At 35.5% G+C, this 144,179-nt stretch overlaps 1 protein-coding gene across 1 annotated transcript; it reads left to right on the forward strand.

Moving 5' to 3' along the window:
* Positions 1-34,797: 34,797 nt before the first annotated feature.
* On the forward strand, positions 34,798-115,520 carry MSR1 (macrophage scavenger receptor 1; the record flags this gene model as incomplete). Its single annotated transcript, XM_080928336.1, has 10 exons — positions 34,798-34,833; positions 41,236-41,341; positions 42,782-42,895; positions 50,370-50,779; positions 61,753-61,939; positions 71,287-71,367; positions 75,672-75,761; positions 86,843-86,896; positions 107,225-107,413; positions 115,387-115,520. The coding sequence occupies exons 1-10, from the start codon at positions 34,822-34,824 to the stop codon at positions 115,518-115,520; spliced, it is 1,377 nt and encodes a 458-aa protein (XP_080784462.1). The 5' UTR covers positions 34,798-34,821.
* Between the last annotated feature and the right edge of the window lie 28,659 nt (positions 115,521-144,179).

Consider the following 144,179-nt stretch of genomic DNA (forward strand, 5'->3'; position numbering starts at 1 on the left):
AGATGCCCAGGTCCCAACCCTAAAGCCATCCTTGCAAGACCCTATGTGGTTTACCTTTAAAGATTATTCTCCCTGTATAACTTTGTTCTTTCAGTCACTTAGTACTTCCTGTGCCTTATGTCTTGCATAGCCATCCTCAATGTGAGAATGTTTCCTCCTTATTTTTAAATGACTTTATGTAGGTAATTACTCTATTTTTTTCTAATTCTACAAGAGCAACCTCTAATAGGAGTGTGAAACCTGAACTTTCTTATTATTCACTAAATGTTGAGGTGAAATCAAAACATTGAGATAAGATTATGTATAATTTTTATAAAAGTAATATGACTACACTCCCATTATTTCTGAAAAAGGAAAGTACTTACATAAATTATTTAAACTTTAATTTTCTAATTACAATATTTAAACTTGAGTCTTTTTAAGCCATTTTAGCTTCCAGTTTTTAATGTTGCTTGTAGTCTCTTGGCTTGATATTTAAATAATTAGTTATTACTCAAATATACACATATTAAATATGTAAAATGATTTTTAAAAATATACTGCAACTCGGTATGTGTTTGAAAGTTTTTCACATAAAAATTCAATGCAGCACAATGAAAAATTTCAATATACATTAGATGTTTCTGTTATGGTTGATTAAGGAGATATATCCTGAGGAGAGGCAATAGAAATACTCAGAGGCATGTAATGTTCTAAGACTGTAAAAGTAACAATAGCTGAGTTGCTTCCCTCAGTAGGATGCTACATTTTAGATCATAGCCTTTGGTTATGTTCATTTTTACTTTATTTTTCTAATCATAAACTTAAGGAATCTTGTATTGTTTCTCAAAATGTTTTTTCCCATTTGTAAGGACCTAGGTATGGATAACCCAGATTTTTCTATTTAATTAAACATTTGAATTCATTTTTGAAGAATGACCTTTATATCTTGGCAAATAAAAGTAAATGCTTCCCGAAAGACTTAAGCTTTGTCCATTTAGTTTATTACATATGTGGAGTTATTTTTCTCCATTATCATCCTCCTCCTCTTCTTCCTCTCTCTCCTGCTCCTCCTTCTCATCATCATCACCATTATGGGAGAGAGCCTCGTTTATCTCAGTCTAACATGCACTCCCTATGTAGCCAAAGATGTCTTTTAACATCTAGTACTTGTGCCCCAACCTTCAAGTGCTGGGATCTTCGGTCTTGCACCCTATGGATAGGTTATGTAAGGCTGTGGATCAAACCCAGGGCATGTGCATGCTAAAAAACTCTATCAACTGAGCCTCATTCCTAGATTTTTTTCCCCATGTTTCACTCATGATAACTTTGTTCTCTTGTATTTTAGAATAAATTGTTATAGTTAAAAATGCATCAAAATATTTGGAATCTGCTTCTATGAAAATAAGAAGAGGTGAAACATGTAATGCCCAATCCTTAATATGCTAAAATTGGCATATATTAATATTGGCTACATTGAAGACTACCACAATGAAGAACTAGAAGCTGGGCATGGCTTACATATCTACCTTGTAGTTCTTTTCAAGAAATATGCAGCAAGTGATTCTGTGAGACACATAAAATAACAATCATGTTAAATTTGATGAGGTTTAGTGAGGTGATTTGCTTTAGTCTGTTATGTCTTATATTAATGAGTCACAGATAAATTTGGACTAGTTTAGGCAAACTTAAAACACACACACACACACACACACACACACAAATTCTTAAAAATTAGTAGAGCAGAGACGTTATAGTGTTTCCCTCAGTATTGTCCTTGAAAAAAAAAAAAAAAACCAGGTTGTTTTACATGACATATTCCCCAGTAGAGATAGTAGAGATAGTACTGTGTCTTTTAATTTATTATTCATCTTTGTAGTTATAACCAAATATTTGTTTCCTCATACTCAAATGAGACCAATAATAGACCAAATGGAAACAGTATAATTGTGCTCGGGAGGAGACATTTCCCTCACTCTGTTACTCTTTATAATTGGGTCTCTGTGAAAAACTGAAGAAGTCAGGAGGTTTTTGAGTTCTTTCTGCCCTGTCTTCAGGTAGGAGAGCTGTGGCTTCTACTCTGTATGTTCATAATAGATTCCTTTTCTGTTTGTTTGTGTTGACATGCCTTTATTATTATCTTTATATATTAATAATGGTACAATTGAGTCTCTCAGATTCATAGAGCTCATTTTTATGTATTCTTGCATTTTATAATTTCTCTTTTCCCAAGTCTCAGTGTTCACTCCCACATCGCCGGAGAACATGTTTAAGGTTCCTATGGGCATGTATATCTGAGTTTGTGAAGGCACATCATGATATGATGTTCAAACATGTAAGAGAAATTCAGACACAATACTGAATGTTTATGAGCATTAGATATATCATCACTGAGGTGGTTTCACTCAGAAAATTCAAGAGTTTCTGTCATAGCTGAATGTGGCTGTGCAGATTCCATCCTCTGTCAATGCCCCCCCCCCCATATCATCCCAAATGATGTTTTTCTTAGTCTCAAGTTTTGGACCATTTTAGATGTTATCCCCTTTCCCCCAGTTTCAGAAACCCATCGTCTTTACCTGTACTCCCCTGTAACCTCACATTCTTCCTCTTTAGGCCAGTGGTTCTGATTCTCTAAATCTGTAATCATACAAACTGATTGTTCCCACCACTATCAATGGAATATGGCTATGTATGCGTCTAGTACCATGGCATTGTATTACTTTCCAGGTGTTGTGGGTAATTATCTTTAGCTAGGTGCCTTTATTGATTGATTGACTGACTCATTGATTGATTGATTGCTTTCTCTCTTCCTTTGCCTCACACAGTAGTGACTATTTTTTTTTTTTTTTGATTAATTATCTTCTTGACATAGGAATGAGATAATTACAAGAAAATTTGGCTTCTCTGACCATGACTTTTAAAAACCCCTCAAAGGAATTTCTGATAATGTGGGCCTGCAGCGACTGACATTAGCTGGAACTTGATGAAGGTTCTGACCAGTGCACTTAGTATCTCAAATGCATTTCTCTGCAGTTTTGCCAGCTCTGCTTGATACACAGGAAAAGAACTTTAATCTTTCATTGGGTTTCACAAACAGGATGCGAACATAAAGGAAGCTTAAAAAGTTCCCACAGCAAGTCAGAAATAAAAGATTTGCAAGACATTTCTGGAGCCAAGTTTCCTGTTCTCCAAGCTGAGCTGTTGTCTGCTAAGTGCATCTAGGACTCCTGGGATTTACCACAAGGCCAAGGAAGGCTGAAAGAGCCTGCTGTACAAGATCTTCTTTATGAGTCCAAGAAAAAAAAAGTTCTGGGACCCATTTCTCTAGTCCTCAAGCTGGATGAAACTAACTCACGTTCCTGTGATAGTAAAATATATTGAGTTTATTAATGCTAACTTTCTCTTCTGATCTTCTTATCTCACCAAAGGATATTTATAAGTCCTTATTATACTCATGATGTATACTAACACCAACTTGAACAGAAGGCATGTGAAGAGGCAACAGCCACAACTCTCCAAATGCCTTCTGCATACATCTGCCGATCCCAATACTACAGGACTAAAAAGAAAGACACTTCCCCCTTTTCTTACACTGGTTAGATTTTACCACTTTTACTCCATTTTATAGTATTATTTTTCTTTAAAAAGTCTTTTAGCCTATATTTAGCCCTCTAATATTTTTATTTTATTTGCACAGTTTCCATTAGATTATAATCTCTTGTTCTTAATAAATTTAAAAGTAATTAAATCTCTTGGTTTGTACTTATTCATCACAATGTCTTTATTGTTTTGTTTCCACCCTTGTAATAGTTTGATTTATGTGTAAAGTTGTCAAGACCAAGAATTACCTGGTTAAAATAGTTTGAATTGAGAAATTACTTTAGAATGGGTTGGCCCATGTGGATGTTCTTGAATAACTGTTTTATTGTTAGTGTATGTTCAAAGAACCAGCTAATTGTCAACAACACCATTCCCTAGTCAGAGATTTCTGATCAATATTGGAGAGAATGAAGCTAGATGACACAGGCAGTTACCACATGGGTACATTCACTGCAGTCTGTTCATGACTGTGGATGTAATGTGGCCCTCACAGCTTTTTCCTCACTTCTCCCCAGGATGGAATGTAACCAGAGCTTGTGAGCCAGATGAACATTGTTCTTCCTTTTTTCTGTTGTTTATTTGTTTCTTTTTGTTTTGTTTTAGTTTTTGTCAGACCATTACTGCAACAGAAATAAACTAGAATGACCTTACATCTACTTTTTAACCCTTCTCTTTTTATCCTTATTTCCATTCATATTTTTAACTAATTTTTAATTTCATAATTTATTCTATATTTGAGTTATTTTATTTCATCCTCTCATAGTTGCTTTTCCTTTAGTACTTCAAATCATGTGCATTTTTAGATCCCAGTGTCTTGTATCTACGAGGTCCTGGATTCAGGACTCTAATCCCATTGTTTCAGTGGTGAATGGGAGTGGCTTCTCTAAATGGTGTAGCTCTTTTTAGCCATGAGAGTAAGCTTTCAATCGAGCTACAACATCTGCCTGTCTATACTGTGAAGACTCTTGTACCTATCCTTACCCACTTTTAAGGTCTTTCATGTTTAATTTATTTTTAGTTCACACTTTATGACTGGTTAAAAGCAAAGAGAAAAAAATGACGCTTGGGGATCGAGATGTGGGTCAACAGGTTCCAGCATTTGCTGCCCTTGCAGGAGACCCACGTTCAGTTACCAGAACCCATCTGTCTGTACATTTATTTCAAGGAATCACAACACTATTTGCTGGCTTTCAGAGACAGCAGGCATGTACAAGATGAACATACATTTATACAGGCAAATGCTCATGAACACAAAATAGAAATAAATATTTAAAACAAAGGAGGTGTGAATGCTACAGCGTCAATATTATGATGTCCTAATCTATTTCCCTACACATAAATTCATCAAAAATTGCTGAATACAGCAACATTCAAACTTGCCAAAATTTTACGAAGATGGCTTACAAAGTATCATTGAATAGTTTATCATTTACTGAATATTCCTGTCTAAAACTTCACGTCTAAAGCTCCTGCAATGTCTATTAATCTAAAACATCCGAGGCACATCTACAGCTTGCAGTTCCCAACTCCTCTACAATCTTATCCCATCTGGGCCTCCTGAATCCTAGGAAGCACACCTATTACAACAACCAAAAGCTTAGTAGTAATTTTCTGCATTAATTCCATTTGCCAGAATATTTGACATAGACAAGTTAAAGGAAGAGGTTTATTTTAGCACACAATTCAATGATGAGGAATGCAGGATGGTGCCTCAGTTTAGTTGGTGGTGCTGAGACAGAGTGGGAGAGCTTATTCATACCTTGGTAGACAGAATTAGAAGAAGGTATAATTGCTTTAGTTTTTCTTCACACACACACACACACACACACACACACACACACACACACACACAAACAAACAGAAAAAAAAACATAAATTTGCATTTCGTTGGCATTAGGGGTGAATTCCTGCAATGCTGTTGTATCAGGTATTATCTTAAGGTAAAATTCTAAACTTTTAATGCAAGGGGGATAGGTTGGTAATCACACAATTTCCCTTTCTGTATAATAAAAGTTAACTGGCATATTTAGTGGATCAAATTAGCTTTAACTAATTCAAATAGGGATAAGTGTTCTACAATTTTGTAAAGCAAATCACTTGCTAAATTATGTTCAGATAATTAAACCAAGAGAATAAAAAGAAAATTGTGAGGTTTCAAGTTAAGAAGAGCATGTAATGTTTATCAGCCACATGAAGACAAAAAATAACAATGAAAAATTAAAGGTGAGAGTTAAGAAAACTGTTTGAAATAATTGAGTATTATGTAGTACAAATTTACATTTTTAAAGATTTATTATATTTATGAGTACACTGTAGCTGTCTTCAGACACACCAGAAGAGGTCATCTTATCCCATTACAGATGGTTGTGAGCCACTGTGGTTGCTGGGAATTGAACTTAGGACCTTTGGAAGAGCAGGTTGTGCTCTTAATCATTGAGTCATCTCTCCAGCCCATAAATTTACATTTATGACTCAAAGAAACACCAGATAGTATTTCATGGTTTCTGTATTTGTGACACTAACTAAAAATGCATTGGAACTTGGTTAACTGAGGCAGCTTTACTACACAATTAGAGGCGAATATGGCATAGTACAAAGGTAGATGCACGTGAAAGTAGTCATTCAAATAGTGATACAACTCACTTATAATGCAAGTTCACATATTATGGCTCAGGTACACAAAAGCAAATACATGGATAAGTTGGCCGTAACTTAATTCTTCACCATGTCAATTAAAGTCTCATCTACGAAAGAATGGTAAAATGAAAAGAAAAAAGAAAATATCAAACTTGTAAATAGCAAGGAGCAACTGAAAGATGAATTGCCGGCTAGTGTAGTGTGAAGTGAATTAGGACAGAAATCTTTGGAAGACAATTTTTTTTTCTTTTCTTTTTTTTCTTTTGCTAAGTTTGAACAAATCATATATCCTATTATTCACATACCAGTTACCCATGCAGTTTGTTTTGTTTAGCTAAAATGTGACCACTGGTAAATAATTTGTATAATAGGATCATGCCAAACATAATTGCAGAAATGTTTATCAGCCATGTATTTCAAATTAATGACAAAAAACAAACAGTTTAACATCAGTGAGTAGTAAAAAGCAGTAAACAAATTTACAACATTGAATGGAATTCTAACAATGAAAAGAGTAAGCTGTTACAGAAAACCTCCATTCTAAGACCAGATAATGTACAAAAGAATGGGAGTCCAACAAAGACTGTAAGATTTTATTCATAATCTATACCAAAGAAGCAAACAGAAACTAGTCTTAGATGTCAGAGTTCTGAAGTCATTTTCAGCCTAATTGATAAACTCATTATAGAAAACTGAGATTTTTGGTAAGAAATAAGCAAATGCAAATATTCTTTTTTTTCATGTAAAATATGTTTTATTGTTCTTCAAAAAGGTTCAGGGTTTGGTTGTAAATCAGCCTGCACACCTTCCATCAGTCTAACCTCTCTCACAAGTCAAACTGGCTTCAGCTAGCAATACTTCATTAAATCCAAAAGAAAAAAAGTTTTAATTTTGAGAGGGAAAATAAAAGTCCAGTTCTGAGAACAATAAACATTAGTCTTCTTTAAGACAAAGTAAGGGCTGCTCTCTGTTCCTTTACACACCCTTCTCCTCCCCCAGGACCAGGAATGACACTGTTTCAGGCAGGCACTGATGCTGGTGGGCACCTACACTTGCACACCCTCATGGGAGCTACTGTGCTCACAAAACAAATACATATAAATACACACACCAACATTCTGAGCATGTCAAATGGAAAAGGTTTGGGTGGTATCGATCAAAACCCTTGAGGAGTCAACAGTCAACCTAAACTTAAAGAGTAAGAAATTTTGATCTTGAGTTTTTGTTAAAGAAATCTACTGTCATACTCTGAAGTAAGAATTTTTGGATTATATCATCATTTTTTACTTTAAGAATTCTAGAAACAGTGTCAAAAGCATTATTTTTTCATTTTCTGGGATGAGGCAGGAAGGACTATATTTGCATTTAGTTAAAAATCAGAACAATTCCATCAACAGTAAACAGGCAGCTCAGAAAGCTGCCAGCATCTGAGGCATCAGTGAGATGTCCTCCATCCTCCTGGCCTGACATGAACAAAACAGAAAGCTTATGGCTCTGCACAATAAAAATCCAGTGGGACAAGATTAAAGGCCTGCATTCAAGGCTTGGGTAGCAGGGTACTGTCAAATACGGAACATTTAGGTGAAGAGGGTACATGGAGATGCCCCTCCGTTTGCTTTGTCTCAGCAGAGACTGAGAAATACATAATGGAAGTGGAGCCAAAAAAATGTGACATAATAGATTTTCAACCAAAGGTTTTCAAAAAAGATAAGGAAGGACACTTTTTACTCATTACAGGAAATATTTTCCAGGAGAAACTCTCAATTCTTAACATATATACTCCATATACATGATCACCCATATTAATAAAAGAAACCCTACTAAAGCTCTAAAATACATTCCACTCCACACAATAATAGTGGTAGACCTCAACACCCCACTTACACTAATGGACAGATCATGGAACCAGAAACTGAACAAGGAAGCAGTGAAACTAGCAGAAGTTATGAACGAATTGGAATTAATAGACATCTACAGAAAATTTCATCCTAAAACAAAATAATACACCTTCTTCTCAGCATCTAACCACACCTTCTTTAAAATTGACCAAATAATTGGTCACAAAACAAACCTCAATAGATATAAGAAGAGTGATATACTCCCATGCATCCTATCAGATCACCATGGTTTAGGCTGATCTTTAATATCAACAAAGACAAAAAAAGCCCATCTACACATGGAAACTAGACAATGCTCTATCAAAAGATAGCATGGTCAAAGAATAAATAATGAAAGAAATAAAAGATATAATGAAAATGAAAACACAACATACTCAAACCTATGGGATGCAATGAAAGCAGTACTGAGAGGAAAACTCATAGCTCTGAGTGCTTCCAAAAACAAACTGGAGAGAGCATACACTAGCAACATGACAGCACAGTTGAAATCTCTAAAACAAAAGAAAGCAGATACACTCAAGAGGAGTAAACAGCATGAAATAATCGAAATAAGAGCAAAAATAGACCAAATAGAAACAAAAGGAACCATTCAAAGAATCAACAAAACCAAGAACTGGGTCTTTAAGAAAATTAACAAGATTGATAAAACCATAGCCAGACTAACTAGAGAGCAAAGAGAGAGTATTCAAATTAACAAAACCAGAAATTAAAGTGGAGACATTACAACTGAACCTGAGGAAATTCAAGAAATCATCAGATCCTACTACAAAAGCTTATTCTCAAAAATGCTGAAAAATCTAAAGGATGGATGAATTCCTAGACAGATACCAGATACTAAAGTTAAACCAAAACCAGGTAAACCATCTAAATATTCACATAGTACCTAAGGAAATAGAAGCAGTCATCAAAAGCCTCCAAACCAAAAAAAAAAAAAAAAAAAAAAAAAAAAAAAAAAAAAAAAAAAAAGCCAAGGTCCTGATGATGGGTTCAATGCAGAATTCTATCAGACATTTATCGACGACCTAATACCAGTACTCTCCAAACTATTCCACAAAACAAATTCAGATGGGATACTCCCTAACCAATTTTTCGAGGCCACAATAACCCTCATTCCTAAACCACACAATGACCCTACAAGGAAAGAGAATTTCAGACCAAGCTCACTTATGAACATTGAGGCAAAAATACTCAACAAAATCCTTGCAAACCAAATCCAAGAAGACATCAAAATGATCATTCACCATGATCAATTAGGCATCAGCCCTGGGATGTACGGATGGTTTAATATACAGAAATCCATCAACTTAATTCACCATATAAACAAACAAACAAAAAAAAAAAAACATGGTCATCTCAGTAGATGCTGAGAAAGCATTTGAAAAAATTCAACACCCCTTCATGCTAAAAGTCTTAGAAAGAACAGGAATTCAAGGCCTATACCTAAACATAATAAAAACAATATGCTTCAAACCAATAACCAACATCAAACTTAATGTGAAGAAACTTGAAGAAAACCCACTAAAATTAGGGACTAGACAAGGATGCCCACTTTCCCTCTCTCCCTTTACCTATTCAACATAGTATTGTATTTCCTGGCCAGAGCAATTAGACAGCAAAAGAAAATCAAAGGGGTACAAATTGGAAAGGAAGAAGAAAAAACATCACTATTTGCAGATGACATGATAGTGTATGTAAGTGACCACAAAAATTTCACCAGAGAACTTCTACAACTGATAAACAAGTTCAGCAAAGTGGCTGGATATAAAATTAAGTCAAATAAATCAGTAGCCTTCTTCTACTCAAAGGACAAACATGCAGAAAAAAAAATTAGGGAAAAGACACCCTTAACAATAGTCACAAAACCTATGAAATAAGTTGGTATGACTCTAACTAGGCAAGTGAAGGACCTGTATGACAAGAACTTCAAATCTCTAAGAAGGAAATTGAGGAATATCCCAGAAAATGGAAAGATCTCCCATGCTCAGGATCAACATTTTAAAAATGGCCATCTTACCAAAAGCAATCTACAGATTTAATGCAATCCCCATCAAAATTCCAACCCAATTCTTTATACAGGTGGAAAGAGCAATGTGCAATTTCATCTGGAATAACAAAAGACCTAGAATAGCAAAATCCATCCTCAACAACAAAACATCTGTAGGAATCACCATAACCGGCCTCAAGCTATATTACAAGGCAATTGTGCTGAAACTGCATGGTACTGGGACAGAGAAAGGCATGTGGATCAATGGAATAGAATAGAAGATCCAGAAAAGAGCCCTCACGTATATGGTCACTTGATTTTTGACAAAGGAACTGTAAACACTCATAGGAAAAAGGACAGCCTATTCAACAAATGGTGTTGGCCCAACTGGCACTCAGCATGCAAAAGAATGAAAATAGACCCTTTCTTATCTTCTTCTACAAAGCTCAAGTGCAAGTGGATCAAAGATCTTCACATTAAACCAGGTACACTGAAATATTAGAAGAGAAATTAGGGAAAAGTTCATAACACTTTGGCACAGGAGACAATTTCCTGAACAGAACACCAATGGCTCATGCTCTAAGGTCAAGATTGACAAATGGGACTTAATGAGATTGCAAAGTTTCTGTAAGGCTAAGGACACTGTCAAGAAAACACAATGCCATCCAACAGATTGGGAAAAATCTTTACAAACCCCACATCTGATAGAGGCCTAATATCCAAGGTATACAAAGAAATCATGAATTTGGACACCAGAGAATCAAACAATCCTATTAAAGAATGGGGTACAGAGCTAAACAAAAATTTCTCAATTGATGGATATCGAATGGCTGAGAAGCATCTAAGGAAGTGCTCAACATCTTTAGCCATCAGGAAAATGCAAATCCAAACGACCCTGAGATTCCATCTCAAACCAGTCAGAGTGGCTAAGGTAAAAAATTCAGATGACAACAGATGCTGGCAAGGATGCAGAGAAAGAGGAACACTTCTCTACTCTTGGTTATGCTTTAAACTGGTACAGCCACTCTGGAAATCAGTCTGGCATTTCCTCAGAAAATTGGACTAAATACTACCTGAAGACCCAGTTATTTCACTTTTGGGCATATACCCCAGGAAGCTCCAATATACAACAAAGACACATGCACTACAATGTTCACAGTAGCCCTATTTATAATATTTAGATGCTGGAAAGAACCCAGATGTCCTTCAGTAGATGAATGGATACAAAAATTGTGGAATATTTTCACAATGGAGTACTACTCAGCTATCAGAAACAATAAACTTATGAAATTCTTAAGAAAAAGGGTGCATTTAGAGAATATCATCCTGAGTGAGGTAACCCAGTCACAAAAGAACAGACAAATATGCAGTCACTTATAATTGGATATTAACCCCAGAAAGCTCTGAACACCCCAGAAACAACTTACAGACTATATGAAGTTCAAGAAAAACAAAGGTCAAAAAAAAAAAAAAAATCAGAAAAATCATTATGCTTAATCTTTACACACCAAGATAACTTTGACTATTTCCAGGTTACATCTTTTTTTTACATGTACTTTATGCTCATTGTGACTAGTAAGATTTTAAGGCGTACTATCAAACCTTTAAAAAAATCAAGTACTGACAAAAACATATTCTTATACTGTTATATAAAAATACTTTAAAAATCTGTACATTTATCTTTGATTTTTAAATTAAAGTTGTTCAATTAAAAAAAAAAAAAAACATGAATTCTTTTGTGAATATAGCCAAAAAGTAATTGTTATCAAGCAAGAGCATTGAAGCATATTGGTACTGAAAAATGATTTATACTACCTATAATTTGAAACAAAATGTTTTAGGAGAAGTAATTATCTAAACATATTATAAACACCTTACACAGAATACAGTAAGAACAACAGATAAATCTGTCACATGGCTTCCCTGAATCTTGTCTATTTCATTTTCATTTTAAGGGACTTGAGAGATACTTGAGGAAAGAAGTTCTGAGCTGAGAAAAATCATAGATAAACAGTGACATAAATAACTCTGAGTCACAGAAATGAAAATTAAAGCAATGACAAGTTCCTTCTCATTCTATCATATTAAGTATCATGAACAAAACAAATAAGAACCCCTCGTAAGTAAGCAGCAATCGGGACCCTTATGTGATGTTGGTGGGATTATTAAATTAGGGTATCCATGGTGAGAATTACTGTTGAACAGCTCAAAAGTAAAGCAAGATGTACTGTAGAATGTGGCATAAAATTGGTGGCTGTAAACATGACTGACTTTATCTATGAAAGATACATATCTCTTTATTGCAGCAATATTTACAATAGTGTAAATAGAGGATCAGTCTGTATTTCTACCAAGGAGCAGACCTAGAAATGTGTTGTGTGCACACAGTGGTGCTCTGCGTGAGGAGAAATATTTTTAAAGATTACCATCATAGTAGAAATTTGGATTCACAAAATTTAGATTACACTTTCATTTGTTTTAAAATGTATTCACTTTACATCAGTGACTCTTCCTGGTCTCATTCTCCCACAGTTTCTTCCCTAGACCCCTTCTTCAACACTGAAAGAGTGAAGGATCCACATCCCCTGGGTGTCTCCCACCCTGCATCATCAAGTCTTTTCAGGGCTAGGAACATGCTGTCCTGCTGAGGCCAGCAAGGCAGCCCAGCTAAAATTATGTGTTTACAAAAAGCAGCAGCTTTAGAGGATAGCCTCCCCTAATCCCTGCTCTGCTCCATTTGTTCAGGACCCACATGAAGTTCATTTGTTTTAATTTCAAACTGACACATTAAAATGCTGATTAGGAGGGAGTGCACCTTCATAAAGACAAATGGAGGGGGAGGTGGGATGGGAGTAGAGTGGGGGAGGGGATAACATCTCAAATGTAAATACAGAGTATCTAATAAAAAATACACTAAAGAAACGGCAATGCTGAACAGTATTTCTGCATTGTTTCAGCAATATTTAACCTAATAAGAAACACAAAAAATCGACCAGTTGTTTTAATGTAGAAGTGTTTTCTAATTTATTTTGAACTTAGAGATATACATTCACATAAATCTTCATGCATGTCATATATGTCTCAACATTATATAGCAATGATTGCAGTTGTGAATGAAGCATGCCTGTGACCCCAACACTGGGGAGGGAAAGGAAAAATGCCACAAATTAAAGTCAACCTCTTGACACAGTGATTTCTAGGCTAAAGAGAGCTGCATAGTACAACCATGCCCCAAATGTACAAAACCAAGCTGTCGAAAACCCCACCCAGTAACTGTTTCTACTATATTTAAAAGTAAAATCTTTTCATTTATATCTTGAAGTGTCCATATATTACTTATAAGATTTAATACTAAAATTCACCTTTCTATAAATATTCAAAGTATGGTTTTATTAATCATTCTATAAAATTCCATAGTTTAGATCTTTTTTCTAACTATTACATTTTTAACTAGTGAGAAACTGGTTAAAAATTGATAATAAATACATTGCTTATTTGCCAGCCGGTAGATTAGCTCACCCCACTGATTCCTCTGAAAGATCACTTTTAACTCATTTATATTTGTCTTTTGGCATTTACCAGCATTCTTTATTATTCTGCACTTCTTTCATATTGTATCAAGGTATAACTGATAAAATATAATATAAATAACATTGATTGATTGAGTAAGTGATTGATTGATTGGCTGCTTTTAAAGACAGGATCTTACTGAGTAGCCCTTGGTGGCCTGGAACAAGCTTTGTAGATATGACTGGCTTTGAACTCAGAGATCAAACTGCTTCAATTTCCCCCAAGTTCCAGAATTAAAGGCCTAGTTTACAACTTCCAACTAGTTTTTATTTTAATAAAAGCATTTACTGTGCCATGCATTCTCACATGGCTTTATCTAACTGCAGCTAGGTCACATATGTAACTTTGTTCTTGCTGCCAGTTTCTAAAGCTAACTTTAAATTATATTTCTTGAATCTTAAAAAAAAAGAATATTGGCCTCATGTTTTTGTGTTAATGATCTTGAATTGGTGGGCCATTTCAACGTATAGCCTATGAAGATCGTACAGCAAACTTAAATAAAAAATAAGTAATTAGGATAGAAAGACGTTTGGTTTCTCTGCTACTTACTAATTTCCTCCTGTCTGGATTATCATTCAGTAGAAGTCAATTTATGTCACAGCTGTTGGGTGGCTGTCGAAGATTGAGTATGATTAAATGTTTGCTTATGTATCCAATATTCAAACATTTCTCATTGACTCCTGCTCTGGACTATGCCTTAAATAATGGTGAACAACTAAACAGATACATGAGAAGAAATTTCTTTCTCTGCTAATGACAGGAAAGTGTGCCTGTGAAAACTGAGTTTTTTCCCCTGCTCTACAAATGAAGACCTAGTTAAAGCAAGCCAGAACAAAAAATGGCTGGTAAAAGAATTCAAACAGGGTACAGAAAGTTGGATGTACCCTTTTAAATGGCTTGTTCTCATTCCTAATCATTCACCAGTTTCTGCTGTCTTTGCCTTATACTTTTAGATTACAAATCTGTCTTTGAGGAATATCATGGCAGGTTTTTCAACCTAGAAAACTGGAGGCAGAAATATGGAAATCAGTGCTTGATACTTGTTTGCACTTTGGCTCATTTACTAGTTTATGCCCAGCTAATTTTCTTAATCAGTATAAGACCATCTGCCTAGAATGATGCCACCTGGGCACTCCTACATCAATTAATAGTCAATAAAGTCACTTGTAGCCTTGGCCACAGTCGAATTGTATCTATGTAAATTCTTAGGTAAAGTTCCTCCCCTTAGTGTCTCAGGCTCTTGTGGTTTTATGCCTGTCTTTTCTAACAAACAACTCTGTTATGTATTTTTGAATAAATTGTCTTGTTGTCTGTTTTTTAAAAAAATTTTTGATGAGTAGATGCATGTGTGATCGTAAGTATATGTCATACTTGTGAGGGTGACCTCAGAGGCTACAAAAGGGAAAGTAAAACCCTAGATATAGAGTTATAATGAATTACAAGGTTTTCATGTGTTTGTTGGAAACCATGCTGTGCTTCTCTGCAAAATCAGTAAATGCTCTTAAGTGTTTGACCATCTCTCCAGTCCCTTGCTGTGTACTTATAAAGAACCTGGACCAACACAAGAGGAAATTATTGTAAACAAATAGTGACATATATATATATATATATATATATATATATATATAAGTATTTTGTACACTGTTTCATAGTACGAGAGAAATCTAATATGGCACTTAGAAGTCCACAGGGCTCTATTATCAGATGTAGGTTGAACTAGATAATAATCAGTGGACATGCAGGCCCGGCCTCTTTACTACATGAACTGAAAGTTAGGATAGAATTCTCTTTTATGTCTGTCTGCTGTACTTTTGGGAGGATGACCAGATGCAGGTGATAGACAAAACAAAAAATGCACATCATACTATAGCTAGGTAACATTCATCCTGGCTATACACATGAAACTATTTTCAGGGTTAGATTTTTATGGGAATAGGGTGCAGGATCAGGTGTGGAGAGTGACAGGAGAAAGGCCCAGAGGACCAGGAGAATGAATGGAATTCTGCAGCTGCTATGAGTGAGGGCAAGGAAATCTCTTGGAAATTCCAGAAATCTGGAATACAGAAGGCACCTAGGGGTCAATGCAGGTGATATTTGCCTAGATGACTAGTAGTAGGGACAAGGGACCTGAAGAGGCTATCACATGTAGCCAGAAAGAACCCACCATGAAAGAGTAGAAGGACATCAACTCACCATCAAACTTTTGACCCAAAATTTGTCCTGTCTGAAAGAAATGCAAGGACAAAGATGGAGCAGAGACTAAAGAAATAGCCAATCAATAGGCACTCCAACTTAAGAACCATCCCATGGACAAGCACCAATCCCTGACACTACTAATGAAACTCTGTTATCTCTACAGACAGGAGCATAGCATAAATATCCTCTGAAAGACTCTATCCAGCATCTGACTGAAACAAAGTTAGATACCCACAGCCAAACAATGGACAGAGGCTGGAGACCCTTATAAAAGAATTAGGGAGAGGAATGAAGGCCCTGAAGGGGATAGAAACCCTACAGGAAGACCAACAGTGTCAGCTAACCTGGACCCCTGAGAGCTCTCAGGGACTGAGCAACTGACCACAGAGCATACAAAGGCTGGACCAAGATGCTGAGAACATACATAGCAGAAGACTACTTCACCTGGCCTCAGTGGGAGAGGATGCCCCTAATCCTTCAGAGACTTATGCACAGGGTTGGGGATATCCAGGAGTTCTATTTTTTCAGAGGTGAATGGGAGGAAAATAGGGGAAGGAACACTGTGAATGGTGGAGTGAAAAGGGGAATAGCTCTTAGGAATTAAATAAATAAATAGTTAATGAAAGAAAGCCTACTAAATTGACAGTGTGCATTAAGAAGAAGAAGAAAAAAAGGAGGACGAGAAGGAAGAGGAGGAAAAGGAGGGGAAGCAAGTACAAGATTTGTAACCAAAAGGAAAAACTGAAAAATAGAGGAAGTGTGTTTTTATCAAAAATAGCATTGATATTAAAGTTGCAAATCATGTGAGAAAAATCAGCATTGAGGAAGAAACAAAATCAACAACAAGGAGCCAATCTATTTAAAATGGGAAAAAATAGACCATTATATGCAAGGGAAAATTAGTAGTCAAATTATAAACCCCAGGTAATCCCAGTAATAGAAAATGGTATAAGAAGAATTAACTTTAAATCTACCTAGGCAGAAATACAAAACTCCTGCTAGAACTAAGCTGTAATTACTTAAGGATGAATAGTAAGAGGCACTCATATACCAATCATTGTCTACAAACCATCCAGAAAATAAAAGGATATAAAGCACTATAAAAGACACATGAGATTGGTTTTTAATTCTTCTCCATATTATCAGAATTACCTATTATAATGTGCATCTAAAGAAAAAGCATACTAATAAAAATTTTCTTATGTATAATGAGTTAAATTGACAAGAAGCTTAACATTTTCAACTAACCAAAAGGAAAATGTTTTTCATAACATATAGAATATATAGTTTTAGGCAACAGAGAAGGTAAATCTAGAAGTAATGAGTAAAATCTGTAGATTTCTTTTAATTATAATGGCCATTTTTATTATATCAATACTATTAATCCATGAGCATGGGAGATCTATCCATCCTCTGAGATTTTCTTCAATTTCTTTCTTTAAAGACTGAAGTTTTTGTCATACAGATCTATCATTTCTTTGATTAGAGTTACTCTTCTATACCTATTATTCTTAGGTTTCATCTTCTCATTGTGTCTTGGATTTCCTGGATGACTTGTGTTAGGAATTTTTGTCATTCTGCATGGTTTGTGTGTGTGTGTGTGTGTGTGTGTGTGTGTGTGTGTGTGTGTGTGTGTGTGTGTGACTATTGTATCAATGTTTTCTCTCCTACGATCTGCTCTTACGATTCTCTCTTCTATCTCTTATATTCTGTTGGTGATACTTGCATTTATGATTCCTGATCTCTTTTTAAGTTTTCTATTTCCTGGGCTGTTTCCCTTTGTGATTTCTTTATTGTTTCTATTTCCCTTTTTAGATTTTAGATTGTTTTGTTCAATTCCTTCTCTTGTTTGATAGTGTTTTTCTGTATTTTTTTAAGGACATTATTTATGTCTTTCCTCAGGTCCTCTATCATCATCAAGAGATGATTTTAAATCGGAATCTTGCTTTTCAGGTGTGATCGGATTTCTAGAACTAGCTGTAGTGGAAGAACTTGGTTCTAATAATGACAAGTAGCCTTAGTTTCTTTTGATTATGTTTGTGTGCTTGCCTCTCACCATCTTCTTATCTCTAGTGCTACCCACCCTAGCTGTCTCTGACTGGAGTATGTCCTTTTTGAGATACTGGGTGTATCAGAAAACCTCAGAGTCCATGGGTCTCTGTGATTCTATGATTCTGTGATCCTCGATCTTGAGTATGTCAGAGCTCCTGGGAGTCAAGCTGCCTCTGATGTACTGAAATTCCAGTGTGAATAAGCTTCTGATGTCCTTGAGTATGTCAGAGCTCCAGTGTCCCTGAGATTCAAGTTTCCTCTGTAATCCTGTGATCCTGGAACTCTTAGGACACCTGTGTTCCTATGATCCTGTGTTTTGGTGATACTGGGTATGTTAGAGCACCTGGGTGGCAGGCTTCCTCTGGGTATTATGAGATTGGGTGAGGAACCAGAGTCCAAGGTCAACTCAGGCCTCACGTTCAGACTGGAAAGCTAATTTAATACTTTTGATGTATTCACTCTACATCCAGATCGCTGATCTCCTTCTGGCCACCCCGCTCCCACAATCCTTTCCCCATTCCCCATCTTCTCTTCTGAGATGGTGCAATTCCTTTGATTATCTTTCCCACCCTGGCACTTCAAGTCTCTTGGAGGGTAGATGTTTCCTTTCCTATTGAGTCTAAACAAAGTAGCCCAGCTAGTACAGTATATTCCTTGTATCAGCAACAGCTTTTGTGATAGCAACCATTCCAGTTGTTCGGGACCTACAAGAAGATCAAGCTGCACATCTGCTACATATGTGTCTTGAAGCCTAGGTCCAGTCTGTGTATATCTTTGGTTGGTGGTTCAGATTCTGAGAACAGAAAGGCCCAGGTTAGTTGATTCTGTTAGTATTCCTGTGGCGTCCCTAACTCCTTAGGGTTCCTCAATCTTTTTTATTGTTCTTCCATAAGCGTCTCCATGCTCCATCCACTGTTTGGCTGTGGGTAACTGCATCTGTCTAAGTCAGCTGTTGGGTGGAGCCTCCCAGAGTACAGTTATACTAGAATCTCATCTACAAGCACAGCAGAGCATCATTTATAGTGTCAGGGATTGATGCTTGTCCATGGAATGGGTGTCAAGTTGGGCTACAGAAGGGTGACATCCATTCTTAAATGGTGTTATTGGGAAAAGCAGAAGCTTAAGCTCCTTTACAAGTCTACCATGTGGCTTAACTTTATCCTTTTTATTCTAAAGGAAAAGGTAGGTACAGGGTTTAAATAAATTGCACAAGATGATATATAATAGGTAAGTACTATATTCAACGTTTGAAACCAAATAGCATGCCTCAAGGTTCAGATTTTTTATTATAGGGCTGTAACAGTAGATTCTACATGCAAATTAGATAATTATACATTGTGCATGATATGCATGATAAAGATCTTTCTAATAATATGTTATGTGCAAAAATTACATTTCTGTTGTGGAAATGCCAAAATAAAAAGAATCTTGTTAAAGACTAATATATAAAGTGGTAGAAACGTACCTCGGTGGTTAATAGCAGTTATTGCTTTTGTGGAGGAACAGAATTCTGTTGCCAGCACCTATATGGTGGCAACAACAATCTTTAACTGAAAGTACACGTGTGTTTTGGAGCTTTCTGTATAAGACACATGCTCCAGAGACATACATGAAGGAAAAATACTTGTGCAAATTAAATAAAATAAACCGTCAAACTTTAAAAGACTAAATTTAAAAAGTAAAAAACGAAATTACATATTTCATTATTGTGAGCTCAAATGCTTTCATTGAATTGCTGGATAAATTGGTGGGCCAAAACCATTTGTTCTTCAAGAATCAGGCATAGAAGCTGCAGAAATTAACAAGTAAGTCAGTGAATATTTCTGAAGAGTTTACGAATTTGGAAGAACAATATAAATGTTAGTGAAGGTGATTCAGGTTTCATTATTTGTCTTTTATTTTTGCAATGATTTTATTTCTTATTTATCTTTGACATTTTGAGACAACATTGCACTCTGCGGACAATGTGTCATGGAAATCATAAAAGTTCGTCTGTTCAATCTCATGGTGTAAGCCTAAGGGGAGAACTACTATGTCATTTTCTTATGTTGTTTTTTTAAATATTGTATATTGAACTTACGGCTTCCTATTTGACAGTAAACCAATGGGAGATGCAGTAAATATCAAACACTTTTATATATTTTGAAAACTTTGAAGCTAACTTTTGGCTTTAGTTACTGTCTAAAAGAAATTTTAGTTACAGTTTTCCTTTTCTTATTACTTGACTAATAATAATATTAAGCTAAGTAACCTTTTTAACTGATGCTACAAAGTATTTCCTAGAAGTTAGATTCAACAGGTAAGCAGCTCTTACCAGATGGTACTTGATACCAGATGGCTACTAGTGTCTTTTTGCATTTCCCAATGTAAATATAACAATGTCAGCACCAATTTTCAAGCAATTCTTTTTAATCTCTCTTTGGCCTGTAGGTATATTTAAGCATAAGTATAGTGCCTTTGTTCTCAGCTTTAAGATGGAAAAATAGGTATGCCACTTTCTACCTAAGTAAACTAAAATAAGAGAACAAATACACAAATAAACATCTTTTTCATATGAAGAAAAACCAGCCATAGAAACCTGCTCCCATGGGTTATGATAATTCTATGTAAAGTGCTATGTATATGTATATGTGTATGTGTATGTGCATGCATATGTATGTTTTAAGTATTATAACAAATGGAGATGAACTCATTTGCATTTTCCAAAGGCATTTGCATAGTAAAGGGATATTCTTAAGATAAATTGTATTCACATCTAGATATAGAAAGCTCATCATCATTCATATTATTAAAAATGGAATCTTCAAAAACAGATTCTTCCCTGAGTACAAGAGCACACTTGTGAAGCATATGCACAGCAAACATTATTGAATCAATGCTGAAAAAATATGATATTTGCAAATTGTCAAAAAAAAATGTAATCTTGAGCAACTTTTTTTTTCCATTTTAGAAATCTTCCTCCCCTTTGAAGTACTATTCAAAACATGAAGCTATGTTTTTGACCTCTGTGAGGGCTTCTTCTATTTGGCAAATGACAAAATATAGCTGCTCTCTTTAATTCTTATCACTGTGCCTACTGCTCTTTGTCAGACGAATTTTGAAAATTCGTGTCCTAAAAACTGTCCTATCACTAGAGCCTACTTAATGAATATTTATATATGTTTTTCTCCTTAGACTTTGACAATGGGGATTTTTGTCTTTAAATTTCTACAGTTGAAAGAATGGTTTAAATGGATCCTTTCTAAGAACAACAAAATATATTCCCAAATTCATGAGACATTGGAGGACTATAAATAAATATGGAAAATGTCTTGAAAGTTTCTGTATGGTCATGCTGTCATGACTTGATAGAAATAGCTGGATGTTTTAAATGGAATTGATGAAAATTTAAGCTATTAAACTTCATGTTATAAAAACTGAATTGGGAGAGAGGGTTGGGGGGAAAGCTATTCAGAAACATAGGGGATGGAGAAGTATTACCTATGGATAGAGAGAAGAAAGAGACATGAGACAGAAACATGGAGCAAAGGTCTTAAAGGAAACCAAGAAAGAAAGAATTACTGGTACCTTTTTCCATCTGCACCAGCTGTTTTATATTTATATCAGGGATCTTTATAAGATAAGAGAAACAATTCTGGTTAATTTAAGGAATAAAAATTGACTGGGAGGATATAAAACCTCATAGAATCTGTAAGAATAAACAAGAATGGAAGATCATTTAATTACTTTTCATTGAAATTTGGGACTGTGATTACTCCCATAACAATTGTGTCACTATCACTCAAGTGTACACAGCAGAAAGGTCACTGCAGCAGATTCCAGGATTTGTAGTGGAGTAAAATAGATGATTATGGTTCTCCTCTGCTAATGTGCAAAAATTATCTTTCTTATCATGAACAGAAGTGGAAACTAGTTTAATTTCTGCATGTTCAATAATAAGTAAGCATGTCTTCAACCATAGACATTACCATTAGTTTATAGACTTCGCCAATAACATTGACACTTGCCTGTGGTATTTTGGCATAGTTTATGGGACATGTTAGGCCAACAACTCAATACATTGTAGATGATTCCTGGCATTGAAGGTTTTGCTTAGTGACATGAGATATGCAAATGGAGCATTGTCTCCCTATCATATAGTGACTTCATTAATATCCTGCGCACCCATCCCCATCTTTATTTAATTTACTGACTAATAGTTTCTCCTTTGTGTCATTATAACACTATACTCTATTTCTCCTTCCTTGGAAAATTGCTTCTTCCTCCTTGGCCTTAAGTACTACCAATGCTCACTGATTATTCATATTCAAACACATGCATCTAAAACCTAAAACCTAACATCTACATTTAAGACAAAGCATCCAATACCTGTCTCTTGAGGTCTGGGTTATATGTCAAGATGGTTATTTCTAGCTTTTTCATTTACCTTCAGATTACATTTTTTAAGGCTGCATATGATTTCATTCTGTAGCTGTACCACAGTTTCATTACCGATTGATTAGGTCAGTAGTATAGAACATTCTGGCAAGAGGGAAGCCCTGTGTTCGTTCCAAGAGCACACAAAGAATTAAACATTTAAGAGTACTTTGTGTATAAAATACATGTTAATAATGATGAATTATATGCTAGAGAATATATAAATATAAAATATTTATTAACTTTTTAATTTGAAATATATTAGGAGTATGTATGTCCTGGTTTTTATACTATTTGAAAATGTGGGCAAAAAGTTGTATTAAAAAAATTTCAGAGAGCCAAAAATTAATGGTGATTCATTCCTTTGTTATATTTTTTCCTATTACATATCTGAACATTTATAAAAATCTACTTCTAAAAGAAAGTAGATTTAATGATAATGACAACAGAGATTTAATCAATTAAAATTTCTTAAAATAAAATGAATTCACTTCTGAAATCTTTTAACTTGTGCTCATCTATAGTGTATATATATATATATATATATATATACATACATATACACATACATATATACATATATACACATTTATCTGTATACTTTCTATTAGAAGTTTAGTAATAGTGATGGTGTGCATCCTTGTTTGCTTGAGACAGTCCGTGTGTCTGTTGCTTTGACACCATGTGAAGGCCTGAAAGCTAGAAGAACAAGCTGACATCTTCAGGGCAGGGTATTTTCCATTAAGAAATCATCATCCCTCATTGAAAGAAGTCAGAGGTAATCTGTGTGTGTGTGTGATGGGTAAGGCCATAACAGGAAGCTTTTGAGTAAGGTATGTTGTTTATGTATTAGAAATGCAACATGAAGGGACCTCTGCACAAGCCTGGACCAGATTGGTTCTGTATAGAGAAAACATTTGACTTTCTCTTTCAGCCATTAATCATTTCTCTCTCTGCTAAATGGCTCCACTGTGTGTGTGTGGTGGTTGAAGAAGTTTGTTCCGAGGAGGTTCCTAGCATGAGAGATACAATCAAGTATTTCTTGTTCTGATGCAGCAAGTCTGTTAGAATATTTTATTAATAAAACTCTGAATGAACAACAGCATACAGCGTTTATTTTCTGCGTTCATGCCCATTAGAGGGCAACCACCTGCACATCAGTGAAGCAGTTGACAATCTCAGAACAAGAAACACTTTATTGTGTAACCTTGTGTCACTTAACTTGCTGTAGAAGCAGCACAGAGTGATTACTACCTTTGGCCCCGGATTTCTCTCCCCAGAGGGTTTCAGTGACCTCCACTTGCCTCTGCAAACCGGATCACTGTCATCCCATAGCTCAAACCTCACAAAACCGATTTGGATTCTGCAATTAAAGAAAAATAGCTCTTCTTATCATTCATTTTGATTTTGTGCTTAGGGAACTTAATCCCAGGATAGGTCCCCTGTTCCAGAGATGAGGCAAAATTTAGCACAAAAGATGATGTGATTTCTGAGATCCTAATGCTATTGCTAATCTTTAAAATATAGTTATATATTATCTGAGAATTTCATGCATCTTTTGCTCACATTTCTCCTTAACATCTCCCGGGATCTAACCTCATCTTCCATCCTTCTTATCTTTATGTTCTTTGTGTTTTTTAACTCTCCTAAAATGAAACTGAAGTGGGTGGATGGGTGGGAGAGCATCCTTTTAGAGGCAGCAGAAGGGTAGATGAGATAGGAGGCTTGCGGAGGTAAAACTGGGAAGGGAATAACATTGGAAATGTAAATAAATAAAATAGTCAATTAAAAAGGAAATAAAAGCCAAATTTTTGTTTGCAAAAGACTCATTTTTGTTACAGAATTCTGTGTAAAAAAATAAAAACATCAATGAATTTTCAGTTGGAGACACTCAAGACATTCGAGGACAAGGAATAAACCCATGTCTAAGAAGAGACGCCAAACCCCAACGTAGAGGAATATTAAATTTTCTTCTATGATGATATGCAGAAATTGTGGGTTAACATATGTTTATTGAATAAAATAAAGTACTATAAATAAAAAATAAATAAAACAGAAGCAAAATAAAACAAAAATGGCAGCCTGATTTGTGATGTTCAACTTCTCCTGGGTGTGGGGTCTCCCTTGGAGTGAAGTTGATATACTTACTGTCCCTCCATAAAAGAAAAGTAATGTTACAGCTTCAGGCAGATTTCAGTGGCAAATGAATTATTGGCTAGTGTGGGACTTTTTGATCACTTTCGTTTCCCTTGCTTGAGCCTTTACAGGTCTTTTACATCTTGCCATAGTCTCTGTAACTACATATGTGCCTTGATGTGCCAAGAAAGCCTTTCATTTCTAAGAGTCATCTACCACTTCTGGCTCATAGAATCTTTCTGCACACTCTTCCACAAAGATGGCTAGATGTTGCGGAGGAGGTAGAATAATGACATCCCATTTGAGCTGACCTGCCATTACCTCTAGATCTGGGAGGCACAAACTTCTGTTTCTAGGCCACTCACACTTGTAATTTGCTATCACACTAAGAAAGACTAGAAAACTTGTTCTTCCAGTGCTGTTGCGCTGTGCCTATACAACCTGTGGCATAAATAGCAAGAGTGTATTCTCCTACCAATGTTCAGATTCGATGTTCAAAATGAACCTGCCTGAAATGAAATCAAGCTGCTAATGTGGTAGTATTGCTTTCTTATTGATTGAGATAAAAATATAATGTGTTCTTAGTTTTTCTTATTTTGGGTACGGCTCACACATTTTAGCAAGAGGATTTCATTCTCCATCATCAAGGACAACAGTCTTGCATCTTTTCATCTATTCCCCCAGAGCATACTTGCTCTGACTCCCCTTTTCTTGTTTTCAGTTCTTACTTAGGACAGTAGTTCACTGGAATCAGTCCAGTGATCCAGAACAACCTATTTCTCATATGGTCAGCTGAGAGGTTGACCATAAATGCAATTAATACCATACACAAATGTGGCTCCTCGTTAACCTGAAATGAGCATTTCTTTTTTGAAAATTAGGATGTAGACATCTTCAAAATGAGAGAGTTGTTCTGGCATATTATTTTCCTGGCTTACTAACTTTTGGAATTTTCATCAAATTATCCAAATCTTGAGATATAGTAAATTTTGAACCTACATAATTCTAGAACTAAGATGGTTTAAATCCTCACAACAATGGCAGGTATTAAGGATGATGCAAATATAAGAGATATTACTGTTAAGAATTTACCCAATAGACTCAGACATGTTTTACACTTTTGTTTATACAGTCATATAATTCTTTAAAACATTATAAGCACTCTAAGACTGTATTCATCTGATTCAATTTTGTACTTTGTGTGGAAGTTCATATGGAGATTAACTTCTCTTCCTTCATCTACTGCTTAACTTCCCTTTGAACCAGTGTGGTCAGCAGCCGGATGTCAGGCAGCCACTTGACTCTGACTAATGTGTGTCAGCCCTCTGTGTAAAGCGGAAGGCTGGGACAAGGTGGAGAGCATATCTGAAGTAAAGAAGGAGTACATGAAGCAACATCCATCCTGAATAGAACTCTTGAATGAAGTGACTTTCAGAAAGTACTTTTCATAACTGTCTCATCATCTTTAACGTATAGTTTATCAACCCATAATAACAGAGACTGTGAGAATGAGCTATGGCTCCTCTCCTCTCCTTATCCCATGAGATATGAACATAACATGGCGTATAATTTCTATCCTTTCTTGAATTGATTTTATCCCATTTAATCACATAACAATTAGATATTTACCAATGTTTGTTAGACTGTTTTACAAATACACGAAATTACAGTAAGAGATTCAAAACTTTAAGTTCCTGTAGTTCATAGTTTAGAAACTAAAAGACAAAAGTTAAAATTAGCAAGTCCTATTGTCAGCTGTGAGCTAGAAAAAAAAAACTAAGTCTAGACAGCAGTCCTTAGCTTTCTAGGTAGAAACTCAAAGGAGGGCAAAGTTTTCCCAGGAGCAAGGCCTTAAGCAGCCGGGAGTCAGGCAAAGTTTTGATATTCTTATTGCAGAATCCTGAGTATCAAGCAAGAGTTTCTGTGACTCTTGTTATCTTCCACACATGGTGGGTCTTTGGAATCTGTGGGTGAATCACGCTCAGAGATGTAGGAACATTTAAAATTAATCTTTATTGTCAGAGATTGAAGCATAAAAGAAGGACTGTTCTTTTAGAGATGCTGCAGAAAATCATGAGCTTGGCATCTGTATGGAAGCTAGATGTCAGCATCAGTACCTTCTTTGATTATCCTTCACTGATTTGTTGCTATTGCCTTTTTGGGAGGACAAGACATCTCACCAATTTATCAAACTTGGCTCGACTAGCTAGACAGTGAGCTCTCAGGGGTCATCTGTCTCTGCCCTGTTAGCACTTGTAGGCTCTCACTGCTGTTATCAGCTTTTAAGTGTGTGCTGGGTATCAAATGCAAATCCTAGACCCTTTGCAAAATGTGACATCTCCACAGACCTGATTCTCTTTGTGAAATTTCTAGGTTCGTATCCCTTGAGTTTAGACATTCTTGATAAGTGTTTTCTTGGTGCTTTTTGCTTAGATATCATTTAATTGACATCTCCACAACTCTTAAATTCACTTAAACTACATCTTTCCCCCAACAGTATTTTGTAGTCTTACTTGCCTAAATTTATTTAAATGTATATTCATGACTCTAAGATAGCAACCCAAAAGGATTCATGTTCAGTATCTGTCTTACATTTCTGGTTCTTTAGAGGGAGACATAATTATAAGGAAATGGTGAAATGTGGGAGTTGGCTCCTGTAGACAGCTAACTTTTCATGATAATTGGTCTTTATCATTTTGTTAATGCTTATTTTACTTCCCTAATTGTCCAAGAACTACATGACCCATGGCATTGAGGATTTACTTATATAAGGTTTTATATTATTTTAGCAAGGTATTGATTTTGCTAAATGTCTCTGTAGATACAGCCTTCAGAAGCTAAAACTTTGGGTTTCCCTACATACGTCCTTTTAAAAATAATTTTTAAACATAATTATACGGACTTGTAGGCTCCATTTAGAATGATATACTTATATACAAATACCTATGTGCATACAATAAAAATGAATGAAAAACAGATCATGAATTTGAAGGAGGGGATAAGTAGTAGATTCCCTATCTCCATTGTCAGATACTTTAGAGGATATTTCATGCCTTTGCAGTCTGAAAAACTCAACATTTTCTTAAAATTTTTATTTATTTATTTTTAATTTTTATTAATCATTTTATTTCCTTACATTTCAAATTTTATCCCTATTCTTGGTCTCCCCTCTATGAACCCCCAATCCCCTCTACCTCCCCTTTGCCTCTAAGAGGGTGCTTCCTTACTGACAGACCTATGCCTGGCTCACCCCTCTAGCATCCAACTTCCCTGGGGCATCAAGCCTTCACAGGACCAAGACCATCCATTCACATGAAGCACGATTCCCTGTCCTCTGCTACAAATGTAGAAGGAGCCATGGACCATGTATATTCTTTACTTGGTGGTTTAGTCCCTGGGAGCTCTGGGTGGTCTGGCTAGTTGCTATTGTTGTTCTTCCTGTGGGGTTGCAATCCCTTTTAGCTCCTTCAGCCCTAACTCTTTCATTCTTGTCCCCAGGTTCAGTCCAATGGTTGACTGTGAATATCTGCATCTGTCTCAGTCTGGTGCTGCCAGAACTTCTCAGAGGACAGGCATGCAAGATTTCTGTCTTAATCACATCTTGACATTTGCAGTAGTGTCATGTTTGGTGTTGTAGATAAAATGGATCACACAGTGGACCGGATTCTGGATGCCCTTTCCTTCAGTCTCTGCTCCATTTTTGTCCCTGCATTTCCTTTATATAGGGGCAATTCTAGGTTAAATTTTTTAAGATGGGTGGGTGGCTCCATGCCTCTTCTGGGGACCATATCTATTTACTAAAGGTGGTCTCTTCAGGTAAATATATGGTTATTTTGCCTGCATGTATGTCTGAGAGCCATGTTAGCTCCACTGAAACTGGAATTTTAGAGATGTAAGCTGCCAAATGGATGCTGAGTATTGAACATCACTCCTCTGAAAGATTAACATATGCTTATAACCACAGCTCTCTTTTCTGAGAACAGCAAAACAGTATTCCTGCACGCTCTGGAGTTTTAGGAGTTTATTTATTTATTTATTTATTTATTTATTTATTTTTGTTTTGGGTTTTTAGGTAAAACTAGGAAAGTTTAAAGGCTCTAATGAGCCATAGGTCTTAGTAATCTTGCATTTTGTTTTTCTTTGCTTTCTGGTATTTGTCAAGACTAATATTGGCATTTGTTATCGTACAAATGCTGGGTTCACCAGCCTCAAGAAACTAGGATTGAGCAGAGACCTCAAGTGAGCCGCTCCATTGTATTAGTGATGATTTTATTTATGTGACAAAATAACTAACTGAAAGCAAGAAAGGATTCATCTGGTTGTGCTTTCAGAAGAATCAAGTGATCCATGGGGAATAAGGTGTGGCAATGGGAAGATGAACCATGATCACATTAAGGCCTTAGTCAGGATACAAGAAAGGGAGCCCTTCTAGGGTCTAGCTAGTATCTTCCTTCTGATTCATCCCAAGAGCCCCCCTCACTACAAGATGGCTCCCCACAGTCAGGATGGCTTTTTCTTCCTCAGTTAAACCTCTCCAGAAACACTATCAGAGACATATTCGAAGGCTCTTGTAGGCTTCTCTGAAGATTAACCATGACACCATGATTATAATCTGCCAACTAAGGACACAAGTAATAGTCTAAATCAGAGAAGACAAGCACCTGATAAGGCCCAATAGGCAAAACCAAAATGATCAACGATCCTAAGTTTGTCATTGGAGAACCCCCTTTATTATTAACATAAGATAATTAAGGTTAATAATTAAAAAGCAGGCATTAAGGGGTCCTGGTAAATGTGTGGTCTAGATGATCACTATCTCATCTCTCAATCAGTAAGTTGTCTCTTAAATACCATTGCTGCCTCAGGGTAGCTGTGTGATTTCCCCAAGATGACTATTCTACCCTGGTGCAGAGGTTTGGCATTGACATTTGTCTTTGTACATATTTGTATGCATTTGTTGGGTGGTCTGTCCTATGACACAATTCCTTAGGAATTGTTTTCTTCCTTTGTCATGAATGTAGCTATGAATTCATCTTGGTTCCTAGAATCCAATGTTAATTCAGGTTTAGTTTTCTTTTGTGATCTGAATAGACTATTGTAAAGGTTGACAGTAAAATGTCTAAAAGAGAGGGATTTGGGGTTCATGTGAGAATTCCATGCTTTCCAGAAGAAGAAGAAGAAGAAGAAGAAGAAGAAGAAGAAGAAGAAGAAGAAGAAGAAGAAGAAGAAGAAGAAGAAGAAGAAGAAGAAGAAGAAAAGAAGAAGAAAAAGAAAAAGAAAAAGAAGAAGCAGTTTCTATGTATCTATTATCCACAACTTTGAATGTTCTCTGGACAGGCCTATATTTTTATTGTTTTGATTATTCTATAGATTTACAGTATTCAGTTAGAAATGTATACCAATTTCCATGTTCTTAAACTCAGTTTTAAGTGAACCCAATTGTTTGTCCTTAGAACCCACAAATATTAACTAAAAATCATATATTTATTTATAACTTAAAATACATTAAATTCTGTATTTTGGTGTATGTATATGAGTTAGTGCAGGTAGGTGCAATGTCTGTGGAAAACAGAGGAAATCATTAGATCCCAGGAGTTGGAATTTCATGTTATTCTGTGACAAGTGTCATTGATGCTGAAAATCAAGGTCATATAATCTGGACAGGTTCTGTGTACTAATAATTTCAAAGCCCTCTCTACAAACCTTTCATGTCATATTGTATATCTTATAACTAATGACTAGTCCCAACTTTAGGCTTACATATAACCCTTAGAAAATATAAAATATTAGGTCTGCTAAGTTCAGGATGCCTCTGCTACAGTGAACCCTAGGGCATTCAATTCAGTTTCTCCAACCCATTTCCCTAATTAAATTTTAACTTTTACTGGGTACTAGGCTAATCTTACAGAGCCTTCACTGTCAGTATGTGTTTAAAGTCAGATGAGATATAGTAACTAGACCCATGTCTTATAGTGCTGGTAATAGGTGAACATCCAAATGGCCTACAGTATACCCATGTTTTTTATTAATTTATAATGTAATACTTCTGATGAAGAATGCACACATCCCTCTATAGGCTTAGTTTTTTCAAAATTTATTCTAATAAGGGTTTTTAAGTATTTCAACCTCCCTTATAGCCCAGTGATCAAAGAGACGGGAGAAGAAAAGTTAATAGTAAAGGGGGGATGTGGACCTGTTTAGACATATCTCTTTGGAGAGATTCTAAACACAAATCAGTAGCAGGAGTGAAGTCCAGTAGACAAACACCAAAACCAACCCAGTAGGAGAAGTTAAATCCAAAAGAAAATGCCAAGGCTGTGCTAATCTTCAGTAGTCTACAGAAGTGGCAAGAAGCAGCCAGAATACCATGAGTACTTTTTTGGCATTTTTCTCACTATGAAGTCATGAGAAGTGAAGATAAGCAAAGATCAGCAAAGACCAACAAATCATTGCTATGTGAACCAATGCAAGAGTGTTGTTCACTGTCTGTTATGCTATACTTAACCTTTTTCCAAACATCACACATCCTCTCATGTGTCTGCTTCAGCACAACATCGAATGGACACAACTGAATTTCCAAAGAAATCAGAAATTTCCATTTCAATTCTCTATGGCAGATATGCTGACCCAAGTTAAAGAAATAATGTATTTTAGAACATTCTGAAATTGGTATAGGCTACCTGATATGTCTGATGACTCACACAATCTTGCAATTTTACTTAAGTTTATCTTCAAGCCACAATTCTAGATTTTTTTTTCTTCTAAGTTTTGAAGGGATGGCTGGGATACCATTCCACAATACACATGTAGAATTCAGAGCACAGCTTGAAGAAATTAACTCTCTCCTTCTACCAACTGGATCCTGTGAAACAGACTTATTTCATCAAATTTGGTGGCAAACACCCTTATCCTCAAAACCATCTCCTTTCAAAATGTTCTTGATCAGGCCTGAGAGAATAAAAAGTATTACATTTATCATTTTCCCCCTTGGTTTCAGTTACCTGTTGGTTTAAGTTTAATCTTTTCTTCCTGATTTCCAGGTAAGGATTTTTTTATATACTGTAATATATAATATCTAATAGATAATATAATATATTATATAACACATCATAAACTGTATAAGCAAATATAATGATATGAAAACAAAATGTGTTGATAGAAAACATTTTTGTACATAGAAGGGATTTTGTTTTTACATGAGCAATTTGATTAAATAGAGAATGAAGAAATAAAGAAGGTGATTAGCATTGGGTTTATATATATATATGTATATATATATGTACTTAAAACAATTTTACAGATAGATTAAAAAAATCAGCTGACCCTAGTCTAGAAAATTCTCATAAAATTGGAAAGACATCATAAGTGTGACTTCTTTTATTTTTAAGGAAGTTTACTTTTGACCTGGGAAGGGGGTCTGGGGAAAGTAGTAGAGGCATAAAAGGACAGAAAGTAGGAGGAGAGAGAAAGAAGGAAAAATTCAGGCCTGGAATATGTGGAAAGAAGATAGAGTGGAGGGAGAGAGAGAGAGAGAGAGAGAGAGAGAGAGAGAGAGAGAGAGAGAGAGAGAGACAGAGAGACAGAGACAGAGACAGAGACAGAGGGAATTTATGACTTCTTTTTTTTTAATTTTTTAAGAACTTTATTATACAAAACAAAGATAAATGTTCAGATTTTAAGCATTTTTGCATAAAATTATACAATACATTTTTGTCAGTACTTTTTTCAGATTTTAAAATAATTTTACATAAAACTGTATGAATATATTTTTTAGTCAGTACTTGATATTTTTAAAGGTTTGATAGTATGCATTGAAAACTTAATAGTTACAATGAGCATAAAGTACATGTAAAACAAAATGTAACATAGAAATAGTCAAAGTTTTCTTGTTTTTTTTTTGAAGGACTTTATTTTAGAAAACAAAGATAAATGTTCAGATTTTAAACATTTTTTGCTTAAAATTATACATTTTTGTCAGTACTGTTTTTTCAGATATTAAAATAATTTTTACATAAAACTATGTGAATATTTTTTTAGTCAGTACTTGATTTTTTCAAGGGCTTGACAGTATGCATTGAAAACCTAATAGTTACCATGAGCGTAAAGTACATGCAAAACAAAACACAACATGGAACTAGTCAAAGTCTTCTTAAGAGTGACTTATACAAACTAGTATTCACAGGTTATCTACATTTAACAATGTAGTTTTTTTCTCAAACAATTAAATAGATACTTTGTTGACCTCAAACTCCCCATTTTTCTCTCTTGTTCTCCTGAGTGCTAGGTTCACATTCCTGCCTTGTGGGATGTGATTTTTGTAGGACAGATACCATATGCCCCATGCTCTACAATCAGATTTATTCACAAGTAAGATTAAGAAAAAGTGAGAGAGATCTCAGTTTCCAGTTCCTCTTTCTCTAAAATCTTGAGAAACTTAAGCCATGTGGCTATGAAATAGTGAAACAGGCTTTGTCATCATTCAGTGTGGGTAGATTTATGATTCTCTTTTTTGTTTAATGCTTCATGGCTAGAAATTATATGCTTCATTTAAATGTTTCTTTTACTATTTTTGTTTTAATTAAAAAATTGATGCTAGGGATTAAACCAGGACACCTTGTCAAGAGCTACACACATGGTCTACCTCTGTGTTACACCCTCTTCCCACTTTTAGAATTTTATTAGTTAACTTAAGGATGGGTTCACTACACTGTTGCTAGAAACAGTATTACTATTAGATTAGAGATTGTGTTTCTCAAATGTTTTATTATTATTGTGTTCTTTCACACATTGCCTTCTCATGGCTGGTGCCTTACACTTACTGATTTGAACCACAATTTACTTAGAAGCAGGATTCTATATAACTTTTCATTCCTCTTCCTTGGGGTTCCCATGCTCTGAGAAGAGGCACCCAATGGGGATCCCTAATTTGGATTCTCTATTTGGCTAATGTTTGGCTGTTGGTCTCTCTGCATCTATTCCTATATGTTACTAGAGGAAACCCCTCTGATTGCAATTGCTAGGCACCAATGTATGAGTATAACAAAATATCATTATGATCAAGGACACCAGGAAAATATGACCCCCACAATCAACTAAGCAGGGCTCGTGAGAGCTCACAGAGACTAAAGCCACAATCACGGAGCCTGCATAGATCTGTACTGGATCCTTCCCATATACATTATGATTTTATACCTTGGTATTTTGGGGAGACTCCAAACAGTGGGTGTGGGGTTGGTTCTCACTCTTTGCTTACTTTTGGGAGAATTTTTCTTTGACTGGGTTGTCTTGGTTAGCCAAGGGTTTTTTTTAGTCTCATTTTAACTTGTGTTTAGTTGATATCCTTCAGAGGCCTGTTCTGTTCTGAAGAAAAATGGAGGGAGAGTGAATCATATGGAGACTGGTGGTGTTTGAAGGGCTAAGTGTAAGGAGGAGAAACTGTAATAAAGATGTATTATATGTTGTCATAATAAGAAGAATAAGAACAATAATAAGAAGAAGATAAAAAAGGGGAGGAGGAGGGGGGAAGAGGAACAATTCTTTCTGTTTGTAACACCAATTGTTGCCTATAAAACATAAGTTACATATCTTCTTCAGAAACATTAGTTGTAAAATTTTAAGAATGCTATATTGAATTTTTAAGTGGTTATACTTGAACTAACTACTGTTATATAACTGAATGGATAAGGAAAATGAAAAATCCTCTGATTATGTGTCAGAAGGGAGAGGTTTTCCTTTCTTTTGAGCTGGCTTTCCAGCCTCTTTTACTCCAATATAGTCTCATAAATTGCTGAAGTGATTGTAATAAGAGTATTGCAATGAGAGATAAAGTGAGCCGTGCCATTGTTGCTTACTTTGGTCCGATGCTGTATCCTTTCCTTATGTTTTGCTCTTTAGGCTTTTGTTTTGCTCTTTCCTACAAAGACAGGGTGGAGAAAGGCTGATAGAGAACAAAACATGGTATCTTCGTCAACACTGTATGATTCTAAGAAAACACAGTGTGATGTAATAAATGCTGTAGAGATCACACATAACTTATTAGCCAGGGATGGGTGGTGGAATAACAATTTTGTACCCGGCTACAAATTTCTTGCTTATACTTTGAACTTCTCTTTTTTTTTTTTTCCCAATGTGATTTAAAGGAAGGGAATGAGTTATCTGACAAATTTAGATTTTGCCTACTTGTGCGTTGATGAGAAGGCTATTGAAATACAATTCAGAGAAACATTTTCAACACACAACTGTGTCATTTCCTTTTCTTGTAGCCCAGGAGCTGAAATAGTATGTGATAAAAATTTTAGCTTTCAGTTGTAAAGAGAGGGAAGTGGACAATCGGTGCTGCCTTCATTACCAGCAATGACAAAAGAGGTACATTTTAATTGATATTTTTTTAAAATTACTTGTGTTGATAGTGTGAGCCTACTCTTGTACAAATCTGTGTTTGGTGGGGAAGGGAGAAAGGGAGACAGACAGACAGACAGACACAAAGTTTCTGTTCCATAATTTCTAGTAGAAAACTTATTCTACACTAATAGTTTAGTTTTGTTGTTTACAGGTAAAATGATAGTAAAAATTCTTGCCAATGTCTTCCTTGATAATTAGATCAGCAATCAAAGTTGTCACATAATTATGTGTGTTTTGTTAAAATGCTGGCTTTGTTTAAAGTATGTTTAATAGGTTGGTGTGCTTCCTTGCCATTCTGACATTTCTGAATTTAACATGATTGCTGTATTAATATTTTTTGCTCAGATAGTGAACAGTGCCTGAGTCTCTTCTGCTGTACCAGTCTGAATTACACACGAGGAAAGAATACAAATAAACTGAATACAGTTAATTTTGTAAGACATTCTCAATTTAAAGCATATGCCCAAGCTTCTTCCACAGAATAAAATTGGCTTATGTAATTACTACATGAATAGTAGTTACTGATGTAGAGGTAGAAAAAAGCTATAAAAGTGTCTTCTTGGTGGAGATGTTACAATTTAGGGTGATTTGGATGGATGAGTAAGACTTATACAGTATAAAATTGTGCTGTTGTCATCACTGGCCATGTGGAACTGTGGCAGAAAAGTCACAGAACTGGAATGATGGATGTTTCAGGGACTAGCACAGAGCTCACATTGTGTGAGTACACTGTCTCTTCCAAACCTGACAATCCGCACTTCCAGCCATAACACTGAGTAAGTAACACAGCTATTTAAGTCTTAGTTTCCTAAATGCAAGATAGATTCTGTCCATAGAACTCACAGAACTGCCTTGAAGCAAAAAATAAGCAAAACTCATAAAGTAATACAGAACTGGGAAAATGTTGGTGCAGTTTATTCCCAGCTTTCTCTGTATTAGGCAAGCTTAAAGTTACTTTAGTCTTCCTAGTATTCCTTGACATTGATAGTAATTAGCATTTTAAAAATATAAAAGTTATACAGTGTTCTTGAAATAATTTCTGCTTTCTTAAAGTCATTTGCCTCAAAGAATGGTACATTCATTTTTCCAGTTAGGACCAGTTTGCTAATTTTTTTATAATTTATTTTTTCTGCTTTTATTTTTGAGAATTTGATAGAATCTATTTTGATCATATTCTTTTTTGTCACTTTTGGTTTTTGATTCAAACATTGATGCTTTTTCTACTTTACTAACAAAGATGAATGTCACTACCATAAGGCATAAAATAGTTCAGCCACTCACAGGAATCTTTGAACATTTACTTTTAGCATAGTATACATAAATATACTAACTTTAAAGGTGATATAAATATCAGATACCTACCCTAAAGGCAGGGTATTTATTTTAAAAGAATAAGGAAGGTTACATTGGGGTAATTTACCCCAGAATTGAGAAAAATTACTGTAATCATGGAAAATATAAGTATACATTTATCTTAGAAGAAATGCAATATAAGAATATTAAAGACAAATGGCCAGACACATGGCCACAGGCCTCTTATGGGGCTGCTTGGAATGCCAAGATGTTCCTAAGCTAGTGAGTGTGTTCAAGGCCAGACTGAATAATTTCAGTAAGATCTTGTCTCAAAATGAAAAGTAAGATGTATGGTTTTCTTTCAGTGCCTTGGCTTAGCAGAGATTTATTTCTAAGTTCAATGCTAGTACCAACAAAATTTCAAATAGTTAATAGATGCTAGACACACAAGTTCCTTACTGTGTAATACGTGAATATAAGAAAGCTTTCCTGGAGTGTCCAAGCAATGTGAACAGGCAATAGCCAAGTGGTACAGTAAATAACAAATAATTGCATGGAAATATCTCTCCCATGCTAATTATGATCAGGGAACTAAAAGTGTGTTAAAATATCACAGCTCTCATTAATAATTCTATGATGACGAATTTGGTTTAAAATTTTCACACTCACACGTTATTCAAATATATATGTATGTGTATATCCTCTTTGTAAATAGCAGTAGATACCAAGACATTCAAAATAGTTTTCATGTTGTCTAGTACTTCAACACTGGTGCAAAATCAAACAGATACCAAAAGAACGAGGCTAACTGACCTCAGGAGCCATGACAGCATTACCTGTATAAGTAGAATCGTGAGCTCCTGTAAAAAGGTGGTTCTAAAAACCAGTGGTTGTATAAATGGGTTACTCATGTCATAAAGTTCATTATTTTTAAATTTTAAAAGATGTTCAAGGAAAATAAAACCATACTTTTAAGGAAAACGTGTCCCACCAATCAATACGCACATTGCAGCTCCCACTGTGTAAGCCCAGACCTTTGCACAAAGACTCAAGTGTCTTGCGGTAATGATGGATTGTATTGTAATGAAGTGGCCAGATGGTGGAAGCTGAATTTTATCTCAGCTTTCATGTCACTACATTGTTTTCATGACAAAATGCCTGAAAATGAAGACTGTGGTTAGTGCTAACCTCTGAGTTACTTCATATGGCTTTCCTGTTGCTGCTTCCATGAACTTTTGGCCCTTCATAAAAAGCTGATATGGCAGAGATGTGTTTCAATTCTCACGAGAAGACCCTGTTGATAGATTATACAAGCTCAAAGGATTTCACAATCTTTTATCAGGATAAAGGCATGTGCTGGGAAATGTCACTTTATGTGAAATTATTTGGCTCCTAACATGGAAATTACACTTAAGGTCACAGACAAGTGCTGTAAAGCTGTTCACATGCTGCTAACAAGGATTTGTCTATGTATTCCTACATTTCCAAATATTAACAATAAAATCAGATAGAGACCGAAATAATCTGGTAAATTTAATAATAAATTTATTTTAGGCAGCATGGGACGTATTAATGATACATTTTTTATCATTAAAAAAACATGGGGGGAAGCAAGTTTTATTTTTAATTTTATATATGTGAACTCTGAACTTTCCTTTAGATATACATAGGTTTATGAAATATAATCATCCTTAAAAATACGCCCTCTTTTCCATGAATGAACTTTTTCATTTTAAGTTTTTGTTGTGTTTTTATTTTATGGCTCTGGGGATCAAACACAGAGCCTTGTGCCTGGCACATGAGCACTGAAATCTTCAGGAAAGGAAGTGGGGAGAGGTTACAGGACCAGTGATGGGCTAGACCTGGGCCCTGGCACACTCACAGTCAAGGCATGGGGCAAGACACATCAGTAAGAGTCTGTGGGAGGAAGATTGCATGTCAAGGCCAGACTGGCTCCCATAATGATACATTGTCTCAAAAACAATCAAAATCAATCAGAAAATAATCAAAGGTTTATCTGTCTTGAAGTGCTGGATCATTTTCATTTTGCCACTAATCGAAATAGTTCTCAGGTTTATGTTTCTTAGGTTTGTTTTCCTGATTAAATATAGTCCATATAACTGTTTCTCTCTCTAACACTCTCCCTCTTCCCCCTCTCTCTGTGTCTTTCTCTCAGTGTCTCTCTGTCTCTCCCCCATTACTTCTCTTTTCCCTTCCTTCTCTCCTTCCCTCCTTCCCCCTATATACACCCTTTAAAGGCTAAAATTTACAGGCAATAAACTGAGAGAGGGCTACTCCTGAGGGCCAATAAACTGAGGATGTGGCCACTCCTCACAAGCATTTGTATATAGTTGTGTCCTAATTGCCTGTGGCTTTATGAACTCAGGGGGGCAGGTAAAGCATTTAGTAGGAAAACAAGAGCTCATCTATGCGAACATGAGGAAGTTATCACCCATGCTGGCTGAAGACTTCAGGAGGGCCTCCACAGAGGTCAGAAATATTTCCATCAGGAACTCCTCAGCCTCATTCTTTAAGTAAGCCCAGAAAACTTGTTGTTTTCCAGGGAGAGGTGTGCTGTACTGTAGCAATACTTTGGTATATCAGGGCATAGGCATTTTCGCAGTTGAGAAATCACTGAAAGGAAATCAGAGATGCAGTGATTTACGCGCTATTATGGACATTTAGAGGGTGAACACTGGGTTAGATAAACATCCTCCTAACTAAATAATGCCGCCTCCAACTATTCTGGCCAAAATCTAGTAATGTGTCCCTGAAAATGCCAGTAGGACAGCTGAAACTGACAAACACGAAGAATGCAAAGGAGGACCAGGCAGAACCATCCATCTGTGTTTCTAACCTCTAAAGAGTAAGCCTGGCTCTAGGTCAAAAAGGATGAAACAAAATATATAGAGAAGAAAATTAAATCACAGTTTAGCCAACACATTCCAATCAGGCTCGTACTTTCTTATATTAATGTTCTGACTTCTGGAAAAGCTGAGGAAAACCTAGGAAATAGACATCTCGATTATGCTGGAAGCACAGGCTGTTGAAGCAAGAAGATGAGACTTCCTCAGAGTGCCAAGGGATAGCTTTGGATGTATAGGTAGTTTCAAGTCATAGCAACACACAAACACACACACACACACACACACACACACACATACACCAACATGTGTATGTTTGTACTTATGTACACACATACACCAACATGTGTGTGTGTGTGTGTGTGTGTGTGTGTGTATGTTTGTACTTATGTATTTATGTATATGACCAATTGAAATACTAAGTTCTTTTGGAACATGTTATGTTAATACAGGGTCAAAGAGGCCACCAGAAGCTGGAAATAAAGCCAACTCCCCTTAGATTATTTTATAATTAGAATTAGGCATGAGACCTCATATGTGCTTTGTAAATGTTTAACCACTGACCTAACGTTAGTCATAATTAAACTGTGAAATATAAGCCTGTAACCATTAGTGAGTGCTGGGTGATATTTTGATATATCATATGCATTGAGTTATATGACAATAGTGTTTACATTTTCCTTTTGTTGAAAACTTTCAAGATTCTCTTTGCTATCTTGTGAATATGCTGTCTTGTGTAGTCACATGACTGTGTATTTCTAAACCGGACTCTGCTTCTCTCATAGATGACTTAGTACCTACCAATCTAGAATTGTAATTTATTGACCCTCTTAGTTTAAGTATAAGAAAGTCTGACATTATGGTTCATTGAGCTCTTTATGAAGACACTCAAGGCTTTTGATACCTGTCAACAAAAATAAAAGCAAGATTTTTCAGTAGAATGTTGATTGAACTTGAATAACAAAAGAACAGGTTTATGCTGTGGAATACAAAAACCTAAAAAACAGGAAAGTGTGGGAGAGAAAGAGAAAAGTACAGGAGGGGAGAAAAGGAGAGAGAGAGATGGCATAATGGAAGGAAATAAAAGAACAGTAACTTTTGCCTGGTTTAGGAACCACTTCCTCCTATTGGGTTGCTTCATCCAGCCTCCGTATGAAGATATGTGTCGATTCTTATAGTAACTCATTATCCCTGAGAGACCTGCTCTTCCTAAAGGGAAAGAAGGAATTGATCTGGGCGAGAGGGGAAGTGTAAGTGGGAGGTACTGGGAGTATGAAAGTGATGTAATATATAACAGAAGAATAAATTAACTAATGAAGTAAAAGCAACAATAATCAAAAAAAATACTTTTTCCTGTGTGTTTAAATCTAGTGATGTGACCATATCTTTCTAAGCTGATAAACAGATTCCTTGGCAAGGAAGTCTGAATCACCAAGTGATATTTAATAACTTCAGTCCAGAGAGTCACCGGAAATATTTATTCCAAACATGTATAACTATTTGTTCTAAGGGAAGTCATGTTTTCTCTCCAGCTAGTTACTTTTTTATCACTTGGGGTTGTTTTGTTTTGTTTGGAAACTAAGATGACTCTTTCTCACACACAAAGGCCACATGTCTGCAAACAAGTTGACCTCTAGAGAGAACAGCACAGCAATGAGTCTTCAGGAATGTGAAGAATGTGACCTTTTAAGTCTGCAATGTATGTCTCAGTGCATGTTTGTGCGCATGTGAGTGTCTGGAGGAGGTGCAAATGAACTTATGTGCAGTTGTATAAGAAGACCTGAAATCAATGCAGTATATATTTTTTTCTGTTTCATTGCTTCATATATTTTGAGACTAAATCTCTCATAGTGATCTAGACTCATACCAGTTAGCCAACTATTTCTGGAGATTCTTCTGTCTCCATTTCCAAGTATCAGGGCTACATTACTTATAGCTTCTCAGAATGTTTGGCATGTAAATTCAGGTATTCATGCTTGGGTAGCAGGCATCTCATTGGCATCTGTCTTCCTAGTCCCATAAATCTGAATTTAAAAAAAAAAGAAAGTCATGAGAAAGATTAATATAGTGCTCTATATGATGTGTATATTTAATTAGACATTTTGCTTGCTAAAATTGAATCTTCGTTATAAATATTAACTTTCAACAACATGAAAACCAATCTCAGCAATTTCATATGGCATTCATGTATTCTACCTGTGTTTGATAGATGATAGAGAAACAAAAGCTCTGCCCTCATGAACCAGAGGATGCTGACTCCTACTCAGAATCGGTGAAATTTGATGCACGTTCAATGACAGCATATCTTCCTCACAGTAAGTAGAAAATGACAGGGTGACACAGGTAGCCATTTGGGTGACTTAAATCAATAGGGATCTGTCTGTCTGTCCGTATGATTTCTAACAGTTCTCTGTCCCAGAAGTCTCAAATCGAGGTGTCCAAAGTGGTCATAGGTCATCTGAAGAGCATATAACTTCCCAGCTTCCAGTGCTTTCTGACAATTCTTGTTAGTCCTGCCATTTAACTGCATCACAGATGCCTCTGCTTCCTGCTTCCAGGATTATTTTCCTCTGTAATTGTATGCTCTTTTGTTATAAAGATCCAACCATTACATCAGAACCATCCTTACATCACAATACATTATTGACACACAACTAATCTACAATGATCCTGGTCCCAATTAAAATCACCATCATAGTTATCAAAGACCAGCAGGTCTTCAAATCTTTTTGAGAGATAAAAATCTCACTTGCAACAGATGAATCAGTTTATGACAAGAGCATAGAGGAACAATGTCTACACCACCTGGTCCATTTTAATATGACAGGACAGCATATCAGCCCTTGATGCCCCTATCTGAGAAGATGGGTGGAGAGGAAAGAGGTAGACATTTCAAATGGAGCGAACAGCATGCAAAACCTTCAAGGATCATGTTTGAGTTTAAATACATGAGTTCAAATCTTAGCCTTTAGATAAAACTCAGATGTGACAGTTTATATGTGTAATCCAGTTTTGGAAAAGAAGACACAGGAAGATCTCTGGGGATTGTTGTGAAGCCAGTGTAATTAAATCTGGGATTTCCAGGTCCAGTAACATAACCTGTGTGGAAAATGAAGTGCAAGGGACAGTGTCAAGAACACTTGGTCTTTCAGAAGACCTGGGTTTGGTTCCTAGCATGCACATGTCAACTCATAACCATTTGTGTTTCAAGTGATCTGACTCCTGGCCCAGACACACACATACTACACAAATAGACCTTACATTTACTCTGCCTGAAATAGAGACAGTTATAGCCTATGTGTATTATGGGTTGTTCTTTTAATTTTCCATGAGAGACCCTGTATCAAAAGTGAGGCATGGAGAGCCATGGAGAAAGACATAGAAGCACGGAAACCCACATGCTAAAACAATAAATACATACTCTACAATTTGTTCTTTGCATTAGTAACTGCAGTCAACACCCCATTATAGGAATACATATTCTATATGAATGCTTGCCAAGAAAATAAATACAGTTATTACATTCTGTTCTATTCACAGGATATGTAAATCATTTTGTCTTACTAAAATAATTGTGTTACATTCAAATCATGTGAGATGTACAAATATAAAATCATATGTGATTATATTCTATTACTTGTATGGCAGGCACCTTACCCACTTTATCTTATTGCCTGCACCAATTACAAGGATTTAAATCAAGTTTTTTAATAATAGTTTGGGATTTGTTCTGTTTTCTTTTTGCTTTGTTTTAGACACTAAAAATGGCTCCCCTCTTCAGGAGAAACTGAAGTCCTTCAAAACTGCCCTTGTTGCTCTCTACCTCCTTGTGTTTGCAGTACTAATACCTGTTGTTGGAATAGTGACAGGTACCGTATCCCAGAATTTTGAAACTTCATTCATCTGCTTATTGTAAACCTGGAGCTACAGCAGCTGCTATCCAGGAGATCTGTAAGAAACTTCATATGCAAAACTTTTCTATGTTTCAACAAATTCAATGGAAAGAGATTCTGTAATGTCAAGTAGAAACCTTTTAACTTTTCAAACAGAATGTAAGAGAGTAAAATAAAAATTCTGACATAAAGATAGTGGGCTAGGTTTATATCTGTCCTTCTCTCTTTCTCTTCCCTCCAACTCCTCCCTTGTCCCTCCATTTTTCTCAAAATCATTATATATTATTCTTTATTATTGTGCATATATATGCAGACAGATAGATAGAGATACATAAATTTGTAAATACTGCTCCTAAGTTTATTATATGTTGTTAACAGTATATACATTTAGGTCTGACTTCTTGAGATTGGATAACATATCAGGGAATTCATTCCTGCAGATGATTGATTCTTTACCAGAAGCTACTAACTGCCTATATTCAGCTCTTCATCCAGGAATAGGGTCTTGTGAGATTTATTCCATTTAAAATGTCAATTGGTGTTATTATTTCCAGGTCTTTTCTAGCTGTTCACACTGTTGACATTTCAATAGTGCAGATCCCAGGCATACATAGGAGACACAATTTTTCAGTAGGTCCTCTGGCCCTCTGACTCTTACAGTCTTTCTGTCCCTCTGTTCTGTGATGTTCACTGAACCTTAAAAGTCGAGGTTGTGTTGTCAGTGTATCAATTTGGGATAGGTATACCACAGTCTTTTTCTCTCCAGATTTCGATGAGTTTTGGATTTCTGCAACAATCTCAGTCTATGGGGGTGTGGGGGAATCTTCTCAGATGAAATGTGAGAGCTACACTTACTGGTGGTCATAGATAACAGGTATTCCGGGTGAAGTCAGAAATGTTATTGCTGTAAAGGAATGGTCGTAGTATGTTCTCCCATCTAGGTTTACAGTACTAGGAATCATGATCACAAGGGAATATTATCACAAGTGGAAAGATTTTATTTAAAATGTGTGACTCTGTGTGTGTGTGTGTGTGTGTGTGTGTGTGTTTGTGTGTGTGTGTGTGTGAATTGCATGTTTTTAATTATAAGCAAACATAAAATAATGCATAGGATGCATTTTCATTTATTTAGGATGTTGTTAACTTCTTTCCAAGTTTTTCATATGTCTTCTATATATACTGTGAGACATGACTGAGATTGGATTCTCTTCTTGCTTTTGCAAATGCTAATGAATTTGAATTTTATACTGCAGTTGTTCTTTGCAGTTACATGTAAATGTAATTGAATTTTTATATTAAACTTTCTCTAATCTCTTTTCGTTTTGTTTTAAAGAAAGTGCTGGCACATCAGACTATTTCAAAATTATATTAACCCCACACTTTTATATACTTTTAGTGATGGGCATCAACACTCCTAAAATGCCAATTAACATATAATAAAAATTTCCCCTCAAAAAGAATGAAGTTAACTGTGGTTCTTTAGCATGTCTCCAGCACATTCTAAAGCATGTGGAGAAAAGTAACACCCTGTTTCTAAAGTACTTGTCAATATGAAAACAAGCATGGTAATTTACACTAGCAATGTTTATCCCCAAGCAAATCATGTTTGCTTTGCATAAAACTTTATATGCCAAGTGTGGAAAGCAGAGAGTAATATTACGTCATTATTATATCTAGTTAATATGTACCACATGCTCTAATATAAAACATATATCAACAATAACACAGCAACATCTATTAGGATTTTTACAAGTAGGATATGCTACTTGCATTCTATGTGATATTCTCCAGGAAAATATTTCTCTAAGAAGTCTGCTTGAATGGATATAACAATTTTAAATGAATGTTTTTTCTTTGTTTGGTTGGTTTGGTTTTTTGTTCCTTGGTGGTTTTGTTATTGTTGTTATTGTGTATTTCTTTTCTGAGGCTGGCTTCTAATTTGCTTGTACCTAAGAATGACTTTCAATATCTGGTCTTCCTGTCCCTACCTCTGAGTACTGAGGTTAGAGCATCCACAGATTTAGTTTTTCATGGTGCTAGAGTTGAACTCAGAGCAAGAGGTAGCAAAAATATTTTCTCAACTGTGCTGCTTGCCTAAATAGACATGTCAGATTTTAATTGATATTCAAAGTTCCTGGTCTTGCCATTCATTTTTCTCTATGCTACCCACCCCCAATACTTTTGTTATATACTCATCAAGAGAAAGGTTTAGGAACAGTTCATCTAAATGTGCATATTAATCTGCCTAAGAAAATGTTCCTAAATAGAAAACCACAGTTCCTTTGTTAAGGGAAACTTGAGAGAGAATCTCAAAACACATTAAAAATTCTACCCAGGAAGCAAAGCCAAAGAAATTAACAACAATTTTAAAAGCAGCTATTGTTTTATCATTTTGCATCATTGACTCTGCCCAAGCACAAGGCTATAAACTTTCAGCATATCCTCTTAATACATCTTTACAATTACCCTTTCAGCAGACACTATAATTATCTTCATTATCCACACCAAAAGACTGAAACTCCTTGGTAATGGAGCATGTGTTTCCGTCTATGATTTTGTATCTTAACCTCTCTTGTGTACTGTCTTTCATTGTAACTTGGTTATTATAATAAAACATGATTGTCCAGAAAAAAAATCCATGAAAATAGAAATTTCATAATGTCAACCAAGAGAATATTTTTTTAAAGAGCTCCTGTTTTAATCATTAACAGTGAAAACAAAAATCGAAGCATAGCAACCAAAGCAAAAAGCAAATAAGTAACAGCTATTGAATAAAGGGAGTAGAATTTCCTAACATAGATTCCTTATTTCCCCATTAGTGAGGTTACATACATGTTATCCATGTACACATACTCTTCTGCAATGTGGAATACACTTGAATGGTGTATTTTTGTTTGGTGTCAACAAAATTATATATATATAATTATATAATATATATATATATATATATATATATATATATATATTATATATATATACCAGTTAGAATAGTATCCAGGCTTGTGATCAAGCTCAAGATTTTGGGGCTCTTAGAAATATTACCAAGTCAAACATTTTCTCTAAGATTGCTAGTAATTGATATGTCTTTTGCTGTTTCCTAAAATTATAGTAGGTATCAATCAAGACAGATAGAAAAGAAAATGTTCCAAATATTATAAATTAGTACTTCTTCCAAATTCATCAGAATTTTTAGCAGAACTCATTGTGACTATCATGTACTTAGAACAGGTAATTGTTAATGCATTTATAACTCTTGGTACCAGGTCCCAAGATCTTTCAGAAGAGGTAAAATATATTACATATACAGACATCATATCAAAATATTGCACATGTAGTTGCTGAAAGTTATGGCACAACATATGAATTGGTAGTTGAGATAAAATGAACACAAACCTTCCAAATTTAATGTAGCTCATATGTAAAAAGTTGATCTATTATTCTGGTGGCATGTATTATACAGTACCTCTCGCAAAGAATATGAAGTATTCCTGACAGAAAATAATATCATGAGACTAGACCAGGATGAGAAGATATTTTATAGAACTGATGTATATAAATTATTACTGAATTTTTTTCTCAAAATAATATAAACATTGGATGGGAAAAGATATTACTAACATGAAAGAGTAAACACGATGGGTAGAATCAAATATCACCAGCTCTCCAGGTACTTGCATAGAACATAAAAGTTTGCCTTATTTCAGTACAGAGTAGAGACATTACAGAATGCCATTTCTTCAAGAAAAGATAGAAAATGTGAACTTTTAAAAGTGTAATCTCTGCTATTCTTTTTAAATTTACTTTTAAGATTATAATATAATTGTACACATTTTTCTTTCTGTTTCCACCCTCCACACTCTCTTAAATACCCCTCCACATTCTCCTTCAAATCAATGGCTTATTTTTCACTATTGTTATATGTAAAATACACACACATGCCTCATACACTATATATGTGCATGTAATATATGTATTATTATATGTACATATAATAACAGTAGTGTCAGATCAACCTGTAAAATGTTATTTTTATGTGTCTTTTCAGCACTGGCTGTTGACCCTAGAAAACAGGTTGGTATGTTCTTCTCTGGGAAAGATCACATCTCTTGTTCCCAGATTTTTAGCTGTCTTCTGTAAACTTTAGGTCTTGTGGATTTTTTTCCTAATCCTTTTCAAACAGGTATACTACCTGAAATATATGAATGTTTGGAGCCTTTACATTAAAACAAACACAGTTAATTGATTACTGGCATAGATTGGAGTATATGACTCATACATGCATGCCTAGAAAGCCCTATAAAGCTAAGTAAGTGCTCCAGCACTTGAGTTACCTATTGGTACGGAAAGTAAAGCTGAAGTTAATTTCATTCATGATTAAGGTGACAAGAAATATTATGTTTTTTAAATGAATAAAATATCATTACTGTCAACTCATGTATATATTGTCAAATAAATATCATAGTTCGTGAAATTTTTTTCAAAATCAGGCCTCTTTTATCTATGCTGAAAATCATACTTATTATACTATATGAAATAACGATTGTTTTCAAAGTAAAGTTCTGTTGAAGCAAATATGGCATAGTTCTAAAAAATAAAGTAAAAACTATTGTGTTTACAAACATAACTCACTTGAGGAAGGAATGTTTTATATTACACAATATACTTAACTATTTATATATTTTATTAAATGTAACTAATTAATACATTTACACTATATAGTTATATAATTGTAATATAGTTAATCTTTATCTAACTCTAGACAGTATGGTGACACATCAATCCTGAAACATCAAATGCTTTTTAATCTTGGGAAGTGGTCTATAAAATTTTTAAATATTTATTTATTGTTAATAATAGTACCTATATTCTATTTACACAGACAGTAAAATAGAAGCCTGAACATTAATAACTCATACAAAGCTAATGCTTTATAAGCAGAGTTATAAATGATAATCTAAGCACTCTGTCCAACTATTTAATGTCCTAACTGATGACTAAATGTAGCGATGTTTGTCATGATTTTGAAACAGTTATAAAAGTATTATTCACTTATGTTGCTTATTGTTAAAGACAATAATTGCCTTCCCAGTCAGTTTTGTTTATTTTTGAAATTGTAATTCAATGGGAACATTTCTTCTTTCCCTTTCCCACATTCAAACCTTCATATATATATACCCATCCTGGCTCTCCTTCAAATTCCTGGCATCTTTCCCCATCAATTGTTCTTGAAATACACACACACACACACACACACACACACACACACACACACACACACAAACACACACACATATACATATATATCAACACTATTCTCAAAACCACAGTCAATGAAATATTACTGGGATCAGGAGAGGTGCCCCCCCTTACCAGGAAAAAACAAAAGTGGTTGTCCATTGCTAAATGGTCAGCCCTAAAAAGATACAGGTAACTAGCTTTACAAGGACTCAACAGTATATATAACATATATATGAGTCTGCATAAACGTGGTGGTTTTTGGCAAATAAACATACTTGTATGTCCAATATATTGATGGGCTAAGAAAATCAAAATGACTGACATACAATAATTGTGGTCCTGTTATAGATCACATCCTAATTTTGTCATTGATTCATCACTATATTCAATAAACTAACATCATAGAAGACTAAGTACAGACATATAACATATTTTAATTGGAAACATATAAGGATTCATTGTTAATATAAGTAATAATTAGCTAGCAGATATTTTTTCCCTGAGGGTTATGGCTGCAAGGATTCTATAAGATATTCTTTCATGTATATAATCAGCAGAATTTTGTCAATGCCACCTGCCTACAATGAGGTATAAATATTTATTCAACTCACTCTCAAGTATTGTTGAAACTGATAACATTCTTACATGGTTCAAGGAATCTGCACAAGGGCAGGTTAGATGACTACCAAGAACAAGGTGCCTGACAAATGAGGCCTGGAGACTCACGAGCAGCGTTTGTTCCAGCGAAACATAAATTTGGTGATGGTACTAAGTAGACATTTCAGCTGTTTTATCTAATTCTTAAAAACTCTGTGACTAAGAAAGTCAAGAGATTCATGTAAAGCCATGTATTTAAGTCTTTTCACTGTGTTAAATGCTCTTTTCCTGCTCTATATTGTCACATGTTGAAAACATTATGCTTTACACTAATAAGAATGGAAAAGGAGCTTTCAGACAAAAATATATAAACAGTTCTAATCTGCTAAGTTTCATCAAATATTATTGTAAAGTAGTAGTAAAATATTTTAGCATTTACTTCATCTTGTATGATTATAACATATAATTTTATCTTTAAGCTCTGTGTGTTTTTCCTTTGTGTTTTAATCTCATTGTATATCATTCTAAAAAAATAATTATCTCATTTAGAAAACACATACCCGATTGCAAACATGTTTCAGCAGCTCATTATAGTCCGCAAGTTTCATTGACTAGAACAGTTATTCTTGAAGATGTGATTCAACACAGGACTGCTTTTTAAAACATTTAATGTGTTACTGAAAGTAGACGCAAACTTAATTTGCGGTATTTCAAAGCAAGTCTGCCAGATCCATTATGGGATATAATTTACTTACCAAATTTTTTAAATAAAATTATTAAATTAAAAATAAAAAGTGCTTATAATATGACACTAAAATAAAAGACAGTTTCTGGGGTCTGGTATTCTGAGACTGGGGCTGAGCAGAAGGATCATGAGTTTGAGGTTAGATTGGGCTGCATTACTTTACGGCCAAGCTGAGCTGAAGCCCTCTCTCACAAACAGTTAATATAATGATGATATTAATGGAAAAATATGATTTGATAAATGTACAGTCAAACATTAGACTTTAGTTCAGACTGATGATACATATTTTAAATTATCTCTTCATATTTTTTACTATGATTAAGTATTTTACTACAGGATAAAATGAGAACAATGAATTTTTTTAAGGAAGCAAATATGTCTTCCCAATTTCATCTTAGGAAAATTAACTTACTTAACTAAGGTAGCCATTTTTCCGGTATCTTCAGTTTACTAATCATCAGGATTTCATTAGTCTTTTGATTATTTTATAATTGTCTTCCTACTAGAAATATGTCCATTAAGAAAATTTCAGAAGACTACCTTAACATGAACTCATTTTCTATTAACTGTAAGTAGTTCATGGAGCAGGGTATAGTAGATTTCAGACTGGAGAATTTTCTCTATTGACTAAGAATGGCCAAGAAGACTAATAATGAGCAATCAGAAAGACTGATCTATACTAGGTTAAGTTCTAACATAAAAATCATAGAAGTGACTAGGTGATTTATACTGAGTCTAATTAATAAAAACTAAATGATTGATTAAAGCAAGTATCTGACACTCTGCAATAGGTTGGAATGTAAAGACATAGGGATAATGATTCCAAAATGATAGAAACTGAAATTGATTTACTTTTATTTAAATATCCAGCTCAGCTTGTGAATTGGGAAATGAAGAATTGCTTAGTTTGCTCAGTTAACACAAGTGATACCTCTCAAAGTATGATTGAAAAAGAAAACACCAGTAAAGCAGAAATGAGATTCACCATTGCCATGGAACACATAAAGGACATGGAGGAGAGAATCCAAAGCATTGCAGACTCCAAAGACAAACTTGTAGACACAGAACGCTTCCAGAATCTCAACATGGCAACCGACCAAAGACTTAATGATATTCTTCTGCAGTTAAATTCTTTGATTTCAACAGTCCAGGAACATGGGAATTCACTGGATGCAATTTCCAAGTCCTTGCAAAGTCTGAATACAACACTGCTTGATTTCCAGCTGCATACAGAAACACTGAATCTCCAAGTCCGGCAATCTACAGCAAAGCAACAGGAGGTAAGCCTTCAGAAGACAATGGTATGGCAGTATTCTGGTACCATATTCCATGGATATGTGTACCCATTTATGTTCATAAAAATAACCTGGTTTATTTTGGCCTTTATAATACTACTTGTATCTATGTTTTCAGACTGACCATTTAGGACTGGACAACAATTGATGTGTTATTTCCTTAGGAAGACCATTTTTCCTGCTTCCAGATTTCCTAAGTCACCTATAGGTATAGGGTTGAAGCCTCATGTTCTTCTTTGTCCGGTTTGGCCCACATACAGTTGTCAATGATGTCCGGTCCACATTTGAGTAGTAATGTTGCTGAGACTCAGTGGACAAAGCTTTTGATATCTCTCCGAGACATAATCTCACAGCACACTCCTTGATAATCACTCTTATTATCTTTCTTCCCTTTCTTCCTCAATGTTACCTAATCATTAAGCACAGGGATGCCTATTCTTTGGAACTGTACTCCACCACCTTGCAGTTTGATTTGTTGTAGGTTTTTTTATAGTGTGCACCATTGGCTGCAGGGAGAAATTTCCTTGGTTGCAGGTAAAGACTACTTACATACTATAAGGACTTCATAGATTATTGTTAATGATCATGTTAGTTTAGAGGTTAGTGGTTGTAGATTTTCATCCAATAACCATAGTATCTTTAGCAACAAGTGGTTAGTTATGTTTTTCTAACCCAAGCATGATCTTTTAAAAACCTGAAGTCAGGACTGGAGAGATAGATCAGTGAATCAACACTGATGGATAAGTATGAGGACTAGAGTTTGTATGGATTCCCAGAACCCACATAAGGTTGGATAAAATGGCTTACATCTGTTATCCTAATACAGCTATAGGTGTGATAAAAATGAAGACATAAAAGTCTCCAGAAATTCAAAAATCGTCTATCTTCAAGAAATCATATGTAAAACAAGACAGAAGACATTTATTCTCCCCATGTTAATGTGGCAATATATATACCTTCACATAGATGAATATATAACCATATACACCATGTTCATACATAAAACACACACACACACACACACACACACACACACACAAACACGCACATGCACACACATGTCACATATACACAATTTTTAAAACATTTTCTTAAATGCATGCCAATTATAGAACACAATATACATTTAATATTATTCTTTTTTTTAAACGACTTTATTTTACAAAACAAAGATAAATGTACAGATTTTAAACATTTTTTGCTTAAAATTATACATTTTTGTCAGTATTGTTTTTTCAGACATTAAAATAATTTTTACATAAAACCATGTGAATATATTTTTTTAGTCAGTACTTGATTTTTTTCAAGGGCTTGACAGTATGCATTGGAAACCTAATAGTTACAATAAGCATAAAGTACATGCAAAACAAAACGCAACATGGAAATAGTCAAAGTCTTCTTGTTTTGTAAATATTTGTATATTTTTTTGTTTTCTTTATTTCTTGGACTTCATACAGTCTGTGAGTTGTTTCTGGGGGAGTGCAAGCCTCTGGGGTTAGCATCCCACTATCAGTGACTGCATATTATGTCTGTTCTTTTGTGACTGGGTTATCTCACTCAGGATGATATTCTCTAGATGCAGCCATTTTCTTAAGAATTTGGTTAAGTCATTGTTTCTGGTGGCTGAGTAGTATTCCATTGTGTATATGTACCACAATTTTTGTATCCATTCATCTTCTGAAAAACATCTGGGTTCCTTCCAGCTTCTGGCTATTATAAATAGAGCTGCTATGAACATTGTGGTGCATATATCTTTGTTGTGTATTAAAGTGACTCTGGGGTATATGCCCAGAAGTGGAATAGCTGGGTCTTCAGGTAGTACTATATCCAATTTTCTGAGGTATCGCCAGACAGATCCAGAGTGGTTGTATTAGCTTGCAACCCCACCAACAGTGGAGAAGTGTTCCTCTTTCTCCGCAGCCTCGCCAGCATCTGCTGTCATCTGAGTTTTGGATCTTGCCCAATCTGACTGGTGTGAGGTGGAATCTCAGGGTTGTTTTGATTTGCACTTCCCTGATGGCTAAGGATGTGGAGCATTTCCTCAGATGTTTCTCGGCCATTCGGAGTTCCTCAACTGAAAACGTTTTGTTTAGTTCTGTACCCCATTTTTTAATAGGGTTATTTGATTCTCTGGTGTCTAGCTTTTTGAGTTCCTTGTACACCTTGGATATTAGGCCTCTATCTGATGTGGTGTTGGTAAAGAACTTTTCCCATTCTGTTGGTTGCCATTTTGTTTTCTTGACAATGTCCTTAGCCTTAAAGAAACTTTGCAATCTCATTAAGTCCCATTTGATAATCTTTGACCTTATAGCTTGAGCCATTGGTGTTTTGTTCAGGAAATTTTCTCCTGTACCTATGTGTTCTAAGGTTTTCCCTACTTTCTCATCTAATAGTTTCAGTGTATCTGGTTTAATGTGGAGATCTTTGATCCACTTACACTTTAGCTTTGTACAAGGAGATAAGAAAGAGTCTATTTTCATTCTTTTGCATGCTGAGTGCCAGTTGGACCAGCACCATTTGTTGAATAGGCTGTCCTTTTTCCATTGAATGTTTACTGCTCCTTTGTCAAAAATCAGGTGACCATATACATGAGGGCTCATTTCTGGATCTTCTATTCTATTCCATTGATCCACATGCCTATTTCTGTACCAGTACCATGCAGTTTTCAGCACAATTGCCTTGTAATATAGCTTGAGGACAGGGATAGTGATTTCTGCAGATGTTTTATTTTTGTTGTTGAGGATGGATTTCGCTATTCTAGGTCTTTTGTTATTCCATATGAAATTGCACATTGATCTTTCCAATTCCATGAAGAACTGGGTTGGAATTTTGATGGGGATTGCATTGAATCTGTAGATTGCTTTTGGTAAGATGGCCATTTTTAAGATGTTGATTTTTCTGATCCATGAGCATGGGAGATCTTTCCATTTTCTGAGATCCTCCTCAATTTCTTTCTTTAGAGGTTTGAAGTTCTTGTCATACAGGTCCTTCACTTGCTTAGTTAGAGTCACACCAAGGTATTTCATAGTTTTTGTAACGATTGTGAAGAGTACCTTTTCCCTAATTTCTTTCTCCACATGTTTGTCTTTTGAGTATAGGAAGGCTACTGATTTGTTTGAGTTAATTTTGTATCCAACCACTTTGCTGAACTTGTTTATCAGCTGTAGTAGTTCTGTGGTGGAATTTTTGGGGTCACTCAAGTAAACTAACATGTCATCAGCAAAGAGTGATGTTTTTATCTCTTCCTTTCCGATTTGTATCCCCTTGATCATTTTTAGCTGTCTAATTGCTCCAGCCAGGACTTCCAGTACTATGTTGAATAGGTAGGGGGAGAGTGCGCAGCCTTGAAGAGTCCCTGATTTTAGTAGGATTGCTTTAAGTTTCTCGCCATTAAGTTTGATGTTGGCTGTTGGTTTGCTGTATATTGCTTTTATTATGTTTAAATATGGGCCTTGGATTCCTGTTCTTTCCAGGACTTTTACCATGAAGGGGTGTTGGATTTTGTCAAATGCTTTCTCAGCATCTAGTGAGATGACCATGTGATTTTGGTCTTTGAGTTTGTTTATATGGTGGATTACAATGATGGATTTCTTTATGTTAAACCATCCCTGCATCCCAGGGATGAAGCCTACTTGGTCATGATGCATGATCGTTTTGATGTGTTCTTGGATTCGGTTTGCAAGGATTTTGTTGAGTATTTTTGCATCAATGTTCATAAGTGAGATTGGTCTGAAGTTCTCTTTCCTTGTAGGGTCTTTGTTTGGTTTAGCTATGAGAGTTATTGTAGCCTCAAAAAATGAGTTGGGTAATATTCCATCTGATTCTATCTTTTGGAATAGTTTGGCAAGTATTGGTGTTATATCCTCAATAAAAGTCTGATAAAATTCTGCACTGAATCTGTCTGGACCTGGGCTTTTTTTGGTTGGGAGGCTTTTGATGACTTCTTCTATTTCTTTAGGTGTTATAGGGTTATTTAGATGGTTTACTTTGTCCTGGTTTAACTTTGGGATCTTGTATCTGTCTAGGAATTCATCCATTTTCTCCAGATTTTCCAATTTTGTGATGTATAAGTTTTTGTAGTAGGATTGAAGATTTCTTGAATTTCCTCAGTTTTAGTTGTTATGTCCCCACTTTCCTTTCTGATTTTGTTAATTTGGATGCTCTCTCTTTGCCCTCTAGTTAGTCTGTCTAGGGGTTTATCAATCTTGTTGATTTTCTCAAAGAACCAACTCTTGATTTTGTTGATTTTTTCAATGGTTCTTTTTGTTTCTATTTGGTCTATTTCTGCCCTAATTTTGATTATTTCTTGCTGTCTACTTTTTGGGTATATCTGCTTCCTTTTGTTCTAGGGCTTTTAGCTGTGCTGTCAGGTTGCTGATGTGAGCTCTCTCCAGTTTCTTTTAGGAAGCATTTAGGGCTATGAGTTTTCCTCTCAATACTGCTTTCATTGCATCCCATAGGTTTGGGTATGTTGTGTTTTCGTTTTCGTTGAATTCTAGAAAATCCTTAATTTCTTTCTTTATTTCTTCTTTGACCCTGCTATCCTTTAACAGAGCATTGTTTAGTTTCCATGTGTATGTGTGCTTTTTGTTGTCTTTGTTGTTGTTAAAGACCAGCCGTAGACCATGGTGATCTGAGAGGATGCATTGGAGTATTTCAATCTTCTTATATCGATGGAGGCTCGTTCTGTGTCCAATTATGTGGTCAATTTTTGAGAAGGTGCCATGGGGTGGTGAGAAAAAGGTGTATTCTTTTATTTTGGGATAGTATGTTCTGTATATATCTATTAATTCTAGTAGGTTCAAAGTCTCTGCTAGTTTTGCAGTGTCCATGTTCAGTTTCTGTTTCCCTGATCTGTCCATTGGTGAGAGTGGGGTATTAAAGTCTCCCACTATGATTGTGTGGGGTGAAATGTATTTTTTTGAGCTTTAGTAGGGTTTCTTTTATGAATGTGGGTGATTTTTTATTTGGAGCATATATGTTAAGGATTGAGAGTTCCTCCTGACAGATTTCCCCGCTAATTTGTAAAAAGTGTCCTTCCTTATCTTTTTTGATAACTTTTAATTGGAAATTTACTTTATTCGATATTAGAATAGCCACTCCAGCTTGCTTTTTGGAGCTGTTTGCTTGGAAGTTTTTTCCCCACCCTTTTACTCTGAGATAGTGTCTGTCTTTGTTTCTGAGATGAGTTTCCTGTATGCAGCAAAAGGCTGGATTTTGTTTATGTATCCAGTCTGATAGTCTATGTCTCTTTATTGGGGAGTTGAGACAATTTATGTTAATAGATATCAAGGAATAGTTGTTTCTGTTTCCTGCTATTATTGCTTTTTTGGGTTGAGTTGTGTCTGTATTTTTTTCTTCTTTTAGTTTTCTTGCATAGGAGTTTTCTTGTTCTTACTAGGCTGTATTTTCCCTCATTGTATTGGGTTTTCCACCTATAATTCGTTGTAGTGCTGGGTTTGTGGTCAGATATTGTGTGAATTTTATTTTGTCTTGAAATATCTTCGTCTCTTTATCGATGGTGATTGATAGTTTTGCTGGGTATAGCAGCTTGGGCTGGCACTTGTGCTCTCTTAAGGAGTGCATGATGTCTGTCCAGACTCTTCTAGCTTTCGTTGTCTCTGTTGAGAAATCGCGTGTGAGTCTGATTGGTCTGCCTTTATATGTTACCTGACCTTTTTCCCTTACTGCTTTTAGTATTCTTTCTTTACTTTGGGCGCTTGATGTTTTTACTATTATGTGTCGGGAGGTATTTCTTTTCTGGTCCAACCTATTTGGAGTTCTGAAGGCTTCTTTTATGCTTGTGGTCATCTCATTCTTGAGGGTAGGGAAGTTTTCTTCTATGATTTTGTTGAAGATATTTACTGTGCCTCTTAGTTGATACTCTTCTCTCTCTTCTATTCCTATTATCCTTAGGTTCGGTCCTCTCATTGTGTCTTGGATTTCCTGGACATTTTGGGTTAGGAGCTTTTTGTTTTTTGCATCTTCTCTAGCTGTTTTGTCTATGTTTGCAATGTTGTCTTCTGCCCCCGAGATTCTCTCTTCGATCTCTTGTAATCTATTGGAAACGCTTGCTTCTGTGACTCCTGATTTCTTTTTTTGGTGTTCTGAGTCTAGGGTTATCTCTTTTAGTGTTTTCTTTATTGTGTCAATCTCTGTTTTAACTTCCCTCTTCCATTCCTTTATTTTTTGTTTCTGTTTTCCTCTAGTTCTTTGAGTTCTTTGAGTGTTTTTCTTGTTTCTTCTTTAAAAGCTTCTGAATCTTTTTGCTTTTCCTCCCTTTCTTGTTTAAGTATCTCTATCAGCATCTTGAGGTATGATTTCAGGTCTGTGTCTTCTTTTTCTGGAGTGTTTGGAATTCTGATGTTTGCTGTTATGGGAGAGCTGAGCTCTGGTGTTGCTAGATTGTCTTGGTTCCCTTGGGATATACTCTTTCTCTTTCTTCTTGCCATTTTGTTGTCAGTGATATGTTCTTGTTTTTTCCTTGTCTCTGGTCTGTGTCCCTGGTTCTCCACTGGTTCAGGTGTCAGATGGGTCAAGCTCTGTTTTATGCCTCAGATTCGTCGGGTGTGAGCAGATGTTCCAACGTTCTGTTTCTGTTTTCTGGATTAGGCACGGCATGGCAGGGCAAGGCATGGGGTGCACTTTCTGTGTGTACTCCACAGAGATCTCCCTGCTCCCCTGCAGCCCAGGTCTCTCACCCACCAGTTGTTCAGCCTCTATGAGCCTCTGTTTCGGGTGGCAGATGGGCCAGGCTCTGCTCTGCGTCCTGAAGTCGCCTCCAGGTAGAAACAGAAGTTCTAATTTTCTGTTCCCAATCGCAGTTGCTCAGCCTCTATGAGCCGCCGATCTGGGTGGTAGGTAGGCTAGGCTCCGCTTTGCGTCCAGTAGTTGCCTCCGGGTGGAAACAGAAGTTCTAATTTTCTGTTCCCAATCGCTGGATCGGGCAAGGCGGGGCAGGGCAAGTTATGGTGTGCACTTTCCGTGTGCACTCCGCAGAGATTTTTCTGCTCCCCTGCAGTCTTGGTCTCCCACTCACCAGTTGCTCAGCCTCTATGAGCCGCCGTTCTGCATCAATTTTATTCTTCCTAATGAAAATCTACCAAGTTTTTTACTAAGTGTATACTAATAAAAAAGAATGTTTTGTATATTTTCAATTTGTAAGTTTAGATGTTCCAAAGGTTTGAACTTTTACATATTACTCCATTAATTCTACCATAAGCCAGTGATGGGCAACCTCATCTTAAAAACTTTATATATTATACTTCACAAAAAGTTGAATTTCCATGATTTCCACATTGTTTATAAGTATCTCAGCATATAACATATCATTGGGTTATCAAGTATTCAAATGAAGGATTTGGGTGGTTCAAAAGTACTTAAAGAAGCACCTATGGGGTGAAGGACATAAATAAAATAAAAATAGAATAGAATAGAAATAGAAAGATGAAACATCAGCTGTAACTTTAGACTTTGAATAATTTGAAGGGAATGAAAGACAAAGTTAACTTTTACTTTGTGTTGAAACAGAACCAGGGTTCCACTGACGTATGATGATTGAGTGAAGAATAAATTGGAGGAACAATTTTTACTTGATTTGGTAATGTGCTAGTTCCAGCAGAAATGATAGAATGCCCTGCAGGTCAAGTATTTTAGCCAGTAGACATAAGACTATGTTAGATAATGATGTTCTTCTCATGAGGTTGCAAATTCTTTCAGCTCCTTCAGACCTTTCTCTTGCTCTTTCATTGTGGTCCTCAACTGGGGATCCATTGCCTTACCTGGGGATCCACCACATATGCAGCCACCAAACCCACTCACTATTAATGATGCCAAGAAGTGCTTACTGGCAGGAGGCTGATATGGATGCCTCCTCAGAGACTCTGCCAGAGTCATACTGATATAGTTGAAGATGCATGGAGCTAATCTTTGGACTGAACACAGAGTCCCCAAGGAAGGAAATAGAGAAAGAACTGAAGGAGCTTAATGGGTTTACAACCCCATGGGAAGAACAAAATTAAAAACTAAACAAACCCTCCAAACCTCCCAAGGACGAAAACACTAACCATTGAGCACACATGGGAAGACCCATGGCTCCAATTTATATGTAGCCAAGGATAGCATTGTGTGGCATCAATGGGAGAAGAGGGTTTGGTCCAGTAAAGGTGCATTTTTCCAGCGTAGGGAAATGCCAAGGCACTGAGGAAGAGTGAGTGGTTCGGAACAAGAACACTTTTATGGAAGTAAGTTGAAGGGGATGGGGGATGGGAGTGGGGGAAAGGGGATAACATTTAAAATGTAAATACAGAGAATATCCAAAAAATAATATAAAAAGCGACTATGTTTGAAGACCTAAGGAGTAGTTTTGAGTTTGTATAGACTACACTTTTAATTTGGGGTAATTACATCATAATCAAGGCCTCTCCACATGATAGGCAAACACTATTTCTTCTGGTCTTCTTTGTGCAATTTTTATTCCACTGAAAAAATAAAGCAAACTTAATACAATGCCAAATTAGTAAATGTTTTCTAAGAAACAGGGACATTTTATGAAACATCATCATATTACCTGTCAAAGATAGGCAAAATATGAATTTGAAAGAGAGGCTCCCAACACATATACAGCAGAGGACTACTGGGTCAGGGTTCAGGCAGAGAAATGGCAACCAACCCTCAAGAGTCTAGAGACCCCAGGGAGTTTAGCTGTCTGGCAGGGTGGATGGGGTGGGGGATATTCTTGTGGAGACAGGAGGGAGCAGTAGGAGGTATAGGATGTGGAACAGTTGGGTGGTGGACTGGGAGGGGAATAAAATTTGGAGTGTAAAAAAAAGTAAATTATTTCCTCACTTTAAAAGAAAAAAAAAGAAAGATAGTCCTCTCTCTTGTTCACATAGTATCATTTTTTCCTTTCATTTTTATTGCTTATTTTATTTATTGATATTTCAAATGTTATCCCCCTTTACAGTTTTCCCTCCACAAACCCTCTTTCCCCTGCCCCTGTCTATATGAAGGTGCTCTGCACCACCACCTTTCCACCCACTCTTGCCCAAGCATTTCCCTACCCTTGGTCATTGAGTCTTCACAGGACCAAGGGACCCCCTCCCAGTGATGTCAGGTAAGGCAATCCTCTGCCACATATGCAGATGGAATAATGAACAGTAGTACATATCAGAAATCTCAGCACTGAGAAAGTAGGGGAAGAGAATTGGGAGTTGAAGATCACTCTTAGCTCAGTAACAGATTAAGGCCAAGAGGTACATTTCTCAAATAAATATAACAAAAGAAAATAACTGTATATATTCTCTGGATGAATATGTATATGTGATTGTGTCTGTTTGTAGTGTATTTATAATTGATAAAAAGTGAAATAAAGCATCAAAAGCAGAAGGAATAAAAATTTCAGGTAAAATATTATGAAAATGCTAGTTGGAAATTTTACTGAGCCTGAAACTCTTTTATAGTCATTATTGCTAAGAATAATATGAAGCTTTAGTTAATATTAAATAACTTCACAAACTAAGAATATTTTACCACAAATATGCAATAAAGAAATGTCATTTTAGATAAGCTAAAACCCCTTTGACAAGATGTTAATTTTAGTTGTAGATATTTGTGTATTTGGGATTAAAAGCATTCTTAAGTGTATGGTTAACAAATTTTATGTTTTGATGAGGAATTTTTTTAACTTTATTTTACAAAACAAAGATAAAAGGAAAAAATGTAAACATTTTTGCATAAATGTATTCAAATTATTTTATAGCCAAAGGACTAGAATTTTGAATGTCCATTTTGTTGCAGTATATTTGATCACACTGTGAACCAAAGACTGTATTATTTAAAGAAAAACAGCAACAACAACAACAAAACAGCAACTGTTTTATTGTGTTGTGGTTCAGCCCTTAGTACACAACTTTAATCACAAACAATGAAGGTCAAGTTATTTGTAGAAGGAAGCAAATATAGATAAAAATGATGTCTAATTGAGGGGCAGACAAAGTGATGAATTAGAGAAAGATTTGCCAAAATAGTATGTGCCCACTCTCATTAAAAGTGAGAGGGAAAGGAAACTACTTAAGAAAGGAGAGAGAGAGAGAGAGAGAGAGAGAGAGAGAGAGAGAGAGAGAGAGAGAGAGATTGAACAGGATATTAGTACAGAGACAGGTTTCAGAGAGAAGAAGCTTGACACAAGTGAAGACAGAATGAATCAGAGAATTACAAGGAAGCTAAAAATTCTAATGAACTTCCATAGTTAGCATAGCGCTAAGCAGAGATGTCCAGGAGAGGCCAAGAGAGAAAACAGACTGAATCAGTCAACTTGAAAAGGCATTTTTTTAAACGACTTTATTTTGCAAAACAAAGATAAATGTACAGATTTTAAACATTTTTTGCTTAAAATTATACATTTTTGTCAGTACTGTTTTTTCAGACACTAAAATAAATTTTACATAAAACAATGTGATTATATTTTTTAGTCAGTACTTGATTTTTTTCAAGGGCTTGACAGTATGCATTGAAAACGTACTAGTTGCAATAAGCGTAAAGTACATGCAAAACAAAACGCAACATGGAAATAGTCAAAGTCTTCTTGTTTTGTGAATATATGTATATTTTTTGTTTTCTTTATTTCTTGGACTTCATACAGTCTGTGAGTTGTTTTGAGTTCAATCAGCCAGCCCAGAATCAGAAAGAACTTAAAAGGGATGACCTTATTCAGCAGCAAGTCTCAGAGGCTGAAAACATAGGCCTAGATTGGATTGTACAGAGAGTAGAAGCTTCCAGGAATAGATCTAGGTTAGCAGACAGAGGCAGGAAATATTAACATTTACACTCATTTTCTTATTCTTATTCTATAACACTCCCTCAATGCTATGTGCTTTTAAAAATCACATTTAAAACACCCTATGCATGGACATGTTTCCTAACTGTAATAAAATTGCCATGCTGACTGTGTTATATAGGACATCAATAAGTTGGAGGAACGTATATACAAAGTATCAGCGGAAGTCCAGTCTGTGAAAGAAGAACAAGAGCATGTGGAACAGGAAGTAAAACAGGAAGTGAAAGTATTGAACAACATCACCAATGACCTCAGACTGAAGGACTGGGAACACTCACAGACACTGAAAAATATCACCTTAATTCAAGGTAAAAAAAAAAAAAAATCTTGTTGTGGAAATGAGACATTAAGAATGTGTCATTATATGCAGACATTTGGTAACTGGCATTGTCACTTGAAGTAAGTGGTTTCTGAGGGTGCTGATGCTAAAAGTTCACAGAAGAAAGGTTAAAATGAGGTCAGGCATGATAAAGCAACCCGTGCCCTGGAATTTCTTAAAGAATAAAGCAAAGACAGACATGGTGACTCAGCACTTGAAAGCTGAGCAGGAGGCCACCACAAGTTTGACACAAGTTTGAAGTGAGACAAGGTTTCAGAGCAAGATCCTGCCTCTAAATAAATAAATAAATAAATAAATAAATAAATAAATAAATAAATAAATAAATAAATAAATAAAACAGATTACTATATAACCATAAAAATGTCTTTTTATCTGACTATACTTTTAATTAGCAACACATCTTAAACTTTTGTAGTAATCAAATATACGCTACTTCCTTCTTAGTTCCAATGACTCTAACTGATTTTTTAACAACTTTATTTTATAAAACAAAGATAAATGTACAGATTTTAAGCATTGTTTGCATAAAATTATACAATACATTTTTGTTAGTACTTTTTTTTAGGTTTTAAAATAATTTTTACATAAAACTGTATGAATATATTTTTTAGTCAGTACTTGATATTTTTAAAGGTTTGTTAGTATGCATTGAAAACTTAATAGTTACAATGAGCATAAAGTACATGTAAAACAAAATGTAACATGGAAATAGTCAAAGTTTTCTTGTTGTATAGAGATTTTTTTTGTTTTGTTTTGTTTTGTTTTCTTTATTTCTTGGACTTCATACAGTCTGTGAGTTGTTTCTGGGGCAGTGTGAGCCTCTGGGGCAGTTCTAATGACTCTAACTGATTTTTTTGAGAAACACAAGTCATTTATATGTAAAAGTTTTATATATATATATATATATGTCTAATTTATATATTTTTCTTTTTTTATTGAAAAGCTTTATTTTAAGAAACAAAGATAAATGTACATTTTTGCATAGAAGTATACGAATACATTTTTTAAGGTTGTAATTAAGTATTTGTGGGTACATATACATACACATATGTATATATGCAACAGTAATATAGGAAAAGAAGGTATTAGTTTGAGGGGATGGGAGAGAAACTGAAAGGGGTTGTAGAAAGGAAAGGTGGATGTGATACAGTTCTATTTTAATTAAAATATATTCTTCTTTTTTCTTGAACTTGACACAGTCTGTGAGTTGTTTCTGGCGTGTTCAGAGCTTTCTTGGGTTATTATCCCATTATCAGTGACTGCATATTATGTCTGTTCTTTTGTGACTGGGCTATCTCACTCAGGATGATATTCTCATGTTGTGGATATTTTTCTACAGTTTCAACATTTTGCACTTTAAATTTTATGTCTTGTAAAAATGCTTACTTTAAAAAAGAAAGTCTGGCAGCTCCTTTCCCTGCACCTATTTCTACTACTTATTTTTGTGTTGTTATTTTTTCTTTTAACGGCTTGATGTATGTCTCTTTCAACTTACTCCTTTATACAGTCAATCTTAAAAAGTTAAATGTTTTTTATTGGATTTATTCGTTCAAAATTACCGAAAACGCTTAAGAGACATTATGACTTACTCCTCTCATCTTCGTTGTGGTGAAATGTGTTGTAATGTATGTTAACACTGTCAGCATCTTCAAAGATAACTGAGTGGTACAGGGAACTGAAAGTGATTTGCCTCACAGCACACTCCCTGGCTGCCTTTGTGTGAGAGGACAGTTCATCTCTATGTTATGACGTTTTAAAAGTGAGAGCTTAGTTTGTACTATTTATCTTGCACTTTTTTAATGAGAGGAATTTATTTGGACTTTTCATGAGACAGTTAATTTTATTCCTTTAAACTCTGGATCACTCATCTCTGGATCAAGTTCCTTTCATAACTTAGGTTCAGTCCCACAGCCAATACTAGACAGTAATGAGAAGAGTACTTACAAAGTCATTGATTAAATCACAAGTTACACTGCATTAGAAAATAAATGCACCTATGTTAGAAACTATGCCAATGTCTTTGTTACCCTTTTATATAAAGTGAGTATACTGGGGTATGTTATTAAAAAGGAAGAACATGTCTTTATGTTTCTCTTTCATATACATTCTTATATTGGAATAAACATAGCTTGTTACCTCTATGTTCAATGCCATAGAAGTGTAACTCAGAAAACGTAAATATCAGATAATTATGGTTAAAAAATATGCATGTTTAAAATAGCTGGATTATACCTCATTCTATTCAGAAATGAATATAGGAAGTAATAAAATCTGCATTTCATGTTTATAATTTAACAGTAACCCTTGGTTAGTTTTTATATAGATTTCTGTAATTCTCATATTTAATGTATAATATAAATTTTATCCTTTTTAAAAATACTAGTAAAATAACTTAAATAGTAGTTGCAAAAATATTGCAAATCTTTAATTATTTTTGTGCATTAAAATTTTTAAAGTAAAAAATAAAATAAAGCTGTTGGAAGTTCATTCAGACCAAGTCAATGGCACATTCTTGAGAAATTTTATTTGTTCTTAATTTTTCTGGCTGTGTACCATACACATTTTTATGTCCATAGTTATTTTGGTTATTTTATGAGGATAATAATTGATGGGGGATTTTGCTTCTGAATACCACAATCTGTGTATGCCCATCTGTCTTATTAAATGGCTCAGTATTTAGTCTTCATTGTGTGTATTTAGAGTAACTGATGAATTAGTTAATATAACTAAAAAAAAGGAAATGCTGTATAATAGTTGATGTAAAGTGGTTTGGGGGGAATGAAGTCAAGAAAGTAACAGGCATGTTCACACAGAAGTCAATTTCCCACTTCAGTACTGGCCTTGCGTGCTCTACTGCTGAACTTCACCGAGCCCTCTGGTTTCCAATATATACATTGGAAAATTGCTTAAAGTTGTTTATTTAGAATTGACAATAAGAGGTCTTCATGTATTTTGGAGAAATTAGTCCTGTGTGTTTTTGTTCCTCTAATCTTAAATCTTCTGTCTGTCTGTAATATCTGTGAGCTCATTAATCTGAACTTCAGGTGCAGACTTTTGAGTTTGTGGATTAGGCATTGGTTTTACTACCAAAAATTTGAATTTAAGACTCTGATCAGTTTTGTAACATTTTTTTTTATTTTTATTTTTTTTATATTTTACTGGATTTATTTGGGGAAACATAATTCTCTTTTATTATTATTATTATTATTATTATTATTATTATTAATTATTATTATTATTGTTGTTGTTGTTGTTGTTGTTATTATTATTACTATTATTACTAAACAACTTTAATGTTAAAAACAGAGATAAATATACAGATTTTAAAAGCATTTTGCACAAAAATATATGAATATATTTTGTCAGTACTTGATTTTTTAAAGTTTTGATAAATGCATTGAAATCTTAATAGTTACAATAAGCATAAAGTACATATAAAGCAAAAAAAAAAGGAAATAGTCAAAGTTTTCATGGTGTGTAAGGATTGAGCAAAATGTTATTTTTTTTTGTTAGTTTTGTTTTGCTTTCTTTTTTTCTTGAACTTCACACAGTCTGTGAGTTGTTTCTGGGGATGTCCGAGCCTCTGGGGTTAGCATCCCACAATCAGTGACTGCATATTATGTCTGTTCTTTTGTGACTGGGTTATCTCACTCAGGATGATACTCTCTAGATGAAACCATTTTCTTAGGAATTTGGTTAAGTCATTGTTTCTGATTGCTGAGTAGTACTTCATTGTGTAAATGTACCACAATTTTTGTATCCATTCATCTACTGAAGGACATCTGTGTTCTTTCCAGCTTCTGGCTATTATAAATAGAGCTGCTATGAACAATGTGGTGCATGTATCTTTGTTGTATATTGGAGAGTCACTGGGGCATATACCCAGAAGTGGAATAGCTGTATGTTCAGGTAGTACTATGTCCAATTTTCTGAGGAATCGCCAGACTGATTTTCAGAGTAGTTGTATCAGTTTACAACCCCACCAACAGTGGAGAAATGTTCTTCTTTCTCCACAATATCGAAAACATTTGCTGTCATCTGAGTTTTGGATCTTGGCCAATCTGACTGGTGTGAGGTGGGATATCAGGGTTGTTTTGATTTGCATTTCCCTGATGGCTAAGGATGTTGAGCACTTCCTTAGATGTTTGACAGCCATTCCACATTCCTCAATGGAGAACCTTTTGTTATACTATGTAACCCATTATTTAATAGGGTTGTTTGATTCTCTGGTGTCTAGCTTTTTGTGTTTTTCTATACCTTGGATATTAGGCTTCTATCTGATGTAGAGTTGGTAAAGATCTTTTCCCATTCTGTTGGCATCCTTTTTGTTTTCTTGACAATGTCCTTAGCCTTACAGAAACTTTGCAATCTCATTAAGTCCCATTTGTTAATCTTTGACCTTAGAGCTTAAGCCATTGGTGTTCTGTTCGGAAAATTTTCTCCTGTGCCTAAGTTTTTAAGGTGTTCCCTACTTTCTCTTCTAATAGTTTCAGTTTATCTGGTTTAATGTGGAGATCTTTGATCCACTTACACTTCAGCTTTATACAAGGAGATAAGAAAGGTACTATTTTCATTCTTTTTGCATGCTGGTCCAATTGGACCAACACCATTTGTTGAATAGGCTGTCCTTTTTCCATTGAATGTTTAAAGCTCCTTTGTCAAAAATCAGGTGACCATATATGTGAGGGTTCATTTCTGGATCTTCTATTCTATTCCATTGATCCACGTGCCTATTTCTGTACCAGTACCATGCAGTTTTCAGCACAATTGCCTTGTAAGATAGTTTGGGGTTTAGAGATAGTGATTCCCGCAGATGTTTTCTTGTTGTTGAGAATGGATTTTGCTATTTTAGGTCTTTTGTTATTACAGATGAAATTGCACATTGACCTTTCAAACTCAATGAAGAACTGGCTTTGAATTTTGAATGTGTATATTGCTTTTGGTAGGATGGCCATTTTTAAAATGTAGATCCTTCCAATCCATGAGCATGGAAGATCTTTCCATTTTCTGAGATCTTCCTCGATTTCCTTCTTTAGAGGTTTGAAGTTCTTGTCATAGAGGTCCTTCACTTGCTTAGAGTCACAACAAGGTATTTCATAGTTTTTGTGACTATTGTGAAGGGTATCTTTTCCTAATTTCTTTCTGCACATGTTTTTCCTTTGAATATAGGAAGGCTACTGATTTGTTTGAGTATATTTTACATCCAGCCAATTTGCTGAATTGTTTATCAGCTGTAGGAGTTCTCTGATGGAATATGTGAGGTCACTTAAGTACACTATCATGTCATCTGCAAAGAGTGATGTTTTTACTTCTTTTTTCCTATATGTATCCCTTTTATTTCCTTTTGCTGTCTAATTGCTCCAGCCAGGACTTTCTGTACTAAGTTGAATAGGTAGGGGGAGCGTGAGCAACCTTGTCTAGTCCCTGATTTTATTTGGATTGCATCGAGTTTCCCACCGTTAAAATTGATGTTGGCTGTTTGTTTGCTGTAAATTGCTTTTATTATGTTTAGATATGGACGTTGGATTTCTTTTTTTTCCAGAACTTTTAACATGAATGGATGTTGAATTTTGTCAAATGCTTTCTCAGCATCTAGTGAGATGACCATGTGATTTTGTTCTTTGAGTTTGTTTATATGGTGGATTACATTGATGGATTTCCTTATATTAAACTATCCCTGCATTCCAGAGATGAAGCCTACTTGGTCATGGTGAATGATAGTTTTGATGTGTTCTTGGAATCTCTTTGCAAGTATTTTGTTGAGTATTTTTACATCAATGTTCATAAGTGAGATTGGTCTGAAATTCTCTTTCGTTGTAGGGCCTTTGTGTGGTTTAGGAATGAGAGTTATTGTAGCCTCAAAAAATGAGTTAGGTAGTATTCCATCTGATTCTATCTTTTGGAATAGTTTGAAGCGTATTGGTGTTATGTCCACAATAAATGTCTGATAAAATTCTGCACTGAACCTGTCTGGACCTGGGCTTTTTTTGGTTGGGAGGCTTTTGATGACTTCTTCTATTTCTTTAGGTGTTATGGGATTATTTAGATGGTTTACCTGGTCCTGTTTTAACTTTATAATCTTGTATAGGTCTAAATATTCATCCATTTCCTCCAGATTTTCCAACTTGGTGGAATATAGGGTTTTGTAGTATGATCTGATGATTTCTTGAATTTCCTCAGTTTCAGTTGTTATGTTTCCACTATCCTTTCTGATTTTGTTAATTTATGTACTCTCTTTTTGCCCTCTAGTTAGCCTGCCTAGGGGTTTATCAATCTTGTTGATTTTCTCAAAGAACCAGCTCTTGGTTTTGCTGATTCTTTCGATGGTTCTTATTGTTTCTATTTGGTCTATTTCTGTCCTAAGTTTGATTATTTCTTCTTGTCTACTCATCTTGGCTGTATCTGCTTCCTTTTGTTCTAGATCTTTTAGCTGTGCTGTCAAGTTGGTGATGTATGCTCTCTCCAGTTTCTTTTTGAAAGCACTCAGAGCTATGAGATTTACTTTCAGTACTGTTTTCATTGCATCCCATAGTTTTGGGTTTGTTGTGTTTTCGTTTGCATTGAATTCTAGAAAAATCCTTAATTTCTTTCATTGTTTCTTCTTTGACCCTGCTATCATTTAACAGAGCGTTGTTTAGTTTCCATGTGTATGTGGGCTTTTTGTTGTCTTTGTTGTTGTTACAGACCAGCCTTAGACCATGTTGATCTGAGAGGATGCATTGGAGTAGTTCAATCTTCTTATGTTTATTGAGGCTCATTCTGTGTCCAATTATGTGGTCAATTTTCGAGAAGGTGCCTTGGGGTGCTAAGAGGAAGGTGTATCCTTTTACTTTAGGATGATATGTTCTGTAGATAGCTATTAATTCCAGTTGGTTCATAGTCTCTGCTAGTTTTACAGTGTCCTTGTTCAGTTTCTGTTTCCATAATCTGTCCATTGGAGAGAGTGGGGTATTAAAGTCTCTCACTATTATTGTGTGGTGTGAAATGTATTTTTTGAGCTTTAGTAGGGTTTCTTTTATGAATGTGGGTGTTTTTTTTTATTTGGAGCATATATGTTAAGGATTAAGAGTTCCTCCTGACAGATTTCCCCTGTAATGAGTAAAAAATGTCCTTCCTTATCTTTTTTGATAACTTTTGGTTGGAAATTTACTTTATTTGATATTAGAATAGCCACCCCAGCTTGCTTCTTGGAGCTGTTTGCTTGGAAGTTTTTTTCCCACCCTTTTACTCTGAGATAATGTCTGTCTTTGTCTCTGAGATGAGTTTCCTGTATGCAGCAAAATGCTGGATTTTGTTTATGTATCCAGTCTGATAGCCTATGTCTCCTTATTCGGGAGTTAAGTTTATTTATGTTAATAGTTATCAAGGAATAGTTGTTTCTGTTTCCTGCTATTATTGCTTTTATAGGTTGAGTTGTGTCTGTGTCTCTTTCTTCTTGTGGTTTTTTTGTTTAGGAGTTTTCTTGTTTTACTAGGCTGTATTTTCCCTCCTTGTATTGGGTTTTCCACCTATAATTTGTTGTAGTATTGGGTTAGTGGTCAGAAATTTTGTAAATTTAGATTTGTCTTGAAATATCTTCATCTCTCCATCTATGGTGATTGATAGTTTTGCTGGGTATGGCAGCTTGGGCTGCCACTTTTGCCCTCTTAGGGTCTGCATGATATCTTTCCAGGCTTTTCTAGCTTTCATAATTTCTTTGGGATCTGCTGGAGCAGGTGGTAGATAGGCTGAACTCTGTTCTGTGCTTCAAAGCCGCTAGGTGGGAACAGAGGTCTCAATGCTTGGTTCCTGGTCCCTGGATCAGGCAGGGCAGGGTCGCACTTTCTGTGTGCACTCGTCCGAGATCTCTCTGCCCCCTTGCTACTCAGATCAACTTCTCACCAGGCCTGTACTTTTGGGAACATTTTTTTTTTTTTTATTTTCATACTCTTTGTCTCTTTCTATTTCTTTTTTTTTTTTTTTTCTCTGTCTCTGCCTCTTTCTGTTTCTTGTTCTTTCTTTCTCTCATCTCTGGTGTTCTCTTTCCCTTCCTCCATACCTCCATCCCTCCATCCACCCATCCTTTTTTCCTTTCTGAAATTTCAACCCAAATACTTGTTAATCTTCAACCGTGTTTCTAGTTTAATTGCCTTTAACATGAATTTTTCACAATTCTCTCTTCCGCTGTAATTTTAATGAAAATAAATTGGACTGACCCATTCTATCTCTCAGATACATTAAGCTGTATTGCATGATTTTAATATTTCTTTCATTAGTAATTATATTAGAAATTAAATACAAAAAAGAGCAGATGAAGCCTTATATAATGTATACTGGATTAAGAAGAAAAATACCTTTAAATCAGCACTTATGGTACATTGTGAAATTTTACTTTTTCTTTGCTAACTCATTTATTCTCTTATTCATGTTTTTATTTGTACTGGAATTGAATCTGAAGGCTCATGCATTCTATATACTATGTTCTGCCCAAATTTATATTCATTGTTCTCAATTTGTTTATATTCATATTTATGAAATAATAATTTATACATTGCAGACACCTTGATCTGAAATAAAGTAGATGTTTATAATTAAAAATTTAAGAAATGTCAAATTCAAGTTAATGTTTATCTCAAGAAATGAAGCAGGTGCAAGAATAAGCTGGTTCTGTGCCTGGTGTCTGTTGTTGCTGGGATATCTTCCTGGTTACTCTTCTTTATAGCTCCTATACAGCGCTTGTCCTATTGTTCCTTTCATTATCACTTTAAAATGCATGGCAGGAAAAACTCTGGATTGATCAGCCCTCAGATATTGGAATAGTTGCTATGTGTATTTTAATTCTATATTCAACTCCTAAAATGCAAAATCATAACCTTGAATCTTAACCAAGTCCATCTAAATTCTCGTGTCTGTTGTTTCTGAACTCTCTTTTGTAAAGGACATTGTTCTTAGTTTCTTCATCCAAGTTATATTTCACTTTTTCTGTGTTCTCTTACTATGTAAAGACCTTTGCAAATACTCTTAATTTTTCTTATTATAGTATTAAATAAGATAGATAGAAATCTCCATTAACTTTCCCAATTTAAGGTACCATTTTCCAATGTTGTATGTTGTATCAATCTTGCAATTGGTCTACATGACTACATGATTTACAATTTACCCATTGTAGCTGGAAAAAATCAATTTATTAAACATAGTTTATAGTTTGAAGATTTTTTTAAAATTAAAATTTAACTACATTATATATGAATCTCTAGGTTTCTATACAACTGTCTTGATAAATAACAAACTTACCTATTCTTTATAATTATAATCAGTACTTGTAATTTTTTAAAGGACCTCCTGGACCCCCAGGTGAAAAGGGAGACAGAGGGCTTACTGGAGAAATTGGTCCACCTGGTGCTCCAGGCCTAAGAGGTAAGGCTATAGTAATCTCTTAATTATTATATAAACTTTAATGAGGTGTACTGATGTTTGTATTAAGGGGAAAATAGTTATTTTATCAATTCAATGGGTGAGTGTGTGTGTGTGTGTGTGTGTGTGTGTGTGTGTGTAAATCCTCTCATATTTTAGGAAATATAATGTATGATAACATCCTAATCACTTGGCAAATTGAATAGTAATCATTAATTCATTTTAAATTTTTTATTATTTTGTGCTTAGAGGTTTTGCCTGCACATATGTATGTGCATCACATGCATTCATGGTATCCTCAGAGACATGAGAGTTTATCTGATCCCAAAGAACTGTAGTTGTAGACAGTGGAAAGTTGAACATGGTTCTCAGGAATCAAACATGTGTCTTCGGGAAGAGAGTGGGTGTTTTTAACTACTGAGTTATCTCGGTAGCCTAAGCAGTAATTATTGAGTTTTGTAGGAAACTTAATGTATTAGCCTGAGTTACTATATGATGAGGTTTATGAACCTGAGTGATTTTGTAGAGACTACATATAGTATATAGTGGACATAAGTTGTATGTGAAGAAAAAAAATCATATTCCTTTTAGATTAGTTTGAAAAATATGATTTTCAATTATATATTTAAAATATATGTGTGTTACATTATACATTAACTTGTCTTAAAAGTTAGAATGTTGTTCTTACATATTTCTTGACTTCACTATACCTCCTTAAATTCACAGAATCAGAAAGTAAATAAATCTGAGAAAATGATCTGTTTTTTTGCCTGGGCTTTCAGCCACTCTCTGTATTGTATTTTACTTAGAAAAAAAATTGTTCTAAATTGTTTTCCTCTGAACATGTTGTTATCTTGAAACCAAAGCTTTGGAAGAAGATAATGAAAGACAGAGAAAGGGAGAGAGAGCACAGACTATACTGAAGAAAATGAAACAAACAATAACAACAATGTGACTCTCATGCTATTCAAATGCCATGCTTTGCAAACAAATTCTCTGCACACTGTTTAAAAGGATACAGATTGAATGGGCTAAGCATAATCAGAAATGCTCATTGGTCAAAATTACTCAAATATCTTAAACTACATCTTAGTTTTCATCTTTAGATGAAATAAGGTGTCCTTTTATGATATTTTGACTAACCAAAGTTACATAAAGAAATACAAGGATGCAAAGTATGAATAACATTTTTATGATAAGCATACCATTGGGCATCTTATACTTAAAAGATAAAAAGTACTTTATAATTTCTGTCTGTTTATCATAGATCATATATATAAACATATGATATATACATATAATATATAATACACACACATATATAAACACACACATAATTTGGTGTGTATGTGTGTTAGCATCTTTCTATAAGCCAGTGAGTATGTGATTTAACATTAGATAGGTTTTTTTTTTTTTTAGCAATGTCCTTTTATTTGTTGCAATCTCTGTAGATCTAATGAAAACTTTATTTATATCTTAAGTAGAAGATTTGTATCTTAAGGAGAAAGAGCCAACATCATTGTATCTCCCAAAGCTGTTATCAATAAGATCTATGAGAAACTATCCCTTAATTATGCAGAATAATTGGTAAAGCCATATAGTGCAAGCACAGAAATCAGTGAAGCCCGTGACTTGCTGTACAAAAGCATCACCTTGGAAGCATTATCCTAATTGTTTCAGCACTGTGCTTGTGTGAGAATTTGAGATATTTAGCTTTTATTTCTAGTATAAATAGGCACCACGTCACACTAATATATTTTCTCTCCTACAAAACTAATTAGGGTTATCCAGGGAAAGACTGATGCATGAACATCATAAAATTATTGGGTTGCCTTACAAAATAGGAAGCTGATAATCTCACATTGTCTTCATGCTTGAGAGGCAGAGAACTTGGTGGTTACACCATCCCTAATGCCGACTGCTTCAGCTGGCCTAATCTAGGGCTAGAAGCTTGGAGTATTCTTGCAGAGTAACTGTCCTTCAGTTCATGTTGGAGACCCAAGAAGCTGGAGTCCGCTGTCCAGAAAAGACGCTGACCACAGCATCAGGAACAACAAACAGAGCAGTAGTCATAACAACAGGATAAACACTCACCAGCACAAAACTAAGTTAAAAAGCATACAGCCCTGTTCATTTTTCATTGCTCTTTTGAAACAGCTGTTGCTGGAAGTTGCCACTCATTCTAGGAGAGGGTTTTCCCTCAGTTAATTCATCCTAGATCTGCCCTCACAGATGCCCCCAACACAAACAGGAGCTTCTCTCTTAATAAAACTCCAGATCAAATCAAACTGGCAGTCAAAATAAATTACTGCAGCAAGGAATTAGTGGCTTTTGATAACACTGCTCATTGACGCAAATAGACACTCAGCAGTTCAGTCGCATAACAGTTAATCACAGTCCCTGGTAGATAACACTTTCAGGTAGAGGATTGCAGTTTGATGCTGATGCATGACAACAGAAACTATGCAAACTTCAAAAAAAAAGATGTGTTTTATCATCATTTACTATCTGCATTCTATTCAGTGTTCTGTATGGTTGCCTCAAATGTGACACCAAAGCCAGGAACTGAAGGGTGGATGGTGATGAATCATAATGATCTCATTTTCATAAACCCCATGCATACTTTTACTGAACTCATTAAACTCATCTTAACAAACACCTACTCCCACAGCTGGAAAGAATGTCTTAGATATCTCCCTAGTTACCCTAGGGGATCTAAGTAGTCGATGAGTTATAATCATTACACATCGTCTAGAGTGCACAAGAGATTAAAATGTGCTTTTTTTCTTAAGACATTAGAGTAATAACTCATTTTATAGTACCAGTCTCCTTGAGAAAATGCTCTCTTGCTTTTTACTCTAAAAATATATACTGGATATACATACATGTGTGTGTAAGTGAATGTGTGTGGTGCATAGCATACAATAATGTGTGGATTATAGAGTCTGCTCTCATGGAGAGATCAGAGTGTAAGTTATCCCCTACTAGCCTTCATCTGTGATGGTACTGGTTAGTTAATACACTGATGAGGTTAGTGCTCCTTGTGATTCCATTACATCTCAATAAAACCATCAAGCTTTTACTTTCAGAGCCCTTTAAAGGGACACTTTAGATGCAAACTACATTTCTCAGTAACTACAAGTTCAAATATCTCACTGCATAACAAAAGAAGGAGTAACTAACAGTTTGCCCAGGTACAATACATTAAACTATTTTAGGTTATATGCTTTCAAAAAAAAATTCCAGTGAATATACACCACTTACTATACCACATTGGATATATGTAATACAGTGTATATGCAAAGCGGTGTTTATCTTTATTAAATACTTTACTAAATACTCATCTTTACTAAATAACACTATTTTTAGGTGAATTTATTAATTTCTGGTGGAATCAATGTCTTATTATTAGTTGAATAATGCTTTTTAATATTTGTTATATATTACTTAAACTTAACATTTTGGAGGACAACATATCCGGTTTTATGTATACAAATAAATGCATAGAAAATATTTTTCAGAGGATTAGATGCATGTAAATTCTGCTTTCTGAATATTATAAATAAAGGGAATATTTCTAAAGCTTGACATTGGAGAAATAAATATTTTCAATTTCTCATAACATGCTTCTTCCATGTAGACTCTAAATGGAAATTGCATTAATGAATTCAGAAAACAAAGTAAAACAAGACACATATTCTTTTAAGTTAGCTTATATTAAAATTCTTAGCCCTACAATAAATATTTTATTCCATAGAAATTATACATGTAGAGTTTTCATAGTCACCTCAGAGATATGAGGTAAAAGAATAATTTTCAGGTTTCATTTTTAAAAACTACAAATATATATATATATATATATATATATATATATATATATATATATATATATATATGCATTTCATACCCATAAATAATTCAAGAACATAGTGTTTAAATAACCACTCATGGATACTTCATATTGTATTGTATTTTCACTAATATGAGTAATAAAAGTTCATGCTTCAAAAATGTATTATACTGGCTACAGAAATATCTTCCAGTCAAAATTTTCTGGTTGATCATAGTGACTTTCTGAATAAAATTGAACATGTTGTCTTTAGTGTACTGACAATGAGTGTTTCATTGACTATAGCATGCTCAATGCATATGCTCATGCCATTTTAAAACATTATCTTCCAACTGAATACCTGAATACTAGGAAAAATGTCATACTCTCCTTACAGATTCATTTCATTTATTGGGCATTCAAATATGTTCTAAAAGCAAATTGTTAAACATTTTTGTTTTTGTTATTAACCATACAGGTCTCCCAGGTATTAAAGGTGATCGGGGACTGGCTGGTCTTCCTGGCAATCGAGGATACCCAGGAGCACCAGGAAAGGCAGGGAGGTCAGGTAGGTATTGTGATACCATAACTGTTGTCAGAGAGTTTTCAAATAAACACTGCATCATTAATAATGGTTCTAAAATGCTTACATAATAAAATTTTTTCTTCATAGTATGAATACTAGCACTCTCATAATTATCTCTATAGACTAAAATGATTTGAATTAAGTTTTACCCACCAGAAAAATTTCTACGTGAAAAAGAAAAAATAATTCCATACACAAATCACATTAAACACACACACACACACACACACACACACACACACACACACACACACAACATCTATACATTTTACCTAGTCATAGCTTGCTATGAAAGAAGTTATCTATCATACAGTAAACAGAATAGGAAAAGTACCAGGAAAAAGTAGCAGTCTGAATACCCTTTCAGAAATAAATGACCAAATTTTGGTATGTTCCAAGTAAAAAAATTCATAACAAAATGAATGAATTTCTTTTATTAGCACATACTAATCAATACTGAAATCATTTCAACTTTTACATAGATGATGATTTTTATTACCACTGATTATTTAGCAGCATTAGTAGAGAATAAGCTTATGTTTTCCTTTTCAAGTAAAACTAACATTAAGAGAATACAATCCATAATCTAAAGGTAGTTTTAACAGTTATTATTCTTAGATAGTTCAAGTTTTACTGGAACATGTCAAAGAAATCATAAACTTGTCATACACCACTCATCAAATGCCCAACTAATAACAATGTGTTTTGAGGGATCATTTATCACAAGTATTAAGCCAGTAGTGGCCTAATTATTAAAAAAGTACATTAAGGTTCTAAAAATCTTTGTTTTATATATGTATATATATATATATAACATATATATAACAGAATAATGTTTCAGTCCCAAGGATACTCTGTCATGTACCTAAACACCATACACTCTTCATCCAAAATCTATTAATTTACAGAATGTGAATGGATAAATAAACTGTAAAAAATAGCAGAAAACAGAATCATAGTTAATGACAAAAAGAAATATATAATCAGGACACAAAATGATACAGAAAAATCTTAAAGGCACCTTACCAGTGGAAAGAAGCTGTTCGAATGGCATTCACATCTGAAAAAAGCAAATTATGGAGTCAGGAAATACAACCATGGTTGTCAGAAGTCAGGAGGAGAGGCCATGATGGTTAGAAGATCACAGGTATCCTTAGGGCTGAGACCCTCTTCTTTGTAACATGCTGGTGGAGACATTATTGTATTGAAATACAGCCATCAGTTGTTCATCTTGTTCTCATCTACTGAACATGAAGTTTGAGGTGAATTGTTATTTATATCTAAAAAAGATATAAACACTTAATTGGGGCTGGCTTACATGTTCAAGATTTAGTTCATTATCATCAAGGCAGGAAGCATGGTTGTATCTAGACCAGCCTGGTGCAGGATGAGGTGAAAGTTCTATATCTTTGTCTAAAGGAAGCTAGCAACAGACAGGGCATCTTCAGGGGGGCTAGCTGGATGATCTCCTAGCCCACCCCACAGTGACACACTTCCTTCAACAAGGCCACACCTTCTAATAGTGCCACTCTCTAGAACAAGCATATGGAAACCATCACAATCCACTCCCTAACACTGATATGCTTGTTCAAACAAGAGTAAATGGGGACAAAAACTAAACATAGCATAATGCAAAATACATTACCTCCAACCTCAAAAGTTTCCATAGTCTATAGCAGTCTCAACAGTGTTATAAGTCCAAAATTCAAGGTCTCTTCTGAGATTCACTCAATCACTTAACTGTAATCTTCAAATCAAGACAGGAAGCAGTCTTCAGATTTTCAACTCCCTTTTTTTGTCTTTGTTGAGTACATCAAAGTGCTTCCACCTGGGGAGGTTCCACTCTGTGTTAGCATTCTTTGGCAGGCATCCCATGCTTCTGGCATCTTTAACATCTTGGGTCCCCAAGTCAACTTCAGTTTCACAATGTCTTGTTCCAATGTCTGGGATGCACACATGATATTCTGTTCTCCTCAAAGGGCTGGTGTATCTTCTCCACCTCTTCCTTCTGGAGCACCCTGCAGAACTTTAAAAACAAAATTTTATATTGTGGCTTCTCCTTCCCCTTTATATTCATAGATTATTCATTCATTCATTTATTCATTCATTTATGTATTTATTTATTCATCCATTCTTTTTGTTTTCTTCTTCTTTCTTTCATTTTTTCTTTTTTTATTTTTTAACACCTTTATTTTACAAAACAAAGATAAATGTGCAGATTTCAAGCATTTTTTGCGTAAAATTATACAATACATTTTTGTCAGTACTTTTTTCAGATTTTAAAATAATTTATACATAAATCTATATAAATAGGCAGTACTTGATCTTTTTAAAGGTTTAACAGTATGCATCGAAAACCCAATAGTTACAATGAGCACAAAGTACATGCAAAACAAAATGTAACATGAAAATAGTAAAAGTTTTCTTGTTGTGTAAAGATTTTTTTTTGTTTTGTTTTGTTTTCTTTTTCTTTATTTCTTGGACTTCCTACAGTCTGTGAGTTGTTTCTGGGGCAGTGCTAGCCTCTGGGGGTTAGCATCCCAATATCAGTGACTGCATATTATTTCTGTTCTTTTGTGACTGGGTTGTCTCACTCAGAATGATATTCTCTAGATGCAGCCATTTTCTTAAGAATTTGGTGAAGTCATTGATTCTGGTGGCTGAGTAGTATTCCATTGTGTAAATGTACCACAATTTTTATATCCATTCATCTTCTGAAGGACATCTGGGTTCTTTCCAGCTTCTGGCTATTATAAATAGAGCTGCTATGAACATTGTGGTGCATATATCTTTGTTGTGTACTAAGATGTCTCTGTGGTATATGCCCAGAAGTGGAATAGCTGGGTCTTCAGGTAGTATTATGTCCAATTTATTGAGGTATCGCCAGACTGATTTCCAGAGTGGTTGTATTAGTTTGCAACCCCACCAACAGTGGAGAAGTGTCCCTCTTTCACTGCAACCTCGCAAGCATCTGTTGTCATCTGAGTTTTGATTCTTGGCCAATCTGACTGGTGTGAGGTAGAATCTCAGGGTTGTTTTGCTTTTCAATTCCCTGATGGCTAAGGATGTTGAGCACTTCCTCAAATATTTCTCAGCCATTCTATATTCCTCAACTGAGAAAGTTTTGTTTAGTTCTGTACCCCATTTTTTAATAGGGTTATTTGATTCTCTGGTGTCTAACTTTTTGAGTTCTTTGTATACCTTAGATATTAGGCCTCTATCTGATGTGGAGTTGGTAAATATCTTTTCCCATTCTGTTGGCTGCCATTATGTTTTCTTGACAATGTCCTTCGCCTTACAGAAACTTTGCAATCTCATTAAGTCCCATTTGTTAATCTTTGACCTTAGAGCTTGAGCCATTGGTGTTTTGTTGAGAAAATTTTCTCCTGTGCCTATATGTTCTAAAGTTTTCCCTATTTTCTCATCTAATAGTTTCAGTGTACCTAATTAAATGTGGAGATCTTTGATCCACTTACACTTGAGCTTTGTTCAAGGAGATAAGAAAGGGTCTATTCTCATTCTTTTGCATGCTGAGTGCCAGTTGGACCAGTACCATTTTGTGAATAGGCTGTCTTTTTTCATTAAATGTTTACGGCTCCTTTGTCAAAAATCACGTGACCATATACATGAGGGCTCATTTCTGGATCTTCTACTCTATTCAATTGATCCACATGCCAATTTCTGTACCAGTACCATTCAGTTTTCAGGACAATTGCCTTGTAATATACTTGAGGTCAGGGATAGTGATTCCCGCAGATGTTTTCTTGTTGTTGAGGATGGATTTCACTATTCTGGGTCTTTTGTTGTTCCATATGAAATTGCACATTGATCTTTCCAATTCCATGAAGAACTGTGTTGGAATTTTGATGGGGATTGCGTTGAATCTGTAGATTGCTTTTGGTAGGATGGCCATTTTTAAAATGATCTTTCCAATCCATGAGCAAGGGAGATCTTTCCATTTTCTGAGATCCTCCTCAATTTCCTTCTTTAGAGGTTTAAAGTTCTTCTTGTACAGGTCCTTCACTTGCTTAGTTAGAGTCACACCAAGGAATTTCATAGTTTTTGTGACGATTGTGAAGGGTACCTTTTCCATAATTTCTTTCTCCCCATGTTTGTCCTTTGAGTATAGGAAAGCTACTGATTTGTTTGAGTTAATTTTGTATCCAGCCACTTTGCTGAACTTCTTTATCAGCTGTAGGGGTTCTCTGGTAGAATTTTTGGGGTCACTCAAGTACACTATCATGTCATCGGCAAAGAGTGATGTTTTTATCTCTTCCTTTCCGATTTGTATCTCCTTGATCTCACTTTGCTGTCTAATTGCTCAGGCCAGGATTTCCAGTACTATGTTGAATAGGTAGGTGGAGAGTGGGCAGCCTTGTCGAGCCCCTGATTTAAGTGGGATTGCTTCAAGTTTCCCACCATTAAGTTTGATGTTGGCTGCTGTTTTGCTGTATATTGCTTTTAGTATGTTTTAGTATGGACCTTGGATTCCTGTTCCTTCCAGGACTTTTAACATGAAGAGGTGTTGTTTTTGTCAAATGCTTTCTCAGCGTCATGTGAGATGACCATGTGGTTTTGTTCTTTGAGTTTGTTTATATGGTGGATTACACTGATGGATTTCCTTACATTAAACCATCCCTGCATCCCAGGGATGAAGCCTACTTGGTCATGATGAATTATCGTTTTGATGTGTTCTTGGATTCGGTTTGCAAGGATTTTGTTGAATATTTTTGCATCAATGTTCATAAGTGAGATTGGTCTGAAGTTCTCTTTCCTTGTAGGGTCTTTGTGTGGTTTAGCTATGAGAGTTATTGTAGCCTCAAAAAATGAGTTAGGTAGTATTCCATCTGAATCTATCTTCTGGAATAGTTTGGAGAGTGTTGGTTTATGTCCGCAATAAATGTCTGATATAATTCTGCACTGAACCTGTCTGGACCTGGGCTTTTTTTGGTTGGGAGGCTTTTGATGACTTCTTCTATTTCTTTAGGTGTTATAGGATTATTTAAATGGTTTACTTGGTCCTGGTTTAACTTTGGGACCTTGTATCTGTCTAGGAATTCATGCATGTCCTCCATATTTCCCAATTTTGTGGAGTATAAGTTTTTGTAGTAGGATCTGATGATTTAATTGAATTTCCTCAGTTTCAGTTGTTATGTCTCCACTTTCCTTGCTGATTTTGTTAATTTGTATACTCTCTCTTTGCCCTCTAGTTAGTCTGGCTAGGGGTTTATCAATCTTGTTGATTTTCTCAAAGAACCAACTTTTGGTTTTGTTGATTTTTTCAATGGTTCTTTTTGTTTCTATTTGGTCTATTTCTGCCCTAATTTTGATTATTTCTTGCCGTCTACTCTTTTTGGGTATATCTGCTTCCTTTTGTTCTAGGGCTTTTAGCTGTGCTGTCAGGTTGCTGATGTAAGCTCTCTCCAGTTTCCTTTTGGAAGCACTTAGGGCTATGAGTTTTCCTCTCAGTACTGCTTTCATTGCATCCTATAGGTTTGTGTATGTTGTGTTGTCGTTTTCATTGAATTCTAGAAAATCCTTAATTTCTTTCATTATTTATTCTTTGACCCTGCTATCATTTAACAGAGCATTGTTTAGTTTCCATGTGTATGTGGGCTTTTTGTTGGCTTTGTTTTTGTAAAGACCAGCCATAGACCATGGTGATCTGAGAGGATGCATGGGGGTATTTCAATATTCTTATATTGATTGAGGCTTGTTCTGTGTCCAATTATTTGGTCAATATTGGAGAAGGTGCCATGGGGTGCTGAGAGAAGGTGTATTCTTTTACTTTAGGGTGATATGTTCTGTAGATATCTATTAATTCTAGTTGGTTCAAAGTCTCTGCTAGCTTTGCAGTTTCCTTGTTCTGTTTCTGTTTCCATGATCTGTCCATTGGTGAGAGTGGGGGTATTAAAGTCTCCTATTATTGTTATGTGGGGTGAAATGTATTTTTTGAGCTTTAGTAGGGTTTCTTTTATGAATGTGGGTGCTTTTTTATTTGGAGCATATATGTTAAGGATTGAGAGTTCCTTTCTGACAGATTTCCGTGGTAATTTTTAAAAAGTGTCCTTCCTTATCTTTTTTGATAACTTTTGGTTGGAACTTTATGCGATATTAGAATAGCCACTCCACCTAGCTTCTTGGGGCTGTTTGCTTGGAAGTTTTTTTCCCACCCTTTTACTCTGAGATAGTGTCTGTCATTATCTCTGAGATGAGTTTCCTGTATGCAGCAAAAGGCTGGATTTTGTTTATGTATCCAGTCTGATAGCCTATGTCTCTTTATTGGGGAGTTGAGTCCATTTATATTAATAGATATCAAGGAATAGTTGTTTCTGTTTTTTGCCATTATTGCTTTTGTGGGTTGAGTTGTGTCTGTTTCTTTTTCTTCTTTTTGTTTTCTTGTTTAGGAGTTTTCTTGTTTTTATTAGGCTGTATTTTCCCTCTTTGTATTGGGTTTACCACCTATAATTCGTTGTAGTGCTGGGTTTGTTGTCAGATATTGTGTAAATTTTGATTTGTGTTGAAATATCCTCATCTCTCTGTCTATGGTGATTGTTAGTTTTGCTGGGTATAGCAGCTTGGGCTGGCACTTGTGCTCTCTTAGGGTGTGCATGATGTCCTCCCAGGCTCTTCTAGCTTTCATAGTCTCTGTTGAGAAATCGGGTGTGATTCTGATTGGCCTGCCTTTATATGTTACCTGACCTTTTACCCTTACTGCTCTTAGTCTTCTTTCTTTGCTTTGGGCACTTGGTGTTTTTACTATTATGTGTCGGGAGGTCTTTCCTTTCTGGTCCAACCTATTTGGAGTTCTGAAGGCTTCTTTTCTGCCTGTGGTCATCTCATTCTTGAGGGTATGGAAGTTTTCTTCTATAATTTTGTTGAAGATATTTACTGTGCCTCTTAGTTGATACTCTTCTCCCTCTTCTATTCCTATTATCCTTACATTTGGTCTTCTCATTGTGTCCTGGAATTCCTGGACATTTTGGGTTAGGAGCTTTTTGTTTTTTGCATCTTCTCTGGCTGTTTTGTCTATGTTTACAATGTTGTCTTCTGCCCCCGAGATTCTCTCTTCCATCTCTTGTAATCTATTGGAAATGCTTGCTTCTGTTGCTCCTGATTCCTTTTTTAGGTGTTCTATGTCTAGAGTTATCTCTTTTAGTGTTTTCTTTATTGTGTCAATTTTCGTTTTAAATTCCCTCTTCTATTCCTTCGTCTCTTTGGTTGTGTTTTCCACTAGTTCTTTGAGTTCTTAGAGTGTTTTTCTTGCTTCCTCTTTAAAAGCTTCTGAATCTTTTTGCTTTTCCTCCCTTTCTTGTTTAAGTATCTCTATTAGCATCTTGAGGTATGATTTCAGGTCTGCGTCTTCTTTTTCTGGAGTGTTTGGCATTCCAATGTTTTCTGTTATGGGAGAGCTGGGTTCTGGAGTTGCCAGGTTGTCTCGTTTCCTTGGGATATACTCTTTCGCTTTCCTCTTGCCATTTTGTTATCAGTGATATGTTCTTGCCTTTTCCTTGTATCTGGTCTGTGTCTCTGGTTCTTCACTGGTCCAGGTGGCAGATAGGCCCAGCCCTGTTCTATGCCTCAGTGTAGCTGAGTGGGAACAGAAGTTCCAAAGTTCTGTTCTTGGTCCCTGGATCAGAAAGTGCAGTGGTGGGGGTGGGCTTACTGTGTGCACTCCGCAGAGATCTTTCTGCTCCCTGGCTGCCCATGTCTCCTAGTCACCAGTCTTTAAAACTTTAGGTGCTGCTGATCTATGTGGCAGATGGGCCGCGCCCAGTTCTGTGCCCTTTTTTTAAATTAGATAACATTTGAGATGTTTTCCTTTCACTCCACCTTGCTCCCATCCTCCCTCCCCCTCTATTTGCCTTCACAAAGGTGCACTCCCTCCTAATCACCCTCTCTACCCCATTTTCTTGACATTTCTTTATACTGGAAAAAAACGTGCTCTTTCTGGAACAAAAGTCTCTTCCCAAATTGATGCCAGACACTGCTATCTTCAGCTACATATGCAATTGAATCAATAGATCTCTCAAAGTGAAATTCAAATCAAAACAACTCTGAGATTCCACCTCACACCAGTTAGAATGGCTAAGATAAAGAACTCAGGTGACAGCAGATGCTGGCAGGGATGTGGAGAAAGAGGAACACTCCTCCACTGTTGTGGGTTTGTAAGCTGGTACAACAACCCTGGAAATCAGTATGGAGGTTCCTTAGAAAATTGGACAGAGTACTACCTGAAAATCCAGCTATTCCATTCCTGTGCATATACCCCATTGATGCTCTAACATATAACAAGGACACATGCTCCAGTCTGTTTAAAGCAGCCTTATTTATAATAGTCAGAATATGGAAAGAACCCAGATGTCCATCAACAGATGAATGGATACAGAAATGTGGTACACTTACACAATGGAATACTACTCATCTATTAGAAACAATAACTTCATGAAATTCATAGGCAAATTGATGGAACTAGAGACTATCATCCTGAGTGAGTTAACCCAGTCAAGAAAGAACACACATGGTATGCACTCACTGATATGTGGATACTAGCCCAAGAAAGCTCTCAATATCCAATACCCAAAAAATAATTGACAGACATTATGAAGCTCAAAAAGAAGGAAGGCCAAAATTGGGATGCCTCAGTCCTTAGAAAAGAGAACAAAACTCTCATGGGAGGAAATGCATGGTCAAATAGAGGAACAGGGATTGAAGAAAAGATCACTCAGAAGCTGCCTCACCTGGGGGTCCACCACATATGCAGTCACCAAATCCAAGCACTATACCTGATCCCAAAATGTACTTATTGGCAAATATTTATAAATTTTTAATTCTTTCTTTTTTGAAGAATATGAAAATTTGGTTAAAGTCTTGATTAAAGAGTACACTTTAAAATTAAACATTGGGTTCTTTTGTGTGACGTAATTATTTTGCCAATTTAATGGTACTTGAAATAATTTACTCAGAACTAAAAAGGACATCTAATTATATATATATATATATATATATATATATATATATATATATATATATAATTGTAGTAGAAACTTGAAAATTAGCAGTTACCTTCATAGGGATCTCTGATACATAATAGTTATTATTTAATTAATGTTAAATTAATTTAAAATAAAACCTAAATCATTTAAGTTGGTATAATTTATGGAGCTTAAGTGCTTCAAGTCTCAATCTATTTTATACAGGTTATATTTTTTAAATATTTGGTAAATTAGGGACCAGAAATCTTTAGGAAGTACCTACAAATATCAGGGATAAAGACAAAACCCAAAAGTACAAAATGAATGAAATAATTCATATTAAAACCATAAAATTAACCTTAAAATAGTTGTGGTATTAAAGAGGTTATCTGTACAAGCTAAAGACAACAAAGATCTGAGTATAGGTTAGGGTAGATGGATACAAAGTCTCATTATCAGTAATCAAGTCACTGTTGGCAATTGCTACTTTTGGGACAGGGGTATTGGATTTTCTTTAAGGGTATAATCCTTGGCCCATCATAAATGGTCCATTTCAGGCCCCATATCCAAGAACAGTTGGGCAATATAAATAAGACTTGATGATAATTTTAAGATGGACACAGAATTGTGTGGGTAGAAAGGTGATGTTGGATCCAAGAGGAATTGGGGAAGGAGATAAGTATGATCAAAATTCCATTGAATGGAATTCTCAAAAAAGAAAAGTCTTATACACGAAAATGAGCTGAAGTAAAACTGTTTTGTCTCTTTTATTGAGTATAAAATTGTAGAAATCATACTCTAGCTAGTTTCAGAGATGACAAACTGAAAAGATAGTAGGAGTTTCCATCTCTTAAATAAAAGGTCTTATTAATATTGTGGGTAACTTTCAAAGCAACTGTGCAATAGAGGGGTAATGTTCACTTTATGAAAGAATAAACTTCAGTTTTAAAGGTTTTATTTTTCCTACATGGAGAGGTGTAATAGAACAGGGATGGGACAGTAGTCAGGGTCAAGATGAAGAGAAGAGAAAAAGATTAAGAGAAGAAAGGGTTTCAGTCATTTATAGGAATAGTGACTTCAATTGCTCCCAGGTGAAGGTAGGTAGGTTTTTGAACCAAACTATTCTAACCAAACTATTTTTATATGCATATGGATAAAATTTACTTTCGTGTTAGTTTTCTTTCTTTCTTTTTTTTTTTTTTTTTTGCTTTAAATGGTTTTAAGACTACAATCTGTACAAAAATCTGCATATAGTAGAGGAGTATAACTGAATATAATGTTTTAAAAATCATTAATAATTTTCTACAGTCTTAGATTCTTAGGCAACATCTCCTGATATAGTTTGAATAGAAAGTTAAAGGGAAACCCAAAACATTAATAAATAAATAAATAAATAGATAGATAGATAAATAAATAAGTAAATAAGTAAGTAAATAAATAAATGGATCAGGGTTGTTACAGCCAATGTGACTAAATTAGAGGTTTGAGAAACCAACAAACATTTAGAAACAGGGTTATCAAAATTTCAAAAGCCCATGAACTTTATAGTCCAAATTTTAAAATATTCAGTTACTAAGAAATAAATAATGATAACAAAAGAAAGTTATAGTAAGAAAAATAAAAGATTTTGGATAGATTGGAAGATGCTGGGTTCATGGAGGTAGGGAAATACAGAGAAAAAGAAAAATAAGGATGTATATGCAAAAATCATACTACAATCCAGTGTTGTCTCTTTAGGAACATTTCACACCATTGTATATACCATCAGATGGTATATAATACCGAACTCACACGACGCCTTCAAAAATGATCATCTTTATTAGCATCATGGCATGATTATTATATTTCACTAACTCTAAGATGCTGTGATTAATATTATTTTGTGGAGTACTATTACCATTTAAAGCAAGTTTTGTGGAGTTTGAAAACATAGTTTAGTGATACAGTGTGTGCTTAGTATACACAGGCCTTGGGTACAGTCTCCAGCTTTCCTAAAATGAAAAAGAATGAAGATAGAAAGAAAGTAAGAGAACATCATTTTGAGTTAAACTGATTTTTATTTTTGCTGTTTTCTTTTTTTCTCCTAAGGTTTTCCTGGACCTAAAGGACAAAAGGGAGAAAAGGGGAGTAGAGGCTTCCCAGGTAAGTTTATGACCCCTGTTTCCTGTGTCAGTTTTGTAGGAAAGTAAGATTGTGATATTAGTGGCATAGGCTTGAAACAAGTGTTGAGACTGATCCAAGTGCTTCTGAGGAAGCCATGCTTTTCTCCTACTTAAACATGCTGATTGAATAGAACAAATTGATTAGGTTATAAAACCTTTTCAACTCATTACCCCCTTGTATTTTTGAACACCATTTTCTAAAGGAAAAAAAAAACACATAAAATTGTTTAATTTTCAAGTCTATTTTGATCCATGGAAGGGAAATCAAGCCCATGAATAGAAATAATCACAGACCCCTTATACACTAAATGTTCTTAAGAAAAACTCATATATAGAAATTTGGACAACCTGTGGACCTTGACCAAGTTATTCTCTGGCAGCTAGGGCTTTTGTGGTTTTTTTTTTTTCCTAACACCTTGAAAGTGTCATATTCCATACCAAAGACTTTCCAACATTCAGTGGAATAGCTTTCACATCAAGGAACTTAATTGATGGAATACAGGCTTCTTATTGAATTCCACGAAACCTGAGCATCAGACATTAAATATTAAATATTATCTGACATGGCTGCTGTTTGCTATGCCACCAGTAATTATTATGTATATAGAATGAATACATTTTAATGTAGTAATTGTGAAGAAGAATAAAGCCCTCTCACACACTTTGATTCTTAAGATCCAGAGTGTCTCTTCTGTCTTCCTAGTAGAATCTCAGTGTAAAATGCATGTTAAAAGCATGTCTGGCATGAACAACAGCCATATTCTTTATTCATTTAGACTGATCATGGCAAAGTCTTTATTTAAAAAAAAACTTTGCTGTTGTGATAATTTGTTCAATATATTATCAGCATTTATTGGTTATCCCAAATAATTACTTTAACATAAGACCACACACCATAAGATAACACCACTAGACAATTAGACATGGTTATCATCGTAATGAACCACTGGAGTCTAATTTAACCACGGTGATTTTAAAAGTTTAACAACATATAGTAGCGGTGAATTTCTCAGACCCTTAGTTCTTTCCTCACTGCTCTTAACATATTAAGGCAACAGAAACACATTCCTTTGCCCATTTATTTTTTTCAAGTCACCAGTATTCTGTTGAATGCTTGTTAATCCCCTTTATCTCCTTTCTCTTTCATCCCATTTAAATTCAGTTGATCTCTTAGTCCCTAGTTCTTAAGTTTCTCTGTACCTTTGTTTCTATTTTTATTTTCTCATATTTTTACATAAAGAATTTTGATCTCATCTCCTTTTCTTGGAGTTTGCTTTGAGCTTTGAAACATGATTATAGGTGAGTTTGGCATGTTAAGAGCTTCTCTTCTTTTAGTTTATATAGTAAAAAGCCATGCTGAATTGTGATTCACACAGTTACCAAATGCTTGTAATAATTTTTTAGCTATGTGTAGAAATGTACAATGCAAATTTACATGGCTATTTTAGATTGAGTCCTATCTTTGAGGAAACAATAAACGCTATTTTTGTGTGTATGAAAATAGATAGCCTCTGGATCTTCTCACGTTTCCCCAAGGAGAATATAAAGGCAGTTCTAAAGTACTCCAAATGAAAAAAAAATTATAATATACCTATACAGCTAACATAATAGGTCCTGATTTTCTGTGTTTAATATGTAATCACATGTGCTATGACCTTTTTTTTCAGTCAGTTGATATCCTAAATTATAGATTTCACAATTGCATCAAATTAGTTATTTATTTCCTTATTCTTGAACAATAAATAAATTGTGCTTGCATTTAATTTGCTTTAATAAGTAATGCTACATTTAAAATTTCCATATACTATTATTAAATAGAAGATTTATTAGAAGGAGAATCAATTGTTCAAAAGTCATATGTATGTTCCAATGAAGTCTGGCAAGTACCTCAAAGACAGTGCTGCAGTTTATTTGATATAGAATTGTCCAGTTCTTCATATTTACTTAAAATCCTTAAACTTGGTATTGAATGAATTCAATGTATGCTTTTATACTTTGGGCATGATTTAAATATAATATAATAAAATAATCATGATTTCCTCTTTTATACGCATGTCAGGATCAGTATAACTCCCTGTTCATATTGAGGCAACACCCTTTTAAGATCAGCTGGGCTGGGCAGAGCATTCTACTATCATCTCCTTAAAAGACCTTTCACCTCTGGACAAGTCATCAGCACAAGTGACATCTGGGATCCTTTAGAAACTTCTTCAAATGGCATTGGTTCCTGTGTCATGTCATGCCTGGCTTCTTCATGACTTCCTCTTCTCACCCTGGGTGCTGCTTGGGCCTCCATTGCCTAAGTCAATCACTGTGCAATCTGCTGCAATGGTCTGCATCCCCTGACACCCTTTACCTAGATGCCCCACACATTGACTAGAAAGATGTTCCTGCCTCCTTAAGACCTTCTGCTTTCCTCTGGCCTAATTGTGCAGAATTCCACTGGATTCTGGGGAAAACTTTATTGAATTCTGATTGATTAAATATTGATTCTTGAAATATAAGATATTTTCCTCAAATTCAAATAGGGAGGGGAATAGAGGTCTGTCCATCTATTCTTTCACTAATTCATTTAGCATAAGTTCATTGTGTGAACATAAAAATATACCAGTTGTAAAGAAACCAGAGAGAACTATCCCAGGAAAAGAATGGGGATATATTGATACTGAAAGGAGACAAATAACTCCTGTAATCTAATATATTAAAAATAGCTTTACTTGTATTGCTTATTTTATTTTCCTACCTTATTCCCCAAATATATGTAAACCAAATTTTACTTCAAGATATCAAACAAAAATATCTTGATCATACAAAAACATGCTTATTTTTTCTGGAAAGCTCTATGCATTTGTCTGCCTTTTATATTTTAAATATACATGCTGGAAAATAAATATTGCAGTATAAATGGAGATACTTTGTATAAGTTATAATAAGGAAGAAAATTCAAAACAAGAGAACGAAAGAGAATAAAATGCAGAAATAATAAAGACATAATATTCCATGTTGTTGCCAATCTGTGAGTAATCTGAAGATGTTTTTAAGGACTTTCCTTTGTGCATTACCACCACATCCTAAGGTCCACAGCAGTAAGATGGGAGCAGATTATTAATTGTATGCCTATGTATAACTCACCTTCCCTATATTATGTCCTGCTAATGATCATGTAAATTCCTACATCACAGGGTTGTTGTGGGGACCAAAATATGTGTGAAGCTATCGCTAAAGTCATGAAGACCTTTCAAGTCTTTAGATAGTTCACAGCAGTCTTTTTGAACATAACAACTATTCATTGCTGGAGTTATACAGACATGTTACATCTCTAATCATATTAGGACTGAAATAAAAACAGAAATGCCAGGAGCCAAGTGTATGTCTTGAATATAAAAGAGAAATGTGGTTGAGTAAGGCAAGATTTCTGTTATATGGAGCAATGCATGTGTGCCTAGAACACAAGTCAGTGAGTTTGTCTTAGCAACAAAAAGAGTGTTAGTTTTAAGAATGAGAAGCAGCTAAACAAGAGGCCAGATATGTTGACAGAGGTCAGAACAAAATGTCAAGCTTATAAAACAAGTCCAGGCTATGTAGGATAGAACCTGAGCCCAAGACATTTCTGTCCAGCACATTTTAAGAAGGCAGCAATAAATTGGTAGTGTTACTGGTACAAGGCTGTGTCTCTGCAATTGTGGCTCAAAAATATGATGAAATGTGGCCCTGAGGAAAAAGAAAAATAGAATTAGCTAGTGATTCTGGAATTCTGCAATATTTAACAGACTAGTTATTCTGTGCAAACAGCTAGAGAAACATGGATTTGTGCCTCTGGCTTAATTGGCCTGTGCTGTGAAGTGTGGGTGACTCTTTCCTTGAGCCAGAGGCATTGCTATGGACAGATTTGGCTTTATACAGAATAACCCTGATCCCAGATGTGCTGGCAGTCAAATTATAGGAATTCAGTTCTTAAGTCATTTTACATCCAAAATTACACATGTAGGGTTAAGTGTGGAATATTAACTTAAACTTTCCAAATTAGTGAAGAAGGCTCTGTTTTCTCCTCAAATAAAAATAGATGCTGAATGCCCTGTTCAGAAGCATCAGCTCTCCCATCTTTTAAAATGTATAATAAAAAGTAAAAATGGCATGATCTGTTGCCATGCTAACTAGAAAAGGTATTTCAATCAAGCAAGGGATTCAAGTAAGTAAACACAGTGAGGCACCGTTCAGAAGGGTTCACTGCTTATTTGTGGTTTGTCTGCACACATTGCTCAGGATCAAGAGGAGAGATAGGATGTGAATTTGGGTTATCTTCTTTTGAACCTTACACAATGAATAAAAGTAAATGTATTTGCTTGGATTTATACTGAAAAGTCAACTCAATCGTAAATAAACTTCTGGTCTTTCTCAAAACACCCAGTTGATTAATGTTAAATCCTTCTCCCATCATTAGCTAATTATGATAATGGATATTCAGAGAACATTTGTTTCATACCAGGTACTTTTTGGGCATTTCAAAATCTATTACTCAGAAAGCCAAGCATAAATGCAGTGACTGTCAACCTTTAATAAACTGGAACCTAAGGTTAACTGCTAGTAGAGGAAAGCAGCAAAGACTCAAAGCTATGCCTCTCAGTTTCCAGATTCCCCAGGACTCTGTTTAATGCTTCCTCACCAGTCAAGTATTTTACACGTACAAACCCTATCAAATACTGAGTGTGGCTGTGATGGGACAGTAGATTTGTAATTAGTAGTTTTACTTTTCAGAATGAGCCATACAATTTGAATATCTCAAGGACATAAAAGATGTATAGATTAGGTCAAATTCCAAAAGAAAACTATTGAGTCATCTGTATTTATGTTTCTGCCTTCATAACGACAGAGTGTGTTGCCTGCATTCGCCAGCTCAAGTCTATTACTCAGACACATCTTCCTGGAAGTGCTCTCAAGACTTCCATTATCACTAATGAGAGTTACTTACAGGCGCCTTGGGAAGAAGTACCTGCTAATAGTTTCAGTAACTGAATCAGTCTTTGAACTTTCCCATTTTGCTAGCTGCTGTGATGCCTCTTTACACTTACTGTGTGTTCTGTTTCTTAATTCTAAAGTGCTATTTTTAACAGTAGCACTAGTTATGAGCTAGCAAAACAGGGTCTGGTATACTTGAGCATCACAAATAAATTAGACAAATGTTACCAATTTGTGACAGATATGCTTTGTATAACACTTCCTGGGGGTCCCTGAGTTGTAATAAATCAAAAATAATTCTCTAACACAATAAATATAGCCTTCATAATATTACTGCTATGTCTTGTAAATAGAAATTTAAATCATCAATGGATATATAGTTAGCTTGTCCTGTTCAACTCTCTTTCCTTCTTTTTTTTTTTTTACAGACATGTCACCTCATTGATTCTCTCTCTTTTTTTTTAATGGAACAATTTTATCTCAAAAAACAAAGATAAATGTACATATTTTAAAAGCATGTTTGCATAAGAGTATATGAATACATTCTGTCAGTACTTGATTTTTTGAAAGGTTTGATAATATGCCTTAAAATCTTACTAGCTACAATGAGCATAAAGTACATGTAAGACAAGATATGACCTGGGAAATAGTCAAAGTTTTATTGATGTATAAAGTTTAAGCATAATGACTTTTCAATTTTCCTTTGTTTTTCTTAAACTTCATATAGTGTGTAAGTTGTTTCTGGGGTGTTCAGAGCTTTCTGGGGTTAGTATCCAGTTATCAGTGACTGCATATTATGTATTTTTGTGACTGGGTTACCGCACTCAGGATGATATTCTCTAGATGCATCCATTTTCTTAAGAATTTCATAAAGTCATTTTTTCTGATAGCTGAGTAGTACTCCATTGTGTAAATATACCACAATTTTTGCATCCACTCATCTACTGAAGGACATCTGGGTTCTTTCCAGCTTCTGGCTATTATAAATAGAGCTGCTATGAACATGGTGGTGTATGTGTCTTTGTTGTATATTGGAGTATCTCTGGGGTAAATGCCCAGAAGTGGAATAACTAGGTCTTTTGGTAGTACTATGTCCATTTTTCTGAGGAATCAACAGACTGATTTCCAGAGGGGTTGTACCAGTTTGCAACACCACCAACTGTGGAGAGGTGTTCTTCTTTCTCTGTTTCTTCGCCAGCATCTGCTGTCGTCTGAATTTTTGATCTTGGTCATTCTGACTGAAGTGAGGTGGAATCTCAGGGTTGTTATGATTTGCATTTCCCTGATGGATAATGATTTGGAGCACTTCCTTAGATGCTTCTCTGCCATTCAATATTCCTCAATTGGGAACTTTTTGTTTAGTGCTCTACCCCATTTTTAATAGGGTTGTTTGATTTTCTGGTCTCTAGGTTCTTGAGTTCTTTATATACCTTGGATATTAGGCCTCTATCAGATGTGGAGTTGGTAAAGATCTTTTCCCAATCTGTTGGCTGCCAGTTTTCTTGACAATGTCCTTAGCCTTACAGAAACTTTGCAATCTCATTGAGTCCCATTTGTCCATATTTGACTTTAGAGCACAAGCCATTGGTGTTCTCTTCAGGAAATTTTCTCCTGTGCATATGTGTCCTAAGCTTTTCCCTAATTTCTCTTCTAATAGTTTCAGTGTACCTGGTTTAATGTGAAGACCTTTGATCTACTTGCACTTGAGCTTTGTACAAGGAGATAAGAAAGGGTCTATTTTCATTCTTCTGCATGCTGAGTGCCAACATCATTTGTTGAAGAGGCTGTCCTTTTTCCATTGAATGTTTACAGCTTCTCAGTCAAAAATCAAGTGACCATATATGTGAGTGCTCATTTCTGGATCTTCTATTCTATTCCATTGATACACATGCCTATCTCTGTCCCAGTACCATGCAGTTTTTAACACAATTGACTTGTAATATAGCTTGAGGTCAGGGATGGCGATTCCCGCAGATGTTTTCTTGTTGTTGAGGATCGATTTTACTATTCTAGGTCTTTCGTTATTCCAGATGAAATTGCACATTGCTCTTTCCAACTCTATGAAGAATTGGGTTGGAATTTTGATGGGGATTGCCTTAAATCTATAGATTACTTTTGGTGAGATGGCCATTTTTACAATGTTGATCCTTTCAATCCATGAGCTCAGGAGATCTTTCCATTTTCTGAGATCTTCCTCAATTTCCTTCTTCAGAGATTTATAGTTCTTGTAATACAGGTCCTTCACTTGCTTAGAATCACACCAAGTTATTTCATATTGTATTTGACTATTGTGAAGGGTATATTTTCCCTAATTTCTTTCTCTGCATGTTTATCCTTTGAGTAGAGGAAGGCTACTGATTTGTTTGAGTTAATTTTATATCCAGCCACTTTGCTGAACTTGTTTATCAGCTGTAGAAATTCTCTGGTGGAATTTTTGGAGTCATTTACATACACTATCATGTCATCTGCAAACAGTGATGTTTTTATTTATTCTTTTCTAATTATTATCCCTTTGATTTCCTTTTGCTGTCTTATTGCTCAGGGCTGGAATTCCAGTACTATGTTGAATAGGTAGGGGGAGAATGGGCAGCCTTGTCTAGTCCCTGATTTTAGTGGGATTGCTTCAAGTTTCTCATCATTAAGTTTGATGTTGGCTACTGGTTTGCTGTATACTGCTTTTATTATGTTTGGGTATGGGCCTTGGATTCCTGCTCTTTCCAAGACTTCTAACATGAAGTGGTGTTGAATTTTGTCAAATGATTTCTCAGCATCTAGTGAGATGACCATGTGGTTTTTTTTCTTTGAGTTTGTTTATATGGTGGATTATGTTGATGGATTTCCATATATTAAAGCATTCCTGCATCTCAAGGATGAAACCTACTTGATCATGGTGAATGAGCATTTTGATGTGCTCTTGGATTCAGTTTGCAAGGATTTTGTTGAGCATTTTTGCATCAATATTCATAAGTGAGATTGGTCTGAAATTCTCTTTTCCTTGAAATTTTCTTTCCTTCTTTAACTGAACTCTCCAAGATCCAATCAGAAGAGGGGGGGTGAAGAGTCAATATAATTCTTTCCAGCATTTTTGCTAGCAAATTTAGAATTTTTCTAGTTTGGACAGAGAAAGTATACCCAGAATGCCACTTCCCATCCTTCCATAACCTCTGAGCAACCAAGTATTTTTATTGCATCTCTAGTTATGAGTCACTGCCTTCTGTTGTACAATGAGAAAATCTGCTTTCTCACTGTAGAACAAAGCTACACATATTTTTGTCACTTTAGAGATCCTTATAAATATAGGCTGGAATTTTGCAAATTAATATTTGGTTTTCTCTACCTCCCTTTTCTGAAAGCATGCAAATGTTAGGAACTGCACTTCAAAATCCTCAGTCCCTAGAGAAACAGTTAACATGACTACACAGGACGTGTCCAAGGCATCTATGCACAGTTTCATTGATGCTTAAGCTTTTCACTCTTAATCATTGCCTGGGGTACTAAAGTTACTGTTCCTTTATCCTCCCATAAATTCTCATACCCTGAATGTTACACAGAGGAAGATATGTGAATTCCAGAAATATTGCAAAGCAATTTAAAAGCCTCTAATGTGAATTGTGTAGAAAAATGGTTTTATTTCCTAATGATATTTTGTGGGAGTCTGAAGTTGCACATCCACTGGAATGGTGTCAAGTGTGACTAAACACAATTTTCAATTTTCTATGCACAATATTTTCATAAAACTCCATATGGTTTACAGCATGACTCATTAGTCTCTAGTAAAATAGTTAAATGTTCCATTATAAACTATCATCTAAGTGAAATGCTCTCTTGTGATATTAACATTTATTTTTTAATATTTGAAATTATTTTATTAGTTCTTCGAGATTTTCATGTGATGTGTTTGGAACATGTTTATTCTCCTCCCAACTTTTCCAAAACCTATTCTTGCTTCTGGATTCACCCCAACTTTGGGTCTTTATAAATAAGCCAAGAGCAGTGTGTGTTACCCACATATTTGTGGATTTGAGCACTGACATGTGGTCAGTGCTTACCAGTAGACACTCACTTTTTACCAGCAGCTGTCAACTGTGTGTTACTACTTGGCTTGGGATGGACCGTCTTGCCAAATTCTCCCTCTTCATGGCATGATTAGGTCTGGCTTGAACATAGACCAGTATTGTGCATGTTGTCACAACTTCTGTGACTTACATGCAAAAATGCAGGGATCAGGGATCTCTGTGGAAGAAGGATTCATCTACCATCATGTGCCAAGTACACCTTTTCTTCCACAAAGATCCCTGATCCCTCCATTTCTGATAACCACACTTTCGACTGCAGAAATATAACCTGTGCATCCAAAGAGCATGTGTATTCTGATTACAAAAATCAACCATTTGAATGATATTTATTAATATTTACTAAGGAATCTAATAGATCATTAGTGAATATTTTGAAAACTTCAGATCACACATTTTTTTTTCACGTGGCAGCAGTCCTGATGCATTGTAAACTTAGGTAAATGATATGACTCTGAGTTGCACCATCTATCAGCTTGTCTACTGTTCTGTAAATGCACCTTATAGAAGGATTTGCTTTGATCCACGGTGTGAAGGTGTCTTGTATCATACAGGGAAGTTGGTGAGTTTTGAGAAGGAGATAGCTGGCCATGTTTTCTCTGTGGTTAGGAAGTAGAGGGAAAAACATGTTGATGCTCAGCTTTTCTTCTTTGTATTCACTCCTGGAAACCCAAAATTGGGTAGGTGCCTCCACAGTTACAGTTAGTCTTCTTATCTTATTTAATGTACTGGAGAGACTCCCATACAGACATTTCCAAAGCTTTGTCTTTCAAGTAATTTTATTTTCTGTCAAGTTGACAAAATTAACTAATATCTCAAACCCTTAAATAATTGTTTACTTACTTACTTATTTACTCTATCTATCATCTATCTATCATCTATCTATCTATCTATCTATCTATCTATCTATCATCTATCTATCTATCTATTTATGAGATTAGTCTCACTACATAGCTCAGTCTGGCCTCAAAATCATGGCCTTCCTATCCTGGCTTCTTGAGGGCTGAGATTACAGGCATGCCCTGATATGGCAAGCTAAAAAGATGATCTTTTTGAATGTGTTCAATGTGCTCAAATCACAACCTAGCATCACTCTGGTTAACCAAACCTTATTTCTCATTTAAAAATTAAAGGAAATCTTTAAGTTGGTTTCCACTGGATTATTTCTCCTTGTACTAATATTTATGGATATTCAAACACAAAACCTAAGCAAAAGGGAAAAAGAAAATCAAGTGGGTCTTCTTGCACAGTCAGAATAAGCTGATTTGTCAAAAAACAAAGTGTCATTTTCACTAAGACCTCTTTGAGTACTGATGGTTTTAAAACTTACAGGAATAATTTCACTTGCATTTGCTTTTTACTAATTTTGTAACTTTCCATTTCAGTAATGCTTATGAAAAGTATGCCATTTTATAAAATAATGAGAACCATTACCCAGGACGTTTTACCTGAATATACAATGACTAATTTTTAAGAGTTAATGTCAAATAGAATGACCTTGACTATCACTTATATTCTTCCTCAAATAATGACCACCAATATATTTGTGAGAGCAGTTAAGTATGGTTGAGAATAGTGGGAAAATGTAATTTCAGCATTTCAGGGGCTGGGCCAGAAGGACTGCAAATTTGAGGTCAGCTTAGATTATGTAGTAAGGATCCTTGGTTAATAAGACAAAGCAATAAATAACAAAAACACAAACAAAAAACTAAACTGAAAAGTAACCAAAACATGTTTATTAAAGAAATAAATGTATTGTCTCATGCAAAAATTCTAGAAGATGACTTTTACTTTATAAATGGCTTGACATAGGATACATTAAATTTTCCCAAAAAACAAAACTTATGAGATGGATATATATATATATATATATATATATATATATATATATATATATATATATATATATATATATATATATATATATATACAGAGAGAGAGAGAGAGAGAGAGAGAGAGAGAGAGAGAGAGAGAGAGAGAGAGAGAGAGGCATTAAAATAATAATAGCACCAAGACTAGCATTATGGAAAGCTGAGAATCTGGTAGTTCCTCTGACCTTGAGGCTGTTTCCCTTAGCATCTGGAGCAGTCTTACAATGTCCTCACTTGGGAAAAGGCAGACAGCCATTAGTTGTTCATTCTACAAGGCTGTGTGCCTCTATAGTCCCAAACTGCCTCGTTTCCATGTACCCTAGTCTAGAACAAAAGCTTGGAAACACTGGTTCTGCTGGCAGTGAAGGAAGCAGCAGCAGCAGCAGAGAAGATTAACTGCAGAATGATGGAGGATTACTTTCTTCTGCCACATCCTTTTTGCCCATGTTCATGCCAGAAGGTACTGCCCACATCCAGGTAGGTCTTTTCACAGCAATGGAGGCAATCAAGATACTTCTTTGTGTGAGACTTCTACTCAGGCAACTCTAATTTGGGGCAAGTTGACATCAAATCCAAATGTAATACAGGAGTTGAACTAAATCTTCTGGACTCAGACTCTATTTGTATGTTTCTTAGATTTCATATCTGTCACCTTTGTTGACAATAGCTTCATGCTGAGCCATATTATCTTTACATCTTGCCACTTTTTCCCCCTTCAATCATCTTCTGATTCATGTTTGCTTGGGGTCTGAGCTTACTCTTGTCTACTGTATTTTGTAATGGGTGTACTCTTTCCCTAACAATGCTCTAAATGCCTAGTAATTAAAAAGACATGATTTCCTTTTCACAATCTCCAGGGTACAAGGACACACGGGATACCAAACAACCACATTGTGTGTGTCAATAACATTTAGGAACAATCTTGCTGATTACTCATTGGATGGCTATTTTAGCCATTCAGTTCTCTCACAGTGGGAATGAGTTATAATCAAAAAACCATGTTGCATCCTAGTAGCCACTGGTATAGAAGTTACTCATGGCCTGTGGGATACAGAGAAATAACCTCTGGGGATTCTGTTTTGTTCCTGTAGCAGACTTGACATTGAGATTCCCTTTCCTAAGGTTTGTGTCAGAGCTAGGAGGGATGAATCATAAAAACTGTTTGGGGAATTAGGGAGGGAAAGGGGGTCAGAGGCTTTTTAATTATATTGTGCATTCCTGCTGCCATTGTTGTTTTCTAAGCATTAAGTTTGGCATCAGGATTTTTAAAAAGCAATGTAATGAGTAATCTTCAACTCCATCTGGCACTTTGGAATGCATTTCTTTTTTAACTGACAATAGATTTCTCTCTTGAACAATACATTCCAGCCAGTTTCTCCTCACTTCACTCCCCACAACTCCCTCAGCTCTCTTTTCCCCCAGATACACGTCCCATACATTCCCATTCAGAAAAGAAGATTGGCTTTCAAGAGAGTACAACCAAACACAATGAGACATGGCAAATCTCCATTGAGACTGGACAAGACTAATAAGTAGGAGGAAAAGAGTCTTAAGACTGGGCAAAATGATCAAAGATACAACTGCTCCTATTGCTACAAAACACTAAGCTAACAGCTGTAACCTATACACAGAAGACCTGGTACAGAGCCCTATAGACCTATATTTGCTGCTTTAGTCTTAATTCATTCAGTGGGTTATGCTTTTCTGGTGTCCTCTATGATTGCTTCTAACTCTTACAGTCTTTCCTCCCCCTGTTCTACAGGGTTCCCTGGGGTTTTGAGGAGAGAGACCAGAAATGCTCTCCTCATGAGTAGTCTGAACCTTTAAAAGCCTCTGTAAGACCTGCTACAGATGTAGTTGGTCTATGCACTTGGAAACTTGGCTCCTTCAATATTCAACTAAAAGGTAACATTGCAGTCAACTTTGATCCAACTTTCCTCCTAGACCTCACTGGCACACATTGTGTTTCAAGTTAGGTCTCATCACAGTTCCACACTGAGATAGTTGTCATAATAAATGTTTTAAAAATGAAAATTTTAGAGCTGCATGCTTATAGTTGTAAATCCAGTTTGTAATGCAGTTGGAACTAGACACTGCTCTCTTCAGATTTCAGGATATATAAATATCACCTTTCAGAACACTGCTCATTTATCCATGAACAGATAATTGGGATATTGTTAAAATAGTGATTGGTAATCCCACCTAACTTAGAGCCCATTTATTGAGACCCATATGTATTCTTCTGCTTTTATTATTTTCCAAAGGACCCATATTCTTTCATATCTTCAGTGAGTTTCTACTTTGACCACACAACAAATGTCAAACAAATGGAAATGTTCTCTGCTGGTATTGTGAGGTTTAAATGCTTTCTCTGAATAGTTCTAGGTGCAGCAGTGGTCCATAAAGTATAGCTGCTCATATTAGGAATCAATATAACAAAGAACACACACACACACACACACACACACACACACACACACACATACACACACACACACACACACACACACACACAATTTTTTCTACCAGTTCAGTTAAGTCAGTCTGATTATTAACTTGCATAGACAAAACCCTTTTTAAATGTAAACAAAATATATCACATAATGCCAGTAGAGCTGTATATTGTCTTTCAATTGCCTCCAAATCTAATTCAAGACATAAACACTCAGTAAATTGTAAGAATTTTATTTTCATGTAAGTCAGGAGACTGTATTAACTTTACAGAGTTGACGGCAACTAAGCAGATTAAAATCTAGTGGGCCAAAGTTGTAACACATTTTCTCCCTAAACTCCATCTTTTATGTCTCTTTGAAATCCATCACTTTGCGGGATATTTTTCATCATAAATAATGACTATTTTTATTCTATTGTACGTTGATACTATTTGTCTATAGTACTTTATACTGTATTTAAGCCAAAATTACTTCATAGGGGATTAAGGTGTACTCTAATTTGGTGAGCCAATCCATGAAAATGGGAACACACACAGAGAAGATCTGAAATACTGGAGCTATAGCTCAAACCATCAAGAATTGAAAGAGACATGAGAAGCTGGAAAGAAATAAGCACAAATTCTATCCAGTGTTGAAAAAGAGAGGATCCTGGCAGCTCCCAGATTTCAGTCTTATGGCTTCCAAACCTGTGAAATTCTATTTTAAGCTACACAGCCACAGTCACTTGTTATGACAATCCTTTGGAAGACATCTTTGGATCTACCTTCTCCAAAACTTTATTTCAATAATCAAATCAGTACCTCTCCCTCTCCCTCTCCCTCCCTCTCCCTCTCCCTCCCTCCCCCTCCCTCCCCCTCCATCTCCCCCTCCCCCTCCCCTCTCCCTCCCTCTCCCCCTCCCCCTCCCCCTCCCTCTCCCTCTCCCTCTCCCCCTCCCCCTCCCTCTTCCTCTCCCTCTCCCTCTCCCCCTCCCCCTCCCTCTCCCTCTCCCCCTCCCCCTTTTCTCCCCCTCCCCCCTCCCTCTCCCCCTCCCCTTTCTCTCCCCCTCCCTCTCCCCCTCCCTCTTCCCCTCCCCCTCCCTCTCCCCTCCCCCTCCCCCTCCCCTCCCCCTTCTTCTCCCCTCCTCCTCCCCCTCCCTCTCCCTCCTCCTCTCCCCCTCCCTCTCCCCCTCCCCTCCCTTCTCCCTCCCTCTCCCCCTCCCCCTCTCCCTCCCTCTCTCCCTCCCCCTCCCCCTCTCCCTCCCTCTCTCCCTCCCTCTCCCCCTCCCCCTCCCCTCTCCCTCCCCCTCCCCTCCCCCTCCCCCTCCCTCTCCCCCTCCCTCTTCCCCTTCCCCTCCCTCTCCCCTCCCCCTCCCCCTCCCCCTTCTCCTCCCCTCCTCCTCCCCCTCCCTCTCCCTCCTCCTCTCCCCCTCCCTCTCCCTCTCCCCCCTTCCTCTCCCTCTCCCTTTCCCTCTCCCTCTCTCCTGCTCTACCATCTGAGGATGTGCATTAGCCCTGCTTAGGCATCTAACAGAATGAATGTAATATCTGTACATAATGAGGAAGTATATGCAAAAACCTTATATAACTTGCTTCTCTCTGAACTCAAGGCTGGCTGAGTGCTGTCTCATATTTCTGCTCTTCTGCATTTCTAGAGGGATGAGATTGCATGTCACACAGAAGGAAAAAATAAAACTTCAAACATCAAACATCTAAGTTTATTTTCTACTGAGTATGCATCACTTTTGTAGAACTGTAAAGTTAAAGGCCATTTAAAAAAAAAAAAAAACACTGTAGGGTGAGAGCTGTATGCAACGGTATCATCCCAGAAAATAGAATTGTAATTAGTTATCTGTATTTATTTAATATGGTGTAATATTTTATTTTCTATAACAGTTAAAACATTAGGCAAAAGATTTGATAGTGTCTCATTCACATTGTCCAAATCCACTCCAAATATCTCCCTCCCACATGCTCTCACTCTTTCTCTTTCTGTGTGTGTGTGGTATGTGTGGATGTGTATGCATGTGGATGTGTATACATGTGATGTGTGTGGATGGATGTGTGCACCAATATAATACAGGTAGTCACAGATTTTGAGTTTATGTTAATCAAAATGTGGAACATGAGCAACCATTCCGGCAATTTGGAATGTTGCTGCTTATCAAAAATTGAGAGCTACTTCTCTAAGGTAAGCAAGGCAAATCAATGACATCTGTGGAGGAGCAAGTACTATGAATACTTCCATATACAACCTTGGGGACCACCTAGATTGCATGGTTAAATATTTGAGTATGTCCATTTGTCCATAGGATGAAAGATAAATGTATTATGGTTGGATATGCTAGACTTAGGAGAAATAAACTCTGTGGCACAACACTGCTGAGTACAATGTAGCTGTAGTGTAGAAAGCTCTGCATAATCACCATTAGAAACTTTTCTGACTTTCCTAGGCACATGTTATAAATGTTTAGGTCACTCGTGGATTTTTTTGAGCAGCTCAGAGTTTGGATTCTGGCATAGCACATTATTTATATTTCAAAAACTGTTGAGATGTTAAATTTTATCTGGTGAGAAATAGATTTATGCTTTGGCATGGCTCCATTAATTCTATAGAACCAACAAGATAATTATGATAATGTCTATCTACATGCTGCACCGCCTGCTATACTTCTGTTGGGCTCCGTAAATTAGTCATGGTTTAAAAAAGTTTCAAGTTTTATGATATTTTGTTGAGTTACTATTTTAACAAACTTTACTCAAATTATAAGAAAATGAAACTAAATATTTCTTACATTTAATAACATCTAAAACCAAAGCTATAAACTTCTACTCAGATATTTGAAAACTGCTATTTTTATTTGATATATTTTGTCTGCATGTTATGTCTGAGCAACATGTGTGTGCCTTGTGCCCACATAGGCCAGAAGATGACATAAGATACCCTGGAATTGCAGTGATAGATGGTTGTAAAATATTAGGTAGATGTTAAGAATATATCAGAGAAATGACACCCTTCACAACAGTCCCAAATGATATAAAATACCTTGTTGAGATTCTAACCAAGCAAGTGAAAGATCTGTATGAAAAGAAATTTAAGTCTCTGAAGAAAGAAATCTAAAAAGATCTCAGAAGATGGAAAGATCTCCCATGCTCATGGATTGGCAGGATTAATATAGTAAAAATAACTATCTTGCCAAAAGCAACTAAAGGTTCAATGCCAACCCCATCAAATTTCCAATTCAATTCTTCATAGAGTTGAATTCAAGAGTGATTGAAATTTCATTAGATAAAACAGAAAACCCAAGATAGTGAAAACTATTCTCAACAATAAAAGAACTTCTGGGGGAATCACCATTTTGACCTCAAGCTGTATTAGAGAGTAATCGTAATAAAAAAAAAAAAAAAAAAAAAAAAAAAAAAAAAAAAAAAAAAAAAAAACTCTATGGTATTGTTGCAGAGATGGTCAAGTACATCAATGGAATAGAATTGAACAACTTGAAGTGACCCTGTGGTCACTGTAACTTTGACAAAGAAGCTAAAACCATCCAGTGGAAAAGAAGAGAGTGTTTTCAACAAATGATGCTGACTCAACTGGAGGTCAGCATGTAGAATAATGTAAATTGACTCATTCTTATCACCTTGTACAAAGACCAAGTCCAAGTGGATGATGGACTTCCACTTAAAACCAGATACAATCAAACTAATAGAAGAGAAAGTAGAGAGGAGCCTTAATTGCATGGGCACAGGGGAATTTTCCTGAAAAGAACACCAATGCCTTTCGCTCTAAGATCAAGTATTGCCAAACAGAACCTCATAAAATTGCAAAGCTTCTGTAAGACAAAGAAAACGCAATAGCTACCAACAGATTGGAAAAAGATCTTTACTAACACTACACTTCACAGTGGACTATTGTCCAATATATTCAAAGAACTCAAAAAGTTAGACTCTAGAGAACCAGGTAATCCTATTATAAAATGGAGTACAGAGTTAAACAAAGAATTCTCAACTGAGGAATATCGAATGGCTGAGAAACACCTAAAGAAATGCTCAACATCCCTAACCAACAGGGAAATGCAAATTTAAACAACCCTCAGATTCTATCTCACACCAGTCAAAATGGCTAATATCAAGCAAGGAGGTGGCAGGAGATGCTGGCAAGGATGTGGAGAAAGAGAAACCCTCCTCCATTTTTGGTGAGATCACAAGCTGGTAAAACCACTTTGTATATCAGTCTGGCAGTTCTTTAGAAAACGGGACATAGTACTTCATAAGGACCTGGCTATACCACTTCTGGGCATATACCTAAAAGATTCTCTAACATATAACTAGGACACATACTCCACTATGTTTATAGAAGCCTTATTTATAATAGCCAGAAGCTGGAAAGAAAACAAATGTTCTTCAACAGAGGGATGGATACAGAAATTGTGGTACATTTACTCAATGGAGTACTATTCAGCTATTAAATTCAATGACTTCATGAAATTCCTAGGCAAATGGAGAGAACTTGAAGCTTTCATCCTGTGTGAGGTAACCCAGTCACAAAAGAAAACTCATAGTATGTACTCAATGATAAGCAGATATTAGCCCAGAAAATGTCGAATAACCAAGAATCAATATACAGAATTTATGAAGCTCAAAGAGAAGAAATGCCAGAAGGTGAATGCCTCTATCCTTCTTAGAAGGGAGAACAAGACACTCATGGGAGGAAATAAAGGGACAAATAGAGGAGATGGGATTGGAGTAAATTCCCAGAGAATGCCTCACTTGGGATCCGTCCCATATGCAGCCACTAAACTCATACACTATTGCTGAAGCCAAGTAGTGCTTACTGGCAGAAATCTGATATGGATGCCTCTCCAGAAGCTCTGGCAGAGCCATACTGATATAAAGGAAGATGTTTGCAGCTAACCAGTGGACTGAAAACAGGGACCCCAATGAAGAAGACAGAGAAAGGACTGAAGGAGCTGAAAGGGTATGCAACCCTATGGAAAAAACAAATTTATTAACGAACCAAACCCACCACAGCTCTCAGAGACTAAAACTCCAACCAATGAATTCACATGGAGATCCCCATAGCTCCAAGTGCATATACACAGGGGACATCTTTCTTTAGCATCAATGAAAGGAGAGGACTTTGGTCCACCAAAGGATTATTTTTCCAATGTAGGGGAATGCCAAGGTGCTAAGTTGGAAGAGGGAGCACCTTCATGTACACAATGGGAGGAGGATGAGGGATGGGATTGAAGGAAAGGGGATAACATCTGAAATGTAAATACAGAGAATATCAAATTTAAAAAAAAAACAGAAAAAAGAAAAAGAACTGGGAACAAAATACTCACAAGAGGAAATAAGGAGACAAAGTGTGGAGCAGATACTGAAGGAAAGGCCATCCAGAGACTGACCTACCTGGCGATCTATCTTATTTATATATAGACACTAAACCCAGACACTATTGCAGATGACAAGAATTGCATGCTGACAGGAACCTGATATAACTGACTCCTGAGAGGCTCTGCCAGAAGCTGACAAATACAGAGGTAGATTCTCACAGCCAACCATTGGACTGAGCACAGATTCCTCAATGGAGGAGTTAGAGAAAGGACTGAAGGAGCTGAAGGGGTTAGCAACCCCATAGGAAGAACCACAATATCAACCAACCAGATCCCCCAGAGCTTCCAGGGACTAAACCACCAACCACAGCGTACACATGGGGTGAGGGCTCATGGCTCCAGCTGCATATGTACAGAGTATGACGTTGTCGGGCATCAATGGGAGGATAGGCCCTTGGTCCTGGGAAGGTTGAATGTCCAGTGTAGCAGAATGCCAGGATAGGGAGGTGGGAGTGGGTGAGTAGATGTGAGCGTACCCTCATAGATGCAGGGGGAGATCCAATTGATAGGGTTTTTCCAGAGGGAATACCAGGAAAAGGAATAACATTTAAAGACAAGTAATTAAAATATTTTATAAAAATGACTCATACATTTCACTGGTTGTCTGGAAAAACAAAACAAGTGCTCATTACCACAGAGCCATGTCTCCAGCACCCTCTACCTTGATTTATAATTTATTATTATTCAATCATTTAATTGAGCGGGGGCATTTAAATTTACTCATTGGCTATTATGATTATGAGAAAGGATGATGTCATTGCTTATTATAAGTATATTTAGCTGTCTTATTCTTTTACAGTATATGTATATTTGTGGTCATTTCACACCCCTACTACCCTCTCCCACCATCTGCTTTTCTAGTCATACCCTCTCTTATTCTGCTGTTTCCTGCATGTACAACTCACTGAGTTTATTTAGAATTGCTTCCATAGATGTATAGAAGGTTATTCACTGATACATGGACAACATATCACACGCTAGCCACCAAAGACATTGATACCTGTCACCCAGGGAAACAACAAATTATAAACATTTGGGGTAAATATTTATAACTCACATAGCAAGAAATGTTCTTGCTAATTCTAAATATAACTACTTGCTTTTCTTTGCATAAGATGCGTAGTTCGGCATCTACTTTCTCATTTATGGTGTAAAGTATCTGCTCTTGACTCCCTCAACTGTCACTGGGTTGCAGAAAGACAATGACACCCTGTGACACATTTAACAAATAACCTGAAAAAAATTTATAAAATTGCAGCGCATTTGGTTTGTGGAATCACAAAGGTGGAAATCATTGGAACAATTTGTGAAGTGTTCTAACATAAATGTAGCTTCAACTCTGTACTGAAAAAAAATGCTTGCAGTTAAACTCTTTTCCAATAGGTGGCAAAAATGTTTAATATTTATTTCCATCATTTAATTTATTGAAGAAATGAATGTATCAAAAAACTTTCAAACATGGGGGAAAAAGAAGAAAAGAAAGAGAAATAAAAATAAACAAAACCGGGTTTGACCACAACACCTGCAAAAAAAAATAGCAAAACTATTTGAATATAATCAGTCTTTGTTTCCTATTTTATAGACCCTCTTAAGACAGTTCGACTGGTTGATGGGAGTGGACCACATGAGGGCCGAGTGGAGATCTTTCACCAAGGCCAGTGGGGCACAATCTGTGATGATCGCTGGGATATACGAGCCGGAAGAGTGGTCTGCCGGAGTCTAGGTCACCAAGATGTTCTCGCTGTGCATAAAAGAGCTCACTTTGGACAAGGTAATCCGAAATGTAGTTGTTTCTTTAAAATTGAAGTACGCAGGTTTTTTAATCAATGTTTTTTTGAGAATTTCACACGTGAGCACTGAATATACATCACTCTCTCCTCCCTCTTTCCTCCAATATAGTCCACATTCTTGAGAGTATGCAATTTTTAACCATTTGAAAATCAAGTCGTTAACAAAAGTGTGTGGGGTCATTAAATTTAGCCTAAAGTTTTTGAATCCTCCTATCCTAGAAAGTAGATATAAAAAGCAAATAATATAATGCATGCTTCCTGATAACATAATATTTAAATTTCACTTAAGTTCATTTGGTTTGTAAATAAAGCAAGTAGTGCCATTGACCAGGAAGATAAGAGAAAGAAGGAGACAGCTATTGACAAATCACGGTTCATCCTCAGTAGATAAATTTGCACAACTGTTTCTGGAGACATCTGTTGAACATCTGTGTTGAGCTACAGTCTGTTCTTGGGTAGCTAAGAGAAGGGCCCCAGCTTGGTGTGAGTCCCCTAGGAGAGAGATTTGGCATTTCTTTCATTTAAATTGGAAAACGGGATAAATCTTTGGCTATACATACTTTAATCTATCTCATCTGGATGACAGCAACCAGGTGCAAGACAGCATTAAAGGATTAGGGAAAGACTTTACTACATTGGAAAATATATTTATGTGTCTTCCAGGAAATGTTCACTGTCAGTCATTTCTTGTTCTAAGTCATCACCTTATACCAAGTCTTACTTGTAGACATCTACAAAGGCATTGATTCTGGATGACAGGAGATTAGAACTCATGCATACTTGAACTTTCTTCTGTTCTGCTTATTCCACATCAAATCTGATGAATAGTTTTTTTTCTGCAGCTAAACTTGACAAAAAAATAAGTTCTAGCCTTTATGATTTTATAACTTTATTGTTCTAGATGTATATCATCAACCAGAAAAAAAAAAGAAGCTGTGTTGAAATTATAATGATAATGTAGCATTTTTGTCTCATCTAAAGTTTTAGTATGTCAAATTATCATATTTAAGTACTAGAATAAATTACATACTTATATCCCTATAAGGGGTATGACTGACATGACACCACAAATTATTGATAACTGTGAGCCTGCTTTTATGCTGAACACACATGCTAACAATACTGACAACCACAGTTACATCCTTTTCTGAAACGAACACTTAGAAAAGAAAAGAAAAGATGGATCTGAACAGAGATGACAGATTCTAAGTCTTCAAATGCATGTTCTAACATGGGGAAGAAGACATACATAATTAAACTGAGTACTTTGATGTGCAGAGTCTGTGTATAGAAACTCTCTCCCTGATTATCTATTTTTATTTTATCTTATGCTGTGGACATAAGAATTGAAGAAAAAAAGGAAATTGTAAAGAATCTATATTTAACATTATATATACGATATATTGACAGGGATACAAACTTCCCATCCTCACGATACCTTCACAACTTTTATTCTTCCTCAATATTTATGTGTTGATCTAGTATGGAGTCCTGAGCCTACACTCAGAACATTAGAGATGCTAAGGCAGGAGGATACGGAGTCAAGGCCAGCTTAAGCTACCTGCCAAGACCCATCAAACAAATGAAAAAAAAAAAAAAAAAAAAAAAAAACAGAAATAGCAACAATATGAGCAGATGTAAATCATCTTCTTGCCTTTAAATTTACTTTTCAAAGTGAAATTTTCATTTCATGAATAGGATGTTTTTAGTCAGAGAAGAATTAAAACAACAGGCCTCTGAATCCAGGGAGTGGCAGTTTTCTCTACAACATATGGAAACTCACAATGCCAATTCAGAGGGCTCTGCTAGCAGGTGGTACAAACTTGATAACTGGATATGCATTTGCTTGTCAGTATAGCCAGAATGACATTATCACACAGAGACATCAGTGGCCCTCCATGAGTCACAAAGAGAAATGTGTCTATTTCCAGTAAGAACATGTGAAGAGATCTCAGATGACACAGCTCACTGTCAGTCCAAGTCCTCCTTCGGTTCTCTAGGTCACACTACCAACAATTGAAAAATGACTAGGGGAAAAAATTAAATAATTAAGCAAAATGAGCTGGGATGGAGGGACTCACAGAATCAAGGTGATTAGTTCTGTGAGAACACATTTTAAAATGTAAGTGTGGTCTACCTCTCAAGGGATATTAGATGAGCTAGGCTTGTGTGCTAACTGCTTTTGGCTCAGACACAATGAACAACTATTCTTGTAAGGTACTGGAGTCTTTGTTCTATTGTACAGTAAGAACACCCCTCCTCCTAAGGTATGAAGAAAAGGTCACTCTGAAAGTTGAATAGGGCAGAAAAGAAAACGTAGAGATAAGAGTGAATGTTAGGAAGCAAGAGACAAATGCACACATGAGCTTTAATTATTTATTATTTGCTTGGGAGAATAAGAAAAATAGTTAATTTTATATTGTCAACAACTACCACAATTTAGATAACAAAAAAAAATTGAAATTCATCCACATAGTATAATTCTAATTTCAGTCCAAATGTAGTATTCTGACCATGGCTTCCTCCAGTCCACATACTGTTTTCTTCTTCTCTTTCCTTTACATTTTTTTTCTGGTTTTAAAATAGCAAACCTGGCTTACCAGAGATAATCCTTGTTAGCTTTAAGAACAATTAGTTTTGCAGCTGCAAGCAAAATGATTTATTGGAATAAGGCTTAAAGCATGCTCCTTTAAATAGGTTCTTTTATTTGCACATGCTGTTTGCAGAAGGTGGGGTGGTCTTTCTTTTCCTGAGAAGACAGAACCAGTGAGCTACAGGCAGCACAGAGTCCTCTGGTGATTGGCACTGTAGGAGGGAGAACCTATTCCTTATTCAGGCTTCCCAGCTGGTTTCAGCATCCACTCTGTAGCAAACCAGGATGGGCTTTATCAGACTATGGTGTTATCACTTGAAATCTGCACAGGAAAGGAAGCTCAGAAACCAAAGTAACTACTTACCTTCTTCCAAGTTAAGGGTGTCAAGCTCCAATCTGTAGGACAGAAACAAGAAAATTCTCAGAGTACTGCCTTTTGCTCATTCTTAGATGCCTATTCTGTGCTTTAATATAAAATGCTATCCATTTCCATATTTAAGTTTCCAGTGAAATTTTCAAAAGAGAAATGCAAATGAAAAGAGATGGCAACCCAAGATTTAACTCTGCATCATTGACCTGCCTTTAACGAATTATTATAAAAATAATCTCAAAGATAATTGAAATGTAACTTAATGGTTAAACCATTATCTCCCTGCAGGAAAGGTTTGTAAATGTTGGGGTTGGAGCAATAGCTCTGTGGTATAGCATTTCCCCAGTAATCATTTTATTTGTTTTCTTTAAAAGCTGTCAGTAACAAGGGAAACAAATGCACATATGCATGGATAAACAGGTGTGGTAAAAGATATTATGTAAGCAAATAGGTAGGTAGGTGACATATCAAAATAGACAATTGGTAAATAATGTAGCTAGGTCAGCTGAGTCCTCATTTGGTCGACCATATACCTACTAAATTCCACACAATGTATATGTTTCCAATGAGTAATAATATAAGAGACACCCACCAATCAGTGACCACAACAACAGCAGAATTCCTGAAATAACTTGAGTACCGAAAGAAACAAAATCAAATTTACTTTTTAATCTTTTAGATTTCCATGGAGATAACATTTTGTGAATTCTATCCTACCTTTACATTAATTTTTAAAGGCAAAAACCAATTTGGAATCAGCTGGAAGATATGCATCAAATAACGTTTAGGTTCAGTAATTTTGAATATATTAATGTAAAAATAAAACAATTATTTATAAATGATTTTCCTACCTATAATTGCTTCTGTATAGTGCATACATATTGCTGGGTTTTGGTGTCTTTATGTTCTCACTTGGCTTTTTGCTGCTATTTTGGGGTAGCAATTTGTTCTCTAAATCTCACTTTTATTTTAGCTCTGAAATGGAGGTATTGCCTTTATTTTAAAGGTTAGAGCAGCATTTCTCAACCTTTTCAATGCTGAGACTCTTTGATAGAGTTCCTCATGTGGTGAATCCCAACCATAAAATTATTTTTGTTGCTACTTCATAACTGTAATTTTCTCCCTATGTGCATCCTAATCACCCAGTTGGTCTCAGGTGATCCCTGTGAAGGAGGCATTGACAGCACCCAAGGGAGTCAAGAACCACAGGTTAAGAACTAGTGGCTTAAGCCAAATTCTTAAGAAAATGGCTGCATCTAGAGAATATCATCCTGAGTGAGATAACCCAGTCACAAAAGAACAGACATAATATGCAGCCACTGATAGTGGGATGCTAACCCCAGAGGCTTGCACTCCCTCAGAAACAACTCACAGACTGTATGAAGTCCAAGAAATAAAGAAAACAAAACAAAACAAAAAAATTTACAAATCAAGAAAACTTTAAGTATTTCCATGTTACATTTTGTTTTACATGTACTTTATGCTCATTGTAACTATTAAGTTTTCAAGGCATACTATCAAACCTTGAAAAAAATCAAGTACCGACTAAAATATATATTCATATAGTTTTATGTAAAAATTATGTTAAAATCTGAAAAAAGTACTGACAAAAATGTATAATTTTAAGCAAAAAATGTTTAAAATCTGTACGTTTATCTTTGTTTTGTAAAATAAAGTTGTTTTAAAAAAATTTAAAAAAATAAAATATTTACTGCAACAGAAAAAAAGAACTAGTGGCTTAGAGAGTAAACAGAATTATAGGAATATATATTATGGGATATCATCTTCAAGCATTCAAAATGTTCCCATGGTTACTGAATACTTTTCAACTAGTAAGAGAGATAGACTTTGAAGGTATCTCACATTTTATCACTTGTATCTGTCCTGAGTAAAAGGATCTGGAATAATAATCAAAAGTGGCGGATGCAAACATAAACAACGCATATATGAATAGGGGGGTTTTCTGCTATTACATTGGTGACACCAAATGTTTCACCTACCTAGAACAGAAGCCCTCAGGTAGAAGCCATTCTAAAAGAGTATGGATTTTTGGTTTCTTTGCACTCAAAGCAGATTCAGGGTATGATTAAATCTAGGAATGCAAGGGAATACAGAGAATATTGATTGGCCCTAGGCAATCAATAACATAAGGATTCTATGTGGCTTTGGGTGAAGGTCTTACTTATGCATGGTTTTCAGTTCTGTCAGTAGAAGAGTAGGAAAAAAAGTGAAATTTAACATTTTGAATATTAGTGAGATTCAGTGAGGCACCTAATCATAAAACGAATGAGTATGTCTTGTGTCACATGAACAGTCCTTGAAGAGTAAGCCTGTGTTTTTATTATCACACTCAAGTCTTGGAATACTAGCACCCATGAATTGATTGTTCACAGTTTCTAAAATTATGTGTGCTTACCTAGCAGCACATTGAATATATGATTTCATTTTGTGTGTGGAATAACTACAGCCAATGAGATTCTTCTCATTCTCCTCAATTTTCTTTCTCTGAATGACAAAAAATACACAGCTAATATCTGGACCAAATGAATATTGGTATTTTCAAAATAACTCAGAGCAAACCTATTAAGGTAGCCTGGGAACAGGGGCCATGAGCTCCTCCATTCTTCTGTCTCCAGAAGAATAACAAAATCATGGTTTCTTCCAAGTTTCAACTTAATTTATTTGTTCATGTAATGAAGATGATTGATAACATTTCTTGAGCTTTGTCTTTTTTCCATGATAGCATGGGGTTGAGCATCCACTCTTATTGTTTGCCTGCATCTCTTGAGTATCCCTAGGGACTTTCTAGTACTTCCTGAAAGATGTTATGTATTATGTAGAAAATGCACACTCAAACAAATACCTACAAATACAGAAAGGGTTGTGCCACAGCTTATAATCGATTTGACAACTAGCATGCATTTGCCAACTTTTCTGCTTCTGATGTTGTATTTCTTTATATAATTTCTTTATGGATTAAGATTTAAGTAACAAATATACAATACTATGCAGACACCTCCTAAATGTTTGAATTGTCCAGCTAATTATTGCTACATTTATATTTGAGCATCCCCAAAATCTTTTGCTCTTTTTAAAATAGGAGCATCATAAACTGAGTGTGTATCTTAGGAGCAGATTACTTGCCTTCACCAAGCCAAAGTTCCTGGAATCAATCCCTCCAACTACCAAATTAAACAAAATAAGAAAACAAATAAATCAAAGCATAAAGGAAATCTATTAATTACTGCTACATAAAATATAAATATTTATAATTACCTCATCACTTAAACATTGAATGAATACAGCAATTTCTGTTATATATTGGGGGAAAATTCTTGTTCAGTTCTAGGAACAAGGAAAAATGAGCCCTCAAAGAAAATTTTCATAATAAATCATATGAAGTCTCTTTTTGCCCTGTAGATTTTTTTCATTAAACATCCACCCTGACACATAACCCTAAATTATAGATTTGATGATGTGTCTATTTTGGTAGCTCATAATAAATAATTAGAGAGTTTTGAAAATGCAGCCCAACTTTAAAGTACATGTCCTTCAGTCATTCACTTTGATTGTATTTGAGATGCTCAGAGATGCTTCTAAAACACTAAGGATTTTCATACTACCTTTGCCATGTGAAATAAGTGTTTTTGTTTATAAATGGAATGCTTTATCCAGGTTTTAGAGTTCAGGTTATCCACACTATTCAGAAGAGCATAAATAGTACCTCCTTGTTTATGCATGCACACATTCCTGTGCAATCCTGTTAGTAATTCACTAATCTACCTATCATTCTTGAAAACTCATTTGAAGATTTGAAATTTGATACAGGCAACCAAGCTTGATGTAAGCACATGTTTATAAGTTTCCAAAGCTTCTGTTTTCAAATACTTTCAAGTAGAGGGGGAAGGGAGTGGGGTGGGCAAAGGGGATAACATTTAGAATGTAAATACAGAGAGTATCTAATAAAAAATTTTAAAAGTATTTTGGTAAAATCACAAAGAATTTTTATAGTGATACATTGAAGAAATTCTTCAGAGAATATAAAAAAAATGTTCCTGAGCACCAATTTTTAAACTGATCTCTTTTATAATTCAACTTCTTTCTCAAAAACAATTATTTTCTTATTTTTTTAATTAATACTTTATTTGATTAAATATTTGATAGGTCATCTATCAATAAGTAATTCTTTATATATATTTATGAAACATTTTATATATCATACACTGCAACCTTGTAAACTACTATACTGCAAAATAATATAAAAGTTATAAAAATCTCCTGCACAGTTTCACATATATATTTATGAAATATATAACAAACCTGTGAATGACCTCAGAAGAAGTAAATGTGTTTTAGAGTCACCATTTTCCTACTTATTTATGCTTAAAACCAACACTATTTTCAACCCAGGTTTTCTTATAGGATAGGTTTACAAGTGCTTTGCTAAATCAATGATGGTAGTTTCATTTAGAAAGCTAGTATATCTGTATATTCGATAAACTAGGCAAAGCTCAGCGAAATACACTAATAGTTAAAAGCTAAGAAAGAATTGAAGTTGCTGCCATACAGCTCTTTTCCTGACAGCATTTTCAGCTCCTCTTGTGCATCAAAATTCCAACATCCAGAAACACTGCAATCATCACATCATTACATAAATCCACTGTTATCAAGACCTCCTTATTTTCAGATTGCCAATGAAATTCAATGCTTCCTCAAGGAAACAATCAATTATCCTATAATCTGGGCTTTCACAGAACTGTGCAGGGGCTTTTTTATAACGTTTATATTTTATTTTGCAGTATAGTAGTTTATAAGCTTTCAGGGTGTGATATTTTCTGAGGCAGGAAGGCCAATTTTATATTATCAGTACTCTTATTTTTAGGAGTAAACAATGTTCTGTATTTAATTAAATAGTGGGTTAATTGCTTTGTCTCATTCAATCATAAGCACTTAATAACACTTACTAATGCAAATATATCTGATTGTTGCAGGTACTGGTCCAATATGGCTGAATGAAGTGATGTGTTTTGGGAGAGAATCATCTATTGAAAACTGTAAAATAAGCAAATGGGGAGTATTAGGCTGTTCACATGCAGAAGATGCTAGTGTCACTTGTACTTCATAATGTATAATATTTTCAGTTACATTTATGAAATTGCCATTGTAAAACTATTTTTGTTGCCCTATGCCACTAAAACCATTTCAATAAATAGTAAACAAATTCCCAATATTAATAAAAGAAGGGCAATATTTAAAATGAGTGGGAATAGGCCTTAAACATATCAATCTATGTCTATAGATAAGGGATTCAAACTTCTTGTAATGGTTAATGTTGATTGTCAAATTCGCAGGATGTACAAATGCCCAGCAAGATACAAATGTAGTTATTAGTGTGAAAGAATTTCCAGAGGGGTTTAATGGATGTAGAATCATTGGCAGCATTGGTCCCAAAATGCTGACTGAAATAAAAGGAGAAAGATAGTGGGGCACCATCATTCAATTTTTCTCTGTGTCTCTGTCTCTGCTCTGTCTCTGTCTCTCTCTGTGCTTTCTGCCTGTGAACACAATTTCACTGTCTATAGCATGATTCTGTCACCAAGATGGACCATTCATTGCCATGATTCAAAATAAGCCCTTTCTTCCCAGGTGTCATTTATGGCAATAAGGGAAAGGCTAACAAGTTGTTTTCAGAAGTGGAATTGTATTATCATAAACATGATGGCAGTGTGACCAATTGTTGAATTAATTTTCTGGAAGTGTGGAAGAAAAGAATCTGAGGCATAGGCTATAAACAATCAAAATGTTATCAACAGAACTTAATAAGATGTTCTGATAAAAAATTGGATTTTTAGATTGGTAATAAAATGCACAAATGGGTAAATAAATAAAACCAAAACAATAAATATCAATTTCCATAGGCTTCAGACTGAAATTAGTATTATATAAAGAACTGAAAAGAAACATTCATGTCACATGCTGGCAACTACACTGACTTCATTCTATTTGTATTCTGAGACTTGGGATAAGACTAAGAGACTCATTTCTTTAATGTTAAAACTTCAAGATATAATAGAATTGTGGTGTGGCATTGTTATAAGTCTCTTTTCTTACCCATGTCTAAGGTGACAAAGGACAGCAAACAGAGTAGGAAGATATATCAAGTATTCAGCTTTAGGAAGAAATACTCATAAGTTGGCTTAAAGTAGCTGAAAAACATGTTAAAGGGAACAAAATTGTGATTTTTAAAGAGGTTAAAAAATTAATAAGAAACTTCATTGTTTGCAGAAAAAAAACATAAGAGACCTTGGTGGCAAAACCACTGAGAGGCTCCAATGTATAAAAAAGGCAAATTTAACTGAAAGGACAAAATTTAAGCTGAAAATTTTGCTCAAGGGATTCTCTGCTAGAACACAATTGCCCAGAGAAGTATTTGTCCTAGAATCAGCAATGAATGTACAGAAATGTCTTTAAAGCTGTGCTAGAAAAAGGTCAGGCTATATTTTGAGATTGTAGCCAAACTTAGAAACTCAATCTAGGTGATATGAAATTTAAAAAAAAAAAAGGTGATGGATTCACAAATATTTACAATAATCAGAAAGATACTGAGGTCAGAAAATGTGTATCAGAGTTGGTTTGCCTAGAAAGAATTCTCTAAGAAACACTGTGAAGTTCTAAATGTGAAACCTATGTTAAAGTGGGGTTGCAGAAACTTAGACATGTCCCCTGATGCAAGTTTCATGTATAGAGTGGGACTAGTCCAAGAGGAAGTTGATGTGTTTTGAGTAGCAGAAATAGAGTTTCTAGGTGACCCAGTATTGTAGGAACTCAAAGGATTTCTTTGGGAACCCATGTGCCCACCACTGAGTTATATGATTTTGGCATTTCTTTAGTTATTCTTTCCTTGCTATGCTTTAGTTTGTCCTTTTTGGTTTGGTAAAGTTCATTCTGTAGGACTCTATACTATAAGTATGTAGCTTGTCATTTTAAAAAATGAACATTCACAGTTAATCTGATTCTCAGAAGGGATGCTGAACTTCTATTTTAAAAAAATTAAACTCTTATGACTTTGGGGAATCTTTCAAGACACACTAAATCTATTTTTTCTCTTTGCATTATGAAATTTATGTGAGACTTTAGGGACTAAGGGGATTGGTCCCTAAACTTGACAAGAATGGATATGTGATGGTTAAGATTACTAGTAAAGTTATTGGGATATAGAATAATCTAGGATATACATGTGTAGCCAACTCCTTGGGAACATTTCCAAAGAGATTTAACTGAGAAGGCAAGACCTTAATTTTGTGACTCTATCTTAATGTTTGGAATTCCAGCACCAAGTTTAAATGAAAATGAAAGTAGAGAACAGATGCTCCTTTCATTCTGTTTCCTGATTTTAGTAGGTGGCTCATGTTCCTACTGTCTTGCCTTGCCTGCAGTAGTAGACTATATCCCAAATTATGTCCCAGATAAACCCATCATTTCTTAAGCTGATTTTATCCATTGTCTTGCAAAGCAATGAGAATAGTAAGGAATACATTCTCTGAGCTTTGAAGTGGAACCTTTAAAAATAATGATATATGGAATGGATACTTTAAAAACTGAAGCATCTACAAATGAGAAAGGAGTAGAGAAGATAGAAGTACTCACATACTAGGAACACAGGAAGAGTTTTCAGAATTTTGAAATTTACATACAGAAGATAGAAGAGAGACATGCAGAACTGTGTGTATGTACAGAGCTGGGTTTTCTTCACCTCACCTTTTAAAGTAGGATGGCATTTAAGACTTCACTGCTAAACTTTGTTTTATGGGAACAATACTATGTTGAGATTGAATAATCCATTTTCAGGTATCAAATGAGTATTATAAAGCATAAACTGTTATATTCTTTGTAATTTTTTTCTAAAAATGCCAGATACCCAGAATACATGGTGCATTATTGTATACATTTTTAAAACGGTAGAAGCAAAATGACTCTTAGAGTTCAATAAGGTTCCATGAATTAAAAAAGTAAAAACAAAAACCATGAGCAATACATACTGGAATAATTTTAGAGAATAAAGCAAGAGACTGAAATTCAGTGTTAACCATCTATCAGGAGTCTCTCCAGGGCAATACAACTTTAATAGAACTTCCTGGAAAAAATTTCTTCTATGAACCAGAAAAAATATCTTTGATGCTTCATTCCTAAAAATAGGGCTAAAATTAATGTCTTTGTTTAGTTTGTTTCCTTAAATAGCAAAATAACCACCCCACTGTAAACACATAATGCTAGAACAAAGTGAGCACACCTCTATTACTCTAGATAAATAGTGATTAGAAATTTCCAGTATGTCTGAGACATCTGGCATGTCATACATCCCAGCTAGCTGCTGGAGTAATTAGGAAGAAGTGATAATCCAGGAAAGTTAAAAAGGAAAGAAAAGAAGACTGAAGGGGGTGAAAGAAGGAGAAAAAGTAGATGGGAGTAGATGGAGGGAATTTCAAGGTATAATGTATTTGCTAATCATCTTCATTAAATACTAAATGTTTGAGTCTGTCAGTTTGTGAACCCTTGAAGTAGATTATGATAGACATGGGGATGATGCAGTAAATGAATTGAAAAAAAAGTCCCTCTGGTCAATAGTGATATTAGGCAGTTTATTCTATCCTCCTGCTTAAATTCTATTTTGTGTGTATGTGCATTTGTGTATATGTATAGTGTGCTGCGTGTGCATGAGTATATTTGTGTGTATTTGCATGTATGTTTATACACATGTGTGAGTATCTCTGTGTTTGTTCATGTGTATATGTGTGGGGAAGCCAAAGCCAGATAGTATCTTTTACAATCACTATGCACTTCAGTTTTTGAGATAGGACTTCTTTATCAACCTGGACATTACTGATTCAGGTAGACTATCTGGCCACCAAGCCTTAGGGATTTTTCCCCATAACAGTGTGTAGAGTATGTACATCTTTCTGTCAGTGTGTATGCATGTGTGTGTAGGCCAGAGAGTAGCAGTGCAGGGTCTTCCCCATTCCTTTTGTATATAAAATTTATTTATGTGACATGAATGCATGACACTTTGAGATAATGTTATGCCATATTCTTTCTCAAAATTTTCATATGAGGGTGTTTAACATGTATTGGGGCTGGCTGCAAGTTCTATATGGAAGAGAGTCAACCTGTAGTGCTTATCTTTATATTATGGAAAACAGAACTATTCTATGTGAGCTGATTAATTCAGGCTGTGGCTCTAAGTGTGAAAGGTGGACATGAATCATGAATAGAGCAAAAGCTACTTTTTTGCAAGCTCTTCTACTTTTTTTCTATTCTTCCCTTATTTGATGACCATCAAATGACAAAAAAAAATTTTAAGTTGCTTTTATTTTCTAAACTATTCTTTCAATTTTAATATGTTTTATTGCAAAACAGATTATTTTCATGCAATATATTCTGACATAATTTTCCCTCTCCCAACTCCCCTTGGGTCCTTTCCATGCCCCCTATCATTTGAATCCCAACCCTCATATAGTTTAACATAACATTTGACTACCATGTGCTATTTCTTAATTATGGGTAAAAGTAAGATAGTGCTCTGTAAATCAAAATATATGAAACCTTTACATTAACCAGATCTTCATGGAGAGGGAAATGATGTGGAACTCAGAGTAATAAAATCTAAGTGTTTTCCAAACAGAAGATTAAAAAAAAAAAAACAAACAACAAACAAAGAAACAAACACAAGGATTTATTCAAGCCTTCCTGCAGATCCCTGACAGTGTAGAGAACAACGAGTTTGTCACAGGAATGCAGAAATTAACAGAGAGAAAGGGAAATTTTTTAAAAGATGGATCCCCAGTGAAACTATCATTAGCCCTCATACCACAGAATGCCTGGATGGGAGTGGGGGTAAGAAAGGATAGGGTGGTGTGTGTAGTATACAAGTCCCTAAAAACCTTCCTTCTCTAGTTTTCCAAAGCACCCATGCCTTCAGTTCTTTCTCTTCACTTGCTTTCTTTTTTGTCTTTGTTGCTTGTGGGGAGTCATAATGAGACAAGCTAACTAGCAGGTGATCATCCTGAGATGGCCTGCTTCAGATTGTTATATAATCTGCTGCGGCTGGTTTGGTTTGACCTTATTAATCAAGGGTATAAGGGATTCATTTTAGGTAAGATTTCTGCTATTAAAATGCTTTTCCTGTTATTATTAAACATATATAATAATAGTTAAGTAATAGCTCACCCCTTTGGAGCAGATCTCTGCAGATCTAATAAGATGTACTCTTTTGTAGTGGTGCTATATAGACAAATAGATGCCTTTTTAAAGTCTTAATGATTATCCTATAAGAATTCCTAAAATTATATCAGTGATTATTAAACTCTCTTATAGTGGGACTGCTATTAGATCGTTTGTGATAGTCAAAACTGCAATTATATCTCTGCCAATCTCCCAAGTATCACCAGGTATTTGATTTTAGATAGTAAACAGACTGTCTCCTACTTAGAACACATTCCAAGAGGTTGTAAAACCATTAACCAAAGGTCATAAAAAGGGAACTAACAATTTGTTACAGGTGCTAAGACATAGGATAAAATGTTGACTGGGTTTATTTATACAAAACTTCAATAAGAACTTCGTTATAGTTTTAAACCTTAAGTGAACCTGTGGATCTGAGAGAGGTGATGGATGTTTAGTCAGATAATTACTCCTAATGGATATGCATGCAAACATTCTCTGTTGTGAACTTCAATTTATGTTTTGATTTAGTGTGAACTTGTGTTAAACTTTGTACCATGTGGTCATGCATTCTGTATGATGTACAAGGACAAAGAGAGAGAGGAACCATTTTCCCAGAGTTATTTTTCCCATTCCCCCAATCTTTCTGCTTTTTCTTTATATAGCTTTCATAGGAAACTTTTTACAACTTAGAAATAAACGCTGTAATCACTTCTTTACGTGTCCCTCTTTTTTCCTGGGACTAGAGGGCTGAAAGTTAGGGCCCAGCAGTTCCTTCTGAGATAGAACAAAGGCCACATTACTTAATTCCCTGCTGTTAGGCTAGCAGACTTTTACCCTCAGAAAGAACAAGGAACCTTTTAGGACATTTTAGAAGTCATCATCAGCATTCAGTACAGTTAGCGAGCTAGAAAGTCCTGAGACCCTCAGACTTTAAAGCTATCACCAGAGTCCTACTCGGTGCTCTCCACCACCACCTTCTCCAGGCCGTGGGCTTCTGGCAGTTGTTTCCTTACTTTTCCTGCAGACAAAAATGTAGGTTTTCTTTTTCATGTAAATGCAAGACTGTTGACTGGACCCATAGAATACTTGGCCACTCACTTTTTTCAAAGCATGCCCCCAGAAAACCGTAGCATAGCAAGGACACAGACAAACTGTAGAAAACTGCGGAGAAGTAGAGGACAGAAAGAAACTAGAAAACAAGTGGCACTTGCCTCGATGTTCTTGGGATCTAAAGAAGATGAATGTGGTCGGCACCAAGATTTTTATAAGCAGTGCACAACATTATAAAGCACTAAAGGGTTACAACAAAGTCCTTAATACAGGGATGGAAACTGCAGTCCAGAAGTGTTTGAATGTCCAAAGAGAGCTGGAAAAATCACGGCAACTCCTGGGGAAGAGAAGTGCTCTGTGATAGAGCTGTGACTGCGAGGAAAGCTGTGTATCTGCTGGCATAGGGGCGTGTGTGTGCACATCTCCACTTGAAAGAGCTTCAGCTAAAACAAAGCTCCGCAGCCACTATAGTAGTGGAATGGAAGCTCAGCCAGACCCATGATGAGCAGAGAAGGCATTTATGCTTCTTTTATAGTGCTTAACAGTTTTTCTGATTCTCCCTCATACATATGATAAAATTTCTAACAGCAGCTAATGAGAAAAAGGAGAGATCGTGAATTTCAAAAAGAATGAAAGGGATATATGGGAATGTTTGGAAAAAGGAAAAATAAAGAAAAATTATGTACTTGTATAATAATCTCAAAGATATCATTGAAGAAATAATAGATTATGTTGTGAAAGTGTATATAAGCCTTACAGTCTCATGATAGCTAAATTAGCTTCATTAGTTTTATTAATACTGTCTAGAATGATAAAGGGAAAGGGGTAGTGAAACTCTTCTACTTTTCAGGAAATCCAACTTGGCACAATTCTTTACTCAGAATTATAGGTGTGCATTGCAAATTTTTAATATTTGATAACAATACGAGTTTCTGTGCAATTCTAACTAGTCATTTGGGTGTAATTATCTTCCTTTGTTTTGTAATTCATGTATGGCATTGCTGAATATGTTCACAATGCTAGTAACAGAAACTACTTTAATTTCTGTTTCCTTAAAGAGCTGATGCAAGAGCCCAATTGTCACATTAAAAGCGCAGAGCTGTATGGCAAATACCAGAGGACGTACTTTGGTAATGTTATAGAAACTGAAAGAATCCATCACACACAAATGTCACCTGCTCTTTCAGTCTCATGGCCAGATTTGCAGTCTATAATAGTCCCTCCCACCAGACTATAGTTTTATGTCCATCACATCTATCCACAAGCATCACTTCCTTGTGCATATATAGGGGGCATATAATTAATTACATGTTTGTGAAAAATCAATAAAATAGGATTTGTAAGATGGCTCTTTCTAGCCATGCCTGATCACCTGCATTTCATCCAGAAACCCATAAGGAGAGGGGAGAACTGAGTCCTGAAAGTTGTTCTCTGAATTCTCCACAGAATATATGACCAAACTTCAAGGCTATCCTCACAAATTTGAGGAGTCTTTCCAGTAAATTTAGTTTTAATCTTTGTTTGTCCTTATAAGACAAGGTCTTACATTATAATACAGAGTAATCTTGGACACTACTGTGTCACTTGTGCCTGCACACTCGTGTGCACATGTGCACACACACACACACACACACGAACAAGCATACATACAGTTTTTAAAATCAGTAAGAATAATGCAAGGATGAGGAGATGGATCAATGGGTAAGATCACCGTTTGATTGACCCAGGCTTACTATCTAGCACACTATGTCATCCCACAAAAATTTCTAACTGTAACACAAGGTGACATAAAACTCTTTTCTGGTGTCTGTGGAAACCAAGCATACACTTGCTACACAAACATATGTGCATGGATAAAATAAAATGAAAAGAATAAAGCAAGAGTAATTTGAGTTTAGGGTACATTCTGGTATCATAAAACCTAGTCCTCAGGGAAGAGGTTTTTAGGTCAGTATCATCTCAGGGGCCTCTGGATATATGTCTGAAGTGCATGGTATCTTCAGCCACAGGGACTTACCTCTTGAGAGCAATCAAAAGCCTATGTTGTTTGAAAGTCTCTTGGACAGCACTGACACAATAGAAGGCTATAAGGAGTGGTGTTGGTGGGAATTTTATTCATTGGTCTATGGATTTTGGATGCAGCATCATTAGGCTAGATAGGAGAATATTTAAATTATGTATTTATGTATTTATGTATATTTATATGCTGACTTGTATTACAGTCATTATGAGTAGAAACTTAATATAATTCCATAGGACTTTGTCAGACACCCCAGCCATTATGTTTAGGACACTAAAGTAAGCAATTGATTGCTAATGTGGAAAATCATTTACTTTAAAGGGTTGCAAATGTAATTTTATAGAAAGTAGAAGATCCTAAAATCTGGATGTTTTATAGAGTGATTTTCCTGGTATACTGCAGAGAATCAAGTGGATTAGCAGTAACTAATTTTCACCTTCCCCCAAATTGAAATGATTATTTTAGAAAACCAGGTTTATATTGAATCATAAGGTTGGGAAATAGAAGGTATGAGTGATTCTCTCTTGTGATCTAAAATTGAGTAGACATAAATTTCTAATGCCCTTCAAGTTGACAGACTGATTCCTTTACCTACAGGTAAAGGAAGTCCTTGGCCCCTTATAATATTTATGAGCCATTGCTCAACCTGTGGTTCAAAGACCACAGGCATCTGGGAATTATTATACAGATTTAGCATGTTGTATTTATATATTTAGGAATCAATGCATACATATGTATGGTCCAACATAAAATCATAAACTCATTATTAACAAAATTAATAAGGCTAGAAATAGTATCTATACCTATAGACATAGATATTTAGGAGACATTTGGATAGTATGTCAATTTAGCTAAACAACAGTAGTAAGGTATACATTATGAGATGTTTAGTATTTCTTACTTGTCAGGTTTACCAAAACAAACATTCATGGAGTAAACAACTTACACACACACACACACACACACACACACACACACACACGTGTGTGTGTGTATAATTACACCCAAAATTAATGTGAGAAAAGCTTTGTGAAGATGAAGAGTTACCAAAAGGCTGAAAATGCTAAGGGGGATTGCAACCCCATAGGAAGGGCATTATCAACTCACCAGACACCTCAATGCTCCCAGGGACTGAACCACAAACCAAGAAACAACATGCATGAGTTGGTCAATGGCTCTTAGTACAGATGTAGCAGACGGCTGCCATGTTTGGCCTCAGTGGGAGGGGAAGAACTTAATTTTTTGGAAGCCTGATGGCCCAGAAAAGATGGATGCTAGAGGGGTGGAGTGGGAGTGGGTGGATGGTGAGAACCCTCTTAGAGGCAAAGGAGACTGGAGATAAGTAGGAGGCTTTTGGAGGGAGGACTGGGAAGGGGAACAACATTTACAATGTAAATAAATAAAATAATTAATAACAAGAAAAAAATTATTGATAAATAGTTGGTCTTCCCCAAGGTTATGCCCCCTATTTATCCATAAAATCATAAATGCATGAACAACTTAAATGGGCTCATCAGGTTGCCCTTACACATATATGTGTGTGTGCGTGTGCTCACATACAGGTAATAACAATTAAATTAAAACAGTATATGGATTTGAAAGGTAACAAAATGGGGAAACAGGAATAGTTAGGAGAGAATGATATAGAGGGATTCTTCCCATACAATGATCATATATGAAATTCTCAAAACTACTCTTAAAAATAAACAAAATTTTTTCCCTTAGAATTTACCCAGCAATTCAAAATTGTTAAACCAAACTTCAGATCTTATTTTATTTCACTTCTTTCTTAGTATCCAACTAAAGTCTTATAATTTTTTAACTTCCAATTATTCATCTGCTACTATGCAGTTCATATGCTTCACTAAGCATTTTGTATAGAGAATCTGATTCAAACTACTCAGACAATATTTCTTCCATCTACACTTATTTCAGCCAATAAAAAACAGACACATTTATTTGACAAGTAAAACCAAGCAAGTATTTGTATAGGTACAAAGTGAGATATTGATACATAATCTGAAGAAAGTACATTTGCAAAATAAAAAATGAAGTAAACCAAAAGTTTTATTAGATACACTGAGTTTAGTATCCATATATTTTTAGCAAAGAGCAAAATAATAAGTTCCTATATTTGTCAGCCTTCTCTAGAGGAAAAACGTCCTAATAGAATTTGTGTGTGTTGTGTGTGTTTGTGTGTGTGTGTGTGTGTGTGTCTGTGCAATGTGTGTGTATTTTACATATGCATGGGTGTCTATGATAGAATATGTGTGTCTCAGTGTGTGATGTTTGTGCATATGTATTATATAATGTATGTATTATATATATAATTGTTTGTGTTTGTGTGTGTGTGAGAGAGTGAATATGTATGTATGTGTGCAATGTATATGTATATGGTGATGTGCATGTGGTTTGTGTGTGTGATGTATGTATAGATGCATGTTTTGGAATATCTCAAATTGGCTTACTTGTTCTAGTCTCCATTGTCCAACAGCAGCTATCCTCACACTGGAGCAGCAAGTATCTGGTAGTATCTCAGTCTCTGATGCAGAATGCCTGAGAAGTCTTAATATGATGCTGAAAATCTAGAAGCAAGTTACTATTCTTCAGTCTATGTTTTATAGGGGTCTATACAATTCTGCCTTTGAGAGCAGCAAAGGAGAGCAGCAGCAGTGAAACCTGCACCAGGGTAGGTGACTTCACACTAAAGAAGACAATTTTGTTAGTAAGGTAGGAAAGCAATGAAGCACACAAATTGTTTTTCTACTCCCTCTTTTATCTGAGGCATCCCCAGAAAATTCTCCCTACATTTAGGTGGATCTTCCAACTTCCAATTGTCTGAACAAGAGAAAACAATTCCCACAGATGTACTCCAAAGCTTATCTCTTATTGATTCTCATCAAGCTGACAGGCCACATTAATCATCCTGATGTTGTTAATTACTAACTCATTGTGGTTAGTGTTTGAAAGAAGTCAACCTCCACCAAAAAAATGTGAGTACCCCCTGAGTTTAGTTGTAACTCTCCTGTCTCTGTTCCATTCTAAGAGTACTCAAGCATCTCAGTACTACTCCTGCATCAGCTAGTCAGACTACTGAGGTACTACTTCTTACTTCAATACCCGACCAAGGCAGCACTGTTGCTTTCCTTAACTCTCAGGACCCTGCCCACACTAATATGTCCTTCAGGTCCTATTTTGTACATCCCAATGCACTTTTCTTTTGAGCCCAAGTGAATACTCACGATCTAATGAACCCTAATTGTACTTCCACTCATATTGAGATATAACATGAAAATTACATCCCTCTTTATCCCAATTTTCTTGTTGTCACTCATCATTTTTGCCTAACATGAGTATCAGTCATTTGTCTGTTTTCCAGTGCATACTTAGAAGAACTCAAGTTCTCTTACTCAATTCTTGTACATCTTATTTCTGAAATCACTAAGGCTGTGATTTGTCTCTTCAGTTGCCATTTGAAAATACTTTAATTCTTTCTATAATATCACTTTACTGGTACTACATTGTATAACTTTTATAGTCTACTGCTTTAAGACAGTGTTCCACTTAGAAGATAATATGAATAACCACTAAGTCAAGTACAGAACTGCTAATAGACCATAAAATGTATTTGTCCATATAATCACGCTTGCCTGCTTACTCTCCACTTTATCTGAGTATAATATTAATGTCCCTGAGCTGTAATATGCTTATTTTTGAACTTCAAAATAAGCCCTAAATGACTTACACAGCTGCTCAGTCAAGGAGGCATAACTTTCCCTAAGTGTTGATGTCAGGGCATATTAACTGGTCTCCCTAAACATCTTCAGACCACTCATAGCCTGTTGTAATAAATTAAGGCTAATGTTAAACATTTATAATTTCAACAGCAAACAGGTTGTAAATATAATAAATCAGTGGTAAAACTTATTGCAGCCAAATGTTCTCTCAAAGGAACAGCAGTAGAGTATAAGAATAGGTTTTCATTTTTATACAGTCAAAATAGAAGAGATTAGAAATAAGAAGGAAGGTGAGAGAAGTGAAAGAAACCTGACTTTCCAGCGGTTATGCTGCTCCAGGATTCAGTGATAAGACAGAGTGTTGGGGAATGATAGTACCTCACCTCCAAGTAGAGGAAAATGAAGCACAGGGAAGGTGGTTGGTTGGGACGGATTTGTCTATTTTAGTCAGTTCTGCTCAGTAAAGTATATAGCATATAAAAGGTCATGAAAAATCTATATAACACATGGACAGACCTATGGCTCCAGTTGCATATGTAGCAGAGGATAGCATTGTCTGGCATCAATTGGGAGAAGAGGCCTTTGGTCCAGGGAAGGCTCATTTACCTGGGAAATACTGAGGCACTGAGGTAGAGATGGCGATTGGGAGAGGGTGCAACTTTATGGAAAGAAGTGGACTGAAGGAGGAATGGGAGGGAGGAAAGGGCATAACATTTTAAACGTAAATAAGGAGAGAATATCCAGTAAAATAATAAAACAGTTATTCCAGTTATTACACTTCTGTGCATTTACCCCAGAGACACTCCAACGTACAACAAAGACCCATGCACCACAATGTTCATAGCAGCTCTATTTATAATAGTCATAAGCTGGGAAGAACCCAGATGTCCTTCAGTAGATGAATGGATACAAAAATTGTGGTACATTCACACAATGGAGTACTAATCAGCTATTAGAAAAAAATTGACCTTATGGAATTCTTAAGAAAATTGATGCATCCAGAGAATATCATCCTGAGCAAGATAACCTAGTCACAAAAGAACAGACATAATATGCAGTCACTGATAACTGGATACTAACACCAGAAAGCTCTGAACACCCCAGAAACAATTCACAGACTGTGTGAAGTTCAAGCAAAAAAGAAAAGAAAACCCATTATGTTTAATCCTTACACACCAAGAAAACTTTGACTAATTCCAGGTTACATCCTGTTTTACATGTACTTTATGCTCATTGTAACTAGTAATATCTTAATACACACTATCAAACCTTATTAAAAATGTCAAGCAATGACAAAAATGTATTTGTATACTTTTATGCAAGAATGCTTAAAATTTGTACATTTATCTTTGCTTTTTTAAAATAAAGTTCTTGAATAAAAAATAAATAAGTAAATACAGAACTCAGTATTAAGTTTCTTCTATAATCAGCCTATTACTAGAACTTGAATACCAGAATTGTGTACTTTCTCAGCTACTCAAAACCATATTATAAACAACAGAGAAAAGGGTGGGTTTTTCTTCCTTCCTTTTCCTTTCTGAGGCACAGTACTGCTATTGTCCAATCCTGGCCTGGATTAGACCTTGCTATTCTTCCAGAATGACTAGAACCTATGTAGCCCAGTCTGGCTTTGAATTCATGGTTCTCCTGCTTCAGCCTCCAGAGTGTCTTAGCTCTTCATTCCATTTCTAACAACATGTAAAATAAGTCTTTAAATAGTTTAATAATAAAAATGTAATAATCTTTGTAAGTTAAAAGAAAGAAAAAAGAAGAAAATCTAAGTTGAACACAGAAATATGATATTAAGGATAATTCAAAACCCATGAAAAAGAACATAAACCTGATGTTAGGAGACCTGTATTCAAGGGTTGACTATTTCTCAAGTTTCCTAATTACATAACTGCTCTTGCTGGTTTTCTATCACTGTGATAAACACCACATAGTTTTATGTGAACTTGACACAAGGTGAAATCATCTGAGGGGAAGGACACAAAATTGAGAAAATCCTTCAGTATATAAGGGTGTAGGCGAGCCTGTAAGGGGTTTCCTTAATGAGTGACTGCTGGGCAAGGGCATGGTGCATTATGGGTAGTACCACACCTGCATTATATTAGAAAGCAGGCTAAACAAGTCAAGAGGACTCAATAAGCTGTGCTTCCCCTGGTCTCTGCACCAGCTCCTGACTCCAGGTTAGCGCCTGCTTTAAGTTCCTGCCTTGGTTTCCCCCAGTGGACCCTGCTTCACTATATGTAAGCCAAATAAAACATTTCTTTCCTTCCCTAGTTGCTTTTGGTCATTGTGTGTCACCAGAGCAAAAGAAAAATAACAAAGACACACATGGACCCAGGTAACATGGGAAAAGAAGGATTTATTTGAATTGTACTTTCAGGCAAAAATCCAGCATTCAAAGAATCAGCCTAAAAACTCAGGGCAAAAACCTGGAGGCAGGAACTGAAACATACACCATGAGGAAAGATGTTTACTGTTTCGCTCTCTGACTCATAAAACTAAGACTCACCTGTGAGGAGTGGTGCCTCCCACAGTGAACAGGGCTCTCCTAACCTTAGTCATCAATAAGGAAAATCTGATTGAGGCAATGTGTCTATTGAGACCCTTCTCAGGTGATTTAGATTGTTTCAAATTGACAAGAAATACCAACCAGATGATAGCTTTTGGGCAACTAACTTTTCTAATCTGACAAGTATATTCAGAAAACTTAAGGACAACAGACCCAGGACCTGCAAGTGTGCTAGATATTGTTTATAATTAACAAATTGATTCTGTCTCATTCTGTAAGCTGTCTCCTTATTTTAGTTATTGTTTTTTTTTATATATGGAAGTTTTTAACATTTATGAAGCATCATTTCTTAGTGTTTATTCTTAGTTCCTAAAAAAATGGAGTCCTATTCTAAAAGTCCTTTCTAATATCTATACCATGTAGCATGCTGCATGGCTTTTCTTCTAGTAGGTCTAGCATCTAAAGTTACTTTTTCTTTCTTGCTTTTTATTGGATATTTTATGGATTTACATTTCAAATGTTATCCCTTTTTCTGGATCCCCCCTCTCGCACTCCCTTCTCCCTGCTTCTATGAGGGTACCCCCACCCTTGCACCCACTCCTGCCTCCCTGCCTTAACATTGCCCTACACTTCGCATCAAACCTTCCGAGGACCAAGGGCCTCTCTTTCTATAAATGACTGGTAAGGTCATACTTTGCTACATATGCAGCTGGAGCCATGGGTGCCCCCGTGTGTACTCTTTGGTTGATGGCTTAGTTCCCGAGAGCGCTGGGTGATTGGTTGGTTGATATTGTTGTTCTTTGTATGGGGTTGCAAACCCCTTCAGCTCCTCCATTTATTTCTCTAACTACTCCATTATATATTAAGTGAACATGGAACAATGTTTCTGTATGTCTTCTCCAAAATCCCTTAGTGTTTTTTTGTTTATTCATTCTCTATCTTTCTTCTTTAGTTTTCCGTCCCTTTTCTTTAGATAGAGTAATCTCCCAGTTTTCCCATTTATACCATTAGCAGCACAAGTTTTGCACAACTTTGAAAATAGAGCTTTTTTTCTTCCACCATGACAGAAAATATGATATTAGTTATTATGAGTTTGACCTGTTTCATTTAACATAAAAATCAGCTATATGCACTGTCTTGAAGATATTTCTGTCTTTTATTGTCTGTTGATGGACATCTAAGCTGGTTCAGTATCCTAGCTTTGTGGAGCAGTACAGACATTTATTGCAGACATTACACCAAAACTGTCCAAACTATTCCACAAACAGAATCAGATGGAATACTACCTAACTCATTTTTTGAAGCTACAACAACGCTCATTCCTAAACCAGATTAAGACCCTACAAGGAAAGAGAACTTCAAACCAATCTCACTTATGAACATTGATGCAAAAATACTCAACAAAATCCTTGCAAACTGAATCCAAAAACACATCAAAATGATCATTCACCATGACCAAGTAGGCTTCATCCCTGGAATGCAGGGATGGTTTAATAAAAGGAAATCCATCAATGTAATCCACCATATAAACAAACTCAAAGAACAAAATCACATGGTCACCTCACTAGATGCTGAGAAAGCATTTGACAAAATTCAACATCCCTTCATATTAAAAGTCCTGGAAAGAACAGGAATCCAAGGTCCATACCTAAACATAATAAAAGAAATATACAGCAAACCAACAGCCAACATCAAACTTAATGGTGGGAAACTTGAAGCATTCCCACTAAAATCAGGGACTCAACAAGGCTGCCCACTCTCCCCCTACCTATTCAACATAGTACTAGAAGTCCTGACTGGAGCAATTAGATAGCAAAAGGAAATCAAGGGATACAAATCGGAAAGGAAGAAGTAAAAACATCACTCTTTGGAGATGACATGATAGTGTACTTAAGTGACCTCACAAATTACACCAGATAACTCCTACAGCTGATAAACAAGTTCAGCAAAGTGGCTGGATATAAAATTAACTCAAACAAATCAGTAGCCTTCCTATATTCAAAGGACAAACATGTGGAGGAAGAAACTGGGGAAAATATTCCCTTCACAATAGTCACAAAAACTATGAAATACCTTGGTGTGATTCTAACTAAGCAAGTGAATGACCTGTATGACAAGAACTTCAAAACTCTAAAGAAGGAAATCAAGGAAGATCTCAGAAAATGGAAAGATCTCCCATGCTCATGGATTGGAAGGATCAGCATTTTAAAAATGGCCATCCTACCAACAGCAATCTACAGATTCAATGCAATCCCCATTGAAATTCCAACCCAGTTCTTCATTGAGTTGGACAGATCAATGTGCAATTTTATCTGGAATAACAAAAGACCTAGAATAGCGAAATCCATCCTCAACAACAAAAAAATATCTGCGGGAATCACTATCCCTGACCTCAAGCTATATTACAAGGAAATTGTGCTGAAAACTGCATGGTACTGGTACAGAAATAGGCATGTGGATCAATGAAATAGAATAGAAGATCCAAAAATGAACCCTCACATATATGGTCACCTGATTTTTGACAAAGGAGCTGTAAACATCCAATGGAAAAAGGACAACCTATTCAGCAAATGGTGTTGGTCCAACTGGCACTCAGCATGCAGAAGAATGAAAATAGACCCTTTTTTATCTCCTTGTACAAAGCTCAAGTGTAAGTGGATCAAAGATCTCCACATCAAACCAGATACACTGAAACTATTAGATGAGAAAGTAGGGAAAACCTTAGAACACATAGGCACAGGAGAAAACTTTCTGAACAAAACACCAATGGCTCAAGCTCTAAGGTCAAAGATTAACTAATGGGACTTAATGAGATTGCAAAGTTTCTGTAAGGCTAAGGACATTGTCAAGAAAACAAAACGGCAGCCAACAGAATGGGAAAAGCTCTTTATCAACTCCACATCAGATAGAGGCCTAATATCCAAGATATACAAAGATCTCTAAAAGCTAGGCACCAGAGAATCAAACAACCCTATTAAAAAATGGGGTACATTGCTAAACAAAACGTTCTCAGTTGAGGAATATGGAATGGCTGAGAAACATCTAAAGTAGTGCTGGACATCCTTAGCCATCAGGAAAATGCAAATCAAAACAACCCTGAGATTCCATGTCACACCAGTCAGATTGGCCAAGATCCACAACTCAGATGACAGCAGATGCTGAAGAGGTTGTGGAGAAAGAGGAACACTTCTCCACTGTTGGTGGGGTTGCAAGCTAATACAACCACTCTGGAAATCAGTCTGGCGATTCCTCAGAAATCTGGACATATTACTACCTGAAGATGCAGCTATTCCACTTCTGGGCATATACCCCAGAGACACTTTAATACACAACAAAGATACATGCACCACAATGTTCATAGCAGCTCTATTTATAATAGCCAGAAGGTGGAAAGTACCCAGATGTCCTTCAGTAGATGAATGGATACAAAAGTTGTGGTACATTTACACAATGGAGTACTACTCAGCTATCAGAAACAATGACTAAACTAAATTCTTAAGAAAATTGTTTCATCTAGAGAATATCATCCTGAGTGAGATAACCCAGTCACAAAAGAACAGTCATAATATGCAGTCACTGATAGTGGGATGCTAACCCCAGAGGCTTGCACTCCTCCAGAAACAACTCATAGACTGTGTGAAGTTCAAGAAAAAAGAAAACAAACAAAACAACAACAACAACAAAAAAAAAAAAACATTATGCTCAATCCTTACACACCAAGAAAACTTTGACTAATTCCATGTTACATCCTGTGTTACATGTATTTTGTGCTCATTGTAACTCGTAAGACCTTAATGCAGAGTATCAAACCTTAAAAAAAAAAAAAAAAAAAAAAAAAGGCAAGCACTGACAAAAATGTATTTCTATACATTTATGCAAAAATGTTTAAACTTTTTCTTTTATCTTTGTTTTTTTAAAGTAAAGTTTTAAAAAAAGAAGAAAATTTATTCTCCTTTTCTTTGCAGCCATTTACCTGCTCTTTATTTAGGACTGTGATAATGAGATATTTCCCCCATCATGTTGACTTTCTAATTTATGTTTACTGTTTCAAATTTTAAAATTATTTTTAAAGTAGATTTTATTCATAAAAATTTGCATGTATTAACATATGTGTGTAGGATGTGTTCTGGTCTATGCAGACCATTGTTGGCATGAGGAAGTCAAAGAACAACTTTTGAAATTCTGTTACCCATTTCAATCTAGGGCTCCAGGTATCTCACTCAAGTCATTGTACTTATGGGGGAAGAATTTTGACCAACTGAGGCATCTTGTTTCCACTTATAAATTCTAAATATTAAAATTCTGTATAATGCATGCAGCTGTCAAATGTGTATTTTCCCCACGCTGTTAGCACATGGTAACTGAAAGTGATAGTGTGTAGAAAGAAAAAAAAAATCAATATAGCCCAATTGTACAGAAGGCTCAAACCTGTAAAGTTGATAGAGTTTTTGTGGAAGAATTTAATATATTGTTTTGAACTGCATTTTATTTTTTAAAATACACTGGTCTAATCCATGGCCTTGTTTATACCAGACAAATGTGTTTCTTCTAGAATATACCCCAATTCCTATTCTCATTATATTTCTTACAATAATTTGTCTTGGGTGGGAGCATAGAGATTAGGAAAAGGTGAGAATATTGAGGAACAGGTATGACTACAAAAGTTCATTAGTTCCAAGGAAATACATGTCTTCTGATTGGATTTTGTTTTCTATGACAGCGTCTCATGTGCTTAAAAGCTGGCCTCTAACTCATTATGTAGCCAAAGATGAGCTTATACTCCAGATCTCCATGCTTATATCTACCTGTATCTCCTACATGCTTGGGTTGCTGTGGTGGTAAATAAGGGGAGCCACTGCCCTTTCTAAAGTTCAATGTCAATATTGTTGAGACACTGTTCACAAGCCATTGCATCATGCATAAGTTCATCATACATGCTTTGCTTTGTGCACCAACTACCATAATCTGCAAACACTGAAACACTTGTATCTCTAGAAGCTACAGCAGTATGCCCAGCCTTTCCACTCACATATTTTGCAATTTTATTAGCAGCATTGATTGTTTGGGCCACAAGTCACCTCACATAAATTAGACAAAAAACAAATGTTGATGGTGAGGAACTAAGTCAAAAATGGAGGAGTTTGCAATTGTTGACTCACCTAAAGTGACTAGAAAAAAGGTAAAAGTGGAAAGTAAGTAATCCAAATGTCAGTGGTAAAAGAAAGAGTGAGGGAGAGAGAGAGAGAGAGAGAGAGAGAGAGAGAGAGAGAGAGAGAGAGAGGACATTTTTACAGTACATGTGTGTGCCAGAGAAGTAAAGTGGTGTGAGAAAAGAAGATTTAGAAATTCTTCCTCAATTTGCAGTTGTTCATCCATGAGAACACATTTAATACTGCCTTTGCCTTCAATAAATACAACCACAATTAAAAACACATTATCTGTGCACAACACATTGTCAAATTATGTGTTCTCTTCTGTAAGCAGCCAAGCTTAAGTATTTAACTAAATGCTTATGAAAAAAGAAGTTAATCCTTTGGCAACAATGTCTGCGAAATTCTATTCTTTCAATGAAGGCATAAATAAATTATCACAAAAGAAAGTTCAATTCTACCGCATACTAACATGCAAATATGAGAAACACATGCATAATTTTTAGTAATTAAAATGAGATCTAATAGGTGATCTGCTCTTAATAGACATATCAGGAGTACAAAATAATAGTATGAGATGATTATTTTATGTTTGAAATAAGCAGTACATACATGTGGGGGCTCATAATAATGAATAGAGAAAAACAAAAGAAAGATACTATTTGCTAGAGTAAAGCTCAGAAATCTCACCTGGTCACAGATGACAGAATGAAATGACACAAAATATACACAAGCCACAACAATAAAAATGATACTCTATATACTTCAGCATCTGTACTTTGCATCAATGAAGGATCAAAGAGTTTCAGTCTACAAAGGGCAAGTGTGCATTTGCTGTAAAATCTCAGGTACAGTTGTGCTGTAGTGTTCATGTTATAAGAAAGAACTAAGAAAGATGGTAAAATTAGTGAATACCAGGGTGTTACTGTTTCTTTTTGTAGATGTTTATAACAGTCTAACTCATAGCACTCCAAAATTTAAATCAAATCCTGTAACATAAAATCTGGGCAGTTTACATTCTAGAGCCTGAAGTTAAGTTTCACTGTCAGAAAAAAACCATTTCCAAAAAAGTAGGTCCCTTCATGACCTATATGTAAATGGTCTCTGCCCACTTTCTGCAGCTTAGAACCAGTAGTATAAAACTGTATAGGGCAATTGTATATATCTCAATTGCTTGCTCAATGAGGTGTGTGTGTGTGTGTACGCACATGTTTGTGTGTTTATATGAGAGAGTCAGTAAGACAGAGAGATAGACAGAGATAGAAAGTGATAGAGAGACAGAGAGAGACTGAAATGTCAGAGCAACAGATAATGTGAAATGACAGAGATACATATAGAAAGGAACATACAGATAGGTAGAGATGGCAGCAAGAATTATTGACATGGGAGACAGAGACAAAGATAACAACAGATGGATACAAAGAGACTAAGATAGAATAAATTACAGTGTAATACTTTCTCTCTCTCTCTCTCTCTCTCTTTCTCACACACACACACACACACACACACACACACACACACACACACACACACACACACACATGCACATGAAGGTGGAGGGGGGAGAGGCAGAGACAAAGATGGTCAGAGACAGGGAGAGAGATAGAGAAACACACAGAAACAGAGATGGGAAACAGAGAGAGTGAGACAGAGAGGCAATGAGAGAAAGAAAGAGGAATAAAAAATGCAAGAGATAGGGATACAGAAAATAGGACAACAGAGGGACAGAGGAAACAGAGATAGAAGAGACAGAAAAGCAAAAGTATACACAGAGATAGGAAGCTATAGAAACTAAGGCAAAAAGAAAAAAGAAAACATATTTTTACAGCATTTGTATGTGCCAGGAATTATTTAGGGCATAGTTACATTAAGTTTTACTTTATTGTGAAGTGTATTTACCTGAATGTCCTATATTTGATCTGGCATCACTAGTTCTTAGGCTGCCTACTGACTTGACTTTCTTTTATATCTTCCAACTTTATTTTAAGAAGAGAGATACATGTACAGATTTTAAAATGCATTTTGACATAACACTATATGAATATATTTTGTCAGTACTTAATTCTTTTAGAGGTTTGATAGCATGCATTGAAATCCCACTAGTTACCATAAGCAGGAAGTACATGTAGGACAGAATGTAACATGGAAACAGTCAGTTTTCTTGGTGTGTATAGATTAAAAACAATGATTTTTGAATACCAAAAATTGCCACAAGGCTATATTCTTAGCTCCTGGATTATTAATGATTTAAGGACCAGGTATACCACACTCTGAGAGGGTGCAATATACTTTTTTTTTTCCTAAGAAGGACTGAGGCTTTCACATTTTGGCCTTTGTTTTTCATTTTTTTTTAATTGAACAACTTTATTTTAAAAAACAGGGATAAATGAACAGATTTTAAAAGCATTTTTGCATTAAAGTATATGAATAAATTTTTGTCAGTACTTGATTTTTTTAAAGGTTTGATAGTATGCATTAAAATCTTACTAGCTAGAATGAGCATAAAGCACTTGTAGAACAAGATGTAGCCTGGGAATAGTCAAAGTTTTCTTGGTGTGTAAAGATTAAGCATAATAATTTTTCCTTTTTATTTGGCCTTTGTTTTTCTTGAACTTTATATAGTCTGTGAGTTGTTTCTGGGCTGTTCAGAGCTTTCTGAGGTTAGTATCCAATTATCAGTGAATGCATATTATGTCTGTTCTTTTGTGACTGGGTTATCTTACTCAGGATGATATTCTCTAGATGCATCCATTTTCCTAGGAATTTCATAAAGTCATTGTTTCTAATAGCTGAGTAGTACTCCATTGTGTAAATGTACCACAATTTTCATATCCATTCATCTACTGAAGGACATCTGGGTTCTTTCCAGCTTCTGGCTATTATAAATAGATCTGCTATGAACATTGTGGTGCATGTGTCTTTGTTGTATATTGGAGTGTCTCTGGGGTATATGCCCAGAAGTGGAATAACTGGGTCTTGAGGTAGGACTATGTCAAATTTTCTGAGGAACCATCAGACTGATTTCCAGAGTGGTTGTAACACCTTACAACCCCACCAACAGTGGAGGAGTATTTCTATCTCCTCATCCTTGCCAGCATCTGGTGTCATCTGAATTTTTGATCTTAGCCATTCTGACTGGTATGAGGTGGAATCTCAGGGTTGTTATGATTTGCATTTCACTGATGACTAAGGATGTTGAGCACTTACTTCGATGCTTCTTAGCTATTCAGTATTCCTTAACTGAGAATTTTTTGTTTCGCTCTGTATCCCATTTTTAATAGGATTATTTCGTTCTCTGGTGTCTAACTTCTTGAGTTTTTGTATATATTGAATATTAGACCTCTATCAGATGTGGGGTTGGTAAAGATCTTTTCCAAATCTGTTAGCTTTAATTTTGTTTTCTTGACAGTGTTTTTAACCTTACAGATACTTTGCAATCTCATTAAGTTTCATTTCTCGATCCTTGGTCTTACAGCACAAGTCCTTGGTGTTCTGTTCTGGAAATTTTGTCCTTTGCCTATGTGTTCTAAGGTTTTTCCTACTTTCTCTTCTAAACATTCATATTCCTTCTGCTTCTCACTTAATTTCATTTCAGTTGTCTGTCATGCTGTTCTCCATCTCCTGCTTTGCCTGCCTTTTAGAGTAGTAAGAAACTAAATAGGGGTTCATTTCTCTGGGATACTATGTTTTACACTAATTACTTTTTGCTAATGTAAAAAGGAAAAAAAAGGGCACAAGTTTCTTTCCAAATGAAGTAAGAGTTTATCAGGAATTAATCATGAATGGCAATTGATGCTTGGAGAAATGGGTCCAGAATAACGCTCAATAGTGTGCACATCTATTGTCATTTATCATAAGAGAACGAAAACAATTCTAAATCAGAACATTTACCAAATCCATAAGGGGAGCACCAAGAAATACAAGGCTGGAATAGTACATCTAATGATGTTGCATTTATGTGATATTAAAGACTCTACAGACAGATTGACCGTACTTCACTATACCATTGTGACCATGGGTATGAAAGATGCTATGCTGCAAGTTGAGAAATTAAATTAGGCTATCTTTAGCCTCTTTGTTAGCAATTTGCATTCAAGCACTCTGTCCAAATTCAACATTATTTAGTGAAATGGGTGAATTTTTTGAACTATATCATTCAACATACAAGATTTCCATCAACCCTATATCTAAGAGTGCTATCCCACACTCCCTAAACACCTGCAATTACAAACAATAAGATTAGTTGGGGGTATAATCTTACCCTGAGAACACCATTCTCTTAATCTGTTCATCTCTTTGAATACAGGGTTCAGTTCTATTTTATTACTTGAACCAAACATATTTTATTTTTCCTTTCAAAGTTTACTATGTTTGATCAAAATGATCTTCATGATACCTTCCTATCTTCCATCCTAGCTGGAAACCTCACTCTATCTGATACCATCTTCAGATATTAAGATAGATGTAGCCTTATCCTGGTTTTACAGATGTGAAACTCTCAAAAGATTGACTGACTTTCCTGGGCTTGGTTCTTTGCTGAGAACCTGATGTTTTCATATAAGCCAATTGTTCAGGACCTATATGAAAATCACAGACTGGAGAGATGGCTCAGCTGTTTAAGACGAGGCTCACAATCAAACATATTTTTATACATTTTAATTAAATTATAATCATATCACGTACCCACTTCAACTTCCTCCTTCTGATTCCACCCATGCCCCTCTATCACAGCTTTTTCATGTTCATGTCTAATTGATAGTCTCTTTTTATTTGATTATTATTGTTATATATATAATATGTCCACTGAGCCATGGATGCCAGAGGTGTGATGTAGACAAATCGTTATGCCTAGACTCTGCATGATCAGTTGATCTCTGGATTGTGTCCAATTGCAGTTCTGAGGTACCTTCTATTACATGTGAAGAAAAGTTTCAACACTCCTTCATGAAATACGAACTCTCTGCGATTACAAAGTGAATGCACAGATCAGTAAGGGGCCAAGATCAGGAATTCACATTTCTATTGAGACAGGGACTGGTCTTGGGAAGAGGCTCAATAGTCTCATGGTTCCTTTGAGTCTTTTGTCATAACATCTTGTTTTAATTATTTGTATCTTTGGATTGATGCAATTCTTACAGAGCTAATTTTGATCCCTTGTTTTGGGTATCATGAAACAAATTTCTCATGAGAGTAGTGCCCATTACTTCTGTGTTATAACAAAGATACTGTGTGTTTTGATTATGACTTCCACATTAGCAATCAATTGAAGTTAACTCTCTTGTTATCTAGGACTAAAATACAGGAGGAGATTTATGTTATACCTGCTACTCAACCCCTCCTCTGCTGCTCTTCTGGATATTCTAATGATAATGTGGGTTACCACTTCTGGACTTGTAACATTTTCTGTTTTAAGCTATGTGTAATATACCATCGCATCTTTGGCCTACGTATCTTCTAACTTTCCCATTTATCCACTCCGAAGTGTTTCCAATTCTATTTGTTCAAAACTGAGAATGACAACCATTTCATATAGAATTTTATCCCCACATAAACTTCTGAATCTTCATTTTCTACTGTAGCATTTATAATGTGTCTAACCATAGTTCTAAAGTTCTGTAAGACTCTAAGTAGAGCATATGTAGTGTTAAAATTTATTTTTGAATTAAAAGTCCCAACACATAACTGTAATGTATCTGGCATAAATAATTTCTATAAAATACCTAAGATGATACTGGAGACAGAAAGAGTTAAAGTAACATTGATACAGATAATATCAAGGCTAAAATAATAGTAAAGGAAAATTTCATTTAATTCTATATTAGAACAATTTACCATGAGTGAGGAAGCATTCAGATGATGATCAGAGGAACTTCTATGAGAGATTTGTAGACCATCATGGTCCAAGAGTTGAGATAGGTAGTCTGGGTATCTGGAAATTGTCTCATTTGTTAGTAACCTTTAAATGAATGACTAGAACTTTCATCAGTCTCAGGAGAGAAGCTGAGAAGTGTGGCACCTGCAGGAAAGTGTACATAAGCATTGTAATCTTTGCTGATGACATATGATGGAGTGACAAAGTAATAGTTATTAAATATTGAACCAGGGCCTGTTCTACTATGAGAGAAACAACCAATGCTGATTAGCAGAGGCTACAGATACTTATGGAAGGTTTTGTGCTTGGAACCATCTCCTAAAGTATAAGCTCTTGGTGAGAAATTTAAAGCATTGCTTTCAATTGAGTCTGCTCTATAAATCATATTTTAGTTGAGAAATTATTCTTCCTGGAGGTGTAAAATCACTTTTAGGGAATATATATTTTCGACTCTTTTGTCATATTGCAACGTATAATTTTATACATTTTATAATTTGAGATGAAAAGTATCTCTTCTCTATGTATTTTTGCATCTTATTATTTAGAATATTTTTAAATAATTTAAAATGTTAAATGTTTCCGAGTATTTTTATTTTATTCGAGTTAAGAAGTCAACTAAATGTATTTAATCACAAAAAGAAGCATTAGGAGAAGACATCTCCAATGCTAAGGTATTACAATGAGTGCAGATTTGGAAACTTCATCTGCAGTTCATCTGAGTTCACATCCTTATTTGCATATTTCCACTTTACCCCTCATGTAAAATCTCATCATTTCCCTTCATGTATTCCTTTCCAATTGGTTTGAATTTGTTGTTGTTCTTATCAATTTTATAATAGCATCACAGTGTCCCAGATATATGCCCTTTGACAAGGAAAATATAGTATATTGACACAGATGGGTATAAAAACAGGTCTTCACAACACAAAATTTAAATAAAACCTCTTCATTCAAAAAGTATAATAAAATGAGTTTTGTTTGTGAAGTAATGATCTAAAACTTTCACAAATTTTTGAGAGGGGGTAACAATTTTTTTCCCACATATTTTCCAGATTAGATTAAAATAGTGTCTTCCAGATTACTGGTCAATCCATTAATAACTAAGTACCTTTCACATTCCATGTGATTGATTCACTCCTTAAACTGGAAATTGGGTGGAAGAAGGGAATCCAGACAGTTCTAGCTATCAGGAAAATTAGGTTTACATTTCAAGGTTTGGTTAAAAAGAGATAAAAATGCAATATGGAGTTCATTGGGAAATCTCCCACACTGACAGTGGATAGAAGATTATTTTGTTTTTATCAAGTTATGCAAATTGACATTGAAGGGCAAATTAGCTTGGAATTATTACATTATAAACAAAGATTGTAGAGTATTAACAAGACACAGTGGGAAATACTATAAAAGAATGGAGTATACATTCACTTCATCTAGAAGAACTTTAAATAAATTTGATAGGAGAAATTTAAAACCTCTAGGAATTTATGGCACTGATATATCTCACTCATATGATTCATCTCACAGAACAATATGGGGTCACCTTTGGCCAGGTTTTATTGCACCAAGTATTTGTGTCTGTGTCTGCATCTCAGAGGAAAGGGATCCAACCTGTCAACCTCATAAAATGCATAGACCTCATCCCCATTTCTGACAATCTACTCTTAATAAATATTATGTGACATTCTCTAAATCTGTATACATAAAGATTCCTGGTTTGTAGAACATAAACATTATAGAGTGTAAGCAACATCCTCAACCAATTGGATTGTCTAATTTTTGTGGTGAAAAATTCAATTAGATAAAATTATTAGCTATGGCCAAAATGCTAAATTTGAGCCCCAGCTGCATGAAGAACTTATTAAACTTCGTGTTTACTTAGCACACTTTTTTAACTAAGAAAAACACAATATGTATTTGAAAATTAAATAGAAATGATGAGTACAAACCACATATGGAATATATATGTAACAGTTTATGTGAATATATTGACAGTATAAGAAATGGATAAGACTTTCTTAAATTTTAGAAGCTTAACCCTTCTTTAATTTAATCTTGAAAAACTTCATTTCCTTTTCATTTGTGTGTGCTAATGTTTGAAATAAGAATGAGGTAGGGAGCTTTAGGTCATGTTCTGGGCAGTTCATAAAGTCAGAGAACCCCATCGTATTCTCCAAAGTGACTGTTGGATAAACTAATGCCTGTCCTGCCAGACTTCAATGACTCTGTAGAGAATGTTATTCTTACTCTTATAATTGAAAACATTAGCATAATTTAGAAGAATCTCTTCTCTAAAGCGAATGCTTAGCAATCAAGAGTACTTACCCAACTCAGGTTGAACAGCTCACATGGGCTGGGACCTGGAGATCCAGGGTGTTGAGTACCCTCTATTGTCTACCACTGGAACCACTGGCACTCAATTCATGTGGCATACACTCACAGTACACATATATGCATAAATATTAGATATGCAGGTTTCTCTTGGGAGTTACAAGATTGGCATAACTTTGTATTTTCAAGACTACTTTTCCTTTTTCTACAGAGTATGTATGTCTCACTTATTTCTATAGAATGCTTGATCGACTTACAAAGTCAAGGACCGGTTTTTGAAACATAACTCCTTCAGTTTTGTTTTAGATTTAAGTATAAAATTGGGTTATGAATTTTTAGTTCTCAGGTTGAAGATAGAATGTTGTTTTCTTATTATAGTAGGAATAACCTACGATTGTTTCCTCTCTTCTACATGTCCACAGTTTTTCAATGTGCTCTTAAACTAACACTATACCTGAAAAGAAAAATCAACCAAAATTGTTGTAGAGGAAACAAATGCAGTAAACACCTCAATTACAAATTCAAGGAATAAAAATAAGTTTTATGACTGAAATCACTGCTTTGATCCTATTGAATTGTTTCAGAAGTTCCTCTCTGTTAATCAACAAATTTGTACAACTGAGTACATTGAATGATTGTTTTTGTTTGTTGGGAGGGATACCTCATGGATGCCATGACCTTGTTGGAGCAAGTATGTCACTATTATGGCAGGCTTTGAGGTCTCTGATACTCAAGCTAGGTGTGGTGTCACTTTTACTTCTGCTGCCTGTGATCCAGGCATGCTTCAGTGTTTCAACAAAGATGATAATGAACCAAGTGTCTGAAATTGTGAGCCAGCCCTGCTGTTTGCCTTTGGAAGAGTTGCCATGGTCATGGTTTGCTTCAGAG

Source organism: Micromys minutus, assembly GCF_963924665.1.
Source record: "Micromys minutus genome assembly, chromosome: 14".
NCBI classification, from domain to species: Eukaryota; Metazoa; Chordata; class Mammalia; order Rodentia; family Muridae; genus Micromys; species Micromys minutus.